The sequence below is a fragment of the Falco rusticolus genome, chromosome 4 (genome assembly GCF_015220075.1).
Source record: "Falco rusticolus isolate bFalRus1 chromosome 4, bFalRus1.pri, whole genome shotgun sequence".
In the NCBI taxonomy this organism is placed as follows: domain Eukaryota; kingdom Metazoa; phylum Chordata; class Aves; order Falconiformes; family Falconidae; genus Falco; species Falco rusticolus.
This window is the reverse complement of record NC_051190.1, coordinates 7,211,973-7,341,905: the sequence shown is the minus strand read 5'-3', so window position 1 is coordinate 7,341,905 and position 129,933 is coordinate 7,211,973. Positions and strand designations below refer to the sequence as shown.

The window sequence follows — 129,933 nt, the reverse complement described above, 5'->3', positions numbered from 1 at the left end:
GAGGCTGCCATTGCTCAGGGACTGGCTGGGCATTGGTCAGTTTGTGGTGAGCAATTGTTTTCTTTTTCATCACTTGTTTTTCTTGGGTTTCGTGGTGGTTTTTTTCTCTCTTGTTTTTGTCCTTTTTTTTTAATTATTAAACTATGTTTAGTTCAATCTCCAAGTTTCCACAGTTTTACCCTTCCGATTCTCTCCCCCATCCTACCTGGGAGTGAGCAAGTGGCTGTGTGGGGATTAGCTGCCTACTGGGGTTAAACCACCACAACAACAAAAATATCTCTGACTTGTATACCTGTCCCATGGGCCCGCCACAGACACCTTACAAGTCAGTAGCATATTCAAGTGCTCTCACTCCTCCCTTCACCCCAGACTCAGTTTGACATAGTAAGTTAAATCCTTTGTATAAACTGATGTTGTTTTGTTTGTCAAAATGGAGATTTTTTGGACTAGACAGGTTTTTAATCAGTACTATTTCCTGCAGTTGTACATGCTACCTTTTTTCCCCCAAGTGTAATAATACAAGTAAGATTGCCTTTTCAGCCTGGGAATAGGGATAAAAGCATCCTGTGAAGTCGTAATGGTCTCTGATCTCTTTTGGGCAGGTGAAATGATGGGATTTCAAAAGGCTGTCACATTAAAATGTTTATTGTAGGGATAGTAAACCTACAAGCAAGGCTGGTTGGTGTGGTTTGTTTCAGCAAAGGCTTATTCTTCTCTTATGCATCCAGTATTTTTATTTCTTCTGCAAGGATTGATAATTCAGTGAAATAAGGAGGAGAAGCATTTCAGAATTAAATACCTGCTGATGACATGATAAGGTGGGGGAAAATCCCCCTCCTGACTAGACCGAAGCTGGGAGTTCCTGTGTGGGTGGTATTCCATGAATTAGTACCTACTAAGGCAGCTGAGTACTGTTATCTGGGTGGCTTTTCTTCTTATCCCAGCTATTCCATAGCATTAGATATTGCTGGTTTTGAGACAGTCTTAAGAACTGTCTTGGAGAGAAGAAGCAATAAACAGAGGGAAGTGTAGAGCAGTTTTGATCTTGTATTGTTTCTGTCAATGGTCAAGGGAACTTTATAGTTGAAGAATTATTTGTTACAGTTTATATTAGTTGCTGTAGTTGTATAGTCAGTTAGAATTAGCTCCTTGAAAGAAACAATCCAAAGTGTTGAGAGGGAGGTGGCCAAGCAGCACAGCAGAAGGATGCCTGGTATCTAAGTGGAGATGTTCCAGACGTGAAAATAGCATGGAAGTGTGTGGTAACAGGGTATGAAACATCCAGAGCCAAGCCCACTCCTGTGAGTGGGAGGAAAGTCTGCATGACACCATAGCCTGTGTGCCACAGCAGAAAGCTGGAAGGATGAGCTGTAGCCTTCTTGGTGTCCAGTTCCTTCCTCTGCAAATGTTTTTATCTCCCAGTGTAAGCATTGGTGCATTCTGCCCATGGGGCTTGCTGTGCTATTTTGCAACAGCTCTTGTTGATTAACCTTTGAGGTGCGAGATGTGTTATTTCTCCTCATGCTCTAAAGATTATAGATAAAGTTAAAGGGTGGTGATATGTTATGAAAATGAGAAGTGTGTCAGTAATAGGGAAGAAGGGGCCTGTGCCGAAATATTAAAGGAGGAGATTAGCACATCATTATCTTCAAATCTGAATTTCAGAGCTGCAGACCAGAGAACTCTGTGACATGTTAAGGTTATTGGAGGCTTCCATTCCTTGTTTGCCTTTGTACTGAACTCTTAAAAAAGCTGGCAGGTGCTCTGTTTGCACTGTCTTACAAACTGCTGAAGTCATGCAAAGCTCTGGGCTCTACTTTCAAGGCTCTTGGGCCTCTCTGCCTGCCAAGCAGCACAGGCAGTATCAGGAGGAGTACATGTGAGGACCAGCCAGCACAGCTGGGATGGGAGGTTTCTTGGGGTACTGTGACCCTGCTGGAAGTCTTTTCTGCATGTAGTTTGTTTGACCTGGTGGTCTGCAGCTGCTTTGAACACCATTCCAGCTATGGAGATGTATGGGACTAGAGATATCAAAGGAGTGAGTTATCTCTGCCTTGGTGTGCTGAGCAAACCTAGTCTTGTCAGGTATTGGCTTGAGGTGGTGGTAATTGTTGGAAAATGTGTTGCTTTTGCATCTCCAGGAGATGCAGTAAAGAACGTGGAGTCGCTAATGTCTCTAATAATTTTCAGGAATCCCTCCACTTAATTGGGTGAGATGAACGTGCTTTCTCTTGGAAATGCACATTGTCCCCAGCCCTGGGCAAAGAAGAGAAAAGCTGATTCTAGGAAATGTCCTAGAAAGAGATGGAAGTGTGAATGTTGCATAACAAAAACAGTTGAAAGGGATCAGCTGAGAAATTAGGAGTGAAATGGCAACATTACAAACCTGAGGTTAAGTCATTCTCTTTATTTCCATGCCTGGTTTCTCATGTTGAATTGATTGGGAGGGCAAACCATGGGATAGGAGAGAGTAAATGATGGTTTAGCATTAGTGATTGATCATGTGATTGACCTGTGTGCTGTGGTTTTACATACAGCTGTGCTAATCTTATGAAGCTTTTATATACATTAAAAAATCTAGTCTCTTCAGACTTGCAAGTTGCAGCACTTTGCCCAAAAATTTCTGCAGACATCCCGTAAGCTCCTAGGGGAACTAGAGTGTAGTTGTAATGGTTTGATTTTTTTTTTTTAGTACTTCCAATCATGATCTTTAAAGGCCTCTGGTCTTGACAAGTCTCTGCTTCAAAGTTTAACTTGAAAAAACAATTCAGAATTCATGTTCTCAAAAAGTTGCATCTTGTTTCCAATGTGAAATTTGATAACGTGTTGATTAAAAAAGAAAAAAATCTAGTGTTAGGACAGAAGATCTCTCTTTACGACACCTCTCTCTTAGTACTGATAAGGGATGATAGATGACACAGGGAGAAAGTACTGTGGTGTGGTGATGGTTCTATGTGGAGAGGTAATTTGCGGTGAAGGGTAGCTGATTCTCTCCAGCTATCAGTAGCACCAACAAACTTTCAGATTAACTTAACTACACAAGGCTATTGCTGGGATGCTTGGCTGAACTGTTTCCCCAAAAGCCCTGTATTTCTGGTTTTTTGTATTTCTGTTGTTTGGCACTTTGGAGTCTGCAAATACAGCCTGGCTGGCATGGATTAATTTCAGTGTTTAACAAGTCAAAAGGTGGTTTTAACAAGTAGAGAGGTGGTTGGGTTGCCTTGCAACGTTTGCTGCTAGCCCATTCACTACTTAAACGTTAATTCTTCTGCCTCTGATAGAGTGTACTGAGCAATCTCTGGTCTGATCTGGGTGTGAGGTAAGGTGTTTTTTTTTTTTTTTTGCCAAGCTGCATTTTGTGAGGCAACAGTGTCTTGGAAGAAGCAGTTTTGGGGAGAGATGTCATGCTGGGCAACACAAGTTTACTAGGCCAGGCTCTAAGACAGGAAGCAGACATTCATTCTGTCCAACCTGTAGCAGGAATGAGATCCTGTGGTGGAGGGTGGGTACTTGGGAGGGCGGCAGCCACACCTTCAGCCACAAAACAGGACCCAACAATAATATACAAAGGTGTGCCAACCCTGGATCCTTGTGCTATCTAGTGCTGAAATCCAGAAGGGTCTTTAGGGCTTGCGTAGTGCCTGGCCTTGCACTTTGGCTGGAGGAGGGAGAGCGGAGGCTGGTGCTTGGCACACCAAAGAAGTGTGCTGCTCTTCTGTGGGTAAATGAAGGGGACAAGCTCTGGGTTCCCTTGTAAGCTTTTGGGACCACGGATTGCTCCGCGCTACTTGTGCTCTCTGTACTACTGCCTCAGAAAGGTGGTAACCTTTTCTGTGTTTGCTTCAGCTGGGTTCCTAAAACTGCACATCTCCTTCACAGCAAAAGCCCTATCAAGATTATTTACCATGAAGGACAATGAGATTTTGAGTGAGTAATTGAGATTTAAAGCACCAATTACAAGAACAAATAAACTGGAGCTGCTTCCTCAGCTTGTGTTTTAATTGGAAGAAGTGATTTCAGTACATCCTTCCCAAAGTCCCTTGCACTGTCTCTTGGGCTTGATAGCCAGTGACCTAATTTTCATGTACCGATCTTGCAGCATGTCCCTCACCCAGCTGCACTATGATGAGGGAGAACAGTGCATGTGTGTGGTGGTGATGATGCATATGCCTGGAGTTTGATTGCTCTGCTTTTTAAAGTTTCCTTGGGTAGAATTACTGTTTTATGTTTACTTGGCAGCTTTTCTCCCTGCTGTTTGTTCGGGTTTAATTCTATGGAGTCGTGTCTGTTCCCTGGTGTGCTGTCAGTTGTGCATGTTGCTGAATACAAAGCCTTTGGGGTGGTAGTGAGCACAAGTGACACCTTAATAATGGATCCTGGAGACACGGCTTTAGTACTAAGCTGCCCCCATCTCCCAACAATTGTCAGTTTAGGGCTTATTAGTCACACATCCCTTCTTTCAAAGAACTATTTTTAATGCTTCTTCTGTGTTCTGAGTCCTCATAAGCCCGGTTAGATTTTTCTGTCTTTGCTGATGGTGGCTGCTTTTTAATTGCTCAGGTAGCAGAAGTAGGGCTTGAAAACTCAATCAACATTATCTCAGCTGATCTCCCTGTCACAAGTGGATTTAAGCAGATCAAGATATTCATAGGGATCATGTGTGGATGCAAAACACAGCTAGCTGTAGAGACCAAGGCAGATCACATGCACCTGGACTGTTCTCCCAGGTGTCAGCCTTGCCCTCAGCCAATCTCTGCCACCCTGCTGCCAGCTGGGCTCTGTGCTGTCATGGTCAGGGGCCAGTCTTTCTGCTAAGTCAACAACCCGGCCCTGTAAGCACACAACCTCTCCTAACTTCATCTGCAGTGTCAAGCCCTTTTCTCCACTGTCCTTGATGCTGCTTTGCAGCACCTATGTCTCAGGGCAAGTTGGGGCAGTGCACGTGGAGAAGCTGGAATCTCTTAGCTTCTCCCACAGGAGTCAAGGGAAGAAGTGACTTGTGATAGCGCACCCCAGCATGGAGGGGTGTGGGGGAGAAGAGCAGGGCTGCAGGTGAAGCGTGGTGCAGGGAGCCAGGGCTCAGCTGTCCAGCAGGGTTTGGTACATCTCCTCTGCTGGAGCCTCATGTCTGCTGGCCCCTGAGCTGTTTTCGATCCCATCTCTCTCCTGTTTCATGGTTTTTTATGTCAGTGTGGTTTGGGCAGTGGGTAGTGAACAGGCTCCCGGCTGCCATTGCTTCCTCAGAGGAGATGGGGAGAGTCTGGCGTGTCTGCTGGCTAAAAGCTTGGCAGAGAGCAGGCTGGTCAAAGCAGGTGCTGCTGCCAAATGGGATATTGTCCCCAGATCTCTGGGGGCTGGCATTACTCCAGCCTGCTTCGGGCTTAATGAGCTACCTTATCTGTCATGTTCCCCATGGCAGATCGGGTCTCTTCAGGATTAATTAAGGATCATAACTGTGACCTAGTTACCAGACTTGCACTATTGTTAGTGGAGCTCTCTGAGCCACCAGGCTGTTTGAGAGAGCTTCTTACCCTTGTCTGCTCTGGTTACTCGCTCTATATAGCCTTCTGGGACTGACTGTGAGCCCCAGGCAGGATCACGTTACATTAATTTCTCTAACAGATTATTGCTTTACCCTTGGGTAGGTAGCTAGCTGCTTCCTGCTTGCAGTGCACCGTCGGTGTGGGGATTAGATACGCTGGCATACATCTTTTGCGGTGTTGTCTCCCATCTGGAGTGGAGGGGAGATGAAGATGAGAAGAGGTCAGCTGCAAGATTAGGGAGGATGGTGCTGGAAACAAAATCTTGAGACAGTCCAGTTCTGTGCTGCCGTGCCTTAAACCATACTGGTGCTGAAGGGCTATCCCTGGGTCTCTCTTCTCCTGGCTGCTCAAATCCTTCTCATTTCCAGTTTGTACTTCATTGTAGCGAGCCTTTAGGAATGCTCCCCATAAAGGAGCAGAAAAGACTAGAGCTTGAGAAATAAATTGAGTTCAAGCTCTTCTAACTCTGGTTCTTGCTTGCCAAATTTTCAGGTAGGGCAGTGTTCCAGCTGGAAACTACTCGGTCTCACATTCCTGTGGTCTGCAGACCTGCTACAACCAGGTCCTTCCTTTGGCTGGGCAGGGGCTGTACTACAGGGATCATGGTGGGGACTTGTCCCCTTCACATCTATCTGCTCTCTCCTTCCCTCCCTTTTCTGCTTGTTTGATGAGAGCTTGCCTTGCCTTGTGGATTGAATCTCATGCAGCCGGGCCCTTGCCTGGGCTCACAGCCTCGTGTTGAGGGCTGCACATGGCGTGTTTACTGTTCATGTGAGGAGGGTTTATGTCCCTAAAGCTCCCCTCAGTCCCCCATGGTCCTTAACTAGCCTGATATTCTGCTTAGGGTCTGATCATGTCCCCAGTGGGATCCCAGCAGCTCCCACTGATTTCAGGCAGGAAGAGCGTGAAGGAGGCTGTTGAGTGGGACCCCTGGGAAACAGCGCTTCACTTTGTCCTCAGAAGCACGCGCAGCGGGGGAACTGCTTGGCTTTTCTCCTCTGCCTCAGGAAACATCTCTTGAGTTCCAGTGACCTGCTTATTATGTAGGTCATCATCAGCTGGAAGGAAAAAACAATTTCAAAAGTAGGAGAAATCTAGCAGGGTTCCTCCGCTGAGCAGCTCTTTCTGGAAAAGCAGGGAAAGCTGCCCTGGGGGAGGTGGCAGGCAGCGTGGCCTGTTCCTCTTCCACTCACCCCGGGCAGAGCAGAGAGGGGAAGCTCTGCAGCTGAAAGGATGTGTGATACTCTGAAAGCAAGCAGATCCAGCGTGCCCTGTGATGGGGGAACAGTGCATTAAGGTGGACAATAGGAACTTGATTTGAGTGGTCAGGGGTTGTTTGCCCTCTAATGACTTTCTCAAGCTTGGTTTTAGTAATTAGGAGGTTGTTTCTGCTGGTCTTACCTTGGTTATGTGTCTGCACAGCAGAGACCTGTGCCATGTATGCTGGAGGAGCTCTCTCTGCTGGGAGACAAGGCTGTCCTGCCAGGGATAAAAAGGGGACACAGAACAAGCAAATGCCTCTGGGTGCCAAAAGTAAACTGAGACCTGAACCAAAACTCATCTCAGGGTTGTGCTGGTGGCATTACCCAGGGGCTGCTCCACTTTGCTCGTAGCAGAACTGACACCTTGTGATACCCTGAGAAAAGAGCCTTAGTGTAAATTTCTGACTGACCTAAGCAAGGGACAAATTTCCCTGTGAACAAGAGGTTTGGTGAAGTCCAGCTTCACTCATACTTGCTTCTGATGCAATAACACTTAATATCCCTCACTATCCTCACTTCTCCCAAACCCCCGAAATATCAACTGGGCTGGAGACACCTGCGCCTTGGCTGCTTCGCGCTTGGGGGAGTATGTTTGTGTGTTTGTTGGCCAGCAAGCAGGCAGGTAGAGAGCTGCAGCCTTTCCTTTGCGGGAGCACAAATGTGGCTCCCCTCTTTACGTGCTCACTGAAAGATTTCTCTTTCCCTTCAAAACATGCAGAAACACCGTGTTTTTGAGACAGCCAGGCTTGACAGGAGAAGCTGAAGTCACACACAGGCTTCACTAGTAATCAAGATGAAGCAACACAATCTTGTAATTGTTACCTTAGAAAATAAGATTTCAATATGCTGTGGTTTTGGCAATGAAAAGGTGTATGGGGAGGTGGGTTGTGCAGTTTTTTGGGTCTCCTCCCTGGGTCCTCATCACGCTATGTTGCTGCTCACTGTAGCAGGGCTGGCTGAGAAACCTCTTGCTGGGCACTTGTGCTGTCAGTGCATTCACCCCTGCTCAGGCTGAGTGTTTGAAGCCTCTCCAGTTGCAGGCAGCTCCTGGCACAGACTCTTGTGCTTGAAGGTGCAGCTGACCTTTTTGCAGAATACAAGTTCTTGCAGAGCTGCTTGCTTTGTTTCAGATGTGCTTGTCTCCTGCAGCCTTTGCTCTTCACTTTATACCAATATCTGCTGTGCTGTCTTAGATAAAGTACATCTGTCTGCGATGGGACTGTCTTCCCTCTTCAGCTTCTTGATGTTGGTGGTTTCTGGTTAATGTATGAAGATCTCTCTGCAGATCCCAGTTCTCTGGCTGTCTAACCCAAGGGTAGGCTGTGCTCCTTGTCTCATCACACCACAGTAGTCTAGAGAGAAGTCAATGTAGGAAGTATTACAGCAATGAAATTTTGAACAGAATGACATTTTTTCACCTACAGTAAAAAGACATCTCCCATGTTCTGTGCACCCACATGGAGCAGAGTATTAAGAAAGCAGGCAAGCAGGCATGTAATTTAGCTGGAGGCACTGCCATACGATCTGCCAGTGTGATGCAGACAGCTTGGAAGTCTTACTCAAGATGTAGGATTAGGTTCTAGCACAGGCTTTTCTGAGTTAGACAGGGGACGGGTGCCCTGAGGCTGACATTGTCACGTTGCCTTGGTGGGTCCTTGCACAATGAGGCCACTGTGTGCTGTAGACAGCAGTGTGCTGGAGCTGTCATGTACTTGTGGTGAGAACGTTGAGGATAGCCTGTTATCTTTGCTTGGAGGAAGGGTTTGATTAGAAACTGTCTCTTAGATGTGTGGTTATTGAATGAATTGCTCTTTCAGTATGTATGAGCCATCTCCATATACGTGCCAAGTGCATCTGTCCCAGGCACGCATGCAGCTGGTCTAAAGGAAAGCAGATGAGCTGTCCTCATCACAAGCTTTTCCTCACGCTTTTTCTCAATTGCTGCTTGCATGGAGCAATTCTCCAACAATATAAAACACAGCAGCAGGGGTGAGTCAAACAGATCTTGCCAGGGCTGTCCTATTTTTTCTTTTTTGTTGTATTATAAATTGAATCCACAGTGTCACAGGGCACAGTGCTGTTCCCAGCATGATTGGTGGCAACAAAAAAACCCAGGAATGGTATGTATTGTGTGGTAGCTGGGGAGAACTTCCTGTTCCAAACATCTCCGACCTGTCTGGGGCTTGTTGCCATGAAATTGTGGAACTTAAGTAAAGAATGATTGGGCTGTGAAAAAATCATTTTAGTCACTGATTAATTTTGTTTACTTATGTATGTCTCATTGTCTGCAGAAGTTGGTGCATCTAACTCAGGTTCTTAAATGGGAAGCAAGGTGACCTGGTGGTCTTTCCCAAGGGAGTAACAGGTGTTATGGTCCAGACATAAACCAGTCCTGAGGTACTGGAGGGCAGGTTGAGACCTGTGCAGGCAGGCTGAGGTTCTTGCACCTCTTTGGGAAGTGTCTGGTGTTGCTCTGGGTAAGAAATGAGGTTAGACAGCTCTTGGACTTGACTTCTTGAGATGGAGGTATTGGCAACACTCTGCCTAGCCTGGGGCTCTGCAGAGCTTCCTGTTGTAAGAGCACATCTCCCATTTGCTCAACTTTGCTTAGCTCGTCTCAAGATCTAGATATTGTTTAATACAGGTTTTCACCCAAACCACGGGACAACAGTTTAACGGTTATTGTAGCCTCAGATGTTGTCAAACTATTATGGGTAGTGGAAGAGCTGTTCTGCAATATGAGGGTCTTTAAAGTAAACACCAGCCTGGGTCTTGAATCATAATTAGGACTGCTAGCGAGTAGCTGTCCCACCAGTTACTTGTCCTGCAAGCTTCAATTGTCATATGAATAAAACAACTTTTATTTGAATTAATCTCAAAGCAGAGGGTGCTTGAAGGAGTAAAACACCTTGGCTGTTTGCGCTGCAGTGAGCTTGCTGCAACCTGGGGTTGCTCTTTCCTGCATGTCCCCCACCCTGCCAGTGCTCAGGTCCTGGCTTCCACCTCTGCGGTGGTGCAGTGGCCTCCCAGGGTGGGAATGAGAAGCACAGCTGGGCCCTGCCAGGCAAGATAGGAAGGATGTGGAGGTGACTGTGCACCTCTGGATGCATGTCACGGGAGATGAGGAGGTGGTGTGAGGTCACTGGAAGCTCAGACTGATGGTCTTAGCATGGCTCTGCTCTTCTTTCTGCAGCCTGCACGCAGATCCTAGCAGCTTCTGTCCCTGTCCCTTCACTGCCCCCTTGTTCATGTGGTATTTTCGGACACTGAAAGTGGGCAGGATACCCTTCCCACCATTCATCAAGAAGAATGAGATGGCTTAATCACAACCAAACAAAGCCTTAAGGATCACAGCCTCCAGTAAGCCACTGACATCTCTGGTTGCTTGGAGTGTGACCATGCAGGGAACTGGCTTTAGAGCTTGCTTGTGCTGGGTGAGATCCTCCTGGGGGGGGACAAGAAAATAGACCAGTGTCCCAGCATGAATCAGCCATCCATTTATGTACAGCTACTACTTCTCCAGTGGTACCAGGCAGTCCTGCAGGGTGATGGGCTGCAAGGATAAAGGGCTGACTCTCCTCTTGTGACAGGAGGGTTTATGCTAGGCAGTTGTGTCTGGCTACTGTTTGTGAGAGAAGAACAAGACTCCAGATTTGGACTGAAGAGCTTCCGTACTGTCTGGACATTCAGGGCTGAAGATCTGGGAGCTAGTTCATGACTGTTCAAGCTTTCTGGTTTGGAGGTTCAGGCTGTATTTCTAGGAATTGAGGAGACAAAGCTACAAACAACAATTTTCTGATTTGATGCCTTTTCAGATTTGGTATTGCAGTTCTCTTGCATTTTAAAGATTTTTTGCTAGGCTGTTATATGATGATTCATTCTTGGCTTCCTTTTTCATCTGTTTTAAGCTGAACTTCATGATGGCACGCAGTTGCGCTGCCTGCCTGCCAGCACCTTTGAAAGTGGTGGCCTTGCTTCCACTCAATGAAAAGCTCAAAGAAAAGTAAAAGCTTTTAAAGGTCCCTAAGGGATCTCTGAAATGACATAGCCAGTGGATAGAAACTTACAATACACTGACCAGGAAAGAGGCTGTAGCAGACTCGAACCATAGTAGCCATGAGGAAAAAAGCCCCCAAACATGCAGAAACTAATTATCCAAATACTGAATCCATGAGGGACCAGGTTTCCTTAGGTCTCCTGTTGATGGAGCTGCTTGCATGGCAGAGGAAATAAAGGTGCTCACAAATTAGGAACCAAGTGAGCGAGTGAAAAAAAGTTCTGGATTGCCTGCAACTATTCATCAGTAGTGTGAGGCAGACAAAGGTTGAACATTAATTCTATCCAGTATCGTCTGTAATTTTTTTCACTTGCTCAGTGCTAAATCAGTGTAGCTATCTGGAGGGTGGGATGGCACACACACCACTGCGGGGAAGAGCTGCTTTTGATGGAGGTGTGAGTGTCCACCTCTGGGGGATATCATGCCAGGCCAGGGCTGCTAATTGCCAGTTAGACTGAATGCTGCTGAGCTGCTGGAGTAAATCTATGCTCTTGTGGGACTCTGCCTCAGGCAAGGTGCTACTTGTGGCAAGCATGTGCAGGAGGATTTGGCCTCCCTCTGCATTGAAGGTTGCTTCCTCTCTGGAGTTACCCTGCTGGAGTCAGTCCCATTACAGATAATGGTATCTTTGGACAAATGAGAAGGTGCTGACTTAGCCTGTGTTAAACCCCTGCCCTGGGTTTCTCCAAGCCTATCAGTTATGAGTCACTGTGTTTTTTATTTACAAAATACACGCAAATGATATCAATATAGAGTAATGCTATTACAGATGCTGATGTTTGGACATCAAGCTGTGTTTGCAGAGATGAGACAGAGAAGTTGCACAATCTGTGTAAGTCGTCACACACTTGTAAGAAAACCAGTTGGATATCTCAGTTTGTCCACCAGACCTATTGCTTCAGCCCAATGACCTGACTCTATGGCTGCTTTTACTATGTAAGGGGTTTGATCTTCTTGCTGCAAAGGTGGTTTGCCGTGTGTGGGCTTTGTATCATCTGGCCATCTCCTCTGCTGCATAAAAACATTAGGTCAAATGATGTAAGAGCATCACATCTACATAGCTGTATTTCATTTGGGAAAGGGAGGGGTTGTATAAAAGATAGGTTTAACTTAAAACAATTTGGTAAGTTTACTAGTAGGGGCTTTTTAATACTAAAGCCTCCTCTCCATGGTCTAAGCCCAGAGTGAGTGCTAATGTCACCAGCAGAGCAGCAACCAAGGTTCAGCTCAGGGGCAGCAGTGCTGTACCACACCAAACAAGGACATTCACCTACGTAAAAGCATATGGTATGGTTGGCAGCAGGAACCTTTAGCTTATGTCATCTGGAGGTGAGATGAGGGTATGGTACATCTTTATAGCCGCAAGGAAATGTTTGTGTAAGTTTGCAAGAAACATGTATAAAGCAGTTACCATAAAATCATGCTTTTGCTATTTGGTTGAAGTTGTAAGAATAAGGCAGCCCACTCCAGAGGTGTGGCAGAAAGTCTGCTCTAGCATAGTCCTGAGCTAAGATAACAGACAACAGGTAGGTGTGAGTAGTTGGGCTAGCATGATAAAGTTGGGAGTCTTTGTTTATTATTTATGTAAATAAGATGTGATAGAAAATTCTCATTACTCTTCTTTGGGTCATTTTTATCCATGACACCAATGATTGCAACATCAGTGTGACTAATCCCATGCATGTGATTTATCTAAGATGTCTGTTTCATCTGAGTTTAGACTGTTTGTTTGCACAGTGTGTTGTAATACTTCACAAACAAGAAGCAGAGCAGCCCTGTGCGGAGGTGTCTGCCCTCTTTGGAGATGGTGGCCTGTCTTCTGCTCAGGCTCACAAAAGGCAGAAAAAAGAACTAAATGCATGAGACACTTTGAGAAACAAACCTGTAAAATCCCACACCACCAGGCGAGGAGGCTTTGTTTTGTGCAAAGAAATGGAGCCTTGAATACTTGAGTCTTGGCTGACTGTATGGGACAAGTTAGACCAAACATCCATCCAGCTAGCAGCAGACACTAAGGGAAGAAGCTGGTGTGCACTATGCTCCTGGCAATCCCCTAAGCCAGAGGATACAGCCCAGGACATAAAAGTGCTGGTGAACCCATTCTGCATTGATCTGTCTAACCTTTTTATGAACTTGCTTGGTTTAGGTCCAGAACTTGGCAACAATGTTAGACAGTTCTGTATCATTTGGAAATGAACTTCCTCCAAATAAATTAGTATTGTTTGCTCAATGTCAACTGCACTTTCCTGCCCTCTAAACTCTAGGATTGCATATCACACTGTCATAAAAGTTGCTGGTTTTTACAGCTCCAGTTTGAAAGGCATAAGATTTCATTTTGGCTAAGTATCCTGTAATGTCAACAGCTTACATTTCTGACATCTTTTGTCATGGCGTAAGTATTTATGGCAACTATGTTATGCTGGAGTGTTTTTTCCCTGAAGGTCAGGACAGCTGCAGATGAAATAGCCTATCCCTCTCTGTGCCAGTCCCTTACTGTATCTCTGTGATTTCTAATAAACGTTTGCTGATTAGAAAAGTTGCCTGTGGAGTAATCCGACAGAACTTAATGCTGCCGACCCTAATTGTTCAAGAAGTTGACTTAGCAAGCAGGATCCTTCCCCTCTGCCTTCTAGTTACGAGTCTTCGTGGTGCGCTTACATTTGCAATTAGGACCGTTCTGCATAACTAGGAAAACAAAACAGTGGATGCTCTTAGGATGAAATTCTCCTGCCCCCTGAAATAGGACACCGGATCTCTTCAGGTGAATTCAAGATACTGAAAGAAATGTAATAAAAATAAAAGGAATTGGAAACTACTGGCCTGGCATCTCAGCTGTAATTATAACAGTGTTCAGCCACTGCCTACACTTGGCAGAGGGTACTGTCTTCTGTTGAATGAAGCACCCAACTAGCACCCAGCTTGGCCATTCTCCAGTGCCTGGTTTAGTGTGGCACTTCTCTGGGCAGGCAGCACCTTTCTTCTGCTGGTTCTCCAGGGAAGTCCCTCACACAGGACAAGTTTCAGTGGATCACTTCCTCATTCTGCCTTTCTATTTCTACTTGCAAAGGTTGGAAGTTACCACAAGCTTGAAAATTGGGCAGTAGCTATGCAGCTCTTGAACTGGTATCTATGAATGCAGCTATGGTAGAGGCTGTGGAGCCTGCTCACATCAGCTGAGGGTCCGGTCCTTCTGTGCAGTGGTGCTTACTCAAGAAATCAAACAACCCCTGAGGAGCAGTTGAGTGTGATATTCCCCCTGTTCTCCTCCTGGCTGCTTGGAGCATCCCAAAGCCCAGTAGGTATTTTCCACTCGGCTGTGTTAGCAGGCTGTGTAGATAAATATGTACATGTTCAGCAGGCTGAGCAGGAGAATTTGTGCATGTCTCTCTCCAGGATGGTCTGGACTTTGTCATGTTCTGCCTCCCCTTCCCAGATGCTTCTTTTCTGTGCTTCAGGCTTCAGTACAGCAGGATATGGCGTCACTTTTGGTTTTGTCTTTGGAAGAGTAAACAAAACAGAAGGCCAAAAGCCAGCTGCCTAAAACACATTCCTCTGCTGTGACTAGCAGCATCTCTACTTCAGATACAGGCATCCACTGTTTGCATTGCTCATCCTCCTGGCAGGGGATAAGGGCTTTGTCTGCCTCGCTTGATTTGAGCCTAACCTTCCTCATCTTTCTAATTTTGAGATGCCTAATATGCTGTCCCTTACTCCCACCAGAACCGGGGTTCCAACTGCTTCCCACATCTCCAGGAGCTGATGAAAAATATCTCATACAATGGGTCAAGGTATAGTGATAGACAAGAATGCTCTTGGTCTTGATAGAACCTGGTGTATCTATCAGGTGTGTTGTGGACCTGGCATTGAGCTGAAAGGCAGAGGAATGTGTCTGCTCTCTAAGAGGGAGTAAATCTGAACAAGAAGTGCGGGATTGGGTGGGAAATAAATTCTTCTGAGAAGGCCTGAGGTGCTGCAGGGGAGAGTGGCGTCTCCTACACCTCAGGATGATTCAAAGCAGCACATCTCAGTCACTGCACTTATAGCACTTCTCTTTTTTTTGACTTGTCCATCTTCCTGTGACAACCAGCTTCTTTCTTCCCCTTTCTACTTTTGCAGGAGAAAACAGAATGAGTTGCTTCCAGAAGGTGAGATGGAAGAGATGGCTGTGATCTCTGGTCCTGGCTCTCCACCCAAAAGGGTTTACCCTGCTGCCAGCAACTGCACATTACTTGCTGTTCCTTTGCTTGTGTGAACACTTGGTGAGCTTCACTCTCGGAACAAGTTTAAATTGCTGAGGATTTCCAGGAGACAAAGTGAAAGCCAAAAGCGGAATATGGACACTTTTCAAGGGTCAGAACATGTTAGGAACTGGCTTGTTATTTGAATCTGTGTTTTGGGTGGAGGAGTCACATCCATTTGAAAGTTTAAAGCTAGATAGTGAAATGCCCTCTGCTTCTCCTGTTTCCCAGCACTTAATGCAATATTAAAGCTATATTACAGCATTTTGAAGGACTCACACTTAGATATAAACCGTTCCATAGAGGAAATATGTACAGTAATGTTCATGCTGCTCCCTTGTCCTGCTGCTGGTGAATCTCCCTCTGTTGACAAGCTCTTCATTCACCGGCATGATAGTGGCAAGCCTGCTTTTAGCACCATTTCCAAATTTAGCCAATGCTTCAAACAAATTGTCAGAGAACAGTAACCTGGGACTGCTAACAAGGTGAGCTCAGGGGTTGTTCTGGGCTTTGAGCTGTCTGCTGGGCCTCTGTCACCTTAGAAATAGTCTCCCCTGTTACAGAGCTCACAAAATGCTGCAGCCAACCTGCCTCACGCTGGGCTGCAAGAGAAGCAGGAGCTCAGATACCAGGTACCATAGATGGGTCCTTTACATTGATCCTGCTGGCATTAAGAGGGTTTATGCCACACAAAAGCTTGTGGCAATGCGTTTCAACAAGGGAAGCCTTTTCCCCTTGCTTGGCAGAAGTATTCATAGCCCCTCTGAATTTCCAGCTGCAGGACAGATCTCAGGGTATATGTGGAGTCCTTGTTCACAGGAGCGCGGCCTGGAGGAGATTTATCAGTATTGTGGTAGTGCCTGGAGCTTTGGGTCAGTGTAGCTTCAGTTGAACATGTAAAGCTGGCTCAGGAAAAACTGTTGCCAGCTCCTCAAAACCAGGGAGGGTACTTCAGGGTAAAGTTTCTTCATGTGCCCAATTCTGTTTCTTGGCAAAACCAGGAAAAGGCAAAATGTCTCCCACCCAGTTAAACTCCTCTAGGGTTAAAGAAGCCAAAGGATGAAGGGCACAGTGCAGCCAGTGCCGGGGAGGGAGCGCACTGAAAGGCAGGAGCACATAACAGCACCAAATCCCTGGAGCAGAAGAGTGCCTAGTGGCTGTAACAGAGGTTATGACAACCCACATGATATAGAGAGCTTGATTGTCATCATGTACTGGGCTGGGCTGTATTCTGGGCGCCTCTGAAAGTGGCCGCACAGCTCAGAGGGAAAGTGCTGATCTTTCACCAGCCGATTGTACTTCTCTTAGAGCAAAAATACTCCCAGTATCTGGGGAGACTAGACATTACAGTCTGCAGTCCTGCAGTGTTTAGAGATGGGAATATTTGGCTTGGATTTAGAAAGAGTGTGCAGCCAAAATCTGTAAGACGTTTCTGAAGCGAATCATAATAACTTCAGAAATGGGGCACTGGGGTGCCCAACGCTGCCACCGTCCCCCCTCCTCGCTGCAGACCCCCCTGGATGCAGCTGGACACAGCACGGTCCCCTCATTGCCCACAGCCCTTCAACAGCTTTGTTGCCTGCGGGGCCCTGCAGTCCCGCCAGCGGCGGCTCTGCCAGTGAAAAGCAGCAACAGAAGTTGCTCTTCAGCAACTGCTCCTCCGGCTGCTCCTTTCTGCCAGGCCACCGTTTTCAAACGTCACCGTGACGTCGCATTGTGATGTCACCACTATGCAGCACGGGCATCACAATGCCGTGCCGGCATATCTGCTGGGACCCACAGCCAGCCAGTGCCAGCTGGCCTTTGCTTGCTGACTGGCAGGACCAAGGCCTGGCTCTCCACGGTGGTGGCCACCGAGGCAAGCTTGGCACAAAAGCAATGGAGCGGGAGCTGTCTGCTCAAGTAACACCATCCCTGCCTGCTCCGGAGGAGCTGGGGCAGTGGGCAGACACGACTTGTGCTGGCCCTCCAGGACAGGGGGAAAGTGCCCCCCGGGACGCTGCCATGCAAGTGGTAGGGGAGGAGCGGCACGTCCAACCGGGGGGTGACGGACATGACACCAAACAAGTCCCTCCTGCTTCCAGCAAGAGCGTGGGCCAAGGCAGTGGGCTCCTGTCGCTCCGCTTTCCACAGAAGCTTTGGATGATAATGGAAAGCGACCAGTTTCGGTCCATTTGGTGGAGCAAGGGAGGAAAATACGTGGCCATCAACGAGAAGCTCTTCAAAGAGGAGGTGCTGGGCGGGGGAGGACCTCTGCAGGTTTACACCAGGCAGAGCATGAAGAGCTTCCTTCGCCAGATGAACTACCACGGATTCGTCAAAATGCAAGGGGATGGCGAAAGATCTGCCTCCCTGCCTGAGTTCCTGGCAGAAGAAGCAGCAGCTGCTGCTCACAGCAAGGTACAGCCATCGCTCCGCACATCCACTAACGCTCACAGGGGTCTTGGGGGAGGGACGGACCTTCGCGTCGCATAAGGCCTCGCAATAGAGGGGGCGGGGAGGGCAGCGAGCGGTCCGGTTTTAGTTTCCTCCTCGGGGCGTTTTCAGGAAGGTTTGAGTTAGTCTTTCTGGACTAGTAGAAACGTGGATAAAGTACAGTTTGGTTATACCTGCTTAGTTTGAAGCCGTCCCATGGAAAGACCGGCTCCGTGTAACCTCATTGCTCTGAATGTCTTTGCTACGTGTCTTGCTGCACCAAATCTGAAACCTTCCGGCCGAATGCCAAGAGGATACACTTAAGGACCCCAGTGTTACCTCCCTGCTCATGCCCACCCTGGAGTTGCTGAACAGTCATGGTATTTGGCTTTTGAAAGCACTTCTTATGCTTTTGAAAAGCCTACGCTGCTCTTGCTGCCAGGGGTGGCGGTGACTGAACAGAACGCTTCACGTAACCTTTCGGCCTCAGCTTGAGGTTTCAGCCGTCCCCGAGAGTCCCTTCCACTATCCATGTTTGTCTTGTGCAATTCAGAGTCTGGCTTCTCGTAGCTTGGGCTTTTCCAGGCTTGGGATGGCGGCAACTGACTCTTCTCCTTTGCTTCTTCTAGGTACTCTACTACTATAACCCCCTCTTTAACAGAGGGCATCCCCACCTGCTGGAAAAGTGCCGGAGGAGGGCTGGCCTCAAGCGGAAAGCCCTGGAGATGGATGAGGGGCAGCCCTGCAGAAGACCAGGTGGCCAGCCTGCAGGGGACATGCCAGCGTCCACCAAGCGATGGGCTGAAGCACCTCCCAGCCTCGGTGCCACCCGTCCATCTCCACCGGCAGCTGCTCCCGCACTTCCAGAGCCGGCGGGAGCAGCGGGCAGCAAGAACTTCAGCCCTGTGGCCCCCTCCTCCCCACCACCACTCTCAGCTCTGCCAGCGTCCCCAGCACCACTCTGCAGACAAAGCCCTCCAGTCCCCCACTGCCCCACCTGCACCTGCCACCTCAGGACTGCAGACGCCATCGGACCCCAGCGCGGCACAATCTAAAGAGACGGAAAGAGTCAGCAGCCCGTCATGAATGAGTGTCCGATGGTTGTTGCTAAGGAGTGCAGCTTAGAAGAGCTGATGAGAAACTGATTGAACAATAAAGCTTTTCCAGTTGTCCTGTCCTGTTTGCACAGTGGAAGCCCAGACCTGAGTTTTTATTTCACCTAAGCAGAAGCGAGCCCACAAGCCATTTAATCGTCTTCCATTAACAGTTAAGCTCTAGATTCTTAGCCTTACTGAGTAAAAAGATAGATGGTGTTTGCATGATGCATGCACTGAGGGTGTTCTTCCTAATGGCAACATCTGAGCGAAAGGGGGATGCCATCAAGAACTGTGGAGACTACATACTTGTTTAAAGTAAGAATATATTAAAAAGAAAAAGGTTTTGAATCAAACCACACTGAAATCAGAAGTTTGCACAACTCCTCACAAATCAAGAGCTCCCCAGCCAGAAGGTGCCTTCTTTCCCTGCACATGACCACTGGTGGTCTTGGTTTCACTGGACACTTGCACAGTGCAGGCTTGGAAGAGGGCATTAGGACATTTTTTTCCACTGAAAGGGTTGTCAGGCATTGGAAGAGGCTGCTCAGGGAAGTGGTTGAGTCACCATCCCTGGAGGGATTGAAAAGACCTGTAGCTGTGGCGGTTAGAGACACGAGTGTCCCTGAAGGGTGGGCTTGGCAGTGTTAGCTTAATGGTTGCCCTTGATCTTAAGGGCCTTTTCCAACCTAAATGATTCTATTCTTTCTAAGAAAAGGTTTTCTTCCTGTGGTTTTCTTCAGTATTTTAATACCACTTGAAAAAGCCGAGGATGGGATAAATGTCCCTCCTCCTCTTTGTCGGACACTTGCTCCGTGCTTTGGACTGCCTTCTCCTTTATCTAGTGGACGCCTCCTCCTCCATACTTGCAGCTGTTCTTTGTGTTTACACCACTGCGCAGATTAAACACCTTGCATCGTGTTTCCTTAACAGACACCACCGCAGTGAAATGACAACAAGCAGTATGAGGACGTTTCTGCACATGTCAGAGGTGGCCAGCTGAAAAAGTGCCTGAACAGAGCACTGGGGTGCCCAACGCCGCCGCCGTCCCCGCTCCTCGCTGCAGACCCCCCTGGATGCAGCTGGACACAGCACGGTCCCCTCATTGCCCACAGCCCTTCAACAGCTTTGTTGCCTGCGGGGCCCTGCAGTCCCGCCAGCGGCGGCTCTGCCAGTGAAAAGCAGCAACAGAAGTTGCTCTTCAGCAACTGCTCCTCCAGCTGCTCCTTTCTGCCAGGCCACCGTTTTCAAACGTCACCGTGACGTCGCATTGTGATGTCACCACTATGCAGCACGGGCATCACAATGCCGTGCCGGCATATCTGCTGGGACCCACAGCCAGCCAGTGCCAGCTGGCCTTTGCTTGCTGACTGGCAGGACCAAGGCCTGGCTCTCCACGGTGGTGGCCACCGAGGCAAGCTTGGCACAAAAGCAATGGAGCGGGAGCTGTCTGCTCAAGTAACACCATCCCTGCCTGCTCCGGAGGAGCTGGGGCAGTGGGCAGACACGACTTGTGCTGGCCCTCCAGGACAGGGGGAAAGTGCCCCCCGGGACGCTGCCATGCAAGTGGTAGGGGAGGAGCGGCACGTCCAACCGGGGGGTGACGGACATGACACCAAACAAGTCCCTCCTGCTTCCAGCAAGAGCGTGGGCCAAGGCAGTGGGCTCCTGTCGCTCCGCTTTCCACAGAAGCTTTGGATGATAGTGGAAAGCGACCAGTTTCGGTCCATTTGGTGGAGCAAGGGAGGAAAATACGTGGCCATCAACGAGAAGCTCTTCAAAGAGGAGGTGCTGGGCGGGGGAGGACCTCTGCAGGTTTACACCAGGCAGAGCATGAAGAGCTTCCTTCGCCAGATGAACTACCACGGATTCGTCAAAATGCAAGGGGATGGCGAAAGATCTGCCTCCCTGCCTGAGTTCCTGGCAGAAGAAGCAGCAGCTGCTGCTCACAGCAAGGTACAGCCATCGCTCCGCACATCCACTAACGCTCACAGGGGTCTTGGGGGAGGGACGGACCTTCGCGTCGCATAAGGCCTCGCAATAGAGGGGGCGGGGAGGGCAGCGAGCGGTCCGGTTTTAGTTTCCTCCTCGGGGCATTTTCAGGAAGGTTTGAGTTAGTCTTTCTGACTAGTAGAAACGTGGATAAAGTACAGTTTGGTTATACCTGCTTAGTTTGAAGCCGTCCCATGGAAAGACCGGCTCCGTGTAACCTCATTGCTCTGAATGTCTTTGCTACGTGTCTTGCTGCACCAAATCTGAAACCTTCCGGCCGAATGCCAAGAGGATACACTTAAGGACCCCAGTGTTACCTCCCTGCTCATGCCCACCCTGGAGTTGCTGAACAGTCATGGTATTTGGCTTTTGAAAGCACTTCTTATGCTTTTGAAAAGCCTACGCTGCTCTTGCTGCCAGGGGTGGCGGTGACTGAACAGAACGCTTCACGTAACCTTTCGGCCTCAGCTTGAGGTTTCAGCCGTCCCCGAGAGTCCCTTCCACTATCCATGTTTGTCTTGTGCAATTCAGAGTCTGGCTTCTCGTAGCTTGGGCTTTTCCAGGCTTGGGATGGCGGCAACTGACTCTTCTCCTTTGCTTCTTCTAGGTACTCTACTACTATAACCCCCTCTTTAACAGAGGGCATCCCCACCTGCTGGAAAAGTGCCGGAGGAGGGCTGGCCTCAAGCGGAAAGCCCTGGAGATGGATGAGGGGCAGCCCTGCAGAAGACCAGGTGGCCAGCCTGCAGGGGACATGCCAGCGTCCACCAAGCGATGGGCTGAAGCACCTCCCAGCCTCGGTGCCACCCGTCCATCTCCACCGGCAGCTGCTCCCGCACTTCCAGAGCCGGCGGGAGCAGCGGGCAGCAAGAACTTCAGCCCTGTGGCCCCCTCCTCCCCACCACCACTCTCAGCTCTGCCAGCGTCCCCAGCACCACTCTGCAGACAAAGCCCTCCAGTCCCCCACTGCCCCACCTGCACCTGCCACCTCAGGACTGCAGACGCCATCGGACCCCAGCGCGGCACAATCTAAAGAGACGGAAAGAGTCAGCAGCCCGTCATGAATGAGTGTCCGATGGTTGTTGCTAAGGAGTGCAGCTTAGAAGAGCTGATGAGAAACTGATTGAACAATAAAGCTTTTCCAGTTGTCCTGTCCTGTTTGCACAGTGGAAGCCCAGACCTGAGTTTTTATTTCACCTAAGCAGAAGCGAGCCCACAAGCCATTTAATCGTCTTCCATTAACAGTTAAGCTCTAGATTCTTAGCCTTACTGAGTAAAAAGATAGATGGTGTTTGCATGATGCATGCACTGAGGGTGTTCTTCCTAATGGCAACATCTGAGCGAAAGGGGGATGCCATCAAGAACTGTGGAGACTACATACTTGTTTAAAGTAAGAATATATTAAAAAGAAAAAGGTTTTGAATCAAACCACACTGAAATCAGAAGTTTGCACAACTCCTCACAAATCAAGAGCTCCCCAGCCAGAAGGTGCCTTCTTTCCCTGCACATGACCACTGGTGGTCTTGGTTTCACTGGACACTTGCACAGTGCAGGCTTGGAAGAGGGCATTAGGACATTTTTTTCCACTGAAAGGGTTGTCAGGCATTGGAAGAGGCTGCTCAGGGAAGTGGTTGAGTCACCATCCCTGGAGGGATTGAAAAGACCTGTAGCTGTGGCGGTTAGAGACACGAGTGTCCCTGAAGGGTGGGCTTGGCAGTGTTAGCTTAATGGTTGCCCTTGATCTTAAGGGCCTTTTCCAACCTAAATGATTCTATTCTTTCTAAGAAAAGGTTTTCTTCCTGTGGTTTTCTTCAGTATTTTAATACCACTTGAAAAAGCCGAGGATGGGATAAATGTCCCTCCTCCTCTTTGTCGGACACTTGCTCCGTGCTTTGGACTGCCTTCTCCTTTATCTAGTGGACGCCTCCTCCTCCATACTTGCAGCTGTTCTTTGTGTTTACACCACTGCGCAGATTAAACACCTTGCATCGTGTTTCCTTAACAGACACCACCGCAGTGAAATGACAACAAGCAGTATGAGGACGTTTCTGCACATGTCAGAGGTGGCCAGCTGAAAAAGTGCCTGAACAGAGCACTGGGGTGCCCAACGCCGCCGCCGTCCCCGCTCCTCGCTGCAGACCCCCCTGGATGCAGCTGGACACAGCACGGTCCCCTCATTGCCCACAGCCCTTCAACAGCTTTGTTGCCTGCGGGGCCCTGCAGTCCCGCCAGCGGCGGCTCTGCCAGTGAAAAGCAGCAACAGAAGTTGCTCTTCAGCAACTGCTCCTCCAGCTGCTCCTTTCTGCCAGGCCACCGTTTTCAAACGTCACCGTGACGTCGCATTGTGATGTCACCACTATGCAGCACGGGCATCACAATGCCGTGCCGGCATATCTGCTGGGACCCACAGCCAGCCAGTGCCAGCTGGCCTTTGCTTGCTGACTGGCAGGACCAAGGCCTGGCTCTCCACGGTGGTGGCCACCGAGGCAAGCTTGGCACAAAAGCAATGGAGCGGGAGCTGTCTGCTCAAGTAACACCATCCCTGCCTGCTCCGGAGGAGCTGGGGCAGTGGGCAGACACGACTTGTGCTGGCCCTCCAGGACAGGGGGAAAGTGCCCCCCGGGACGCTGCCATGCAAGTGGTAGGGGAGGAGCGGCACGTCCAACCGGGGGGTGACGGACATGACACCAAACAAGTCCCTCCTGCTTCCAGCAAGAGCGTGGGCCAAGGCAGTGGGCTCCTGTCGCTCCGCTTTCCACAGAAGCTTTGGATGATAATGGAAAGCGACCAGTTTCGGTCCATTTGGTGGAGCAAGGGAGGAAAATACGTGGCCATCAACGAGAAGCTCTTCAAAGAGGAGGTGCTGGGCGGGGGAGGACCTCTGCAGGTTTACACCAGGCAGAGCATGAAGAGCTTCCTTCGCCAGATGAACTACCACGGATTCGTCAAAATGCAAGGGGATGGCGAAAGATCTGCCTCCCTGCCTGAGTTCCTGGCAGAAGAAGCAGCAGCTGCTGCTCACAGCAAGGTACAGCCATCGCTCCGCACATCCACTAACGCTCACAGGGGTCTTGGGGGAGGGACGGACCTTCGCGTCGCATAAGGCCTCGCAATAGAGGGGGCGGGGAGGGCAGCGAGCGGTCCGGTTTTAGTTTCCTCCTCGGGGCGTTTTCAGGAAGGTTTGAGTTAGTCTTTCTGACTAGTAGAAACGTGGATAAAGTACAGTTTGGTTATACCTGCTTAGTTTGAAGCCGTCCCATGGAAAGACCGGCTCCGTGTAACCTCATTGCTCTGAATGTCTTTGCTACGTGTCTTGCTGCACCAAATCTGAAACCTTCCGGCCGAATGCCAAGAGGATACACTTAAGGACCCCAGTGTTACCTCCCTGCTCATGCCCACCCTGGAGTTGCTGAACAGTCATGGTATTTGGCTTTTGAAAGCACTTCTTATGCTTTTGAAAAGCCTACGCTGCTCTTGCTGCCAGGGGTGGCGGTGACTGAACAGAACGCTTCACGTAACCTTTCGGCCTCAGCTTGAGGTTTCAGCCGTCCCCGAGAGTCCCTTCCACTATCCATGTTTGTCTTGTGCAATTCAGAGTCTGGCTTCTCGTAGCTTGGGCTTTTCCAGGCTTGGGATGGCGGCAACTGACTCTTCTCCTTTGCTTCTTCTAGGTACTCTACTACTATAACCCCCTCTTTAACAGAGGGCATCCCCACCTGCTGGAAAAGTGCCGGAGGAGGGCTGGCCTCAAGCGGAAAGCCCTGGAGATGGATGAGGGGCAGCCCTGCAGAAGACCAGGTGGCCAGCCTGCAGGGGACATGCCAGCGTCCACCAAGCGATGGGCTGAAGCACCTCCCAGCCTCGGTGCCACCCGTCCATCTCCACCGGCAGCTGCTCCCGCACTTCCAGAGCCGGCGGGAGCAGCGGGCAGCAAGAACTTCAGCCCTGTGGCCCCCTCCTCCCCACCACCACTCTCAGCTCTGCCAGCGTCCCCAGCACCACTCTGCAGACAAAGCCCTCCAGTCCCCCACTGCCCCACCTGCACCTGCCACCTCAGGACTGCAGACGCCATCGGACCCCAGCGCGGCACAATCTAAAGAGACGGAAAGAGTCAGCAGCCCGTCATGAATGAGTGTCCGATGGTTGTTGCTAAGGAGTGCAGCTTAGAAGAGCTGATGAGAAACTGATTGAACAATAAAGCTTTTCCAGTTGTCCTGTCCTGTTTGCACAGTGGAAGCCCAGACCTGAGTTTTTATTTCACCTAAGCAGAAGCGAGCCCACAAGCCATTTAATCGTCTTCCATTAACAGTTAAGCTCTAGATTCTTAGCCTTACTGAGTAAAAAGATAGATGGTGTTTGCATGATGCATGCACTGAGGGTGTTCTTCCTAATGGCAACATCTGAGCGAAAGGGGGATGCCATCAAGAACTGTGGAGACTACATACTTGTTTAAAGTAAGAATATATTAAAAAGAAAAAGGTTTTGAATCAAACCACACTGAAATCAGAAGTTTGCACAACTCCTCACAAATCAAGAGCTCCCCAGCCAGAAGGTGCCTTCTTTCCCTGCACATGACCACTGGTGGTCTTGGTTTCACTGGACACTTGCACAGTGCAGGCTTGGAAGAGGGCATTAGGACATTTTTTTCCACTGAAAGGGTTGTCAGGCATTGGAAGAGGCTGCTCAGGGAAGTGGTTGAGTCACCATCCCTGGAGGGATTGAAAAGACCTGTAGCTGTGGCGGTTAGAGACACGAGTGTCCCTGAAGGGTGGGCTTGGCAGTGTTAGCTTAATGGTTGCCCTTGATCTTAAGGGCCTTTTCCAACCTAAATGATTCTATTCTTTCTAAGAAAAGGTTTTCTTCCTGTGGTTTTCTTCAGTATTTTAATACCACTTGAAAAAGCCGAGGATGGGATAAATGTCCCTCCTCCTCTTTGTCGGACACTTGCTCCGTGCTTTGGACTGCCTTTTCCTTTATCTAGTGGACGCCTCCTCCTCCATACTTGCAGCTGTTCTTTGTGTTTACACCACTGCGCAGATTAAACACCTTGCATCGTGTTTCCTTAACAGACACCACCGCAGTGAAATGACAACAAGCAGTATGAGGACGTTTCTGCACATGTCAGAGGTGGCCAGCTGAAAAAGTGCCTGAACAGAGCACTGGGGTGCCCAACGCCGCCGCCGTCCCCGCTCCTCGCTGCAGACCCCCCTGGATGCAGCTGGACACAGCACGGTCCCCTCATTGCCCACAGCCCTTCAACAGCTTTGTTGCCTGCGGGGCCCTGCAGTCCCGCCAGCGGCGGCTCTGCCAGTGAAAAGCAGCAACAGAAGTTGCTCTTCAGCAACTGCTCCTCCGGCTGCTCCTTTCTGCCAGGCCACCGTTTTCAAACGTCACCGTGACGTCGCATTGTGATGTCACCACTATGCAGCACGGGCATCACAATGCCGTGCCGGCATATCTGCTGGGACCCACAGCCAGCCAGTGCCAGCTGGCCTTTGCTTGCTGACTGGCAGGACCAAGGCCTGGCTCTCCACGGTGGTGGCCACCGAGGCAAGCTTGGCACAAAAGCAATGGAGCGGGAGCTGTCTGCTCAAGTAACACCATCCCTGCCTGCTCTGGAGGAGCTGGGGCAGTGGGCAGACACGACTTGTGCTGGCCCTCCAGGACAGGGGGAAAGTGCCCCCCGGGACGCTGCCATGCAAGTGGTAGGGGAGGAGCGGCACGTCCAACCGGGGGGTGACGGACATGACACCAAACAAGTCCCTCCTGCTTCCAGCAAGAGCGTGGGCCAAGGCAGTGGGCTCCTGTCGCTCCGCTTTCCACAGAAGCTTTGGATGATAATGGAAAGCGACCAGTTTCGGTCCATTTGGTGGAGCAAGGGAGGAAAATACGTGGCCATCAACGAGAAGCTCTTCAAAGAGGAGGTGCTGGGCGGGGGAGGACCTCTGCAGGTTTACACCAGGCAGAGCATGAAGAGCTTCCTTCGCCAGATGAACTACCACGGATTCGTCAAAATGCAAGGGGATGGCGAAAGATCTGCCTCCCTGCCTGAGTTCCTGGCAGAAGAAGCAGCAGCTGCTGCTCACAGCAAGGTACAGCCATCGCTCCGCACATCCACTAACGCTCACAGGGGTCTTGGGGGAGGGACGGACCTTCGCGTCGCATAAGGCCTCGCAATAGAGGGGGCGGGGAGGGCAGCGAGCGGTCCGGTTTTAGTTTCCTCCTCGGGGCGTTTTCAGGAAGGTTTGAGTTAGTCTTTCTGACTAGTAGAAACGTGGATAAAGTACAGTTTGGTTATACCTGCTTAGTTTGAAGCCGTCCCATGGAAAGACCGGCTCCGTGTAACCTCATTGCTCTGAATGTCTTTGCTACGTGTCTTGCTGCACCAAATCTGAAACCTTCCGGCCGAATGCCAAGAGGATACACTTAAGGACCCCAGTGTTACCTCCCTGCTCATGCCCACCCTGGAGTTGCTGAACAGTCATGGTATTTGGCTTTTGAAAGCACTTCTTATGCTTTTGAAAAGCCTACGCTGCTCTTGCTGCCAGGGGTGGCGGTGACTGAACAGAACGCTTCACGTAACCTTTCGGCCTCAGCTTGAGGTTTCAGCCGTCCCCGAGAGTCCCTTCCACTATCCATGTTTGTCTTGTGCAATTCAGAGTCTGGCTTCTCGTAGCTTGGGCTTTTCCAGGCTTGGGATGGCGGCAACTGACTCTTCTCCTTTGCTTCTTCTAGGTACTCTACTACTATAACCCCCTCTTTAACAGAGGGCATCCCCACCTGCTGGAAAAGTGCCGGAGGAGGGCTGGCCTCAAGCGGAAAGCCCTGGAGATGGATGAGGGGCAGCCCTGCAGAAGACCAGGTGGCCAGCCTGCAGGGGACATGCCAGCGTCCACCAAGCGATGGGCTGAAGCACCTCCCAGCCTCGGTGCCACCCGTCCATCTCCACCGGCAGCTGCTCCCGCACTTCCAGAGCCGGCGGGAGCAGCGGGCAGCAAGAACTTCAGCCCTGTGGCCCCCTCCTCCCCACCACCACTCTCAGCTCTGCCAGCGTCCCCAGCACCACTCTGCAGACAAAGCCCTCCAGTCCCCCACTGCCCCACCTGCACCTGCCACCTCAGGACTGCAGACGCCATCGGACCCCAGCGCGGCACAATCTAAAGAGACGGAAAGAGTCAGCAGCCCGTCATGAATGAGTGTCCGATGGTTGTTGCTAAGGAGTGCAGCTTAGAAGAGCTGATGAGAAACTGATTGAACAATAAAGCTTTTCCAGTTGTCCTGTCCTGTTTGCACAGTGGAAGCCCAGACCTGAGTTTTTATTTCACCTAAGCAGAAGCGAGCCCACAAGCCATTTAATCGTCTTCCATTAACAGTTAAGCTCTAGATTCTTAGCCTTACTGAGTAAAAAGATAGATGGTGTTTGCATGATGCATGCACTGAGGGTGTTCTTCCTAATGGCAACATCTGAGCGAAAGGGGGATGCCATCAAGAACTGTGGAGACTACATACTTGTTTAAAGTAAGAATATATTAAAAAGAAAAAGGTTTTGAATCAAACCACACTGAAATCAGAAGTTTGCACAACTCCTCACAAATCAAGAGCTCCCCAGCCAGAAGGTGCCTTCTTTCCCTGCACATGACCACTGGTGGTCTTGGTTTCACTGGACACTTGCACAGTGCAGGCTTGGAAGAGGGCATTAGGACATTTTTTTCCACTGAAAGGGTTGTCAGGCATTGGAAGAGGCTGCTCAGGGAAGTGGTTGAGTCACCATCCCTGGAGGGATTGAAAAGACCTGTAGCTGTGGCGGTTAGAGACACGAGTGTCCCTGAAGGGTGGGCTTGGCAGTGTTAGCTTAATGGTTGCCCTTGATCTTAAGGGCCTTTTCCAACCTAAATGATTCTATTCTTTCTAAGAAAAGGTTTTCTTCCTGTGGTTTTCTTCAGTATTTTAATACCACTTGAAAAAGCCGAGGATGGGATAAATGTCCCTCCTCCTCTTTGTCGGACACTTGCTCCGTGCTTTGGACTGCCTTCTCCTTTATCTAGTGGACGCCTCCTCCTCCATACTTGCAGCTGTTCTTTGTGTTTACACCACTGCGCAGATTAAACACCTTGCATCGTGTTTCCTTAACAGACACCACCGCAGTGAAATGACAACAAGCAGTATGAGGACGTTTCTGCACATGTCAGAGGTGGCCAGCTGAAAAAGTGCCTGAACAGAGCACTGGGGTGCCCAACGCCGCCGCCGTCCCCGCTCCTCGCTGCAGACCCCCCTGGATGCAGCTGGACACAGCACGGTCCCCTCATTGCCCACAGCCCTTCAACAGCTTTGTTGCCTGCGGGGCCCTGCAGTCCCGCCAGCGGCGGCTCTGCCAGTGAAAAGCAGCAACAGAAGTTGCTCTTCAGCAACTGCTCCTCCAGCTGCTCCTTTCTGCCAGGCCACCGTTTTCAAACGTCACCGTGACGTCGCATTGTGATGTCACCACTATGCAGCACGGGCATCACAATGCCGTGCCGGAATATCTGCTGGGACCCACAGCCAGCCAGTGCCAGCTGGCCTTTGCTTGCTGACTGGCAGGACCAAGGCCTGGCTCTCCACGGTGGTGGCCACCGAGGCAAGCTTGGCACAAAAGCAATGGAGCGGGAGCTGTCTGCTCAAGTAACACCATCCCTGCCTGCTCCGGAGGAGCTGGGGCAGTGGGCAGACACGACTTGTGCTGGCCCTCCAGGACAGGGGGAAAGTGCCCCCCGGGACGCTGCCATGCAAGTGGTAGGGGAGGAGCGGCACGTCCAACCGGGGGGTGACGGACATGACACCAAACAAGTCCCTCCTGCTTCCAGCAAGAGCGTGGGCCAAGGCAGTGGGCTCCTGTCGCTCCGCTTTCCACAGAAGCTTTGGATGATAATGGAAAGCGACCAGTTTCGGTCCATTTGGTGGAGCAAGGGAGGAAAATACGTGGCCATCAACGAGAAGCTCTTCAAAGAGGAGGTGCTGGGCGGGGGAGGACCTCTGCAGGTTTACACCAGGCAGAGCATGAAGAGCTTCCTTCGCCAGATGAACTACCACGGATTCGTCAAAATGCAAGGGGATGGCGAAAGATCTGCCTCCCTGCCTGAGTTCCTGGCAGAAGAAGCAGCAGCTGCTGCTCACAGCAAGGTACAGCCATCGCTCCGCACATCCACTAACGCTCACAGGGGTCTTGGGGGAGGGACGGACCTTCGCGTCGCATAAGGCCTCGCAATAGAGGGGGCGGGGAGGGCAGCGAGCGGTCCGGTTTTAGTTTCCTCCTCGGGGCGTTTTCAGGAAGGTTTGAGTTAGTCTTTCTGACTAGTAGAAACGTGGATAAAGTACAGTTTGGTTATACCTGCTTAGTTTGAAGCCGTCCCATGGAAAGACCGGCTCCGTGTAACCTCATTGCTCTGAATGTCTTTGCTACGTGTCTTGCTGCACCAAATCTGAAACCTTCCGGCCGAATGCCAAGAGGATACACTTAAGGACCCCAGTGTTACCTCCCTGCTCATGCCCACCCTGGAGTTGCTGAACAGTCATGGTATTTGGCTTTTGAAAGCACTTCTTATGCTTTTGAAAAGCCTACGCTGCTCTTGCTGCCAGGGGTGGCGGTGACTGAACAGAACGCTTCACGTAACCTTTCGGCCTCAGCTTGAGGTTTCAGCCGTCCCCGAGAGTCCCTTCCACTATCCATGTTTGTCTTGTGCAATTCAGAGTCTGGCTTCTCGTAGCTTGGGCTTTTCCAGGCTTGGGATGGCGGCAACTGACTCTTCTCCTTTGCTTCTTCTAGGTACTCTACTACTATAACCCCCTCTTTAACAGAGGGCATCCCCACCTGCTGGAAAAGTGCCGGAGGAGGGCTGGCCTCAAGCGGAAAGCCCTGGAGATGGATGAGGGGCAGCCCTGCAGAAGACCAGGTGGCCAGCCTGCAGGGGACATGCCAGCGTCCACCAAGCGATGGGCTGAAGCACCTCCCAGCCTCGGTGCCACCCGTCCATCTCCACCGGCAGCTGCTCCCGCACTTCCAGAGCCGGCGGGAGCAGCGGGCAGCAAGAACTTCAGCCCTGTGGCCCCCTCCTCCCCACCACCACTCTCAGCTCTGCCAGCGTCCCCAGCACCACTCTGCAGACAAAGCCCTCCAGTCCCCCACTGCCCCACCTGCACCTGCCACCTCAGGACTGCAGACGCCATCGGACCCCAGCGCGGCACAATCTAAAGAGACGGAAAGAGTCAGCAGCCCGTCATGAATGAGTGTCCGATGGTTGTTGCTAAGGAGTGCAGCTTAGAAGAGCTGATGAGAAACTGATTGAACAATAAAGCTTTTCCAGTTGTCCTGTCCTGTTTGCACAGTGGAAGCCCAGACCTGAGTTTTTATTTCACCTAAGCAGAAGCGAGCCCACAAGCCATTTAATCGTCTTCCATTAACAGTTAAGCTCTAGATTCTTAGCCTTACTGAGTAAAAAGATAGATGGTGTTTGCATGATGCATGCACTGAGGGTGTTCTTCCTAATGGCAACATCTGAGCGAAAGGGGGATGCCATCAAGAACTGTGGAGACTACATACTTGTTTAAAGTAAGAATATATTAAAAAGAAAAAGGTTTTGAATCAAACCACACTGAAATCAGAAGTTTGCACAACTCCTCACAAATCAAGAGCTCCCCAGCCAGAAGGTGCCTTCTTTCCCTGCACATGACCACTGGTGGTCTTGGTTTCACTGGACACTTGCACAGTGCAGGCTTGGAAGAGGGCATTAGGACATTTTTTTCCACTGAAAGGGTTGTCAGGCATTGGAAGAGGCTGCTCAGGGAAGTGGTTGAGTCACCATCCCTGGAGGGATTGAAAAGACCTGTAGCTGTGGCGGTTAGAGACACGAGTGTCCCTGAAGGGTGGGCTTGGCAGTGTTAGCTTAATGGTTGCCCTTGATCTTAAGGGCCTTTTCCAACCTAAATGATTCTATTCTTTCTAAGAAAAGGTTTTCTTCCTGTGGTTTTCTTCAGTATTTTAATACCACTTGAAAAAGCCGAGGATGGGATAAATGTCCCTCCTCCTCTTTGTCGGACACTTGCTCCGTGCTTTGGACTGCCTTCTCCTTTATCTAGTGGACGCCTCCTCCTCCATACTTGCAGCTGTTCTTTGTGTTTACACCACTGCGCAGATTAAACACCTTGCATCGTGTTTCCTTAACAGACACCACCGCAGTGAAATGACAACAAGCAGTATGAGGACGTTTCTGCACATGTCAGAGGTGGCCAGCTGAAAAAGTGCCTGAACAGAGCACTGGGGTGCCCAACGCCGCCGCCGTCCCCGCTCCTCGCTGCAGACCCCCCTGGATGCAGCTGGACACAGCACGGTCCCCTCATTGCCCACAGCCCTTCAACAGCTTCGTTGCCTGCGGGGCCCTGCAGTCCCGCCAGCGGCGGCTCTGCCAGTGAAAAGCAGCAACAGAAGTTGCTCTTCAGCAACTGCTCCTCCGGCTGCTCCTTTCTGCCAGGCCACCGTTTTCAAACGTCACCGTGACGTCGCATTGTGATGTCACCACTATGCAGCACGGGCATCACAATGCCGTGCCGGAATATCTGCTGGGACCCACAGCCAGCCAGTGCCAGTTGGCCTTTACTTGCTGACTGGCAGGACCAAGGCCTGGCTCTCCACGGTGGTGGCCACCGAGGCAAGCTTGGCACAAAAGCAATGGAGCGGGAGCTGTCTGCTCAAGTAACACCATCCCTGCCTGCTCCGGAGGAGCTGGGGCAGTGGGCAGACACGACTTGTGCTGGCCCTCCAGGACAGGGGGAAAGTGCCCCCCGGGACGCTGCCATGCAAGTGGTAGGGGAGGAGCGGCACGTCCAACCGGGGGGTGACGGACATGACACCAAACAAGTCCCTCCTGCTTCCAGCAAGAGCGTGGGCCAAGGCAGTGGGCTCCTGTTGCTCCGCTTTCCACAGAAGCTTTGGATGATAGTGGAAAGCGACCAGTTTCGGTCCATTTGGTGGAGCAAGGGAGGAAAATACGTGGCCATCAACGAGAAGCTCTTCAAAGAGGAGGTGCTGGGCGGGGGAGGACCTCTGCAGGTTTACACCAGGCAGAGCATGAAGAGCTTCCTTCGCCAGATGAACTACCACGGATTCGTCAAAATGCAAGGGGATGGCGAAAGATCTGCCTCCCTGCCTGAGTTCCTGGCAGAAGAAGCAGCAGCTGCTGCTCACAGCAAGGTACAGCCATCGCTCCGCACATCCACTAACGCTCACAGGGGTCTTGGGGGAGGGACGGACCTTCGCGTCGCATAAGGCCTCGCAATAGAGGGGGCGGGGAGGGCAGCGAGCGGTCCGGTTTTAGTTTCCTCCTCGGGGCGTTTTCAGGAAGGTTTGAGTTAGTCTTTCTGGCTAGTAGAAACGTGGATAAAGTACAGTTTGGTTATACCTGCTTAGTTTGAAGCCGTCCCATGGAAAGACCGGCTCCGTGTAACCTCATTGCTCTGAATGTCTTTGCTACGTGTCTTGCTGCACCAAATCTGAAACCTTCCTGCCGGATGCCAAGAGGATACACTTAAGGACCCCAGTGTTACCTCCCTGCTCATGCCCACCCTGGAGTTGCTGAACAGTCATGGTATTTGGCTTTTGAAAGCACTTCTTATGCTTTTGAAAAGCCTACGCTGCTCTTGCTGCCAGGGGTGGCGGTGACTGAACAGAACGCTTCACGTAACCTTTCGGCCTCAGCTTGAGGTTTCAGCCGTCCCCGAGAGTCCCTTCCACTATCCATGTTTGTCTTGTGCAATTCAGAGTCTGGCTTCTCGTAGCTTGGGCTTTTCCAGGCTTGGGATGGCGGCAACTGACTCTTCTCCTTTGCTTCTTCTAGGTACTCTACTACTATAACCCCCTCTTTAACAGAGGGCTTCCCCACCTGCTGGAAAAGTGCCGGAGGAGGGCTGGCCTCAAGCGGAAAGCCCTGGAGATGGATGAGGGGCAGCCCTGCAGAAGACCAGGTGGCCAGCCTGCAGGGGACATGCCAGCGTCCACCAAGCGATGGGCTGAAGCACCTCCCAGCCTCGGTGCCACCCGTCCATCTCCACCGGCAGCTGCTCCCGCACTTCCAGAGCCGGCGGGAGCAGCGGGCAGCAAGAACTTCAGGCCTGTGGCCCCCTCCTCCCCACCACCACTCTCAGCTCTGCCAGCGTCCCCAGCACCACTCTGCAGACAAAGCCCTCCAGTCCCCCACTGCCCCACCTGCACCTGCCACCTCAGGACTGCAGATGCAGGTCATGCCATCAGACTCTAGTATGGCATGTTCTGGATGGGCAGAGAGTCAGGAGCCAGTCGATGGTGTTGAATATCATTTTTAGTACACAGAAATTTTCAGAGCTGGCAATAAACCTTTGTAGCAATAACGCTTTTCCAGCTGTCCTGTCCTCTTTGCACAGCACAGTGTTGGGTGAGTTCCTGCTCCACCACCCAAACAGTTTTCAGAAGCAACTGATCCACCCCTAGCAGAACCAACCATTTCTCCCCGTAGACCAGCCTGGTTTCTCAGCGCTAGAAAGTAAAAGCCAGTATGAGGGTTGCATGGTGCATGCCCTGGTGTTGCGTCTTCCGCATGCCATCTGTGGCTGGGAGGTCCTGTCACTCCTCTGCAGAGGCATTCTCCCAAGGCCACGGCAGGCTACCAGGAGCTCACAAGTCCTGGGACTCCGCAGGGGGTACGGCTGAACCGTAGAGCTTTCCGCAGGAGGAGGCAACCCATTACCCAGTGACTGGAGGAAGAATTTCTGACAAGAGCATTTACCAAGGTCCAGTTTAGCAAAGAGGGTTTAACTGAAGCATCTAAACCAGAGGCTGCTTTGTGCTGCCCAAGCTTTCCGCTGAGCAGGGGGTTCGCTGCTTGGTGAGAGCTGGTCCGGCACACATGCCGCGAAGGACGGGCCATGCCTTGCGGTGGTTTGCATTCACCAGCATAAGAAATAAGGGTGTGAGTTGGTTATCTAATAGAGTTGGCAAGAGACAGAGTCTATGGAGTTAGTAATAAATGGAGCCAAATAAAGTTGATAATAAGATGAACAAGAAACTTTTTCTAGTTGCTTGTCTTGTTTGGACAGTGGAAAACACTGTTCTTAAATAGTTCTGTGGGTTTAATATTCCCACTTGTCCTTTAGTGGTCTTACCAAGACTGAGGTCCCGGCACAAGCATGCACCAGTGTCATGGTAGCACCAGGAGGTCCAACAAAGGCTGAGCTGTTGGTACTGCACGGAAGAGCAGCCAGGTGCCTCTTTTGCTCTCTGAGGATGAGATGTCGGAAGGGGAAATGATCTGTGCAAGGAAGCAACTGGCTTGGGTGGTTGGCAGTGGGCTACACCACCTCTCTGGTTCTGTCTGCCTCAAACTGGCTTGGAAATACAAAGGACCACTGTCCCCTCACACAGTTAAATTCACTGCAGAAGGGTTTGGCTTTAGTGACTCTACCAGCTGTTCAGAGAGAAGGAAGCTGCAGGGGAGATGGTTAGGCGGATGCCACAGACTTAAAGCTGGTTGGAACAAGGGCTGCTCTGATTTTTTGCAGACAGATGCAACCTTCTCTTCAGCATGTAAAAGCAGCAAATGCAACCAACACTTGGTTTTGTTCTGTCGTCTGTCCTGGTCCTGTGCCATTCCTCTCCTCAGCATGCAGGACTGGTGTGGAAAGGAGAGCAGGTGGCCACCCTGGTTCTTCGTAGGGAACTAAGACAGTGGGTTGTTTTGACATTGATATGTGCAACTGTGGCCTTGCTTTGACAATGTGCAGCTGTGATCCTGCAGCAAAGAGGTAAATAACTTTGAGGGAGTATGAGAAGAAAACCGGATGATCTCACCTCTAGAAGATAAGGAAACAGTGTGAACAGCAGAGAGTAGCCTATAGTGAACAGTGGCTGGGCGTATGGACGGTAGAGTGTGACCAATAGTAATGCTTTCAGCAGCACATGTACAGAGTATGCACTTATAAAAGCTGTAACTAACAATAAATATCTTCGCTTCGTAATCCTTTCAAAGTCCGTGCCTTGTATGCCACAGGTCTTCAGGAGGTGCAAGGCCACTGGGACCGTTAAGCTTTAGAAGGATTAGATGGTTGTGTGCTTGCCCTTGCTGACCAAACTCAGTGCCGTTGACTGGAGTTCGTCTAGAAAGGTCAACATCCTCCTGTCCACCCTGTTCTTGGCATGAATGAGTGTGGAACCTTTTGGCTCTTCCCCTGTAATACTTGGCGTGGAAACTCCATACCCTTTAACAGGGGCAGACTGATACCCCTCTCTGATCTGCAGAGGGAGGATCTGGATTTTGGATATTTTGGGACAAAGATTTTTGACAAGATTATAGGATTAAAAGTTACGGCCAAATGTGCTCCAGCTCAGTGATCAATGCTGATTGGAAAGCAGCCTAATGGAGAGAGATGAACTCAAAGCACGCTGCTCTAGCACTGTTCAGGCTGATAATACCTTTCTGGTTTATGAAGTGGGTGGTGCTGTACTGAGCAGCATTACCCGCTCTGACCAGGTCTGCCCCAGCGCCAGGGTCTGTGTGGCAATGCCCCTGCCGGCTGCAGATGCTGGGCACATGCCCCACAAGTGATGACCTCCACATCCAAAAGGCCTCAGCTTCACTCCAGTGAACACAGCTAGGAATTTCCTAGTACCAGTCTCTGTGCTTTTTGGGTTCTGGGTTGATGCAATTGTGAGTTCAGTGAAGTCTGAACTCTGCTCACCCCTGCACGCAACAGCAGGGAAAGTTCTGGAATTGAAAGCAGCTGCCTGCCCTCTGTCAGCAAGATCAACAGAGCTGGGGCCACCTGTACTGGGAGATATTTTAAAGGTAGGTTTGACCTACATTTGTGTAACAGATTCAAAGATCTTACAGTGGCTTAAGATGCCAGAACCAACATAAGTGGTCAGAGACAACTTCATAGATGACCAGGAAGCTGCTGATGGGATTCTGGTTGGATCCAGCTTGCCAGGATTTCTCACTCCTGACTCTTTCTCCTCCTTTAAGCCAGTTCTAGAAGCTGTAGGCACATATGAGCTCCCTTCCTTTCACCTCTCGTCGATGGCTGAAGAATTGTATAGTTTCACACAGGGAGTACCAGTATATGCCTCTGCCACTCCAGGGCATGTCCCTGTCCCCTTGTCACCCCTTCCCTCACCATTTCAGCTATAGGAATGAGCAGCGAAAGTAGTACAAATCACCTGCAAAGGCAAGGCAGCAAATAAAATAAGGTATTGCAATTAACGGGGCGCTTTCTGGCTCTCTGCGTAGACCATGCTTCAGATCTGAGACATGCAAATTTTCTCTTAGTGGCCCAAGCAGCATCAGAGCCCAGGCTCTGCCAGCTCTTTGCTTTACAACAGCAAAGAGCCCCTGTATGCTGAGTGCAGAGGAGGGTGACAGGCGCCCCCAGCCCTGTCAGCCTCTTCCCGCTGTTGCTATAATCAGCTCATGGCACCTTCCTCCCTCTTTTCAGGGCTCCGATAACAAGCACTTAGGACAGCCAGATGACCTTTGGCTGAGCTTTGTCTTTAAACTCCCGTGGCTTTTGCTTCATTGCCTAGTTGTTACGCAGCAGTAAAGATCCACTCTGATAGCAGCAGAGTCTGCTCCCCTCCCCTTTCCCCTCTCACTCACACAGGACCAAAGCTCTCTGAATTTGCTTGAACAAATTTGCATTTAGGTCAGTGAGAGATTTACTTGAGGAAAAGATTTTTTTTCTCCTTTTTCTTAACTCTGTAAGAAAGGGTAATAAGCACAAAGGCAGGTGGGTGAAAAAAATCGTGGGCTATAAATAAACAGGTTTGGCACACATGGGAGGACAAAGTCATTAGTAAGAGAGAAAATCACTGAGGTGGCAGCAAGCTACATCTTCAGCTGACGTAAAGCAGCACCTCCCCATGGAAGCAATGGGACTATGTCGCCGCCATCAGCTGAGCTCCTTGGTGGACCTGGTCCCCTCTGCAGTGCCTAAACTGTCTGCAGCTGCCTCCTTCCACCGCAGCAATGAGGGAAGTACGGACAGCAAATCTCTGGACTACATTGATCTTCACCTGCAATTTTTGGCTCCTTGTAGCTGTCTGCTTAGGCAGCCTAAATCCCTGCTGTGCTCTCCAGATGCAAAGGGGCAATAACAGGATGGCTGTCCCACCCCAGCTGGTAGGCTTGACATATGCCAAAGCACTGCAGGGTTGGTTGCTCAAGGCCACTGCCTCCATCTCTACACTGTATTGGGATGGGACACAAAACAGCTGTGGAAGGCCCATGCTGGGATCATGGTGGTCATGGAGACAGGATGACCTTGTTCTGAGAGTGCTGATAGCAACTGGGAGACCTGGGTGAGGCCACTGGTTCCATCTCAGCTTGTGCGCATTGCCTTAACCAACTCCACATCTCTTGGTGCTTCCTCTGTAGATGGCAAATACTTCTTCCCACCACTGGTCTCATTGAGAACCTCAGCTTTTCCAGGAAAACAGCCTCATCGTGGCTTTCTGAAGCTTAGCATGCTGTCCCTCAGTTGTCATATTCTTAAAACTGCAAAAGTATGTATAAAGAATGGTGTGCTCAGCAGTTTAAATATTAACAGGACACGTGAGAACTGCACTTTGCAATACAGAAGCAGTAAACATTCAGTTTAGTTGCTAAACTTAGACCCACTCACTCTAGCGAGAAGTTCAGGGCTTTCTGAATTGGGCTTGAAGTCAAAGGTTAGCTGTAATTTCATGCAAGAATGACCCACCTGAATTCTGGGTGGGTCTGATGCTGTGCCGTAGCTTTGCTGCCCAATGTGGCTGCGTGCTGTCTTGCAGCGTGCAGGGACCGCAGCCCTGGCAGGGCTGGCAACACAAGGCTCTGTTGTGAAGATGGAGGTGGCAGATCCTGGGGCTTCTGGGCCCTTCCAAATTCATGCTCATACAAATAACACCAGGGAAGGACTTGCTGAAAATTACTATAAAATATCTAGGTTGCAAGCTGGGATGTGGTATTTGAAAGAGGCTAGCTCAACACTTTTTTTTCTCCCAGAGTTATGGTAGTCTTAACAAAGCAGCTGGCTAGTTTGGCATGATTCATCTTTAATGAAATTATCCAATTTCCCTGCTGATTTCAGCATCTTTAGAAAACTGAAGGCTGGAGGAGGCCTCAGCCTGCCCTCGGGTGGTCATCTGAAGCAAAGCAGGAGCCACCCTGCTGGCCGTGCCTCTTCAGGCTGTGGTGACATCGGGGTGCTGCTGCTTGTGGCGGGGCGACAGCACATGGGCTGAGTCCTCCCTGGCTGGAGCACTGAGGGGGCTGGCTCCCAGCGCCACGGCTTCGGTGAAACGGGAAAATCCCACACAGCCCAAATCCAGGGCAGACAATACCACAAAGATATTGGGATGCTGGGACAGTCTGGCCAGTGCTGCCCTGGCTGAACTGGGCTATCTCGGGACCCTGTCCTCTTACCACAAGGCCTGATGTGTGCCTGTTGGTCCTGAGGGACCCTTTTTTTACAAAGACCTTGGCATGAATATTCTTTAATTCTTTTTCTTTTGACATTTGTTGTGGACTGCTGCAAGCGTGAATGTCTTGCTAACTGGCTGCTGTTTCCTCTGCTTGTTGGTATTATGCAGCATCCTAGGGCTGAGTACTTGGTAAGTGGTCATCCATGGCCACCATAGAAGCTGCTAGTGTATCGTTTAGAAAGTGGGCTGGAGTTTTTTTGGGCGGTGGAATCCTTCAATAAAAACAAATGTTCCAATTTCCTGCTTTTATAAGTGGGAGTGCAACCCCAACATGTTTCTGACTTCATATTTCTCTAAAATGGATCGTACAGGGCTTCTTTAGCATCTTGAGCATGTTTAGTGTCTTTTCTGTGTTCTGGTTTATTTCTGTGCAGAGAAAGAAAAGCTAATAGTCAAATGATAAAGAATTTAATGAGGAATAGATTAGGTGATGCTGGAAACTGCTTCAGATTTGTAGATCCAAGATCCATAGCTATGTGGGCAGAAAAGGCCATGTCTGAGGGAGGAATGTATCTCTTCCGACTCAGTAACTCAAAGGGCAGGGGGAAATGGAGAGTGTTTCTTTGAACGAGCAGACTGTCAACCATGGGATGGCAGTGCAGGAGGGAGAAGGATGGATGGTTTTCTTGAGAAGACCAATTCATGGGATTGTGTTCATGGCTCCATGGCAGCTTGGATCACACTAGTATAGGTTTGTGGTGGCCACGAGGGGTGTCCCCAGGCTCCAGAGGCAATGTGTGGGCATTGACTGTGGGCTGGCAGCAGTGTACAGAGCCTCCCACCGATGACAACCTCAGCAGGGATTTGCATCCTTCACTGGAATCTGGCATGGAGGTGCTGGGAGGCACAAGTGCTGTCCCCAGGGACCAGGCACAACTGCTATGGGTGCAGCCAGCACACGCTGAGACTGGCCTGATGCTTTTGGCTGATTTAGGTGAGAAAAAGCTGCAACTGGTGGTGGGAGAGGTATGTTCAGACCTTAAGCAGAGCAAAACATCCTGGTAGATAAGGAAAAGGTTTGAAATGTTCAGGCATTCCACCTGACTCTGCTTTTCCTTAAGAAAGCAAATGTTTTTTAACCCTTTCTAACTTTTCAGTTAGAGACATTAATCTAAAAAAAAAAGGGGGGGGGGAAGCTAGAAAAGGCACAAATATGCATTTAGACAAAATACATGACCGACTGCTTTCTGAGAATTGGAGAGCTTGATTGCTTGGGCTGATTCACATTAGGGAAAACTTCTTTTCCTTTTTTGCTGTTGATTAGGAGTGGGAGTAAAATAATTTCTGGTTCAACTTCAGCAGAGCTTAAAATATATCTTGTAAAGTTCCTTATTGCTTGGCTGCGCTCTGAGAAGTGTCATGTTAGAGGCCATCCACTGCCCTACACGGTGGCAGGCAGTTTTCAACAACAAAGACAGACTTGTGTAATTTGGCAGCCCTTTGTTAGTGCTGGAACAAAAGCTAGAGGATTCCCCATGTGTTGAATGAAGCTGTCAGTTCCTTAATAATTGGAAAATAATCAATTCAAAACCCACAGTAGAATGAAGTCTCTGCAAAAATCCTCAACTTTTAAGTCACAAGGCCTCCAAACAAGCAAGTGCTCTCCATTTATGAACAAAGTAGGAGTGATTCAGATACAGTGAACTGGAACATCTCCTGCCCAGAGGATGAAGAGGAAGGAACGCAACGTTTGATGGTCTGACAAGGAGCCTGTAAAATGCAGGCAGGAGGATTACATGCATTTCTGCTTTTCTTTGACTTCAGCACAGTTAGGAAGCACACCTCCTGCTGATGTGTTAACAGCTATGCTGGGAAGAGGCATAATGGGATGAAAAAAAGCTGTTTTGGCAGTGGTGTGGGCAATGTGCTACGTTATGAAAATTTGCAACTGACCTGCACTGACCAAGGAGAGAGGTCAGAGCACAAAGTCTAGAATTACAAGGCTAAACAGTTACTTGTGCACAAGGTGTCCCAGCCAGTGAGGCCCAAATGTGGTTTTACATTGGGACCTTACATCCTTCAAGCATTTAGGTACAATACTATTTGACCAGTCATAGGAAAATTTTGCAAAGCCACTATTTCTGCAGTATTCTTGCTGCTTGTCTATGGATCCAGACATCTCTGGAGTCATCGCTGATGCTGGAAGGGCTTCAGAGCTGTGTCAGAGAGGTTTGGATGCTGCTGTTCCCTCAGCTGCCCAGGGGTATCCCTCATCCCTCAGACAGCTCTCAGCTTCTGCACGGCACAGGCCTTACGCTGGGCCATCCTTTAGTTCATTTTACTGAAGTATGAGCAGTACCAGAGACTCCAGTAAAGCTTCACTACCTCCTTACACTGCAGCGTACCACGTGAGTTAACATATATCATAAAGCCAAAATGCTTCCACGCTCTTAAAGGCCGAGTAACGTAACAGCGAGGGAAGGGGGTTTTCCTAACGCCGGTGCGCATCCTCAGGCAGGGCCAGCGCGCTCAGAGGAGCTGGCTTTCACAGCGAGGCCTGTGCGGCGCCTTCCCAGCCAAGCCCGCCCGCCAGCCATGAGGCGACGGCCGCCGGGGGGTAATGGCGGCCCCTCAGCGCCCAGGCGCGACCCGCAACCGGAAGCGCCCCGCCCCTTCCGGCCCGGCGCCCGCTGCCGGGAGGAACCGTTGCTCCGGCGCCCGGGAGGCGCGGAAACTGAACTGCGGCGCGCGGGGGCGTCATGGCCGCCGGCTGCATGGTGAGGGGCCGCCGGGCCGGGGCCTGCTGCGGCTGCAGGGCTTAGCGGCAGCTGAGCTGGGACGGGGGAGGCCTGAGGCGGCCCGGGGGGTTAGTGCCGCTGAGGGGAAGGCTTGAGGGGGGAGGGCAGCCCCCGGGAGCCTGGGAGGGTGGTGGAGCGGGGGCCGTGGCCTCGGGGGGGTGTGCCTGGGGACCCTGGGCTCGGGGTTTGGTGTGGGGCGCGGTGCAGGGTTGGGGAGGGGGTGGGGGAGGCTGGTGCTTTAGGTGAGGGGGGAAGGGCGCGGGGGGGGAACGCCTGGTGTTGCTGGGGCCGGGCTGTGCAGGGGAAGGCTCTGGGGGGCAGTTCTGGGTTTGGGGGGGCGCTTCGTGCCGCTGAGGTTGGGCCGTGCAGCAGCGGCTCCCTGGGTGCGGGCTGTGCGGTGGCATCAAGCAGCTGGGGCTGGGAGGGGCTGGGGGCAGAGTTGGGCTGGAGGGAGCTTAATGCTGCTGGGGTTTGGGGGGCAGCCCTGGGGTTTGGGGTGCTCTTGTGGCTGGGATTGGCTTGGGGGGACTGGTCCAGGTTAGGGGAGCTCTGCATCTGGGGAGGGCTGGTGTGGGTGTTGCGGGGGGAGGTCAGCCGTTATTCTGGGGCTGGGCGCTTGTTTGAGCAGGCTGGGGCGGTGGGTGAGCCCGAAGGAGGGGCAGGCTGTGGTGGGGATTGCCAGGGAGGCAGACGCTGTGTGTAGGAGAGAAGCGATTGAAGGCTGATCAGCCTGTTCTGAAGTCTGGACAATTTTCAAGTGTTACAACCTCTTGTAATGGTTCTCTCAGTGGCTTTGTGGTTGTTTTTTCCCTTGACCTCAGGCTTTATTTGGCCTTTGCATCAAGGTGCTGTTTAGGGACATGCTGTGCTCCCCAGACGTGGGGAAAGGGTAGTGGGTTAGTCTGTGGTGCTGCAATTCTGATTCTACTTGCCTGTTTCAACAGGTGTGTTAAGTCTTGCAAATTTGTGCCTTATGTGCAAACAGTGGCCTCTTGGCTGCACCTCTGCTGAGATGAGCAGCTGTCAGAACGAAGTTGAGCTTGACTGCCTGCTCAGGTGGTCATTGACATGGCTGATATGTTCCAAAGTCAGCTTTGGGATCTCTGTACCAGCAGCATGTTGTAAAGATGCATGAATGATTCATACAAACCACCTGAGATCCAGGGGGGTTATCAACTTGGATAATTTGCCTCTTTTAAGGTTTGTCAATACACATGAAATTCACATTTTGCGATGTGCAGTGTTCTTATCTCTGCCTAGCTTTTGTGGGAGGAATATATGGCTTGGTTCACTTGTAGAAATAAAATGAGTTTATTGTGTGAAGGTGGTTCTTAATCTATAGTGTCTGAACCTTATTGTCTTCTAGGAAGATCCGTCCCTGGAGAGACACTTCAAAGGCCACAGAGATGCTGTCACTAGCGTGGACTTCAGTCTCAATAAGAAACAACTGGGTAAATTGTCTTTTTGTGCTTTGGTGGTCAGATGATAGAATTTTTCTGTTTTAGTTAAATGGAGGGAGCAGTGGAGGTACTGAACTCTACAACAGCAAAGAACTTGTTTTTGTGGTGAAGAGATTTTGGAGAATTTCAGGGTGGACATTTCTGTGTGCTTTGAAAAAAATGCTATTGTTGAACTGGAGGGGTGGCAGATTTTGTGCATCCTGCTAGAGTTTTAGGGACAGCTACCATTGCTTATCATTTCACATACTTGGCTTTACCATGCAGTCAGCTTAAGGTAAAACCTTACTTTTTCTTCTCTATCTTCCTGTCTCCTCTTTAGACAGCTGCCTGTGCTTATGTCAAGGCTTGTGTCCCAGTTGCTATTCAGTAACCCACTGTGTGCATTGCGTAGGAACTGGGGAGGGGTTTGGCTTTTTGTGAAGTCACTGTTCAGTCTGTGTGGCATGGTGGACATTGCTTTGGCTTGCAGAAATGATAATTTGAGGCAATACACCTGGTGGGCAGTGCGTGCAGTAGGCATGAGTAAATTGAAATGCAGCAGTCTAGCAGGTAGTAATCCTGTTTTGGATCTTGCAACCTACACAACGCTCTGGAAGCTGCAAGGAAATGTAGATGAATCAAATGCATCTTGGACCCCCTCTCTCCCTACTGCTGTTTTTATTTTTGTCTGCTATCTTTCCTGCCCACTTCCTGCATCCTTGCAGAGCTGGAGATTGCTCTGTGTCTGTGATTCTGTTTGTGTATCCCTAAAACTATACAGTCAGTGCGTCTCTCTGTTTAGTGAGGGTGCTCTGAATGTAATTCAGCATTGCTTTTGAATGGCCTTTCAGAAGTAGTATGGGGCCTTTGCTGCCTCCATCTACACCATGAGATAATTGCTCTTGATATTTTTAGTCAATGAGATCAGATAAGAAAGGGAACAAATTCTAAGACTTTTCTCTTTTTTAGTTACTGTTGGATGAGTTGTGTGTACTTGAGTCTTATGAGAGTTTCTAGTTCTTTTTCCCCATTGCCCCTTGTCCCCTGCAATAAAACAACCAAACCTAGAGGACGCAGTCTTTTTATTCAATTAGATTGCTTGCCCAATCCAGTGAGGATAATAGTCATTGCCAACAAGTCACATATAAGCAATATCATACTGAAGTGCTTTATTGAGATGTCAGAGCATTAATTCCCTTGAATTTTTTAACATCAGTCCTGGGGAAGCTGCGATATTGCAACTTAATATCCTTGCCAGACAATGACTTAGTGTAGTTATGACTAATGTACAAATCTCTTGACACTAGGCAGTGTGCTCAATCTACTTTTACACAGTTGTCTCCCCTTAAATTTTCATATCTCTAAGGACAGATATTGCCTGTATGAAATATAAAAACAACTGAACTGACAAATATGTAAGGGTTTTTGTTTCCCCTTAGAGGACATGCATAGTGAATGTTTATGTTTGAAGTGGGCATATATTAATCCTACATCAATAGCAGGAAGAGAGATGACTTATTTTCGTGTTGAAATGACTGTGAATTAGAAGGGCATTTCCAGCAAAATCTATTTGGTATTTTGCTGTAACATTAATGAACTGAAATCTTGGAATTATGATACTGCCATGTCAGAACCTGATGTGTGTGGTGGTTTTTTTGTTCTGTTTTGTTTTGTTCTTGGTTTTGTTTGTCTGTCTTTTTCTCATCTCCCTGGAGATATGGCCCGCTTGGGTAGAGAGATACAGGTGCAGCTTGGGTTTGTTGGCAGGCTAAGACGTGAATATTCTATATTTGCCTGTAGAAAATCTACAAATTTTTCTGTTATGTAGGCATTAAAATTGATTTGAAGGGGTATTTTTACTCTCACTGTTTGAGACTTTTAAGTTGCCATGGGCATATGTTTGCTCTTTAACAGATTGCTAGGGCCCCAGTGCTACAGACTTCACGCAGTACAGCGGGCCTTAGGGTAGGAGCAGCATTCAGTTTTCACTGTACTGAGTCAGCGATGGGACCTGGGCAGCCTGGGAGTTTTAGATTGAAGCAGAATTTACTTTTGCATTTGGGAAAATTGTTGCCTGGTGTTCTTGGCAGGGACTGGTATGGCTCCTGTCAGATAAGGGAGGGGGATGTAGTTTGTATGAAATTCAGTGTCATGGAGTTGTCAGTTGTGCTTTCCATGCATGTGGCATGTGCACCTGAATTCTGCCTTCTGCTTAAGTGACCCTTTGCCTTGGTTGCTGAGGGAGATACTGGAAAAGAAGCATGTGTCCTGGGGAACGGCCACGTTCCCCTAAGTAGAATCTTTGCCCTCTGGGGTCTCCCTCCAGCCCTTTCTCTTCCTTAGTCTTTGGAGCATGCGTTTGCCCTCTTCCACCGCTTTCTTAGAAGCCCAAGCGTAAGGGTAAGTTGTGGTGATTGTTGGTTGGTTGTTTCTTATTCCCACAGCTGAGTATAGAAGTAGGCATGAGTGGCAGAGTGGGTGTCAGTAGATGGAGCAAGCCCATCACCATCCATAGTTCCGTAAGGCCTCTCATGACTACCATCAAATCCTGCTAACTAGTAGCAAACTGCACACTGCTCTAATTGCATTGCAAGCTTGTATTTTTTATATATTGTTAAGAACTGCTCAGTTGACTTTGATCAATGTTTTGAAGCAAGGGATCGGTGATGGAGGGAGATGTAGCTGGTTTGCCTTTAAGTCACCAAGTCACAGGGCTTCTCTGCTTAATCTGTAGCATGTTACTTGATATTTAACCTGCTGCAGCTGGTAGCTACCCCTGCTTCCCAGTAAGAAAGTGCTGAAAATAACCTTCATTCACAGGCCTTCTATGTGTTTCCTTAGTGTGTATTTACTTCAAAGAAGTTTTGCAGCTTTTGTGGCTTTTGCCTCTGCAGCTGTTGCGTGACCTGACTCTTGGAAGTAAATTGTCAGTCCAAGCTAATGCAAGACTGATTTTTTTTTTAATTAGTAATGAAATAGTGTGCAATGCATTGGTGAAGCTTCAAGGACAATGTACATGAGATTGCTGGAAACCGTGATGGTGAACTGAGTGTGAAATGTACTTTCAGTGTAATTGGAGAAGAACTAATCCAAGTTTGGTTTTGTGTGGTTTTGTTTTTCCTTTTTATTTCAGCAAGTGGCTCGATGGATTCCTGCCTGATGATCTGGAGTATGAAACCTCAGATGAGAGCCTATCGCTTTGTGGGCCACAAAGATGCGGTGATGTGTGTTCAGTTTTCACCTTCTGGTCACCTGGTGGCTTCAGGCTCTAGAGACAAAACAGTCCGTTTATGGATTCCCAGTATGTAAGTATCTATTCCCTTCTGTGTCTCTTCCTGAACTCTGGTTTAGGATTTCTCCTTGCTTCTTGATAGCGGTTCTCCAGCTATGAGACTGGGATCTGTTTGAGGGAAAGAAGAACCATTTTATGTGACAGCTCTAGCAGCGGAGAGGTAATGTGATCTTGAAATTGCATTGGAAACAAAACTAAAACCCTTTGTAAAGTCAGTATTAACTTCTTATGCTAATGTAGTTAATCAGTGGTGAGCTGCTGGATTTTTCTTCTGCTTTCTCCCCCAGTCTTCTTTCCGCTTAGCAAATTGATCCTTTGCTTCTCTACCAGTGTTAAACAAGATGCTGAAACACAAGTGGAGGTTTAATGATGGAAAAACCTGTTCTGTGAGCAGTGTGGAGGTTGCTAGCTTGCATGCTTGCAGTCGTCTGCAAAATGATTAGGTGTCCTTAAACTTTGTTTCTTGGTCTAAAACTGGTAACTCTTTGTTCCACTGGTAGTAAATGATGGTATATTACTAAGGTAAAAGACTACTTTGGATTATGTATTGACTTTTTCATGAGCTTGCATGTCATTAACAAAAATTTGTTTTCAGTACCTCAGCCTAATTATGAAGTTTGCATTTCTGAGTAGTGTTTAATTGCTTTAATTTGTTAACATTTGTCAAGTCCTTGGCAGCCATTGGCTGAGAAATGTGAACTGCTATTGTTTTACTCTGCAGTGCATTGTTTTAAGTTGTATGTCTTCAGCAATGGAACACATTAGTTGAAATACAATGCAAACAGGAGACTGCTGAAGAACTTCTGCTTGAAGACTTAATCTTGCTGCAAGTAATGAGATTTTTTCAGCTAATATGCAGAAAAGCAACTGCTAGTGTTTCCTCTGGTCTCTTGGTTCCCACACTAAACAGTGGGATTATTTTTTCTGAAAGGACAGGCATATAAAAAGGTATTGGAGGTTCCTTTCCTTGTAAGCTTGTAAATTGCTGCTGTCAAAGACTAAAAGATTGTGTCCAGAAGCAGACCTGGCAAATAAAAGGGATTTTTAAAAACCAGAACCAACAAAGCCACACAAAAATCGTACCCCAACTTTAAAATGCACTTGTTGCTTCAGGAACCTGGGAAAGCATTACTAGTTGTGTATTTTTGATGAGTTCTTATGGTTATGATTACCCATTGGAAGCTTTATTTGATGATCTATTAAGCCATAGTAATCTCTGCTGTGGAACTGATAGGTTCTGAAAGCAACTTTTTAAAATCTGTGATAAAAGTGCTTTTAAATATCTTAATTTATAGTGAAATAGAACTAAAATTTGCAGATTCTAGTTTAAATTATAATTATTTCAGTTTTCAATTTAACTTTCTTGGAAGGAGTTACCACAATGACATGTTAGCATATGTATCATTAAAAGGCACAAGGAAGATTATGATTAAAATTTAACCGTGCTGCTTATTAACCTCCTATTAAGAAAGAGGCTGATGGTGTCATTTTGCTATCTTCAGGGCTGTGCTGCTAACACAATGCTGAAAATAAATTACTGTGCAAACTTGTTAGATTTCTTAAAAGCTAATGTACTCATTTTAAGAAGGGTCTGGTACGTGGTGAGAAAACTGAACTTGTGTTGGGTGATTCTGTCTTGGTTGCCTAGGCATGTGAGTTCTGTGGTCGAAATTGCACCTGTAGCTGTCATGTCAGAAAAGGGCCAGTGTGGAAAGGGTTATTGCTATGCTAGTTGTGGATACCTTGGTGCATGGCACCTTTAATCTGTGTTTATTTAGTTTTCTTTGTCAATTTACCTTCTCTAAATACAACAACGAAGATGTTAAATCAGGTTTGAGACCTTTGGCTTCACAGTTTTGCACTGTCATTAAGAGGGAAAGGAGAAGCTGCCCCGTAGTCTGTGGTCCAGGACTTTATTTCCAAAGAACCTGAAACTTGCAGACCATTTCAAGGGTGATAGGTTACTAAAGGAGCTAATACTACCCTGGTGTGTGGATTTCTGGCTTTGGGATTTGTTTTTTGTAAGCCATCCTGACAGCATTTTGTAATTTCATGTTTCTGCATGAGTTTTTATCAGACTTGGGTATGTTCTGTGGTTTTGGACAGAAAGAAAACTTTCCAGAGAAGTAACCTTTACTGTGCCTTGCCTTCTGGCAGGTAAAGGATTAAATAAAATTAGGCAGCTCTGACCTTTTCTGAGGAGGGAGGGAATATTGCTGGAAGATATGTACTATTTTTGAGTTTTTGGCCTTTACAGTTTTAGTAGTCCTCAGCCTCAGTATAAAGCCTGTTAGATTCTAATGGAGAAGGGAGGAAAGGATTTGCTCCCACCATGTTTTTCTGTTTTTCTCTTCTGTCTGTGAGTGTGGAGCTGCTGGTAGTCTAGTACGTACTGGAGATATGTGGGACTCTTGGTCCAAAATATACCTGTTGGATCTCTATAAATATGTTGCACGTTGGATCTCTAAATAAGCCTTGTGTTTATTTGCCAGGAGCATGCCTCTTGCATTTTGTCTGGAAGTGATGAGTAAAGAAGAATAACAATACCTTGTCTTTTGTCTTGTCTGGCTGGGTTAATGGTAGCTTGCTCAAAGTTGTACAACATCAGGCATGCTGAATTCACTTGTATTATTTCTTCTGTGATACTTCATCACAAGCACTCAGCTGGAGTGTGGGCCATTACAGGAACAGCTGTGAAGGCGGTTGCCTGCTTGGCTCTGTCTAGATCAGGGGTCCTCAAACTACGGCCCATGGGCCAGATACGGCCCCCCAGGATCCTCAATCCATCCCCCAGTATTTACAGAACCCCCCCACTGGAGGGTGGTGGTGGTGAAACCAAGCAGCCGCAGATGACTTCCTGCCACTTAATCCACGTGCCGACCCCCTGTTTAAAAAGTTTGAGGACCCCTGGTCTAGATGAACTGTGACCTCCCTCCTCACCTGCCTTGCAGCAAAAGACCTGGTAACAGTACAGAACCTCAGCACCTTCTTCTGCCCCTTTATAGGAAACATGGGTTGTTTCCTGTTGGATTGGACTTGAGTGTTGAACTGGACCAACTGGTTTTAGCTATGTAGTCTGTGTAGCTCATGAAGTGTAAGTTTGTTTGGGGTTGATCAGTGTTTTCTTCCTAATGTAAGCACATGCAGCACCCATAGAAGTGGTCATTAATAGCACTGCTCAGCATACAGAAGTTTTGTGTTTTCAGGTACATACTGTCCTTGCTGCCCTGTTGTACAGTTTTAAAGTGCTCTTTCCTTCTGTATAGCAAAGGAGAATCTACTGTGTTCAAGGCTCATACAGCAACTGTAAGAAGTGTTCATTTCTCCAGCGATGGCCAGTCGTTAGTTACAGCTTCTGATGACAAAACAGTCAAAGTGTGGACGGTTCACAGGCAGAAGTTTCTGTTCTCACTTAGTCAACACATAAACTGGGTTCGCTGTGCCAGGTAAGTACAGCTTTCTGACACACAGAGATGGGGCAGAGACTGAGTATCACGATCTTGGCTAACACATTTCTATTCAGGATAATTCAGGTGTGTGTAGTGACTGAAATATATTGCTAACCTGCAGGGGGATTCCTTTGGGTAATAGTTATGTACCCTCTTTGTGTTTCTTCAGTGATCTTTGTCAAGCAGAGACTTGCTTTGTGACTGTTCTCTGTTTCGGTTTTACTTGGTAGGAAGGCTTCTGCATCTTGGAGTTGCTAACAGAAGCAAAATGAGATTAATTGTTATTTCAGCTTAGTTCCTTTTAGATTTGTCGTTCCTCTTGTTAAAAATTATATACCTGTGCTCCTTCCAAAATGCTGAAAGTGTTGCCATAATAAAAACATTATTTCCAGGTAACTGTCTTGGGTTTGGTTTTCAGTTGTCCATCTCAGTTGTGCTGAGTTTTTAAGCATTATATGCATCTAGGATAAAGCCACAGTTTCTCTGTAGGTGAAAAGTTCGTTGTAGTTCTTGAATGCGGTGGTGGGCAGTAGTACTGTAGATGCCTACAGAGCAGAAAGAATGTTTTTGCAGTATGTATGATGATGATCTCTAGTTAGGGACTCAAGTCTTGATCCTGCAAAATGTATGTCTCTGAAGAGAGGGATTGATCTGTCTTGTATGTGAAATTTTGAGATAGAAGCTTAATATGTTCTTGTAAGGAGCTCAAATGATATTTGATCTTCTGCTGCAGCTGTTTACCTTGGGAGCAACTGTAGTGCCCTGAATGCTTGTTGCAAAGGTAGGATTTGTTTTGAATCAAGGTAGAGAAACAACTTGAGGTAAGCTTAAATTGAAGCAAGGAGGACAGGAAGTCTTAAGTTGGACTCAAGACTTTCCTGAGGGTTATTTTATGTACTTTTGGAATTAGGGATGGTTTGAGGTCTTAAAGCTGCTTTTTTTTTTTTTTTTTCTCTCTCTCTCAACTTACAGCAATTGAATTTTTAGTCTCACTGATGCCAGCGTGACTTCTTGAAGAGCAAAGTGTTTTTACCAACATACCTTGACAACTGGCCAAAACCAGTTGACCTTGTACACCTTTTGGGGGATTTTCTTAATTGCTGTAACTCTTATCTTAGATTCTCTCCTGATGGACGATTGATAGTTTCAGCCAGTGATGATAAAACTGTCAAACTGTGGGATAAAAACAGCAGAGAATGTATACACTCCTTCTGTGAGCATGGGGGGTAAGTACCTGGTGGTGCATGGGGACCAGCCTTCTTGAGATTTCTGAAACAGAGATGTCTGATGAATGTACACCTGGTTTTCTGACTATGGTCGAAAGTCCTTGTCCTGGCAATCATTTCTACCTCTTAAAAAGTCATTAGCATCTATTACAAAAGCAGCCAGCAGAGGATGAGATGCAAAAAGAGCTTCCAGTATTGCTTTGACCTTTTTATGACTTCCCCAGATTAGAACCTGAAGGGTTATATTTTGGTAACTGTCCAGCACGTCTAGCCTTAGTTTCTTTATGCTTGTTTGTTTTTGAAGATGCTTAAATTCTTTATTTCTTCTTCTAGCTATGTTAAGCTCTTTTATTTCGCTCTGAGTCAAAGTAAATTAAAAGAGCAAAAGTGTATTGGTAGATTGGTACTTGACTGCTTTGTTTCAACCTCAAATTTTTGCATAACAAGGTTATTCTAAAAAACACTGTGTAACAGAAAAACAGCTGTTGAATTGGGATTTTTTTTCATCAAGAATATTGAGCCACAGCAAAAATTAATTTGTTCAGAAACACAAAGCAAGTCCTTAGAGAACTGAGACTGAATTCTTCCTAATTTCTTGCTGCATTGAATTAAGTACAAAGTTGTGTTCTTTCCAAGTAATACACAAATGCAGACAGCATTATTTTTTTGAGTGCTCTTAAGAATATAGCTTGTCCAAACAACCTGTTGAAATATGTCAACTTCCTCAGCATTTGATACAGGAATACTTAAAGGATAATTAATTTTATCGAATTTCTGGCATAGGTTGTGTGAGGAGTTAAAAGGTGCTCTTCACTGAAGGTTCTGAAGGCTTTACTTTACTTCTGAGGTCAAAATAAAAATTGATTGCATACAGGTCCAGAAAGGAATTTGGTCTCGGTCTCACTACCTTCCAAGTGGCAACATACGATTTCAGACACAAATTGAGTAAGTTCCACCTTAAAGTTAGTTAAGCCTAACAGAAGAAAAATAACTGTTCAGTCTTGTACACGCTCTAGAAATCCTGTTTAGTAAAGATGTATATTATGCAAACATTAAATGAACACTTTAAAATGTTGTTGTGACAGTTGGATCCATCAGATTTTGGGAGGCTTGTACCTATAGCTCCTACACCTGAAATGCTAAACATTGAAGATAGTATGCTTAGATATACACCAAATAGACTGCAGGATTATAAGCAAGGCCTTAAGAGGAATTCAGCAATATACATTTTCAGGTTATCTCCTTTCCATAGCATTCAATGCACCATGATGTAGCTTCCCTTCTTGAAAAGATCTTTTTGATCTTTAGCAAGAGTTGAATGTAAACAATTGGATTTAACTGCAATTTACAGGTTTGTGAATCATGTGGATTTTCATCCCAGTGGTACATGCATTGCTGCGGCTGGTACAGATAACACAGTGAAGGTGTGGGACGTTAGGATGAATAGACTCCTTCAGCATTATCAAGGCAAGTTAAGATCTTAGAAAAGGTGGACCTTTCCATGTGTTGATATGAATTGCTCTGAAGTCCAAGGACTGTTTCTCCATCACCTGCTGCTTTTCCAGAAAGGCACTGGGTTAGGCCTGCCAGTGGAAGCCTTTTTTCACCAAGTGTCATGCTTCGTTTTGTGTTTGCTCCAAGACTGATTCTCACATGTTGGTGAGAACCAACTCTATTCTGATTTCTCCTCCACTATCCACCATAAAAAAGCAAAAAAGCCTCAGTGCTGCAACCATGTTGCAGGTGTGCGTGGGTGTTATTTGTGATGCCACTTGGTTCGTATTCACTGATTTTGAGATGATGTGTAGTGAAAAGGATGTGGTCTTTGCCTCTGTATAAGCCTGTGGGACAAGTCAGATGCATTCCGGCAAAGCAAAAGGTTAAGTTCTCTGTGAGAAAATTAGGAAAAGTTAACAAAAGAGGAAAACCAAAATCAATCAATTGCATTTCTATACCATGATCCTTGTTTATGGTTCCTCCTGCATTATCTGGTTTTCAGCTTCTAGAATTAGTTTTGACCTTGTTATGACTTGTCCAGATCGGCTTGTCCTTGGATTAGCTAGTTTTTATATTTAGGAGTCTGAATCTCCACGCCCACCCCTTTCCAAATGGCATCTTCTGCCATTACCTGTTCTTGTCAAACTGATTAGTGCTGCTGTTTGGTAGAACTGGGTACGAAAAATGTGCTTTCCTGGCCTTGCAAGTTCCTTGTGAGTTTGATTGTCCCGTTTTGTGAATATTAGTTTCCTGAGCCTAAATGAGGCTTTTCTTTCCTTTACTCTACCAATTCTTAAGGCTGCTGTAGTATTTTGTAAATCCATGCATTCTCAAGTACTGTTTCCACTATAGATAGCTTGTTAAACTTAATTTTGTTAACTTTTCACAAAGACTGCTTCTGGCATGCTAGTAAAGCAGATCAGAGGTACTGGGCTGGAGCTTGCTGTGTTCTTTCTGCCATCCGCATCAAATACTGTCGGTTCCTGCTGCCACAGCCTCACAACTGAATGCTGGGCAGAAAATACGTAGTAAAATAGCTTGTGGTTGATTCCTGCTAACTTTACAAGTTAGTTTTTGAGTTCTAAATTAAAGCTTCTGCTGGCTTTACGTAACAAGAATCACTTTTCAAGGTGCTTTTGACTGTGTATCCCTTTACTCACAGGGTGGCGAAAGAATTTACAGGCTCTCAGTAAAAGTTCTGTAGTTTCCCTTGATACAGAAAGGCAGAGAAACTGGAGTGATGTTTAAGGAGCAGAGTTCTTTGGTTTGTCTTCCTTCACAGCAACCTGTGAAAGACTAGACCACTTCTGGTAGATGAGAGCGATGGTGGTTACTCATCCCAAAGCAAATGCAGGTTGTCTGCAGAGAAACTATTATCATGGAAGTCATTTGGATTCCATAAAAAAGAAAATAAAAGCTCCTCAAAAAGAGGTTGCTGTGGAATAGAAACAGTCTGGCAATAACTTCAGAATGCTTTTGTAGTTCTGTATGTAGAGGGCTGTTCTTCTGCTGTTTGCATATAGATGGAAACACTATTATGATCATCTGATCTGACTATTAAGCACTGATGGTGACACCACTATCATTGGAACAGGGTTTTTTCTTGAGTAGGAAAAAAAATAAACTCTTACTCCTTACTTCTAGCATCAGTCTCCTGGACTTGCACTGTGCTTTTATTCTTGGCTTGTGGTGTGGTCCTCTCAAGTGTATTCTCCCTGCGTAGTCAAGCTGAGCAGTCTTTGAATTATTCTTCAGTTGGAATCCTGCCTGAGCTCCTTGAACTCTCATATAATGTGATTTATTTTTTTATTTCTTCAGTTATTCTTACGGACTCAGAATCACTCCCAGTTCTCTGATAGTTAACAAGATCCAATGGAAATCAAGCCTTCTAATGACTGTTCCAAGTCATCAGTATAGAGCTGGTACAATTACAACGATGAATACTGAAGTGTAATTCTTTGTGTAATAAGTATTGTTAACTTGTGACCCATATCAATAGTTGGAAATGCCCTCTTGAAGTCTTGTTGCTAAAATAGGTAGTGTGTTTAAATACTTGAACAGTGTCAGATTGTCCTTTAACCTACTTTATCAGCTTTTCAACAGTGGCAAGATCTGCAGTGTGTTTCCAGCCACAGTATAACTTGGCTCAAAAAATCGTCTCTTCCTGCTTTCCACTTACTGCTATTAAATTGTCTGAATCTAGTGTGGTTTAGGTTTGGCTGCCAGGTTTATTTTTTGTCTTGGAATTACACACTTCCCCTGTATCCCACCCTTACTGAATGGCATTTTAGTCTGACACACTTGCTATTGAAGAGATCTTTTTCCTGTTATGAGTGTTATTTTTAACAGCTACTATATAAATCCTAATTGTCTATTAAACTTTGAACTAGAAATAGTCATAAAGGCCAAAGAGACCTACAATTGCAGTGGTACCTGCATGCACTCATTGCATGCACCTGTGGCTGCAAACTGATGCGTTTTTAATGTGTTCTGGAGATGTGTTTGTTAAGTCCCAGTCTTCTAAGGGTTTATACCCGTGCCTTTTGGCTAAACCGGGTTTAGCTTTGTGGCTGTCCTATATGAAGCTGCTGTCTCAGTCCCACTAGATGGCATCTTTTCCTTTGGTTCCAGCTGCCTCATGTCAAGGGAATCCATTTTAAAGATTAAGTTGCATGGAGGAGTTAATAGATGAGTAGCCCTGCCAGTTGTTTTCCAAAACTGATTAGTCTTTTAGTAGTGTTGCTCTTGTCGCCAGGACAAGAAAGTTTCCAGGAAAGATGGAGGTAGAGAGCAAACTGCAAAACTTTTGTATTGTGTGTAGTGTGTAGTTTGGGGTTTTTTCTTTTTTTTTTTTTTTTTTCCTTTTTTTTTTTAGCGAAGTAAAGTATGCTCTGGTCACGCTTACTGTACAGAACAGACAGATGCTTTATTCAGTCTTCTACTTGGCACTAATATTTTCGTACAGCAGATCATCCCCCTACAAAAATGGCTGATGTTTATCACCTGACATTTTTGCCCTGTGCAAAGTTGTGTGTGGGGCACCTCTGTTGCAGATCTGAAAACAGCTCTTTTTTTTTTTTTTTTTTTTTTTTTAACAACTGTGTTTAAAAAGAACAGTTGGTACTCTTACACAGTTCAGATGGGGCTGGATAGCCGTTCTCCCTTTGCTAGGGACTGTGATTATTTCAAGTCCATCCTAATTTATCTTCTCACTGGTGTTTACTAAGGTGTTGCATTCACTGTTTACATACAATTAGTACTGTCAGACTTGGGACAGTTATGTTCAGTCACTCTGTAGGCTGGCATGACTCAGTTTTAGTTGTTAACCCCCCAGTCTAAGTCCCTTACCTGACTGTTATTTTTCTAGGGCTTGGCTAGTGGAAGGGTAGGCTTGTAGCAGCAAGTCACTGGGAGATGCCACCTCATGCTGCACCGGATTTGTTGTTTGCCAGATGAAATCAACTGAGGTTGCAGGACATGTAGGCAAGTTTTTGCAGAGGTGTTGTGAATGGTCGGGTGGGAGGTATGAGCTGGTTTGACAGAGGAGAGGTGAAGTTTTCTCTGAGCTTATGACAGCCAGGAACTCCTCAGATGCAGCAGCTGTGACTGCTTATACAGCCACAGTCTGTGTGATTTCTTTTGATTATGAAAAGGTTTTTTGGTGAAGCTGGAAATACTTTATTTGCTGTCTGGAACTTGGAGGATATATTAATTTGTGCAATTCTTTTCAGGACTTGCCTTAGTCAAGAAAATACGTTTGCCTTTATCTGAATATATAGACACTAATGGAGTGAGGAATATTACAAATCACTCAGAATAAAACTTTCGAAGGATAAATGTATTTGGCACTCTTTCAGGGGGAAAAACTCCACATAGAATTTTTATCCTTTAATACATAGTACAGTACAGGGCTGGGGGAGACACAGGAAGATCTAGCAGTGTGGTAGAAGCAGTGTTCACCAACAAGAGTAACTGTTCAGAAGTTACCTGTGGTAAGGTGTTTTTTTAGTCATACAGGTCAAGAACTTGTTCTCAGAACTTAAGCTGAGGTATCTCATGTTCCTGAGAGTTTCAAAAGTAGATGCATTCTGTTTTACAACTGAGTAAGATTATTTCAGATTTCTGCTTAAAATCAACATCTGGGGGAAAGAAAAAATTGGTTCTTTTGTCTTTCAGAATTTATTCTGAGGTTTTTTGATGTGCAGTTTGGATTTGAAATGCACAGTAGACTCTCAAGGGACTGTAAATTTAGTTGAGAAGGGGATGTATTACTAGTAGTAGATTCAAGATACCAGGGCATTTGGAGGACACAGAGTATAATTGAGAATAATTTGATAGTTAAAACCCTCTTCAGGCATAGTCTTAGTATTCTTTAATGTCAGACATGCTCAGCAAGCTATGCATGTGTAATGTACTGCTTTTTCTCATAAATAAATATGTTCAATAGCCTGTTTTGTAGAAGTTCAGGGAGGGGGGGAAAAGCCCTACATTAGTTAGATGTTTAATGTTACAGTGAACTTAAGTGTAGTTTGACTTTTTTGCTAGAGCGTTTTCTTTAGCTCTTTTCAAAATAACTCTTAATCTTCATACAGGAAGGATTAATTTATTGGAAATTCATACCCTTGATAGTTTGTCTGTTCATACTTGTTTTAAATTTTCGGTGAGTCAAACTGGATGTCTGAAGAAATACTGCTTATACTGGTCCATTTTCAAGTTGCTGATTCTTCTTTCCTAGTTCCTCTTAAACCCAATCCTGGTTAGAGTTGGGTAGGAAAACAGAAGAACCTGTGCAATGCCAAGCTTCAGTTTTTCTTTCATTGTAATTTCAGTCATCATCTTAATGCACCAGCATATAGATTTTATTCTAGAATGACTTGAGAGCGAGAAGAACAGATCCACAATAGTAAAATTTGTCAATGTCCAGCTCTTTCACAGAATCATATAGCTCACTTTGCATATATTTACATTTTGGGGCTATGCTGGAAGCTTTTGTAGCCTTAAATCTCCCAGAATAATTGGCAAAGCTTTTTTCTTTTCAATAAAGTAGTGCCTATTTTTACAAGAATTGAGTACTGCCCTTCTTCGCCAGTGCTTTGAAGAGATTTTGTGGAATGTTTCTCCCATGATAATTTTCCTGTTGAACTTTATAACAGAAAATTGGAATGTACTTGTACTTTATTTTATTCTTTTGCCTTGGGCTTATGTAAACTGGTCTCAGTGACTATTATATATGTTTTTTCCATCTGTAGTGCACAGTGCAGTGGTAAACAGTCTGTCTTTTCACCCCTCTGGAAACTATCTGGTTACTGCTTCCAATGATTCAACTCTTAAAATTCTGGACTTGCTGGAAGGAAGACTTCTGTATACTCTTCATGGTCACCAGGTGAGGCAAAGCCTTTTACACATTATGTGTAGCCCGTAACAAACTGGGCAGATCTGTGCTTGAGCCTTTAATTCTTCATGGCCAAAAATATTTTGAAAACTTTCTTGCATAAAATTACGATGATAGTACTACTAATAATCTTTGAGATCATCACTGTTTTGGAGGGGAGGCCCAGGGTGAAGGAAAGAGGTAAGGCAGGAATGGAAAGCATGAGAAAGCAAGACAAAAAGGGAGCTCCAGTACTGAGGATGCAAGTGTGAGACCTAAGGGGCACAGTCAGAGCTATGCCCTAGACTCTAATCCTGTGTCTGTCATGCATTCTTTGTGCAGCTCTGACTGTCTCCCCCTCTAGAGTGGTGCAAATAACACTTGGCCCCCTGGTGTAGGTGTTGTGAAGGTGAATGCTGTTCATCTGACAGGAGACTTAAGGACTTAATGGAGGAAATCCATTTTGGGGTGTGATTTTTGGAACATGTTTCCATTTTGTTAATGGACTGAATTAAATAATTGAAGGTGATAAATGCTTCTGGTTAGTTAAGTTTAACTGATTGGCCTATTAGCATTATGCTGCTGGATGTGTTGCTTGTAAGGTTAATTATATGAAACCTTGGGGCTCTCTTTTTAAATGTTAAATGAAAATAAATAGACCAATTTCATTGTTCATGCTGAGTCGGGCTCAAAGGCATAAAAAAGCAGACCTGCTTTAAAGGTTCCCTTCCCACAGGGACAGAGAACAGCAATTCTTAACCCACTTGTATCTCTGTTAAAATGGGGGCTGAGTCTTACAACATCAAAACTAGCCAGCAAAAATAACAGCCTGAAGCTGTTGCGGGTCATGGGCATGGTTCTGGGCAATAATAGTAGCTGTGTAAGCTGGAAAACTGATAATTCTGGCTTCTAGTAGCTTTTAGTGACTGCCTTGTCTGATGTCTGTAAAGATCAAGTTTGTTCTGTAACTTCTCTTTTGCTGTCTATTGATAAACTTTTCTCCTTTTTTGTAATAATAATGGAAAAACAGGACAGCCTCATACTTAAGACTCTACTTCATGGAAAGATGTGATTAAAACTGACCGAAGGGTTCAAATGTTGAAAAGAATGGGGGGGAGGATAACAAATCCTGGTTATCCTAACATGTAAACCCTAACTACGTAGAACATTCTTCCTTTGAAAACTAGACTAAGTGGATACTCTTATCAGATTGGGGCTGCAAAGCTTCGAACTGTTGTCTTAATTTTGTTTTCATATTTGTCTTTTGTGTTCTGGAAAAGGATAAGTGTGGGAAGACAGTGGATCTGTGCACCTTTCAACCTTCCCTCAGGAAGGGATGTGCCTGGTTGGTTATTGTTCAGCAGGAAGCTGAACCTGCTTTCCATTTTCCTCCCTTCTGAGCTGTAGGTTGCTTCTCACTGAGTGCAGCGGCACAAAACACCCCACAGAGTTTAGCTTTGAGTGAGAGTCCAAAACTGTCTATGGTGGTGGAGGTCTTCAGAATTAGATAATGGAAAGGCCATTAAGGCTGATGCTGTACTTAACTCAGGGCTTCTATGAAACAGTTGATTTGTGAGTCATCTGTTCAGAAGTAAACTTAAAGCTCCATATTTCCCCTCCCCCACTGTTTCAGATCAGTAGGACCTCTGCCACTCTTTCCTAGGCATCTAACTGGTATTGGAAATGCTTTGACAGTGGAACAGCTGAAGGGTAGTTGCCATTGTGGGATTTTGCCTCCTTCAATTTGGAAACAAGCAGAAGTATGAAAGTGGCTGGTTGTGCTTTTTGGTCATCTTTGAGGGTATTGCGCCAAGGTGGCAGTGGAACCAGTTCTAGCATAGCCCTGGCTGGCATTCCCTCTGTTGGCATGTCCTGTTTTGTTGTGGGTTAGTTCTTTTGATGCCTGATGTAACAGATACACTTTTAGTGGAAAAATAAGGTATGATAACCTGTGCTCCATTCACAGTAAGCAACTGGCAGTGACAACAAGCCCTGCTTTTACCAGAAGCTGCTGGGGTGGATTGCTGCACTGGCCGCAGCTTTTGACTGCTTTGCTCATAGATAAACCCAGGCTGCTTAGTGCTGAGGGCTTTATTTTCCCCTCCATTCTCACTGTGATTTCTGCCAGTATCTCAAAGTGGCTAAAAATGAAGTGGGTGTGGATTTTTTTTGGTCATTAAGTAGATTTGCCTTTTTAAGTGAGGGCTATAGGTTAGTCACCAAATGAACAGCCTGTTCTGAAGACATTCTTGAGTTGTGACTTCGTGTGGGTGAGTGAATATGCTGGTTGAGACTTTGTTCCTGCTCTGACAGCGGTCTGCCATTATGTTGTTCTGGGAAGGGTGCATGCGAGTGGACACTTGAAGGAAAAAAAACTTTAATGTCCTTAAGACATACTTTGACGCAACTGTTGGAGTGCCAGGAATTTGTTAGCAGCTGATTAGCTGTAGTTTACATAGGGAGGATTGCCAAGTTTACATTGCTGTCTTTAATTGTAATGTAGCTGGCCCCCTCGTAGCAGAAGGATTGTTAGAGACGGGAGTTTGCAGCTTGGAGCTGACATCTTGCAGCTGCAAAGTATCATTCTGTATTGTGCTGCATATTTTAGTTCTGGAGTGCTTCAGGCTGTGAAGTACTCTTGCCTAATTCCATACAGATGAGACACCGGGTTGGTATGTAGGTCCAACTCTGGTACTGAATCATCGTTGGGGAACAGAATGTTTTGGGGCTCATAAGTCACCTCCAGAGAGTTGCTAGAGGAGAGCAGGTATGTACACAGTGCTTGTCTGCCCTTTGGGGTGGTTTGGTTAAAGCATTTCCAGACTGACTTCCTTAGTGAAATGGAAGTTCTCAGTAAATATTTAGAAAACATCTGCATGGTTATGTTTATAAATAGGAAGACAGAAAATGCAAAATTACGATTCTCTAAGCAGGCTTGACTTGAACCCTGAAGTAGCTGCGTTCTACCTACCTGGGTGGCATACATGCTGTCTGCTTCTGAGCAGGTGCGCAGGAAACAAATGTGCTCCTTTACGGTCTGCTGCCAGCTCTACCTAGGTGGCGTTAAACTTCCACGCAGGCCTAGTCCTCTGTGAACGATGTGAGGACATCTCAGGGCTGCACAGAACTGGACCAACAAAGGGAGAGAAAGGTGTGTTGCAAATAGTAAGTAGTTGATTTGAGATCAGTGGTTTTGAGTATTAAAAGGAAATAAGAGTGCTCTAGTCTTCCCTGGTATTTTTTTAAACTGAAGCTTTCAGGACTTAAAAAGCTACCCAAGATTCATTATAGGGTGCCAGTATACATTTTTCCCTGTGTTAGCTGTAGCCCTTACTCCTTGATGAAGGAAGGTGCAGGCATGACAGTCTTGCACTGTGTAGTAATACAGGTATTTTTCAAAGTTCAGTGGACTGAGAATCCTTCTGACTTCTTGTCAGAGGTATTCTGTGTGAAAACATCTCTTGCTGCCATTGCCGTCTCTGTCCCCAGTGCTTTTCTCCTTGGTTCCCTTTTCCTCTCCCTTTCTCTCCTTTTGTGTTACCACTCTCATTCTGCAGTTCTTAGGAATCTGCTTTTTTAATCTAAGCATTTTTCTTCTCCTTACTGTTGGAGATGTGGATTCTTTCTGCAGTCCCTATAGCTTTGCACTCTGTCCCTGCTTGAGGACAATACTTGGTGCTGTCCTGCACTTCTTCGTTAGCAAATGTGCAATAACAGGACTGACACCTTTTCCCCTTCTCACATCTTTGGGATATCTGTGTTGTTAGTAAAAAATACAACAAATATCCATGCTTTTGTAGCTACTTTTTTTTCCTAGCTCTTATCTCTTTGTAAGATTGGGGTTTTTCTGTCTGATGCTTCTTCTGCAGGATACGTACCAAAGTGGGTGTAACTTTGTCACCAGTCTTGCCCTTTGTATTTCTTCCTGCCTCTGTCGTCTTCTCTGCATTATCTTTCTTTTCCTACTAAGTATTCTGCTATTGTCTTTCACCTATTCTGATGAGATTGAATAGATCTTCGTAGCTGTGGATTTCCTGGCTGCATGTTCATCATTGATGCTGGGATACAGGCTCAGTACTCCCACCGTACCAAGAGGGCTGTTAGTTTGTATCGGTCTTCACTGAACTCTTTTCACTGCTTTCTCTGCTGCTGGAACGAAGTGATAGGTGGAAGACACATGACATTCACCTTTTTGTTTCAGACTCTGTGCTCTTTGGCACTTGAATGCATTTATCGAGTTTCTTACCAGCCCTTGGTGTTTTCCTAATTGTCTTGATCACTTACTCTTTGCATCTTTTGCACCTCTACCTTCTGTCATTTCAGTGTCCATCTGTCCAAGTGTGACTTGCTGCCTTCTCCAATGCCATGAAGCAGTTGAGAGCATTGTGAACAGTGACAATGACTGCTCTGTTTATTATTGTTTCTTTTATACCTTGAATTGATGATCCCAGTGTGATGGTTGCTGCTGGATTTGCTTCTCAGACTTTGTCACCGCTTGTATCTCCTTTTTCTCTTTGCACTAGTTAATTTGTTCAGGGACAGTTTGACTGAATGTACTGGCTCCTATCTCCCCACTTTTACATCTCCTTGTGGGCAGTGGAAGAGGAAGCTCTCCTTTAATTTGACTCTCTGCATCCTCTAGATACGCCTTGTTCTTTTACCTGGCTCTTCTCTGGTATGCGTTAGTTTCTCTCAGGATTTAAAACATAAAACAAGAAAAAAATCTACTTGCATCCTTGGCCCCACTTGTCTCTCCAGCTACTTTCCCCTCTGCCTCTCCTTTCACTGTGCAGACTGTGCATCATTAAACTACTCTCCTCAGGTTTATTCCTGGACCCTCTCCAGCCTGGCTCTTGTTTCTTATGTTATGCTGAAGCCAAAATGTTAGCTCTGTTCCTAGCTGAAGATTGCAAGTCTGGCCTCTCTTGAATTGACTGTTGCTCTTGGCCCTGCTGTTCTTGAAATAGTGTGCCTTCTGTCCTCCAGCAGTTCTATGGGAGTGGAAATGGTGTTCAGGAGGGCTTTTGCTGTGATTGTCTGCTTATTATTTATAGATGGTACACATTCATCTGCTATCTGCATGCGGTTATGACTGTTTCCTCCAGGCATATTTCCGTTTCTACAAACTAAACTCTTGGCCTTTCTCTTAAGTATTTATTTCAGAGAAATCTATTTTTAACTCCACCTTTGAAAGCTTTGTGTTCAGGGATGCTGTTCCTGTTGTCTCTTGTCATCCCTGTGTCAATTGTTACTGATGCTCTTAGCATCCTGCCAGTCACTTGTTCAGTGTTGTAATTTGTGTCCTGGCTTGAGATCCCATCTCTCTAGGTGATGAATGCATTCAAGCCATTCAGCATAGTTCTGAACCTCACACTTAACGTTTTGTGTAAGCTGATCCACCTGTGAATTGCTAGGGCAATAAAGGCTTTGTGATCACTAGCTTCCTTCTGTAGGAAGTGGGGGAAAAAGAGGCGAAGGTATAATCTCTGTCTCTGGGTTGGGTGATGGTCTGCACATAAACTAGATTATGTAGCATGCTGTGCCCCACCCTTCTTAGCTAGGACTGGCGTGCCACCAGGTGTTTCAGCTACCATGGTGTGGCTGTCTGACCTTGCCTGTATCTTGTTCATTGAGAATGCTGCTGCGAAGGACTAGGTTTGATCCTGTTATCATTCTTTCTGTATGGCTTCCGTTTTCCTTCCAGTTTCTTTGCTGCATCCAGTGTGTGAGCCATTTGTCCTTTTCAAGGCTCCCTGGGGCTTATGCCCTCCCTGCCTGGTACCCCTCTTTAACTAGAGGGGATGAATGTTGATTAGTGGCAATGTTCTTCCCACTCAACACTTCCAGTGGATGACTTTTTGCTCTCTTCTGTATTTTCCTCAAACTTTCTGCAGCATTCTCCCTTACTATAGTAGTTTCAAACTCTATTTGACATGCACAAAAGCTCAGCAGTGTTCATGTTGGATTGCTGAGGACTAAATAGAAATGTTCCTTATTGCTAACGTGATGTATCTCATTGTCCATTCCTATCTCTCTGCAGCTTGCTGTTTAATCTACAGTAAGAAGCTGTAGGAATTTGGGGGCTGATGCTAGCACCTAGCACAATGAGGATGCAGAACTGGAGCACCCAGGGAATACTAATAGAAGGGCATTTGTATCCTGCTACAGGAAGAGGAGAATAAAGTGATCCTTTAGAAGGTTGCTGCATCTCACGTGTTCTAGTTGCATGGGAGACAAGCTTAAAATTCTCCCTACAACTTGTATAGAATATACAGCTGCACCTTTTTGACACTTTTGATGCAAACAGTAAGTTTACAGAGGGAAAAAAAAAAAATCTGAAGGAAGATTTTAATTCTTCAGTCTCAGGACACGTTGTCCAGGATTGCATCAGGCATCTGCTGGATCTCTGCCATGCTTACCTGGAACAAATGGCAGTTAGGCTGTGTCTAATCACTGGCAAGTGTAACTTTATTTTTGTTTTGTGTGTTTATATTAAATTGTGAGAGTATTTGGCAAACTATTATTTGTATGTTGCTATAGCAAACCTGTTATATCAGGGAAGAGTGCTGTAAGCATGTAGCAAAAATACTTTTCACTTAATTTATGTCAACAAATCTGTAGAGGATGTTGTGTCTATAGACTTGTTTATTCCCCCTTTAGTTTATAAAGGTACATTCAGTCTTTGGTATCACTTCTGATTTTGGGAGGAATATGTTTTGTTGAACTTTTTTTCACTTCAGAATGCCATGACTTTGGAGTCACTTCATTGCCTGTTTCGATGTGATTTGTATTGTGCTAAACTTTGTCTAAATACACTGAAATATTTAGTTGGAAAAAAATAATTTTGTGAAATATCACTCCTCTCCAGTATTCCTCACTTCTGCTTCTTCCTGAACTTTGTTTTAATGTCTTGAAAGCTTTTTTCCACCCTTCCCGACTCTGACTGGTTTATTATAGTCAGTGCAGCTTCTGTATACTCAGCTCTGTTATCTTTGAGCAGTATTCACCACTGTGGAGATTTCTGGCTATGTACTTGTTTCTGCCCTTTCTTATGGCTTATTTGTTTTTTGCTTTTGCATATTTTTAGTCTCCATTCCTGACAGCGTGGTCAGAGGGTTGAATTGCTGGGGAAGGTGGGTGGAAATAGAAGGCAGAAGCACGTTTTGTCTCAGCTGATTGATGGCGGTGACTTTGATTTGAAATATCTGCACTACATAACACTGTGTTAGTTGAACTAGCTTAGTCACACTGATGACTGTGCATGCATTCTGAAATTGCTGCTACTAGGTCATTTCTGGCAAGATCTCTTGAGTGAGATGTTGCTGTTGGAAGGCCTCAAACCCTTTTGAAATCATTGCAGGTGAAATGATAATATGGAAATACCTTAATATGTTTTAAGGAAGCTAAAACTTCACACTGGGAGTGACCACATTAGGACTGTACTTTTGCTGGCATAACCTTGCACCAGCACGTTTGAAAGCACATGGGGCTGCGGGACACGGGTTGCAGATAGAGTTGGGTACTTACCCAAGTGCAATCTTTGGGTATTTGTCTACCTTCAGGGTTCATAATAATGAGCTCACTTTTACAAAGGAGAGAAAGAAGGGAAGCCAGAAAGAATCAGGATTTCAGATTTCCATGCAATTTCCATTGGGAAGATGTGAACTCTTAATGCATAGTCTGTCCTTGGTACAAGGTGAGAAGCTTCTTCCCTTGCCTTCCGAGATAGGTGATCTTGAAAGAGGGTAACTCCTGTTAGGAGGTGTATGTTTGTGTGGTGGGGTTTGGTGGTGGTGGTTGTAGCTTTTCTGGCTGTGTTTTTAGTTTTGTTTTTTTATGGTTTGGGGGGAGGGGGTTGGTTGCTGTTTTGTTGTGGGTTTGGGTTTTTGTTGTTCTGTTGTTTTTTGTTTTTTCAGCCTGTCGCTAGTTCAGGTTGCTTTTCCCAGCAAACCTGGCCATAGGCAGCATCTGGAAATGCTCATTGCTGCCTTTGCCTATTTCAGCTTGGGCAAAAGCTCAGGCTTAGGACAGACTGCAAAGTAATGGGTTCAGTAGCTGACATGAAACTTCACTATCAGGGTTCTCAGCTGTTTATTCTAAGCAGAACAGTTTGTCTGTTGTGTCTGCACTTGAACACATCTAACGGTTTCTCAGCTGTTTAACTGCATCTTGGAGCGCCTGCCTCATCCTCCCCATGTGCGTTGTCCTCTGTGCTTTCTGAAAGGTTGAAAATGTATTAAAATAGACATGTGGTGTGAAATGCATGCTTTTACTCAAGCTGTACTTCAGCAGTCGGCGCCATTAGAGAGAAACCATAGCCTCTCAGAACTTGCTTGTTTTAAGAGCGAGGCTTCTTCAAAATGCAAGTGCCTGTGCTGTATGAAAATGATCCTGGATGTGTTAACTCTGGCATCTCTTCTGTAAAACTAAGAGAAAAGCAGTTTAAGCCATCCTCCTGTTCTTCAGTTAAAGTCCTGACAGCTAACATAAGCCTGCATACATCATTAGGCTGTAGCTTAAGGATGGCAGACGATGGTATTGTAAGGGGTGCCTGCTTGCTGCTTGTATTCTCCTGTGCTGCTGCAGGTGCCTGTTTGGTTTGAGGCCTCTGTCATTGCTTGGCTACATGCTTCACATGTAAGGGGGTTTGAAGCAGTGATTCTGATTTGTTTCTGATGCCTTTGGATGTCCCCCCCGTGTTGACTTTGTCCAGCTAATTGGTATCCAAAGAGAATAGCTGCCTCCTGCAAAACTCTAGATAATACTACAGAATACAGTATATAGAAGCTGATGTACAAGTACAGTCTACTCTGCTGATGCTGCTCTGTCAGCCATTGGGTGACCTGTTCCTTTAATCAGTGTTCCTCAGCCTTGGCTTTTTCTTTCTCCTGTACTGAAAACTTTGTGGGCTTCTTGACTGCCAAGTCTCGAATAAAACGAGTAATTGGATTCTGCTCTGAATACTGAATCTTATGCATTCAGTTATTCTGCTTGTGCAGTTTTTTTGACTTAAAATGCTTGTAACCCTGCCTAAATTAATTGATGCTAATTGATTGCTTTGGTTGATAGCTGGTCAGGCATGTTTTAAAGTTAGGTCACGGTGTAGTAAACAAGAGCTTTAAGCCTTGGGTCTTCTGCAATGAGCAGTTTGTATGGAATATATTGCCCTGGAAATATATTGCAGAGCATGTGAGAACTGTAAAAAACAAAACACACCCCTCCCTCCCAAACACACAAAACCAACCAACCAACTGCTCTCCCTGCCCCCTGCCTTTTCCTTAGTGATAAAACTGGTTCTTTGATTTCTTGCCTGTAGCCTTACCTGTTGGCTATTTTTATCATCAGTCATGTGTTTTATGCTGCCCCTTAGTGACAGTTACGTGGTTTCAAAGAAAGGCTGTTTGGAAAGCATGTGGAGACAAGATGCTGTTTTCCATGGTGAATCTGGTGCACACAGAGGTCCATAAAATTTGCTCTCTGGTGGTGTCAGTGTCTTGAAGATTCTGTGTAATGTTTGAAGTTCTGGTCCTTGGAGTTCCATGAATATGTGAAAATCTTGGCTTAGTGCATTTTCCTTTTGTGGTTCTAGTATTCATGGTGTGAGGAGGAGCTTGGAAACTGTGGATTCTGAGGGCTTGGCAATTGAAGCCTGAAAGGTGGATTCATCACTCCTCAAATTTGTTTTAAAAAACTTAAATTTTCATGGGACATGGTTTATGATTCATGAATGCTTAGAATGTCAGTAGTGGAGCGTTTTTACGTCTAACAGTATTTTTCAGTATTCCTTTTGGTGCTGCTCTGTGTGTATCTGTATGTTTAAACCTCCTTTTCAGCTTTAAACCTTTCCATCGGGTGGCTAACTGAAGGCTGAATTTAATAAAACTCAACTATTTCACCGCATTTAATAAACAGGAGTTTTGTAAATTTCTCGTACTAAAGGGAAGAGAGAATGAATGATTGAGAGGGAACAAGGAAAAGCCTGAAGCTGTAAAACTCTCTTTGTTCCTGTCTCTGTCTTAAGGCCATGGATATTGAAAAATGGGTGTCTTGAACTGGGGGCTAAAATGTGGGAAATGGTAAGTGCGTGCCACCAAGCTTAGCATGTTAATTGTGGCCCACTTACCAGACAGGTAAGAGCTTTTTAAATTTTGCCTTTAATTACTGTTGTCAAGTGAGAAATGCCTTGTAAAGCTGTAATGAATGGAGCTTTATAACACTTTGTTTTCTTTCACTTTTTTTAAACCTGTCTTTTCAATCTGTTTGCAGGGGCCAGCTACCTGTGTGACGTTTTCAAGAGCTGGAGACTTATTTGCCTCTGGAGGTTCTGATGAGCAGGTATCTTACTAGTTCAATTCATTAGTTTTGTGCCTTGTTGTTACTGTTTTCTTGGTATCTTGCTGCTTTGAAAGAGAAAACAAAAATAGTGAGAGATGTTAAACAGACTTTTCTTACTGAGGAAGTACTGCAGCTGCATTATCTGGGAACGGGTATGTACAGCAGAGGAAATATTGCCCTATACACGGCCCTCGTTATATGCCTTTCTGAGGCATCTGCTGCTGGGGAATAAGTTAGAGGGGTGTGCAAATGCCTGTGTTGAGATACCTGGAATATCACGGGCTGTGCTGTTGGATCATCTCTTGATCTGCCACTGGCTAGTTCTGAGACACAGGTGTAAGGGTAAGGCAGGCAAGCAGGGATGCTTCCCCTGAATATTCTTCCAGGTTCCAGTGGTCTACAGTGCTCTGTATTTCATGTTTCTTAATGCTCTCCTCCCTCCCACAGATCTGTCCTCAGTCTTACTTGAGATGCTGTGGGCTAAGCCATCTCCAGCGGCTGGGATCAGATGGTTTTGAGTCTGACTAAATGTGAATATAGGCTGTAGGCCTCTTTATTAATGGGAGCCTGGTGCAAAGCTGTACAAGTGCTGCAGTTGCACAGCTTTTTGGGTCAGAATTGGACTTTTCTCTGCTGACCTTGGTGTGTACACTAGAACTTAGAGCCTGGGTGTCTTGTACTGCTGATAAAGGTTTTTTGTTAATGAAGCAGTTGGGACAGGATGGGAGATCTCTTCCTTTTACTTCTGGTTCTGAGTTATAGTCCAGATACACATTTCTCTAAAAGCTGCTGGACTTTGTTTCCTGTTGTCAGTGGGGGAAAGTAAAATTGTACCCAGTATGTCTGGACCATGCTGAAGTGACTTGCTGGGTTCTCTACACAATGTATGTTTTCAGTTGTATACTATTGAGGAAGAAACCAGTCCTAGGGTTGTGGTTCCTGAGTTTCACGAGGTGCTGCATTTTAACTCCATTTTATAGATTTGTCGAGATAGGTGTCATAGCTTGTCATCCTGTTGCTTTAAGACTGCTTTTTATTTAAGGCTTTAAACACACTGTTTTGAAGAGATACATCTGGGTTTTTTGTCTTACAAAATTATATTGGGTCACTAGATTAAGGTTTGCTCTTGGAGTGCTCATCTAACACAAATATGCATTTTTGGTGTTTGTCTTCCTTAAAAGCCCTGATTTCACTGGAGGTTGCAGTTATAGTAATTCATTATTACTTATTTTTGATAGCAAACTTCAGAAATTTTGTCTTAAATTTCTAGACATAGCCAAGAAGCTGACTTTTTGTTTCATTTTTAGTTTAAGAGGATGTATTGCCCTATGTTTCTCTGTTGCGTAGATTCCTTCAAAAGGCTTTTTTTTTTAATCAGCTCCCTCTTTGTCTTTGCTGTGGTTGGGATTTCTTTGAATAAAGTAATGCTCGTTGCAGAGTATTGGCTGGTATTGTTAAACTGAAATGCTGAGTGGCAGTGCCTCCCCAGGAGGGTGTTTGTAAAGGTACGTTTGTGGCATGGGGTCATAACTGACTTCTTTGGCAGCGTTTCTACTGTAGCTCAGGGTTGTGTGTTTCTGAACATGTGTATTGGGAAGGGTGGCTGTTGGCTCTCCTGTTCTTAGCTGCTGTGAAGGAGCTGCCTCTCTCAGATTTGTTTCTGAAAATGCAGGCAGTGATTCCTTTCATGCATGGAGGAAAACATACAATATATGTATGTATTAAAACCAGTATTACTCTTAAATTGCCAATTGTATATTTACGAGAAGCTTTTCCAGTGGAGTGGACCTCTCTGAATCATAGAATGGTTTGGGTTGGAATGGATCTGGAGGATCATCTAGTTCCAACCCTCCTGCCATGGTCAGAAAGCTGAATACTGGTGTTCTGAATCCAAGAGAAATGTGAGAAATAATAATCAAGAAAATCACTACAGGTCAAAAAAAATTTTTTGTGTGGTGATTTAGACATGTAACCTATCTAAAACCACATAATTACTGAACTGCAATGAGCCTGCTGGCATTGGGAGGTGCCATTTGCACCCTGTGCTGCAAATATATGCTGGTTTTAACACAGTTAGTGTGAATTGCCCTGCTGAAGATGTGGACAAACTTCAACTCAAAGTAGTGGTCTGAGTAAGTATCTGCTTTTCTGTCAACTGAGCTGTGTTGCATTGCTAGTTACCCCCAGGTTAGACTAGGTGGCAGTGCCTATCTTTGTAGTAGCACCTTTGCTAGCTGTGAAGAGACAATCTATACAGTGAAAGAGCCTCAGTTTTTTCTGTTACACAATGGAATGCCCTTGTTGGTTAACTATGCAACTACAAAAGAAAAATGCTTTTATTTCATGTGAAGCAGGGATGAAAACTTGCAAGTGAAGAATAAACACTGATGTTTCTGATAACCAAGATGAGCTGGCTGGGTTTGTAGGTGTTTTTCAGGCTTCTGAAATAGTTGATTGATTGCTCTTAAACTTTTTTTAGACTTGTAGAGCCACTGCTATGGATTTTACTCCATAGATTTGCTCTTGATATGTTGAAGTGGTTTATGTGTTAGAGGCCTCTCTTCTCTTCTGAAATAAATACTGCATTATGGAGAGAAGATGCCTGTAAGTGGGATTTGAGTTTGGTATGCAGCTGACAAATTAGCTCAAGATCTCTAACGCTAGTCTCAAAGTGCTAACTCTCCTTTTCCTGTGAATGAATCTCATGATAAACCAGTGGCTAGTTGTTTGGGATGTGGCTGATAAGTGCTGTAATGCTAAGCATGGTATTTTAATATATTTTTGGTTTTAATGGTGTATTCTGCATGTTGCTTTGGAGTTCTCTAGGTAGGTCTAGTTTCACGATGTTCCTGACCCAAAGAATGTTGAAAGACGTCATTTATTGAGAACTTGGTTATGCTATGTCTGTGTTCAGTAATGTATTTACAAATACCATCCTTAATTTAATCAATGGCAAAGCTTACTTAGGTTAACTTTGTGTGCATCTGCTGACTTTTCGCTGATCTGTTGACAAAATTGACCTTTAAGCAAACGTAGATGGAAAATTTTAATAGAGAAGCTTTCTTCTGCAGGTGATGGTGTGGAAGACTAACTTTGATGCGGCAGATTATGGTGATGTACTGAAAACACAGAAGTCTGGCACTAGTGTGGATGGGACCCATCACGCTCTGGTAGGTCAGCACACAGAAATCGTGTAGAGTTCCTTTTCAGTACGCTTCAGCTTCAAAGAGTGTGACTCTTTCAGGCAGTTAACAATAGAACCATCTTTCCTTGATATTTATTTGAGCTGCAAGATGTCTGTTTTTAACCAATCTTGTATTGTTTGTTCTTGTTTAACTGTACTTGCTTTACAGGAAAATGACATTTAATGATTTTAAAAGGGAAATAATTTTCGTGCATGTGTACATGCATTTTTTTATTAACAGCCTGTGTGTATGAAGTTGTGGTAGGCTTGCATGATAGCCCACACAGAAAAAGCACAGATGTAACAGGTGAAGTCAGTTTTGCTAGCTGATATGATTCCTTTAGGTTGGCGTCAGTCCTGGAAGTGGATATTGTTCATGATACCTTTTCACTGACAGTCAACAAAGACAAATCTGTGCATAGACTTCCCCATAAGAAATAGGTGGTGTATTGTACTGGAGCTTCTTTCCTAAATACTTGGAGGCATTCGATCATTTCTGTTCCCTGAAGCATGTGTTAAGAGACATCTTATTTCTGACTGTATCAAATGGATAAATCCACTAACCAAGTAATTCAGTATGATGCACTGATCTGAGTGTAATGCTGATGTTGGATGTCATGGCTATTACAAGAGTAACCCTTTGAAGTTCCTGCCTGTGTGAGTTACAATTTTTGCGCATGGTGATGCTTCACTGAAATGTCCATATTGTGTCTTGTCAATCTTTGGATATTTTTGATACATTTGAGAATACCTACAGGATTCTGAAATATGTTATTACTGTGGCTGTTTTTTGATGCATCTTGTTCAATGTGAGCTGTAAGCTAAAAAGCAGTTTGTGAATCCGGGTGTTTACGCCTGTGTCATTGCCTCAGTTGGAAGATAAGCTTCTAGCCAGCATCTGTTGCTCTGTGGCAGTGCCTTTAATCTTATCAACTTAGATCTTCCAAGTTAGATCTCTTAGATCTTCTAAGACTTCTGGGCTACTAAACTTATGTTCTTTCTTAAACATAGTAGTGTTTTTATTTAATATGTATTCAGTCCTTTGCTGGAGGTGTTGTAATAGCCATAGTATTTTGTGATAAATGGGATCTGAGTCTGCAGCTCTAAATGATGCCTCACTATGTGGAGTGTTCTGTAAAGAAAGCAAACAAACCAGAGGATATTAGTGCTAGGTGGGTGGGAGAGGCTGGTAGGAAGCAATCACATAAGGAAGGAGGAGGTAAAAGTGTTTATTGATCCTCTGCTGGTTTTGGCTAAAACTGACACTTCTTCCTTTTCCTCGTCTCCTGTGTTCTAACTGTAAATTTATGTGGGCTATGAAACTAATAGTCCAGTGACTTCTTTGTTTATTAGCCTGTTGAACTGGACTAACTTTATCTGCTTTAATTTAAGATATTGTATAGTATAATTCTGGGCTGAGATACAGCACAAAGAAAGCTTTTATGGGAAGAAGTACTTTTTTTGGTTTGTAATGTTCCATGGAATGGCTTGAATAGTGTAGCCGAGGTGGCTGCTAATAGGAGATTATGGTAAGTTTGTCCCCAGCTGTACTGCTGTTATTACTAGAGCATATTATCCACCAGTAACTTAAGGAAAAGAAGGAAATCCTGAGCTCTTCTACAACTTAGTTCTTCATTATAAAACTTTTTAAGATGTGCATTGAAGGTAGCTGCTGAACAAAACCCTTGAACAGCAGCTAACCACCCTGAACGTCTGACCTTGCAACAAAACTATTCCCCTGTGGAAGAGGGTTTACCTGTCAAAACCTCTAATAGATGCAGCTGGGACCAACAGTTTGTGCTACTGACAGGCAAATCCGTGTCATGTGGTGCTGGTAGACAAGCAGTTGCTCTACTCACGCTCTGAGCCTATGGGAAACAGGGCACCACGTGTTCTTTGGGGTACAATATATTGGTTTGGACCAGGTGCTGTGTTTTTGCAGAGGGCAAAGTGAATATGTGCTGAGTCATGTGGAAGAGACATACTCTGGTTTGGGAACCTAAATTACTTCAAAGGAGCGAGTGTTTTGAACTGCTACCCAAATGCAACCTTTGGGCTTGGGCATGCGGCATGGGAGCTGCTGATCCCAGCAGTGCCACCTGAATACAAAAAGTGTTGGAAAGTTACTGAGTTATGTGCCACTTGCAGAAGATCAAACTGAATGATAGTCACTGGGACTCTTCCTGTTTACTCCTTGTGCAAATGTGATGTTACCTTTTGGTCTGAATAGCACAAATGATGCTTCCACTAGATCTGCCAAATTAGCTAGGAGCATGAATAGAGACTTGTAAATTCAGACTTTGTCTGCTTTCAACAGTAAAATTCTCCCTGGTTAAAAAGCAGGGGTGAAGCTGGTTGCAATGGAGAGCTTGGGTGCTAGCTGGCACAGCTGACACCAGCATCTTAGTTGACTAAGTCTGCTGATGCAGTGCAATGATGTGTTCTCTTTTATGCAGTGAAGAACTTTGTTTTGCCTTGTAAGTGTGATGCAGCTCTGACCCGCTATAAAGGAGCGGAGTTTCGATTTTTGTCTCAAGTCACATGGTCTGATTGGTGCTGTCAAAGCCAATATAGTCTAATTTTTTTTTAAGGGGATCAGCTGTATTGTGGCTGCCCTTTACAGGAATGATCATATACCATACTGGGGCTTGTACCTGGTCTCATCTAAAAGCTCCCTATGCTTCACGAGAATGGAAATGTAAAATGAATGGAAATGTAAAATGGAATGAGTACTCACTATCCTTGTATATTAGGTTATTAGGAGTGCGATGCTTTAATGCTAAGGCAGTTATAATTGCTAAAGTTAGAAGGGGAAGAATAAACAATGTAGTTTGAGAGCTTGTTTTGAATACCATATGTTAAGTTTAAACTTAGAATTGATATGACATGTTCTTTGCTGTTAAAAAGAAGCTGATATCTCTGAAAATGGCTTTGTTTGCAATTTTAAATATAACCTGAGCATAGAGACCTTGGCTCCATAATAACTTGTCTATTCATGACAGTCTACTTTTCAATTGAATTTCATTACTTACATCTTTTAGAATTGTATTATATTGGACTCTTAAAGAGTACTGTCACTGCTACAACTTACTGTAAGACTTAAATTTCCCTATAGATTCAGTTCCTCCTTGTTTTGAGCAAAACATTTGCTTTTTAATAACGAAGTACTTATTTTGGTGGATTTTGTGTAGTTGAAATTAGTTATTTTTCCCATCAAAATCAGGCTTGGAACTGCCACCTGTGGCTCTTGATTTCATGCCAAGGTTCCTTTTTCCTTCAATGAAAAGTGAAGCTGCTTCATCTATCTCTACTGCTGTGTTAGCTTGCTAGGATTCTTCTCTTGAGTAATACTGAGATTTTGCAGACATTTTGGGATGTAACTACATTTAAAACGGGTAGATAAGTTGTTATTTGGTTTTGGTACCCTTAAAACACATGAGCATGGTTCTTGACACATCTTTAATCTGTTTTCTCCCTTTACTTAAGTCAGAGTATTTTTCCAAGGAGAGCTTATGCACTCATGTGTAGTTGTATAATTTTTTTTCTTAAACATTGTGAAAACACAAATACTAATCAAAACAGTGGCTGTGTAAAAATTGTTTAGTATCTGGTTTCTCATGGGGAGAGTCAGACTAACATGCAAGTGTTAAAGAATAACTGAACACAGGCATCAAAACTAGTTTGTCATGAAGATGAATAGGAAGAAAAAAGAATTCTAAATGACTTGTGGGATGAAAGAGGCATGAAACATTGTCAAGGTTGGTGAGCTTGAAAACAAACTTGCTCTAAAACAATTTTCACTTCCATGGGCAGAGGGAGACTGGAGACTTTAGAAGATGCTGGTTTCTCAGGCAGTTGGTTAAAGTTCATTATGAATCAGGGTATTGGGCTTGTTTGCAACAATAGGCATGAACTTCAAAGTTGCTCTGCCCACCTGCTTGTGTTTTCTGTAAATATATGAGGCTTGGGAGATGCAGCTTGCTTTGAAAGTGAAATTGCTCCATTCAAGGGCTAATGCCAATGAAAGAGAAGCTCATGATGAGCAGGAATTGCAGTCGTGACTATGGTGTAAAAGCATAGACACAAAAGTCTGATAAAACACTAAAGCTGCCAGAAGTGAATTATAAATACCTGTTAGCATGGTTGTGAGACTTCAAATGTTAGACTAGAATTACAGTAGCTCTGGAATAAATGCTTACTCTTAAATTATAAGCTAGCATTTGTTGCTATTAAGTGTTGCAGAATTGTCTTGAAAACTGAAGGGCAAGCACTCGTACATACTGTATGAAGCTGATGGGAAGAAGTGAAGTCTTACAGTCCTGCATATTGATCATACAAGGATTTGTTCGCTTTGAACTAGAATCCAAGGGGTAAGAATAAATTCATGCTTTAAGCTGTGATATTGAGTGGTGAGGACCTAAGGGAAAGTCAGAATAGGAGGTATGGACTTTGCATGTGGCTCTTATGCTTGTTCTGGGGTCAGTCACTGTAAGCATGAGTTTCTGTCTATATGAAGAGTTGTGCAGGATCAGATCAAAGGACATGTTTTCACAACATATCAAATCTATGTAAGATTGATGATAAATCAGTGAGCATTTATCATAAAATTTGCTCTTTCCAGAGAGGGCAGGCAATGTGTTTTATTTTGGGGGTTTGTGGTGTTTGGTTGGGTTTTTTCCAGATACAAGCAAAGCTTCGTACATGCAGTTACAGCTGGTGTGAGTATACAAGAACACTCGTTTCATTATGAGACAGATTTGCTCCGATTGTTGACTAATTCCAAGAAAACTACGTATGGTCAAGTGTTATGAGCAGACGCTGAACAGTTGATGTCACATGGACAGTTAGAAAGTGCTTGGGTGCTCAGATAAACCTGGACACTGCAAAGTAGGAATAAAAACATGGTAGTATAAGCCAAGTTGGTAAACCGTTTTTCATGCAATAATTATGGAAAATAGGAAATATTAATTGATATAAAGATTCTTTACTGAGTGTAAACTTAAACTTTCTTTAGGTATGCTGTAACTGTGCAAAACACTACTTTGCAAAGAGGGAGGCTGTTAAGGAGACTTCAGTCTAAGCCTCAGCATATAGCTTTCTAAAGAAAAATACTTGAAAGCTTGTTTGTGTTGCAGTGGCAAAGCTGTCTTGAACAAGGGGAGTGGGAGCTTGAGATGTCCAAAAGAGTGAAATGCAGAGTCTGCAAGGGTTGTGTGTAGTCTGTTTGTCTCAAACTTAGGGGTTTTCTGGTGAGAGAGGTAATAGGTACAGCAGGACATAAGCTTACAGGTGATGGGAAGTGTTTCTCTTGCCACTTCAGTTGTGAATTCTGCAACCATGTAACTTAAATATATGCAGCTTAGTTTTCAGCTGCTGGTAGGACTCTGGGAGACCTGCTCACGTGAGTGCGTGTGCAGACAGAGTCAAAAGCAGGTAATCCCTCGGTAGGGCAATTTGGGAGACATGGGCAGAGGTGCAGAGTTGTCCTCTGTCACTCTCTTGCCAAGAAATCTTTCTGCTCTTTTAAAATTCAAGAGCACAGATGTTTTAAATATCTTTAGCTCCTCTGAAGTTAAATGGTACTTATCTGTGGAGCTAACAAATGTGAAAGCTAATGGCATAGCAGACTTCACAAAGTGAAGCTTGGGAGGAGCAGCACTTTAGCAGAAAAGACTTAAGAGGCCTGTGACTCTTCAAATGCATCTTTCAGTTGACAGGCACTTAGGCCTCTTTCTGCACTGCTGGGTTTAAAATTTTCTCCAGCCATTGGACTATGCTTGCTTCCTCAGTGGCAATTTTTCCAAAACAGTTCTGTTGAATAAGATTGGAGACTAATTCCAAAAAATGTGATCCGATCATAAAGTTGTCTGAGGCCAATAACTGAATGTCCCCAGCTGCCTCCACCCACCTCTCTCCTTTGCTGGTTCTGTGTTGTGTTTGGTGACCTTGGGTGCCTCCTGTGCTCAGCCCCTGGTCTCTGTGCTGACTGCAGCAGTTCATTCTGTCAGCCACTCATTCCTTGTGTAAATAAATTCCTCTGGAGTTACTCATAGGCCAGATGTGCCTTTTCTTTTTTTGACCTTTTAGCTTCCAAATTGGTAACTATCTCTAATTTTGGCAATTGCTAATACTTATGAATACTTCTATATGGGTGGTTTTTTCCTTTCTTTTTTTGTACTTGCTGTGAAATCCCCTCCTGGGAAGGAGTTTCATTGCACAGAGCTGCAACTTTTTGCAATTGGATGTGGATGTGTGTTGTCATTTGCACCTCCTCCACCCCCTTCTATTTATTTATTTTTAAGTGTTGTAAGGGAGGAGTCCTGTATTCAACAGCAGGGGATCCAGCCTTCAGGATAATTGTGGTCTGCAAAATGATTATTTTTTTCTGATCTGCTTGTCACCTTGTTTTTCAGAGGATGCGTTCCCACTCCAGGAAGCTAGCGTGGTACTTGATTGTCTTCCTCTTGGAATAAGTAGGTAGATTATTTACTTAAAAGAACAACAGTGTGATGAGTGCTCAGGATGTTTCCACTGCTCTCTACCCTGCTTGGCTGTCCAAGCAGAAGCTTTATAGGGATCGGTAGGAGACTTACTGTGACTGATCACAGGACGCTCAGGAGCTCTTCCCCCCATCCTTCACAAGCAGTGCAGCTGCAGATGGTTACCCATAGCTGCCTAACCGTCACTTTTTGTTCGTTGAAGGAAGCCTGCTCATGTAAGCCTGTTGCAACACGTGATCTTGTAATTGTGATTTGTAAGGAGACAGAGGTTCAACAGGAACAGAGGAAAAAGCTTCTACTTTCCTCTCCCTCCTGTGGGGTGTGGACAAAGCTGGGTCTCTGTTTTGGCCTGCAGCTGAAGAGGCTGTGCTTGTAAACCTGCGGAGAGCCAGAAGGATGTCATTTTCTTTGATCGCATACGTCCTCCTTTTAGCAAGAGCAGCTAGTAGTTCTTTCTGTGCAAGAAGCGTGCTCCTGTGGTGTCTTCCATTCATCTTTCTGGAAACCAGAGATTTAGAGTGGGATGAACTCTAACCCTCAACAGGTATCAGACACTTAATTGACTAAGGGAGCTGCCATGGTGAGCCAGCTTGGCTAGTGGAGAATGTTTGCTACATCTCTTTCTCCCTGGTTCAGCATCCTCAGACTTTGGGAAAATAGTAATTTTGCCCACTGTGGTAGTATGGTTAGTAGGAACTATGGCTAATGAGGGCCAGAAAGGGCATGCTGCCCATTCATTTATAAACACATGTTCTTGTTAGCAAAAGAGATAGAAACTTGGCCTTACGTTGTGTGTTTACAGGCCTATCTTAACTCCTTCACTCTGGTACAGATAACCTGGTTCCAGTCCAGAACATCGGGCAGGAAGGCATCAGGGTTGCATCATCTGTTTTGTGGGTAGCCCTCAGTGGGGCAACCCCTCGGTTTCATCATTTGAAAGGCTGATCCAACTGAGTTCTAGAGCCTGGCTTTAATTCACTGGAGAATACAGTGTAGTAACAGTACCAGGTTTCTTCATACAGGATGCCAGAGTTCATCTTAGTGGAATGGGATAGATGTATTGGTTAACTGGGCTCTTTGTGGAGCCTCACTGCTGGTCTCACTGATTTTTTTTGCATCTTTATTTGACTGGCAGAGGAAAAAAACATGGTTTTCTCTCACTCAACTGAATGAGTATCTACCTTGCAAGCAGCTAACAGCAGAGCTTCTTTCTGGAAGATACTCTGGGAAGCCTCTGTTAATGGCTAGCCCTCTAATACTCTATTTCAACTTTTTCTGGTTGTTGCTATGTGAAACTGAATTTTTCACAAGCTAATGGGTTTTGCCCATATGTTGTTGCTCTTTCCCCTGAAACTTTTGGGTTTGCTTTTCTCTTGATCTGGTTGATGTAAGGAGAAGGGTGTGCATGACAAACAAATGAAAGCTTATGCCTTCTGATTTTGTGCATTAACATTTTCCTACCGTTGTTGCAGACTGTTTATCAGAATTTTATGATTTTGATGAAGGACCTAAGAGAGAGGAAGAGGCAGGGTTATAGGCACCCTCAGCTTGGCTTTCCAAGAGACTAAAAATGACTGCAACAACCAACAGCCTTGTCTGTTAGTGGATGGGAGCAGCTGTGCTGCTACAACTGTTTTCCCTTATATTCTGGTTTGACAAGATTTTTTGCAGAAGTAAGAGGATCAGCTTTTAATTTCTGTCATCTTACAGCAAATGGATTTGTTCTTTAAGGCTCTGGAACAATAAGGCAAGTCCTGACAAGTCATTATTGGTCAGAATAAAAATTGCCTTTTAAGTTAAGCACTCAGACTAATTAATGTAAATTCACCCACTTAGGTTGCTGCTGTATGTGGCTTGTGTTAATGCTTGAGTCATAATTCAAAGAGGAGAGATGGAGGCAAGATTTATATTTTTTTCCAAGCTGGTATTCTGTGTCAGCTTTGAGATGGAAAAAGATAGCTCAAGCTTGAATAGTTTCTAAGATCTCAAATTTTTCTGCTGAAATTCAAACTTCAAGAGTAATAACAAATGAGCATGTTATAATGTTTGTCTGCATATCTTTACATATGTGTATGTATACATAGCATGCATTATTTATACGTAACATACACGGACAGGCAAATGATATGTATGTAACACAGCATATACATACCAATTTCATCAGAAAGAGGCAAATTATTCTGATGAAGAAAATGAGCTGGAAGCTGTTCACACTTCAGGAGATCACTGTCTGTTTTGCTTCTTGCCTTGGAGACTGTTGCATTTGGTGTAAAAACCTGTAGCTGGATAACCCAAGGCTGAGGATAAACACTTCTCTTGGTGTTTGGCTGCTCTTTCTTGGGAGCTTTTCCCAAGAGCGATCTTAAATGGGGCCAGGGAACAGTAGTTCAATTCTTGGTGAAATTTTTTACCAATGGTTCTCATGTTTTGTTTCCACACAAAACTGTTCCTTTGAGATTTTTGGTGGTCTCCAGGAGCCAGTGTTAGGATAGCCAGCTGAGCATCACCCGTACAACAATGCTTGTTTATTCCATACTAAATTCTGGAATACCTCATCATATCTCCTAACAAAACAGTAGGAATGATAGGAGGGGAGAATTTGGTTAAGAGAGGTAAAATGCTTAAGCAAAGTAGGAAAAAACAAATTAAGATGTTGAAGACTACCCTTAGCTTTTCCTTCTCAAGTAATACAGACCTGCTTTATGTTTTAAACTGCTGGTAGTCATTACGTTCTACTTGTCTGTGCGCTCTTTCACTGGGCTTTCAATGTCTGGCATTACTGTTTCTGATTTTCACTCATCACAGCAATGCTGTTTGTGCTTTTGGAAATGTAATACAAGCAAAACTTTCACGTTCTTCCTCAATGTTTGTAGAGGGCTTCCTAGGTATTTAAAATGTAACTTGAATTGGAAAGGAGGGGACTACTGAAGGTAGTTGTTCTGTCTTGTTCTATCATTTTCCCTTAGTAAGACTGTGAATTAATGTAGTATTGAATTAATTACTAATCATTTGGAAACCCTAGCTTTGTGTAGAGTTATATTCCTTACTTGTTTTGGGTTGTGGCAATCCCCTTTGCCAGAAGTTATCAGGAACTGTGACTTCTATTTCTTCCGGTGCCAGATATGCTCGTCCTTGGGAATCTGTGCAGGGGATCTACTTTCCTTCAATGTTTTGTATAACACAAAGATGACGTAGCACAAAAAACAGTGAGCCTGATCTCAGCTGGCACACAACCAATTGATGCCATGATGCTCAGCATAAACCAGCTGAAGAGCATAGACAGCATGTAGCATGGATGCTTTTAGCAGTCTGCATAGATACTTGTCACGTGAAGTTACCTTGAAAGCCATGATACTAATGTCTGTCCCAGTTTAGAAGTGACACAGAATGTAGAGGTAAGTGGACCAACAGACAGTGAACCAAAGAGCAAGGTCACTGAAACACAGGAGAGGAGAGGAACAGCTTTTCCTTGCTGGCAGGCAGGCAGGAGCAGGGTTAGGACCTGCTCTTGGCCAGATTGCCAAAGTGTCACTTGCGGTGGTAAGGTGTTACTATTTCTGTAAGCACATACAAATGTCAGTCCAAGTGCAGCCTTCTGTGTCTAGACAGGCTGGTTTCATGCATGTTTGAGTACTGTAGCTGGCCGTTAGCTGTTACCCCTGTTTCTTTGCTTCTTGGCAGTTTGGTCAGCAGAGCGGGATGGTATGATGCTGCTTCGCTTAAAATACACAAACCTTAGTCCATCCGCCCACCTCTGCCAGGTGTTCGCTTAGGCTTTGGCACAGGAGTGCCTGAGGATTTAGAGGGGTTTGAGATATACCTATTCACTCAATTTCTTCTTGGGGTTATCGCAGACTTAATATTTACTGGCTTATGGCAAAATACGGCTGTTATGGGTGCCAAGTTTTAATGTTTTAACTTGGTATTTGTAGTAGCACCAATAGGGAGAAGGGTCCTATCTAAGTAATTTCTGGCCTCTTGCGTATCTAACCCAACTTACCTTTCCGTGTGAAGCAAAGATAAAAGGGAAGTAACATTCTTTTCACCTCTCTTCTCCACACACACACACCTCCGCCCCCCAATACCTGTCCATTATTGCAACTTAAATCCTGAAATAAGAGGTGAGCAGGGATGAATGGTCCTATAAATTGTTTCACAAAGCTAATTTAACTTGTATCCTATTTCTAGTTGTTGCACTATGCTGGTTTGCACAGTAGATGTAGAGTAACGCAAGTCTTAAAAGAACATTGATTGCTCCAGTAGTGCTACCTGGAAGAGGGGATGCTTTTCCAGTCAGAGAAATGTGCTTGTCCTTGGAGAGCTGTGTTCAGTCAATGAAATTTTGTGTGTAGCAGGGAGAAATGAGGTTACCTCTCAGTTTTTAATGAGTCCTCCAGTCTAGCATGGTGTACTCCATCTGACCTTCTGTGGAGCTTACCTTGAAACTAATATGCTTCCACTGGATGTCACTGTTGCTCTCTGGGAACACATTTAAAATATCACTTTACCTGTGGTGAAAATGACTCCTTGAAATAGAAGACTTTTAATGATATTTCTCTCTCATTTGGATTAGTAGAATTGGGGTCCAGATAAACAGTGTATGCCACCTCTGGGAGATTTCTGCTCCTCTGTTGTTTCTAGGGGATTTTTTTTTCAGCTCAGGCAGTGAATTTAATTGCACTTTGTGAATTAGAAATTGGATGTCTGTATGGAATTGAAGACATTAGATGTGTGTGTTGCTTAAAGGGCATGCCGTCTTTCTAGATACTTGAAAATTAATTCTTGATAATATCATATTCTTTCTAAAAAAAACCCAAAACCAAACAAACCCTAAAGAGTAGATATACTGTGGAAATTGGTTTAAAGGGACTTAACAGTAGACCTGAACCTGCCCCCCTCTCACTGCTCAGTTCTTCTCTTCCAGTGGAGAGAGGTGAAGAGAAGGGAAAATAAATATTTCCTCTGCATTGAATTATAAGAATCCTACTTTTTATTAGTAGGTGTGAAATTCGGGTAGGTGGTTATCCTGTCAATATATCTTCTAAGTATCACCATTTAGAAAGCAAAATGGCTTTTTTTTTTTTTTATCCCTTGCAGTTTTACTACAGGTGTGCATGTGTTGTGTAGTTAATATTTGCCCCCCTCACCCCCGATTAGCACTATTAGCTGGCAAGTATGCTGCTTAGCCAGAACAATTTTTGTATGAGGCTCTGTAAGAGACCTCTGGAATGAAGGCTGTTTAATTTTCCCCTTCCCCCAAGTAGTTGCACTGTGCTGTCTTTAAGTGGTTGCTATAAATAAATCACTTCTGTTTTCCCTTTGTCACTGAGAGCTGTATTGTATTCTGAAACTGCTCATCTATTCTTCCTTTAATGTTCAGCTGCTTCTTGCTATAGCACGAAGTGCTTAATACGCAGATGTTGTAATAAGATATTTAATGGCAAATACATTTATTCGGTTTTGCCAAATAAATTGTGCACTTGAACTTTGACTAAAATAAATAATACCTCTGCAATACTGTCATTGTTTCTGATGCCTGTCCCCAGGATTCAGCTAGCATTTTACCTTGCAGGTGAGTCAGACAGGAGTACAGGTGTCTCTCTGTAATCATGATGCTCATCAGTGCTGAGACTGACAAAAAGCCAGTGTGTATTTCAGGACTCTATATTTTTGCAGTGTTTTTTTTAAATCTGTTAGAATTTAAATCACTAGTGGCTGGCTCACCACATGATACAGGTTGCTGTTAGGAGAAGGGTGGCTGTAGTTTGGTCTTTGAAGGTTCTCTTGTTCATTCTTATGGACAGTAGCAGTGGCTGACTTTAATCCTCTTTTACAAAATTTGAAAAGGTTTCAGTCTAGGGACAGTTCAGTTCTTCCTCACTTAGGTGCACGCTTCCTTTCAAATGTACTGGCCATTAAGGTAGCGGTAAGTACAAATTGTAGTGTGGCTGTTAAGGGAAAGTTTCCAAGCATTTCCCTCTTTTTAAAATGTAAAGGGCAAATCTTCCCCTGAAGGACCCCACAGTGATGCTTACCACTGTCAAATCTGGCAATTGCACGAATGATGCGGTAGATGCAGCCTGGTTGCTTCTGTAACACAGCTTCAGTGTGTCCCTGCTGGGTTTGAGCTGTGGCAGAAGCCCAGGTGTGTGCTTTGGCAGACGACCTGTCCCTCTGAGCAGTCTCTTTCCAGTTTTTTTTTAATGAAGATGGGTATGTTTGAGCTCATCAGGATGTTTGGCAGCTTTCTAAAAATGAATGTCAAACAATTCTGGGTGTCCATTTGGATTTAGGATACTTATAAACTACCTCAGTATCTGCCCTGTGAAATCCTGGCTGTGTTTTCTTAGCAATCAACGCGTTCCTTGACTGTAGAAATTGGAGACTCTGGCATGAAAAACCTGAAAGTGTTAAAAACAAACAAACAACAACAACAACAAACCCCAACCCCTGCCTTTCTCCTTGACGCCGTGGTGGGAAGGCCATGGTATTACCGTGTTCAGAAGGCTTCTGTTAGCTAGTAGCAGCGGGATATGCTTTGGGTAGTGCCAATACAAGTTACCTACTTGGACTCCTCAGCCTCTTCAGAAAAAGTGAGCTGAAGTTAGGCTAGTGAATCTGATCCAGGTGAATGCAAATGCTCTGTTTAAACCTGTGAAAAGTGCTGTGCCTTTGAGATGCGCTAGTGTGGTGTTTGCTTTGGCTGAGCCTTTGCTGTTGTCCTTCTGCTGTTCCGTCCATGATGGGCCGTGCTTACGGCCTGCAGCGTTGCCCTGTGTGTCCAGCTGAGAGCGTGCAGCATTTCAGTGAGCTCCCCCTTGCCCTGGACATGCCTGTGTGGGACAAATCCAGGCTTAAGCCTTGTTGAATGCTGTATGTAGGGCTCCTTTTTGAGAAGCCTGCTTGGACAGGTCCCGGACTTCAGACTGCACCTTGATGCTGTCAGAGTGGGTGGGATGAGTAGGAAGCCAGAGCAAACTGACTTCAGTTTTTGTGCCTGGTTGTGGGCAGCAGTTCAGTGCTGTCTGTAGATGTGCGTGTTGGGTACTTGGTTTTTGCACCTGCTCTGACAGGGTAGGTTAGGTAGGATGTGCTTGTTCCTAGAACTGAATATTCAAAGACCTTGGTCAGTTTGAAAGCCTCCCTTTTGGAAGTCATACTCCGTGACACATTGACATAGGTTTTTTTATTTGCTGGCTGGATGTGCCCCTCATTAGGTAGATCAACTAACCCAGAACTTCATTGCTGAAGGCTGTAGCTACAGGTTGTCTTCTTGTTGATGACGGGCTGTAATGAACCTTTCAGGCAGCTGTGGTGTTTGAAATGGGGCAGTATGCCATATTGTCATGCTTCTGTTTTTATAAGTAGATATACTTCTGTTCTTGGGGGTGTCGCCACCATTCAGAGTACCTTCAGGAACCCACATGGGCTTTGTGGAGGTGGCTTGCTTGACTGCTTGTGGAGGTGGTACATAGCCTGTGAGCTGATCAGCAGAATGTAGCATCTGTGACAAACAGCTGCTGCTGCCCCAGGCTTCAACTTGACATGATGAGGAATCACCTGACCCCTAAAGCATCGGGTGTGGGAACATCTCTGCAGTATTACCCTTGCGAATATGCCAGACTCTTAAACTTTGTGGACTGGAGCAAAGATAATATCAACTGAGTTCAACCCAGCAGCTTTTTATGAAAAGCTGTCTGACATATGCTATAAAGATAGAGGGAGAAAATATGTTGGTACAGTCATTTTTCTGCTTCTGTGAGTCAGCTTGTTCTAATGGGTTTTGAAGTAGATAGCTCATCATCATTTGGGGTTTTTAAGTGCAGGTTGTATGCAGTGTTAGCTCACTCAAATTTCTGCTGTGCCATGATTGACTGGCCTAAAGTTACATCATCAAAATAGAATAGTCAGCCTTAAAATAACGAGAAAACATGCTTTTTAATGCTAACTATCCATTGAAAAGCAGTGTTTGGGGGTTATTGTTTTTACTTTTAAATTTAAACAGCAAATAGAAGCTTTGTAAGGCTGGCTTTATCTCATCTCTGCAAGAACATATTTTAGTTAATTAAATCAATGTATCAGTGAACAACATGTGGCTTTCAGGCTGCACAGGAGTAGTTTTGAGTGTGGCTCCCATGCCGTGGCTGTGCAATGTGACCTGGACTGTGGGCTGTGTTGGCCTAGGGCCTGCAGATAATCCAAATTATCCAAGTAAGTGGGAGGAAGCAAATTAGCAGAGGCTGGTGTGGCTGCTACCCCCTGATAGCCAGCTCCATCCCAAGCCTGTGGCATAGCACAGCGATCCCTGTGGAGCAGTTAAGTGTATCCTTTCCTGCTCCTTGTGTGAAACTGGTCTTGTGATGCGTAGCTGTGTGAGGGTGGTTTGGTTGGCAGGATCTAGGAGGTGTGGTTGGCCCATACTAGGAGTCGGTGGACAGCAGCAAGCCATTTGCCTGTCAGAGCCTACTACTGCTGTGGCCTTTTTTTGTTTTTCTCTTCCTTGCTCCACCTCCAGCTTCCCTGTGCAGTCACATTTCTGTTCCTCGCGCTGTTTAGTGCTTATTTTGTGTAACTGGTGAGCTGGACCTCAGCCTTGGGAGCCTTTCTGTGGCCTGAATCAGTGACTCCCACCAGCACAAGGTTTTTTATATGTATTTATTTTTTAAATACATATCTTTGTTGTGTGTGTATGCACATACATGTGTGTGTATGTATCTTCATAACCCACTAAACAGTTTTGCGTTTAAAATTTTGAGCTGGTCAAAGGTCTTGTTGCAGCTTAGTTGCAGATCTGCATACAGCTGGCATCAAATGTAGAGGTGAGCAGGTAAAGCGGTACAGTGCTGATGAGAAATGCATTTGTAGTAGTGCATATGAGAGAGGAGATGGAAGCAACTCTTCATTTCTTGCATAGAAAAAGCACATGTGGGAGAACTTCTAGAGACCATTTTTCAGTCTGTCAGAATTCCTTGCTGCTTTGTTGACTTCCAAACTTCAGTCATATATGTGAGTAGTAAGTGCATGGGATGGAGCTGCACCAGGCCGTGGAGAACCATGTTTTGAGGGCTGTGATCTTGGCTTTAGATTCAAATCTTGTCTGTTAGCATAAGTTGAGAAATTTAAATCTGCAATTGCTCAATCTGTTGGCTACCTTGTTTAGTTACATAAACTTCTCTGAACTACCTCTGGTGGTAATGCAAGTAAATAATGCAAATAGTGTTTGTTCTAGAAGAAAGATAAAGATAACAGTTTGAAAGAAAAGGAAAGAAAAATAAGTTCTCTAGTAGAGATCTATTTGTGCTTTTAACACTTAATTTATTCAGAATGAAATACTTGAGCTTGCATATCTAAAACAGTTGAAATTGAAACTTCAAAGTAAACTTGTTCTTAACCTCATTGAGGAGGGAAAACCAGTTCAAGATACAAACAAAATTAAAATTACTAAATCAAAGCTGCCTGTTTTAATGCATCTTGGAACATCTTGCTTCTGCTGAATTTAACTGCGGTACAGCATCCTTCTTACAACTACCAAACACGGAGAGAGGCTTTTACTTTACTGTTGAAGTAATTGGACTCCTCTGTGAAGCTTACTTAATTCTTATAATTTGGATGTAGTGATTCTATGTGGCTCCAGTAAGTCTTCGTTTACCTGTACAGTCTATGCCTGTGTACCACATGAACATGCCAGAGCTCTTTGCACATATGAGACTTTAACCTTGCAGGATTGCTTCAAGATTGTTATCTAAGGTTTGCCTTTCCTGATGGAGATTTAAAAACAAACAAAAACACACACAAAGAACCCAGGAAAAAACCCTCCACCTGGGGAAGGCAGAGAAGTTCTGTAGCAACTTTTCCTTTTCCAGCTGTGGCAAGACCAATTCCTTTTCTCCTTTGCCTGCTTTTAATAGCATGTCCCAACATAAACTGTTCTTCACTGTTTACCCTCCGTGAAACAGAAATCCTTCTCCAGTTGTTTGCATCTCAATAACAGATTATGTCTGATTATTTTTCTAGCAATCAGAAATGGATTGTGGTATTCATCTTAAGAAAACAAAAATGCAGGATTCTGGTAGGAACCACGAGCAGCAAGAGGAGGAGAGCAGTCTTGCAACTACCTTGGAGCATATTATGGGACAGTTGGATGTTCTGACTCAGGTATGGTTTGCCGTTTAATTTTGTAATAAAAGGGGAACCTCTGACTGGGAGAACTGGGAATGTTTTGCAGTAGTTTCATGGAATGAGTGTGACTAGTTCAAAACCTCTGCCTTTTAGTTTTTTTAATGAATCTGTCTTCATCCTTGTCAGCTTCTGTCAGTTCCCTCACATTGACTTCCAGGTTGCGTCTTGCTCTTCCCCGAATTCCTTTATGCTGCAGTGTAGCAGAGTGCTACTTGAGCTAGCTCTGGTACCCTGTCCTATTAGCCAAGAGTTATCTAAAGTGATGCCTAAAGGAGTGGTTGGCAGTAGGACTCTCTTTTGGTGAATAATCTCTGTCTCCTCTCTCCCAGGTAAATTCTGTTCAGATCCCGCTCCTCTCCCCCACCCAGCGTTCACCTACACAGTCCAATTTCTGCAGTGTTCTCCTCCCATCAACAAGTCTGGGCCCTTCTGTGCCTCATCTCTGAAACATGCTTTTCACCCACAGCTAGCAGACAGCTAATCCCTTGCTGAAGTGTTAACATGCAGTTCTTCCTCAGAGTCACTAAGCAATGCTTGAACAGTACCAGCCATTAATGGTGATCATCACAGTATGTGTTTACTTATTAAGAATGTGGGGATAGAGCTGTTTTTTGTTTAAATAACTTCTCATTCTTCCTGTGAAGAAATACCATCTGATTATTGTCTAGGGCTGAATTTCATTGTGTATTTTTGAGGTATGTGAGAAGCAGGGAGAAAGCATGGGATAGTAAACATTGGTAATCTCCTGTAGCTGAGACTGTGGTCGTAGGATGGAAAAATCTGTGTGGGAGTGTTTTTCTGTGAGTTTGAGTGTTGTTTCTGAGGCAGAACAAGCAGGTCTTGAACACTCGATATTGAACGTACTAATAACTAGTCTGAGTTAGCTCTCTGCTCTTGAGAAGAAGTACTTGTCAAAAAGTGTGAGATGATGGGTTGGAGGGCCCATTGGGGGATTGAAGTAGGGCTGACTGAAGGATTAAAAAACATTCCAGGACTACAGACAGTCTGAAATAGTGTAGGGTGAAAACCAAAAGGTATTTAAGTTAATTTGGCAGAAATGCAAAAAAGCACTTTTCCTGTGATCTCTAAAAAGCTGAATGCTGGAGGGGGGAGGAAAAAATCTTGTATGACATTGGGCCCTCATGCTTGTGAGTAAAATGCAACCCAGTGTATACACAAAATACTTTCTTACCCTTTTTACCTCTCCCTAGTAAGTTTGGAATGTGATCGTTATCTTTCATTACATAAATCAGATCCCCGCTTCTGATGATGAATGTGTAATGTCTCTTTTTCAACCTCATAGGTGTTTAGAGAAGGCAAATATTGCAGTAAACAGTATGTGTGGGATTTAAACTAGATATAAGCAATGCAAACATCTCTTGAAGATGTAACTGTAGAAAATTCCAAATGTTATTTTAAACCTAGCAGAAAGAGAAATTGAGATCAGTGGGGGAGGAATAAATTAGTAGGTTATAGGATAAAATTGGAAATAGGCCTGAAATAGTAAAAAACGAAAAATCTGCCTTGAGTAACTCTGCATTCAGCAGCCTCTTACCTTTTTTGTAGCTTTTTTTGCCATCCTTGAAGTACTTAATTTCCCATTGGTTCTAATCTTTGTATGTTGTATTTTGTATTAACACCATCTTAATGCATTTGTACAAGTAGATGTTCCTGACGCACCGTTGAAATGGTTTCATAATTCTTCATTTTCATGCCAAGGTTTTTATATTTAACAGCGAAACAAACCAACACCAAACAAACTTAAGCAAATGAGCCCGGAAGAAGCCCTTATTCCTAGAGTAAGGGAGGAGGTTCCTCAAAGAGGAGGGATGCTGGCAGGTAGCGAGACAGAGCTGTGGAAGGTAACTCTGGAGGGCATCTGCTTGCATAGCTAAACTTTGTTTTTTCCAATGCTGATGGTGTGTAACAGAGAGGGGAATGCAGCTCTGGCTGCCCATGGCATAAGCAGGGCCATATGGGTTAAAGGAAGAGGACAGGGTGCCTGTGATATTTCCAGAAACCCTCTGTTTGATAGAGAGATTTGTAGGGTTTTCAGGAATTTATAGTTCGTTAGCTCCATGGGAGCTTGGTTATATTTCTGATGTGGTACCTTGAAAGCCCCTGTTATCCCTCTTTTGTGCAGTTGGTGACTGGGAAGAGCCATAGCGTGCAGATGGCTAGCAGAGATCCAAATGAAATTGAAACAGCAGCAGGTGGTGGTGCGTTGGTTGTCTTTCCTAGCCATTTCTGCCAAGGTACAACTGGGTGCTGCTCCCTAGCAGCAGGTTCAAACCAACATTGTGTGGTTTATATGGCAGATTTGGGCCTGCTGACTTCTTTTTGTCGAAGGGGGACACCACTGCTGCTTTGAAAATGGAACAAAAAGCTTTCATAAATAATAGATGTCACCTAATAGACACCTAATAGATGTCAGTATTTTTCCTTTCTTGGAGGAGGGCTGAGGATGCTGCTGGTACGCTGTTATAAATCATTAGTTCGTAATTCCTGAGTGCTGTTTGTTTAAAAGAGAACTCCCATGGCATAAGCAGGGCCATATGGGTTAAAGGAAGAGGACAGAGTGCCTGCGATATTTCCAGAAACCCTCTATTTGATAGAGACATTCGTAGGTTTTTCAGGAATTTAAAGTTTGTATGGGAGCTTGGTTATATTTCTGATGTGGTACCTTGAGTTCCTGTGCTCTTTTTGTCATAGTTTCCAGCACTGTTAACATGATGTAATGTACCAGTAAGGGAAACTTAAAGTTATGATAAACTACTTCAGGAAATCATGCAAATAACAAACCTGATTTATTTTCCTAGTATTTTTTGCATAGCTATCCTTTCAAGGTTTATCATGCTAAATGTAGTATGATGTGAAAGTGGAAAGGAGAGAAAATGCATTAAATTTCTGCTGGAAGATTTAATGGGAAGACATCAGCTGAAGTCTGTCATCTCTTGCCAGTGCACAGCTTTGTTCGGAGCCGCACACTTGAAGATGCATTTTCTGCCGCTCACCAATTATCAGTACCTTCCCTCTGTTGACAATAGATTTCCAGATGAAGTGGGGTGTCATGTACTTAGAGACAGCAGGATTGTGTTTATTCCATTAAGGGGTCTCTTCCTGCCAGGCACCAACCACAAGTAGAGGCGCTGAGGCGTTGTGCCCTGCGCAGCAGGATGCACCTGAGCAGACTTGCTCCTTCAGTTCGGCACTTCAGCGCTTACTAGAGAAGGATGGGTCGGAGGAAACCCATGGCTGCTGGGTACCACATCTAGCATTAACCGCTCTAGCAAATAGATATGGCCCTCTCAGATTTATAAAGCTTCATTTTTATGTTGTTGACTTTGTGCTGTTATTTCATTCTTTAAAGTGTTGGCAACTTTCTTTAAACTGGTCTTTGAATAAAACCTTCCTCTTTTCTTCTTCACCAGAACTCTGTCAGGACGTTTTTGTTTTACTTCTAAGAAAGTGGTCTAATGTGACCTGACAAGGGTCTTCAGATAATTTTTCTAAATGTGGTTTGTGTTTGGCCATACTTCACGTGCAAATAAAGAAGTTAATGTTTGACTGCCTTTTTCAGAAGAGCAGCACATGCTTAATGCTGCTGCCTTGAAGGACGGAGTGAAGTTGGGATCCAGACATAAGCCAGTCATTTCCAGTAGTTTTGGATTACTTAGATGCCCTTGTGCCCCTTTGTAGGAAAGCAGGCAGTTCAAATCTGGCAAAGGAATCAGGAAGGTGAGAGTAATAAATAATACAGATGCTTTGCTCCTACCTTTCCTGCAGCAGAGTATCTTGTCAGTGTCTCCATGTTGAAGAATCCTGTTCTTTACTGGCATTTTAGAGATGTGAAAAGGAAGAAAATGTAAATTGTTTGTCAATTTATATTTTTTTTATCAAAGGCTGGATCTCAGTATCTCAGTGCCTATATAAAGAGGTGGGCTGAATATTAAAGTTTTCCCTTAAACAAGGTGATTTTATCTCTTGGATAACTTCCTGGAACAGAAAGGCGTGTTTTGGCTGAAACAAAAATGGAGCACATAGTAAGAGTTTACTTGGGTCAAGTGCATTTTTGCCCTAGCAGCTGAATTTCTGCATTTCTGAAAGAAGACCGATCATCTGTGAGTGACCATCTTGGCTGCAGTGGAAAACCTGCATTTGCAATGACATCTTCAAAAATTTGTGTACTCTCGTGCTCGCTCCAAACACCTGCAGCTGCCATGTTCACTCTGGTAATCTGTAGCACTGGTGGGCAGTGGGCACTGAGGCAAAAGCTGCTGGTTTTATATGGGAAGGAAGATGTCTGCTCCAAACAAAGAGTTCAGAATCAGGTTAGCATAAAAATTCATAAATAGCTGCGATAATCCACCCACAGGAAACAGCTTTATATACTTCCCCAAACTAATCTTGCATTAAGCTGGGAGAAAACACAACAGTGAAACAGAGAAGGCTTGATGAATATGTAAAATAATCCAAGCCTGAACTGAAGCTCATGTAAGATTAAAGGATTATTTCACTCCAGAAAAGATTGCAGAGGGAGGGAGGAGAAGAATTTTTTAAATAAAGTTCTTTAGCATAAAAAAAGATTTGGATACAAGTGAGTTGCTGCTTAATTAAAACTGAAGATGTTTGTGTGTGCAATGCTTATAAAGAAAACAAGTAAAAGCAGATTTTTTTAGTCTTTTTTTTGTTTTGTTTTGTTTTGAGATGTGGTCTCCAAAGCCTATGTTGGTGAGGAATTAATGTGGCCCCTCTCTTCTGTGAGGTACTGAATGTAAGTTAAGCAACTGGTTTAGCAGAATAAATGCTTTTATGACTTCAAGTAGTTACAAGTCAAGAAGAACTTCTTTTCTCATTTGGGTCATAAGCACTGCTACCTCTGCCTTACACAAATGACTTGGTTTCTGTGTTGCTCTCAAGCCCTGAACACCCACTGGCTACAGGTGGACCCAACACACGGGGGAAAAAGTGCAAGCCGTTCTTACTTCAAAATAAATGGCCTCAAAACCAAAACACTAATAGAAACATGTTCCCATCTGAAAAATCTGTGAAATGCCAGATAAGCTTGCCTTTTAAATCTTAATTTAAAGGACATAAAGGCTATTTCTCATGAATCAAAGCCATCTCTTGGAGATACAGTAGCTTTGATCTCTCACTCAAAACCAAATGAAGTACCATGGTTGTTGCCAGTCCTCTGTTTAATATTAGAGCTACTTTTTTTCTAAAATTCACTTCAAAAATATGCTTGTTACAAAATCTCTTAAGTCTCGATGCAAATACGTATTTTTTCTTTCTAAGACTGTTTAAATTAAATTAACTTCTAGGGATACTGCTGTATTAGCAGGACACTGTCTAAAGGCTGGATTCTCAGCTGATCATCTTTCTAGAGGTCCACAGGACCTTCACCTTCTATTATCCTTCAATGGGGAGGATTGTTTTCTTAAGTAGACCTTAAAGACAAATATAAATTGTTACTCAGTCACTGGGTACCAGCAGCTGGGTGAATTCAGCAGAGTGATTTGCATCCTTTCAGAGGTAGGTCAGGGGAAGGATATGGAAGGTCTTTGAAGTCTTTGTGGTTGGGGGAGACCTCTAGTCATTTGGGGTTCTAACCTCTATACTGTGCAGTTGCTGTCATGGTATGTGCTTGGATATTTTGTTGTAGTTCATCATAACTTTCATACTGTGTGATGAAACTTGAAGTCTCCTGCCTCCTTTTGCTGTGCTGGTCTAGCCCCAGAGGTCTAGGAGCTCTGCACCAAGCAAGCTGCCCCTACCTGTGCAGAAGCCTGCATCTATTCCTTCCAGAAACTTCAGGATCTGATGCAAGTGCTATCAGTTTAGCTTTGGTGGATAACTGTCAAGACAGAAGCAGCAGAGATGAGTGATGAACCATTTTTAGTAAGAGGGCTGTAAATGGAAAGGCTCAGTTACAGATGGTTTGTGTGCCTTGTCCCCGCACTGTGTGGAAGAAACTGGCAGAGCCTGTGGCTCATCTTTGTGGCCGGGATTGATTTAATACAAAGGACATCCTTTTCTGTCCTCCAGGGTCCCTTTGATCACTGTGATACTGGTATTGACCATGCTGCTTGGTCTGGCAAAATAGAAAATTCTAGAATTTTTAGCTACTCTTGTATGGTTTTCCTACTGTAAAAAGCACAAGGAGCACTGCAAGTGATCGCTCGTTGCTGTACTGAGTCTGCTGCATGAATAGACTCATGCAGTAGACCAAAGTTGCTCCTATAATTTAGTTAAAGATTGGTTAACTGTGATTCAAGCATCTACAGAAAGTGGAGCGTACTGGAGAGATGGCAGCTGATAATCACAGAATGGTTTGGGTTAGAAGGGACCTAAAGATCATCTAGTTCCAACCCCTGCCACGGGCAGGGACACCTCCCCCCAGCCCAGGCTGCTCCCAGCCCCGTCCAGCCTGGCCTTGGGTGCTGCCAGGGATGGGGCACCCACAGCTGCCCTGGGCACCCTGGGCCAGCGCCTCGCCGCCCTCCCAATAATAGTAAGGTGGGGTTAGCTGGGAAATGCTGGTTTCAGATTTTTAAAACTACTTCCTTCTTGTAGTGCTTTGGGTTGCTAAATGTAAAAAAAAAAACCCTTTACTTTTCAAGTGTTGTGAGTAGCACCTGTCTGTTGGCTGAAGAGAGCTGGTAGCACTGTGAGCTCTTATGCTGTGCACTGGAGAACAAGACATGGAGGCTGTTTAGGATCTGGAGCTCTGCATAGGGATCCTGATGAGGCCGGGTTAGTGCTAGCATTTGGATTTCTGCAAGCATTGTCATGTATTCCTAATCCCTATGACCTAACAGTGACATTGGATGAATGTGCAAAAACTGAGGGGGTGTGCAGGAATTCCTGACCAGCAGCTGGGCAGCAGCACTGACCGATACCTTCCTGCCTAGCCATGCTGAGGTCAAGTATTTTCTAGTACAAATGCAAGAGTTTGTGTAATTGGAAGTGTGTTACAAAGTAAACCCAGAAAAATTCATGATGCTGTGTTAAAGAAAGATTGAGGGGAAGACTGAAACACTAGATGAGCTGTCATCTTCATTCTGAAATAATCAATATGCTATCCGTAAACCAGCCTGGTGTGAAATATTCTATGCAAATAGGTTTTGTGAGAATTCACCTTTGAGTTTGCATTCAAAGCAGTTGAGATGGTGAGGAGCTACAGAACTTACTTTAAATGTCTCTGGGGTAGCAGATCTTGTTTTAGTCTAAGCAGTTGAAGAGCTATCATTTCTCTTAGAAATCATTTCATGTTAAAAAAAACAAACCAATAAACACCACAAACCACCTAATTATGTATTTGATCTCTGAGATTAAGGCTTTGACCACTACAGTAGGGCTAGTCCTGACACACAGAGAGCCGTGCATGCATAGTGTTAATAACTGCGAAGGCTTCGTACCTGGTTATACTGTGAGATGGGAGGTTTACGTCCTTGGCGAGCCTGAACTGCCAGCTTTAGCTGAACGTGCTTCAGAGCATACTGAACATCGGTAGCTGTGTCAGGTCCCGTCTCAAAACTGTGTTAAGGTACGATTTGCCCAGGAGGAGGGCAGCCTAGCTTGCTTTAAGCGTGCTTAGTAATAGCAGGGGTCTGCTTTGAGTTTCACTAGGTGTAGTTGCTCAGACTGAAGGGAGGCTGACAGCAAGTCAGGGCAAAACTTAGTATGATAGGAGCAAAGGCTGCTTCTTACCAGACAGGTTCATGCTTGAATCTCGGTGGCTTTTGCTGCATGAATTCTCCCATGAGCCTTCTAATCTTGCAGCTGGCGTTTGGTATTTTGAACTGCTGGTGGTGGAAGGAGTTAACCTTTTTCCTGTGAAAGGTAGGTAGAGCTACCTCAGTGCAGACTGTTCCTGTGGTAGTTTATTTCATATGTTGCATTAGAGAAAGGGCTCCCAAGTTTAATTTACCTGGCTATTTGTTTATTCCTCTTCCTGCATAGGACTGCTTTTATGCTCAGGACTGTATTTGGTGGGTGTTGGAGGTACCATGTTAGTGATCTGCATACAGTAACTAGGACCTTTTCTTGTCCGTATTACTGGCTTTAACTGGTGCATCTGAAGGTTGGCAGCTGTACTTCTTTCTTGCAAGGCTGTTTTTGCTTTCCCATATAGCGCCACCAGGTCTCCTCAATGCTGTGCAGCCATCTGTGGTCCAGGTGTCATAATTTGTGCCCTAGAGGTACACAGGTACCTCTGAACCCGCTCATTAGCACTTGCTGAGAGACCCTTGGATGCTAAGGCAGCATATTTGTGATGCAGTTTACTTGCTGTACTTCTTGGCCATGTTTGGGACTGACATGGGTTCTGAAATTACTATTTTGGGGGAAAATCATAAGAAGTTATAGCAGGGCATTTAGCTCTTTGAAAACAAACCAGTGTTGGCGTTGTTTGTTACAGAGGGCAGAGCTCTTAAGTGTGCAGCTTGAGGTCAAACTTGACAAGTCTTATTCTGCAAATCCATGGGCCATCTGTAGTCTTCACTGTAGCTCTTGAAAGGCATCCTAAGTCTCTCTTTGTACTAACACAGTGGACTAGGAAAGCTGAGTGCACAGAAACTTCTAAACTTCTGCATTTCTTGCGTATACTTTTTCAGGTGCGTTTTTTGTTAAATTGAAAAGAAAATGCTGTCTTCATAAATTAACATGTCAGATTGGAAAGAGAAATCCAAAGAGGTAGAAGTAAAGTTTTTTCTTGGGCTACTTGGTATGTTAGTGCTCTGCAAAATCTTTTTTAACATATGCTTAGTAAAAATGGGGGAGCAAACCTTTAAGAATCTTCTTTACTTAAGTAAAGCTAGGAAGCTACTTCTGCCTCCTTCAAGATAATGGAAAAGAGGGATTATATGTTATGAAATGATGATGGGAATAGGAGTGCAGGTGTAATACTTCGCCTGCACATGGCTAAAAGCTCATCTTCTTTGCAGTTGGTGTGCAGGCTTGTCCATTGTAGGCTCAGCCCAGTTGTTGTTACCTGATGTGAGTAACTGTTGTATCAATACATCTTTTTTCGGGCATCCCACAGGTACTGCGGATCAACCGGAGCAGTGTTACACCCCCCATGGTGGTGTGTGTGCTACCTCAGTCAAAGCCAGTGTGAGTGGCACACTGAAAACCCACATGCTGGCAGGGCAGGAGCTGCAGCTTTTTGTTTGCAGAGCTCTCCCTTAGCAGGGTGAGCCTAACGTTGTTCCCGTGCTCTTGCCTGCCTTGCCCCCGCTCCAGGTTAAGTACTGCTTTAGGTACTGAGGAGCTTTTTGTCTAGGTGGGTGTCTCGGCCGGGGCTTCCACCACCACTCCAGAGGGTTGCTGATGGCCTCCTGCTTGCTCGCTCTGGCCTGGGCTTTTCAGGTTTCCTTTGGCAGTTGTAGAACTGGTTTCTGTTGGCATTCAGTTAGCACCTGGTTCCCTTATCTAGTCCTCAGAAGAGGCAGGACAGATTGCCCCCCCAGGGCCACTGCAAAAGCCTCGACCTTGCGGCTAGAGGTTCTTAAATTGTCTCAGCTACTTAACCAGACAGGGAAATGTATAACAGGGACTAAGGGAAATATATTGATGAAGGCATCTTGGAACAGCGTCACAAATTGCTATTATTTGGGTTGAGGGAGTGAAAATAACGTGGAGGAATAGCATAGGGGGCTTGTCATCAAGACTATTGGGTGCTTCAGTTCAGGTGTCCTGGGGGAGGATGGAGCTGAATATTCCCTAGAACTTAAAAAGTAAATAGGAGGCAACTTACTTTCTTCTACATAGTTTCTTTTTCATGTTTCCAAAGAGAAGAGCAGTTTTTTTCTAGGCTAAGTCTGCGAAGATGAATGAAGACAAATGTTGCAGGAAGCGTTGGTAGGAGTGATTTAAGTAAGTTTTTTTTTGTGTGAAAAATTCCATATTCTGTTCTGGTGTCCATAGTGATGCTCAGGATATTACTGTAATGTCAGAAATACTCCTTTTAAAAAAAAAAAAAAAAAAGAAAAAGATTTTTCTTCTCATTTAAGCCTAAGCTGTTACCCTTCTGCTGATCTGAGCCAGGACTTTAATAAATTATCCAGCATTTACTCCCCGGTGCGTAATGGAGACATGTGCTGTGCTTCTGACACAACAGGAAGCCCAGATCCTGCCACAGAGAAACAGCTCCAGTGCAAGCCTGGCTCCAGTGAATCCTCGCTGAATCAAGCTTAATTTTTGGTTCGTTATCTTCTGAAAAGCAATAGCAAAAACATACAGGAGTTGAATGGACGCAATTTAATTTGCCTACCGACAAGGACTTGCTTTATAAATAGTAACATGGAAATATTGTAAAACTGTCAGCTGCTAATAAAAGGAGCTTTTCTTTTGTGTCTAAGTTACAATATAGCACTAAGAGCAGCTGGGCAGTATTTGTGCTTTCCCTTACCTTCCTAGGATGTCAGATGCCCTGTGTATTTTGGGCATCATACACTCAAGTCTAAATGGACTGTAGTCATCAGTTCCTACTTTGGACTTCCTGGATTTCGCTTCTGACTGCTACTTTTCCACTTTTAGTTTCCAAAAAATACTCACTATGAGTTTTCTGCTTATACTTACAAGCAATTTCCATTCCAATAAACATTTTCCTTACAGCTTTTTCACAAATCCAGCGCTTTCTGAAATCTGCTTTACTTGCGCTTAGTCTTACAGTGCTGTGTGTAATGGCAGGATTGTGGTGGCAGTAAATCTTGGGATATAGGAACCACAAGTAATCTGGGGCTTTGCTTCTAACAGGGCAGTGTGACCAGGACATTAGTTCAGTTGATTATCTTTCTAAAGGAAATTTGATGCAATGTTTCACACACACAGAGAGACCCTTTTTCGAACAGTCTTGAGTTACTAGTTCTTTTTCAAATGGAAAAGCCAGGATCCCTACTGCTTTTCATTCTCTGTCTGGCTGTTTGCAGGATAGGATCTTTGCTGTAACCCCCTGGTAGACATTCAGCCTGCTGTGTTCTGCCCTGAGTAGCTTTACTCCTGACTTCTGTAGGACAGCCACTAGGCAATAGCATGGCTGGATAAGAAAAAGATGAAATCCTCCCCCTCTCCTCTCTCCTTTGAATAGACGGGAGGGCTCCTGCTGGCTCCAGGACATGTGGGACATCACCTGCCAGCTCCACAACTTTTCTTCTGCTTCTCTGTGTACTGCAGTTTTTGTGCCTCAGAGGGGTGGCAATAGAGGAGGAAAAAACTTAAATGAAGCTAATGCTGTAGCCCACAGGAATATTTAAGCAGTGCAGGGTTTTTTCTTTCAGGTGAAGCTTTCTACAGTTGCAGCAATGCTGCATTAGGCAGCAGGAGTTAGCACTTCTGCCTTGTCACAGGTCAGTGGTACATGTGAAGCAGAAATAAGCTTTGAACAGAAGGAAAACTAGGGTGCATTATATTCTGACGTTGTGGATGCACAGTCTTGCAAGATGGCTTTGCCATGGTGCTTGGTGTTGTTTTTACTATTTCTTGCTTTCTCCCCCTGCCACCCATTCGTCTCATTCCCTGAATCATTTTATGGGAGACTTTTCCTAGTCTCAAGTGGCCTTAGCCAAGCTATTTCCTCTCTTTGTGCTTTCGTTTCCCCAGCTGTAAAATGGGGATAATGAGACCTGCTTTCTTTTGTCAGGCACTTAGAGATGTGCTTACGAAATGTGCTATTAAAAGGCTTTCTATGTATAACTTCTATACAAACAGCAGTTGTCCGAGTTTATTTGAATTACTTTATTAAAGTCCAAGGATCCGAGCATCCTTTGTTTTTAACACAGGAAGTTATTTATGCAGTAAAAATGCTCAAAATGTGAAGCTATTGATTGTTGCTGATAAGTTTATGGATATTAAAGCATTAAATCATCACCGCCTATTATCAGCTGTTCTGGTGTCTTTGGAAGCTGAAAGCAGTTGTGCATAGCCAGGTCCCTTGATTACCTTGGAGTGATCAATAAAAGGTTTTCAGCAGAAGCTTTTATTGCCACGTGGTTAAAATGTTCTTCCTGTGCATCCTGTACATGATGACTTCAGCTTGAGGAGAGAGATGTAACACTCCTTTGTGGGGTAACTGGATTACACAAAAATATTCAGGCGTTATGGTGAGGGTAGATGCTGCCACTTTGGGTTTCAGTTCCACTCCATCACCTCTTGCACTGTCTTGTGCTGGGAGGGTTTTCTTGCTTGTCATCATGCTTGTCCAGCAAGTTTTGTGTGTTTTAATTGCATCAAACCAATGGCACTCAGGGAAAGGAGGAAAGAATCAGAAACAGCGAGGCAATATCAAAGCTAAAACTGGGCAAAACTGTTCCAGACTTCTGTCTCTCGTTAGCAGAACAGTGTCTGGTGGCTCATGAACATGGAAGGACGGAACCTGTCCGTGAAAGGAAACGCAGAGCCTGGTTTGAAAGCACTGAGTGCTGGAACAGGTGATCAGTGTTGTCTGCAGGAAAGCTTCATGCCTGGCAGCTTCTGCTCCTCTCTGAAGTTGTGTGGGGCTCTGCCCTGTTGAAATGCTGATAAGTGGAGTTACAGCCCTGAAATACCTCAAAATACTCCTGTGAATTAGCATTTTATTACACCATTGAGACTACAGTACGTAGCTTGTCTTGGTGAGCAGCTCAACAGCAGCTTTCGTTTTATTTTGCAGACTGTTGCTATCCTGGAACAGAGGCTGACGCTCACTGAAGACAAGCTGAAGGAATGTCTTGAGAATCAGCAGAAAATCATTCAGAACAAAAAGAGCTGATTTCCTGGGAGAGGATGGGAGCCGAAGGCGCTGGGAGGTTTGAGGTTGTTTGTGTTCCTGACAGACTGTGTGTGACTTGCTTTAACCATTTTGAGCACAAGCTGTTTTTCAATTGCAATGTACAGTTATTTTATGTGTAAATAAGCCTTGTTGATTTACTAAAATAAAAGGAATATTTTATTCATAAGTGTGGATAATGATTGTGATCTCCTGTGTTTTCCAGAGATATAGCAGCAAGCGTGTCATCTGACTGCTAACTGGGAAGGTTGGATCTCTACTGCCTTTGGTGCTGCTGAGTTAGTTGTAAAATATTTAAGCATCTTGGAGTTGCCAAACGTCTGGCACAAGCTGTGTTAGGCTTGTTGCTGAGGTATGTGCTGGCCGTAGGTGACAAGCAAAGAACTCCCATGATATTTTGGGCAGTGGGAGTTCACCTCTGTTCTCAGACCACAGCGAGCAGGTGAGGTCCCAGCACAGCCAGCACCTGGAGAAGGGTCTGCCTCACCCGAGTCCCAGCTGGTGCCTGGCAGATCTGACAAAGCAGTTCAGACCCTGCGTGGTGTTTGTGCAGAGGTGATTGAATACGATGGTGGGATTTATCCTGCTCCCTTGTGCAATGTGTGAAAAACAATTGCTTAGGTTGCTTGAGGCTGGGAGAGAGGCCCTGGTGGGTCAGCTGCAGGGTGGATTCCAAGCGGATTTTACTTTGTCTTTGTCTGCTTCTTAAATAAAAGGCAGGGTAGAGGGAGAGGAAAGGCAACCAAGCAGCAGAGCATTTGCTCCATCGTGGAAATTCCCTCTTCTCGCACCAGACTGCCTTTAATTTTTGGTCATTTTGCAGATGTTTTCACAGTTGAATAGCTCATCACTCACACCTACGCTTTCACCCTGCTCCCCTCATTGCTCCTCCTGACTTTTGCAGTACTTTAGCAGGTGTTCAGTATGTAGCTGCACAAGAATTTGGACTTCTGGGAGATCCTGTTCTCCAGCACCTCTTCTGCTTACACGTACGGAAGGTCTCCTTTCTTGCAATAAACTTATTACCCACATTCCTGGAGAAATGAGCTGTGGGAACTTGAGCACCTCAGGGTTAATGAAACCCTCCTCAACACTGTCTGTCTGACCTCTGCAAGCAGGGAGGCTGGTTCAGTCCCTACTCTTGGTGGTCCCTCCTGCCGCCGCCACCGCTTGCCAGCCTCTCACAGCTTCCAGGGCCCCCTTCTCCAGACGTGCTGTGGGCATTTCAGGTGCTTGCCTGAGTACTGCCTGCAGCCCTTATTTCACATGGGCCTTAGCAGATCTTAAGGCCAGCCCATGTGGGTTTTTTTTCTGGGGTTTTTTGGGTTTTTTTCCACCTGTTTCTATTGCAGCCTGTGGCTGCTGGTACAGTGTCTTGGTGGTGTTAATATTACTCCTCATCCCATCTGGGTGAAGCTGTTTGCATTCCTCTGCCATCACCAGGAAGCTTCTTGTCTCCTTCCCTCCTAGTACTTTTTGCATCTCTAAGAACCCCTTGTTGGCATTATCACAATATTTCGCTCTTTCATTTGCAGGAGGTTGAGAGCTTTCTCATTTCCATGCTTATTCGGTTGATTATAAATCTGAGTTTCTCTGCTTTGCCAAAGACTGTTTGTTTTCTGTTTCCAAGTTCTAAGTCTGATAAATCATTATTTTCTCTTGGATTACACTAATGGAATCAGTTCAGTGATATTCTTCCATGCTCTTGCTATAAGCTTTCAGTGGCTTTTTGCTGAGAGGCTGACGTAATTTTCATTGAAATGAGCTTATGTAGTGATGCGGATGGGTGGGGAGAAGGGGACTCGCAAGTACATGCAGCCAGTTTGCTGGTAGGAGAAGACTGTTCCTGCCCTGATCTGCTGGCACTGAAGTGATGACAAAAATGAGTGGCAAGAGCCTAATTTGTCAACTTGATTTTCAATGTTGTGGACTGGCCTTTGGGGTAGGAGTTGTAAAGGGGAGAAGAAAATTTAAGAGCTGTTCCAACATTCTTCAGTTTTTAAAGCTTTGCTTTAAAAATAACCTTTGCTTCCTTTTAATGTGTAGTTCCTAATGTCCTAGAGACCACAGAAGCCATTTATATATTTTAGGGAGAATGGCAACACAAGTGACTTGGGCACATTCAATATAGATGCTTTTTCTTTTCCAATGTTCTGAGTGAATCCATTTGAAAGATTTAATTGTGCTTCTAAAACAGATGAGATGCTCAGGTGCTGAAGGGCAAGCCATTGAGATGTAGGGTGTTGTAGTTTAACCCCAGCTAGCAGCTAATCCCCACATAGCCACTTGCTCACTCCCTCCTGGCGGGGTGGGGGAGAGAATTGGAAGGGTAATAGTGAGAAAGCTCATGGGTAGAGATAAAGACAGTTTAATAGGTAAAGAAAAAGCTGTGTGTGCGAGCAAAGCCAAACAAGGAATTCATTCCCCACTTCCCATCGCAGGCAGGTGCTCAGCCATCCCCAGGGAAGCAGGGCTCTATCGTGCGTAACAGTGACTTGGGAAGGCAAGTGCCATCACTCCAAATGTCCCCCCTTCCTTCTTCCCTCAGCTTTATATGCTGAGCATGACATCATGTGGTGTGGCATATCCCTTTGGCCAGCTGGGCTCAGCTGTCCCAGCTGTGTCCCCTCCCAGCTCCTTGTGCCCCCCCGCCTCCCCCCTCAGCCTGCTTGCTGCTGGGGTAGGGGTGAGGGGCAGAAAAGGCCTTGACTCTATGTAAGCACTGCTCAGCAACAACTAAATCATCCCTGTGTTATCAATGCTGTTTTCGGCACAAATACCAGCTACTATGAAGAAAATTAACTCTTACCCCACCCAAAAGCAGCACATAGGGAGTTTTCTGGACTCAACTTCTTAAAAGCACTCATTTGATCAATACAGCGTATTGTAGAGGTAACTGAGAGCGGGTGGGTGAGGAGGGTCAGGAGGAAAGGGAATCTAACAGCCTCTGTATGATTTAGGTAGTAAGAAAGGTAATCTGAAGGGAGTTTCTTCTGACAGTACTCCCCATCTCAATCATTTCCTTATCACAAATCTCAGCAACTTGCTCTCTCTTCACTTCTCCTTGCAACCTCTTATCTGGAGTAGAATATCAGAACTTAATGTGTACCAGCACTTGTAAAGGGTGGCTATTGCTTGAGACACAGGTAAGGTGTGGAAAATACGAGATTTAAATCATAATCCTTGTGCTTAAACACTGAGCGATAACCTCAAAAATAAAAAAAATATCTGAGGAGCCCAAATCCTATTGCCTGTCCTGTCCCTAGGCTCCGTGCTTAACTCTCCATGGAGTACCACAGCTGAAAACCAGCGCTGAGGAGAGAGTAGCCGAGTAGCCTCCAGAGTGAGTTAAATCCACTTTTACGCTCATTATTTTTCCGGTTTTTTTACTTGGGAACATCTGCAGCAACTGATTTGTGAACCTGTTAACTCAGAGAGCAGTGGAACAGCCAAGTGAGGAGGAGGATGATGTTTGTACTTCAGCTGACATCGCTTTTGCACTGCGTGATGTATGCCCAACCTTGAAAACCTTGGCGGTTAACTGTGCACGGGGAGGCTACAAAGAGTTAAGGATTTTGTTTTGGATCTCTGAGGCATGCTTTAAGCCAAGTTCTTAAAAAAGTAGTTTAATTTGTTGCCATTACACTTGCCAGACGTATGACCTCACTAAACTTTTAGCAACAGTTCTTTGTGCTGAGATTGGCCCCTGGGGACCCCAGCACTGCTGCAAATGGCTTTTTGGCTGCTATGAGTATGGAGCATGTTAAACATAACTGTGATCTGTGAAAAAGTAAGAATCTTCAAGCCCTACCCCCTTTCCTTCCTGTCTGGGAGCTGGAATTGAACAGATACCACGGCAGAGCTCATAACTGAATAGGCAAAAGCACCAGCACGCTGTGGTATTGACTCTTTTGGCCAGAAAGTGAGATGGCCAGGAGCATCCTCTGCCTACAGGGCCATTACTGGACATGAGCCTGCCAGCTAACTAGAAAATAAAATCCAACTATGATCTAAGTAGCTGGGCTAAAACTAGCCAGCCTCGTGGTACAGATCACTTATTATATAACCTCTTTAAAGAGCTGCTTTTGAACGAAATGTTTTTTTGAAACATGAGTGAGTAGGAGGGGAGGGAAGCGAATCATTTTGCAAAGGTTTGTCACTTGTGACGTGAGAGCAAGGCTGTATTTCTTCTCTTGCTTTTAGAAATGGTTTGTCTCCAAGTGCTTCGCAAATGACATGACCTGATCGGCTGTAGTTTTGGGAATGAAATGCAATGGGAAAGAAGATTCTCTTATTGACGCTCATCTGCATATTTCACCTGGATTTAGTGAGCTCTGGGAAGTTTTACGTGTGTCTCTGGGGAAGCTGGGATCTATTTCTAGCTCTGCAACAGAAGTGCCATCACAGGCAAACATCACTCTTCAATCCCCTGTTCCTTGTCAGGGGAGATGCATATAAATGACTTCCTCTATCGAAGTGCAGGTTCTGTGGGCTCATTAGAGATTTGAATGCAGTGTGGCAGGGAAGAGAGAGGTGGGCTCACTTCCAGAGCACAGGTCTCCAGCATCCTTTACTTTCTTCCCATCTCCTTGTAGCACAGCAGCCAGTGCTGCTGGGGGTGTGCTGAGCACCTTTCTGCTATCAGCAGGAGTGATGGGTGTCGCCTAGGGCTTCAGGTGGAGCTTGAAGTTAACTGGTGTCACTGTGTCACTTCTGAGCAAAGACTGAGGGTATGTGCTGACATCTGTGTTGGGAGAGTGTGCTGTGGGGTGGTTTCTGGCAGGGGATGAGTATCGTGAAAACCTGGGGATGTTCTGGCAGAGGGTAACTCATTGTGGGCTTAGCTGCAGCTCAGACAGGCCAGGTGACCGCTGCCTGAGGCCATGAGTTTGCCATCTGCAAGGAAGTCTTTCCCCAGTGGCTACTCTTAGATTTCTTTATATTCCTTCCAACTCTTCCTCCCTGATAACATAATATAGCTGGAAATGCACCATTTTGTTGTCACAAAACAGTTAGGCTGAATCAGTGCCATGACCCAGTGCCAAAACGCTGTCACCTCTGTTCTCCTTCGCTGTTTCTGCTCCCTGCAGGCATCTTCCATGCAGCTAATAAGTCACTGCCGCCTTCCGGACACCGGTCAAGCTGAGGATACAGTGGTGCTCTGTGTGGCACAAGGATTTTTCTGCAAATGTCTGGTGAGGAGTGCTACAAAGCCTGGCCCTGCTTACTCCAGGAGCTTGCGGCTGCGTGGAGCATGTGCCGTCAGTGGTAGCTGTTCTTTCAGCTGCTGATTGAAAGGGTTAAGCTAAGTAGCTGCCTAGACTGGAGCCTCCTGCATGGCCTCACTTCCCCCTGGGGCAGCTGCGCTTGGCAATGTTTCCATCCCTGTGTTTGCACAGCCCTGCCGAAGGCCAGAGCCAACCTTTGGTGAGCAGATCTCCCAACTGGAGATCTGATCGCTGCTCAGCTGAAACGGGCAGATCTTACGGGCCCTCCCAGCTTGGGAGCGTGTGCCCTGGTGTGGGCATGATGCCATGAGATCCTCCCAGGAGGAGAACCTCCTCGCAGCATGATATGGGCTGGGAAGGATCATTGCTTTTCCCCTTCTGTGAATCTGCTCTGCCATGTGTAGATGCCGTAACAGCAAGAAAGGTTCTGCTGGTCCGTATGGTGCAGCAGGTGCCTTGTGCTACCCAGAGTTACCCAAGATGGTTTTTATCCTATGAAAGTCTAGGTTTATCTTTTTCTTTTTTTTTTCTTTTTTGCTTCCCGCATTCCTTCCAGTTACTCAGTTTCTCCAAAAGGCTGTGGTTGCATCAAAGGACGTTGTTCCTTTTGTCCTGGGGGCAGGAGATGTTGCATTCTACATCAGTGTCTTCTCATGCTTCTTGCTGCCTGTTGGGCTTGCTAGGTAAGAGCTTTCCCGGGAGTTAGGGGTGAAGACTTTTGCTTTTGGCGCTTGTTCCTTGTGAGCATCAGTCAGTACAACCAAGGCAGAGGTACTTGTGCTTTTGCAGAAGCTCCTGACTGCTCAGTTTTCCTGTGCGAAACATTGGAGCAGAAGCACATGACGTCGCTACTGACAACTGGTGGCCCACAAACCAGTATAGTTGAAAATTTCATCTGGCTTAATTGCAGATCCTTGGAGAGACTCTGGGAGTGGGAGGGCAAGCTTTGGTTTTGCAGCTTTCCTTCTGCAGCATGTCATCCTATTTTGTGTCTATCTATGGTGGTGGTAGAGTTTAAGAAATCCTTCCCCAAAGCAGCATCAAACTGGGTCAGTGCAGTGAGGTCAAGATGGTGTTTGGATTCTACTTTTGAGGTCATATGGAAAGATGGCACTCGGAGAAGCTTTGCAAAGCAAGGCTGTAACAAGCTGCTCCTCCACTTGCTCTTTCTTCGTTTCTGTCACTGTCCGTGTTGGGCTGCAGGCGAAGTCCCTGTTAACAGGATGGTGCTTTCTTATGTGGAGGTGGAGCAAGGCAAAGGGCCGCAGTGGAAATGACGGTGTTCAGTGGGAAGTGACTTAGCCCAGGCTTCAGGTCCAAGAGCGCGGGTGGGAAACAGCGTGGCCTGGCTCTTTTCTTGCTGCTGATGCTGCCCAGGGAAGGTGCTCTCAAATCCCCCTGCTCATTGGGTGCCTCCCCTGTCATGCTCTGCAGCAGCAGTGGCACAGCTGGAAAGCAGCTGGCTAAAACAAAATTGTAGGATGCAGGGGATGTACTGAGCAAAAGCTCTCGGGATGATGCTCCAGCAGCGGAGACTAAAATCCTGCACATGTGATGGAGTGATTTGGGAGAGGTACAGCTGCCTTGCCATGGAGCTGTTCTCTTCTTTAAGGACTTGGTCTTCAGTATGCTGATATGACAAGGCAAGCTTCAAGCCTGGAGGTTTGTGGAGCAAAACCCCTCAAGGTGACCCATTTGAATATGGCCGTACCCATGTGTTGTTAAGTTGATTAACAAATAACTTTAATGACACTTGATCTTTTGCGTAAAGATCAATGCGTGCCTGCTGGGTTGTTTTTTTTTGTAGCTCCTGTTTGTTTCCTAAGGGACAGATTATTTGACCTGTGTATTTGCATGATGTATTTCTTTCCTTTGCTCTATTATTTATGAAATCAATAGATCTCAAAAAGGAACATTTGCCGCAAAGTGTCTGGAGCAAGGTGTGCTGGAGGAGAATGCAAAAACGTGCCTGCTAGCATGGCCTTTCCCATCAGCCGAGTGTCTTTACCAGAGAGGGGGAGAGGAGCTCACCTGAGCACAAAGGGGTGGTTTGTCCATGAAAACACCTTGACAGCAGCCCAGGTGATGGGGGGCAAAAGCAGAAATTCTTGCCTGAGTACCTGCAGATCACGCAGTGAAGCAGGGGCGGGAATAAGGGTGGGCCATGGGATCAGTCTTCTAAATTTGGCAGCCCAGGTGGGAAAGGGGAGGTACGATCCAGGCTGTGTGCTGTGGAGGCGGCTGAAATTTTTTAGATACCTTTAACCAGGGCTGTGTTTGGCGTTGAGCAGGCTCAGTTGGCTCTGGAGACTTTGCAGCAGTCCATGGGGCTGCTTCATCTCAATTTTAGAGGGCAGATCTGTTGCTCCTGTGCATCACCCTGCACCAGGTGGTACGAAGCTATCCTTTGTCCATGCCAAGACAGTCCAGACTGTTGTTTACTAATGCACCTGCAACAGCCCAGGTTTTTGCCTGCCAAGGTGCCACGTGTTCCTTTGCTTCTAGGGTCCCACACTCCAACTGGTCTGCTGCTTTCTGAGCTGTGGCCTTGCCAGCCTTCCCGTGCAGACAGGAAAAGTCAAATTCTGTGTGTAAGGAGGCAGCAGCAAGCAGTCTCAGCTGACCCAGCCAGCAGGGATATACCTTGTAGCCATGTTTTGCAAGAAATGCCAGAAATGTCTGAGGTGTGCCCAGGAGCATCCCGAGTTTGCCTTCTCTATCTGCATCCATGCAAGCTGGAGAAGGGACCTCAGCCTTCAGCCTGGCTCAGGTACAGTCACGAGCTGGTGTGCACCAAGAGCCGCCTATTACCCATGCTCTGCTGGCTCCAGGCATTAGTACACCAGCACTGACATCGCTTTTTCAGAGGAACCAAAGCCACCAGAAGAACCAGCTTCTGAGCCAGCTGATGTAGTGCCTGCCTTTGATATCAGCTGGGGATGTGGGCAGAGGCATCTCCTGCAAGCAGTGGAGCTGGGTAAAGAGAAAGAGCTTATTCCCCGCTTGCTGCTCCTTTGTTTTTCCTCTTGCAAGTGAGTGTCTGCTCCCTTCAAGTCAAAGGGCAGCTGCTAGTCTGGCTCCCACAGGTTGGAGCCCAGATGCCTGCAGAGTAAGTCCCCAGAGCTCGAGTGGGGACTGGGGGCTGCAGGGGTGGCCTTGGAAGGGGAGAAGACTTGTGGAAAAAACAAGGAGGAGGACCAAGGGGAGATTGGGGATAAACTGCCTTTTGCTGCCACCAGGCAATAAATTAGGTAACATGAGTACCAGGCAGTAAACCAGTCTGTTCATGCATGGGGAGGGAAGGGGGGTGGTATGGGGAGCACAGCCCTGCGGGGCAGGGGGCAGGGGCTGCTCTGCACACATGGGTCCCGCTCCCGGAGGACAGAGAGCCGTCCTGTGCTGCTGTACTTGCTTGTGGAGTCGGGTGCCAGCAGCTGGGTGAAGCCCTGGCTCCCTGCTGCTCCCCGCTGTGGGATTTCTCTGTGACAGCATCTCAGGATGGAGGCAGGATCTGTGCCGACAGCCCCTCTGGCACCTGCCCTCTCCAGCCCGAATCCTGCTTGGAGTTACCTCCATCACCCCCCGGTGCTGCGAGAGGCAGCAGCTGGCAGGGAAGCTCCGTGCTGCCTAACTCAGCGATGGGTTCGCTGTTCCCAGGCGGTGGGTGAGGGCATGGCCACAGCACCCAGCCCTGCTGTGGCCCCCTTGCAGCACGCCTGGGGCGATTGTGCCGCCCCGTCAATTTGCTGCCTCGAGCAACTGCCTGCTTTGTGCCAAGGGCCACCCTTGCCGCCCACTTCAAGTGACATTTTAACATGGTGGTACTTGGCTTGAGCGAGATTTAGAGCTTGGGATTGGTGCCAAGTCCTTCCCTGCACCAGGAATCGGCTTCTTTGCTACAAAAAACAGCCGAACGAGTCCCTGTCTCTGCTCCCTCTCCCGTTCCCACCCCTCCGACAGCGACGGGCCCGTCGTTCCCCTGCGGCCGGCGGGTTTCCCTGCGCTCCCTGCCCTGCAGCTCGACGGTGCATCTCGGAGGCTACATTCTTTGCTGCAATTCCCCTGCTCTCCTGCCTCTCCTTACTGTGTGCTGCCTTTGTTTGCCAGCTCTTAGAGGAGAAGCAAAGATGAAAGAGAGCAGAGCTGGTTATATTTAATAGCAATGAAAACTGGCGTGGTGATTGGGGGCCATTTTCCTTCCCTCTCCCACCTATTGAGTTGGGAGGCAGCTTTGAAACCGCACGCGGTCGTCTCGCCAGGACTGCGCCGGGCTCCACCACGGCAGCGGAGGGGAAGGGAAAGCCAGTGGTGTACTTCGTGTCCATCCGTGTTATCTGTGGTTTCCAGCCTGTCCCTGGTAGGAAAGTAGCTTTTTTCCCCCATCTTTTAAATGAAAAGCCCCTTTGCCCCCTTCATCTAGTGCATGCTGCCCTGGCCGAAAGTGGCCAAGTGCCTTTTAGATGCAAATATATGTTAATTTACAGTGATGGGAAAGGAGCAGCAGGAAGCTGAATGAAGGTCAGCTAAAGCCATCTTTCTTTAACCCACCCCAGCATTTCACAGGCTTGCTCGGAGAGCTGTGGGGCCAGCGGTCCCTCATCCTGCAACGAGCTACTCTGGCTGCCTTCTTGGGGTGCCAGGCTTTGAAAGAGGCATCGCACCCCAACGTTGCTGCTGCTGCTCAGGTGATGCTGGAGAAGGTTGCTGGAGGTGGAGATGTGCCAAAATGCCAGTTGGTAGGTACCTGGCAGATCCCACAAAAACTACTCCCCATCTCGAAGATTGCCATGAAATGGACCCCGTGGCACATAAGGTGTTCGGAGAGCTCAGCGGCTGAGCAAGTGACAAAGGGACTGTGACTGTGGTCCCACCAGCAGAGCCAGCGTGTCTGTCTGTCTCTTTTCAGCGGAGTGAGTGGCAAGGCAGTGTGACCACAGAGCCCAGGGGTAAGAGCATGCTGTGGCCTTGGCAGGAACCTCTTTAAAAGCATGAGTGTGATTCTTAGCTCAGTATTTATTTAACGTCCCCTCCTCAAGCTAAGCCATGATTTACGCATGGGGACAACTGCTACACTCAGTCCCCTTCTTTTCCTTTGTCCAAAGACATGCTGGCCTCCCTTGCCTCTCGCCACGCCAGCGCCTCTGCCAGCAAGGAGGGGACAGAGCTCAGGCGGGAGCTGAGAGCCCCGTCACTGCTGAAAGATCCCTAACAGGCCAGAAGGAGTGAGACAGCTCTCGGCAAGGCACTTGTTGGCCAGTAGACTTCCATCCTCTAGGTTTCCTAGGTGGCTGCTAACACAAAGCTTCAGGCCAGAGCGGTGGGAGGCTTTCCCTTCCCTAGGGGATTCATGTGCTGGGCAGCGCAGGAGTGTGTCCTGTTCCCTGGTGGTCTGTTGTGGGGCGGAAGGAGGCGATAAAGCAGGGCATGGGTGAGAGCCTGCTTGTCCCTGCTGCGATCCGGCTGTGGTAGCGGGTTATGCTTGCTTTGAAGCTCATCCTCGTCTTCGTGCTAGGGGCTGTGCTAGTCTGGAATGGAAGTTGACGGGTCCCCCAGAGAGGTCACCATCTGCCTTGAGACAGGAGACTGATAGATTTGCACAGCAAGGTGGGGACGATGGCGGTGGGTGACCCTGTCACAAGGGCTGACCCTTGGGAAGCAGCAGGTTCATTGTCCCCAAGATGAAGCGGTGGCTCGGTTACAGTGTGCTGGAGGCGATGTCAAACTTCCCACCCCCCTGCACCAAATGCTGCTCAGTGCAAGTGGCTTCCCCCAGCCCCTGCAGCCGGAGCGCAGGATTTGGCAGTGAACCCGCTTTATTCCTGGCACGTGGCGTATTTACCTCTCCGCTGTGGCAGCCTGCAACCTGCCTCCATCCTGAAACCCTCCTGCCTGCACAGGCCGGCACGAGACTTTACTGCTGGATGGGGGATGCTGGATCCAGGTCCACCTCCTCCCCACGTATCTCTGCTTTCCCCGAGGCACAGGTCACCCCAGGGCTTTTGGCAAACTGGGATGGTAGAGAGCTGTAGCCTGTATCGGCCGCTCCTTTTCTTAGTATTCCTTTGTCTTTTTCCTTTTGTCACTAAACCATCCTTGTTTTCATCCAGTGAGAAATTTTATGTGATTTAACTACTCAGTGAAAAATTTTTCCCTTCCTCTTGCTCACTTGCAGGCTGCATGGAAATTGTTCTTAAAACTTTTTACATCAATTCATCTGAAGTCGATTCCTTGGCAATGTAAGCAAGACTGCTGTAGTCCATCCACATCTATCTTGACCATTTTACCTAATAACTCTTGAAATCTCCGATGTTATTTAAAACTAGCCTCTGCACCTAAATTAAAGGGGTTTTGCAAGGGATTTAACCCTTTGCCTTCCCTTCCCGGTCTCACAGAGTGATTAGTGAATTCCCAGCTGGCTGCCCAGGAGCTTTCCCTCAGCGGAGGGTGGATCGGGTACCTCTGTGGAGATTGTGTGAGGTGGGGCTGGGGCCAGATGCTTGGGAGGCCCCTTCCGAGGTTATCAGCTTTGGTGAGGAGTCCAAATGCAAAACACATGTGCACAGAAAAACAGCATTGAAATCGCTTTTGACTTAAACACAGCATCTTTGCAACCATTTATAGGACTGTTGTGCTGGAGAGACTTTAATGCCTCCTTTCCTCTGAGCCACGACACTTCCCTTTTTCCTGAGCTTTTTCTTTCCTTGGGTTTGCATCCTGGCTGGACATAAAGCTGCTCTGTGGCCTTGCAGGTTAAGTTGCATGTTGTCCCTGCAGCTGGTCATGTTCGAATGTGTCCCATCACATCTAAGCAACAGATGGGTTGGTGGTGGACCTGTGCAAAGTGTGGGAGATGGTGTTTCAAGGAAGCTTTGTGTGGGGTTGCGTTCAATTATGTGGGTTTTGTTCTCATGCTGTGCAGGGATGAAGTCCATCCAGCTGGTATAGCTCGTCGATGGGCAACTGTGTCTCAGAATGATGACATGGGCTTGGAAACCTCTCGTCACCCTTTAGTGTGACAGCCAGGTAATGCCAGGGAAATGATGTCAGGAATGCTAAGGAAAGCAAGAGATGTGAAAACTTGAGCAGCATGGTCACAGCCCGCCAAGCAGTTGGCAGCTCAGCAGGGTCTGATGGGCCAACTGATTTTTCTTTGCTCCTGCGTACCTGTGGCCTCCTAAGAAGCCTGGCCTGGCTGAACTGTGTTACCAGAACTGTGGGCTGTGTTTCTCATCACACCCTGGCAGCCATGGGCTTCTGCTGGCCCCACAGCTGAGGTCCTGCCTGGAGGCTGAAGCCTGGTTGATGGGTTCAGGGCAGTCAGTGTGTAGAGGAAGGGACCTGTTGCAAAAACGAGTGGGAGCCCTGTCTTTCCAGATCCTCTCACTAGCATCAGGGCCATCCTTGTCTCATCTGCAGTCATGAAGGGTAATTATCTCTTCCTTTGCTTTCCTGTGCTAATAGATCAGGGCTTCTTATCCTTTCCAGGTGGGCTTTGTCTGCTAGAGCTCCCCCACAGAGGAAGGAGCTGTTTATGGGCTGGGAATGGAGAGACTTTTGCAGAGCCCCTTTGCAAAAGGCTTTCAGGGCCGATCCTGGACTTGACAAAACAGGGCTGGAGGAACAAAACATGCACCACTTTTGTGTGCTGGTATGTGGGTCTTGCCAATGAGTCAGTCTACCCCCAAAAGTCTCACGTGGTACTGGAAACAGGCCTTTTCTCCAGTGGGGAATCCTTCACAGAGTCCCACCGCATCCCTGCTGGTAGGTCTCTCAGCCTCCTGTCTGACGAAAGCCATCACACAGGTGACACGTCCCCTAATCGCAGCGCTGTGCCAGCATCCCTGAGGTCTTTGCCGGAGCCTTGTGAGACACAAGAGGTCGTACTCAAACCACCTCTCGTAGACAAGGGTCCTGACTTACTGGAAGGTGGAGTGACTTGCTTAGGACTGTGTAACTTGTCCACCAACTTGTCCACGCGATCGCACTGTGATCTTCAGCTTGGACACGGAGACGCACGTTTGGTTTCAGTTGGCTGGCAGTGGAGGTACAGCGTGGCTGGACTGTCCGGGTATTTTGCCACTTTCTCAGCTGACTTTTGCAGCCTGTGTGGAGCCCAGCTTCTGCAGCTACGGCATCTGAGCCAGCGAGAGCTGAGCCAAGATCAGCACCTGTGTGCTTGTTTCTTTTGGCCGGGCCAGCCTGTAGGAGGCTTGTGGCTTTGCCTACTGAAAGGCACCCCAGCATCTGGGCATCGGATGGAGACGCCGTGCTGCAGGGAGGGTTTGGTTTGGCTCTGGGCTCCCTGTCCTGAACCAGAGCTGGCAACCTGAGTCCTGAAGATCTAGCCCTTTTCCTTCTGTAGATAGGGATAATATTTCTATTAATGGGGTGGGGTGAAAGTCAAAGCCAAGCAAGCAGACATACTGCTGAAAGACCTGCAGGTCTTGGAAAGAAGTCCATGCTGTGGTGATGTTCTCCTCTCCGCTAATATAGTCCAGGAGGGTGAAATGTTGGTCAAAATGGGGGTTGCCGAGGGTGAGCCTGTGTCTTTGGAGGCTGCAGAACAGCATCCTAAGGACAGGTCCTCACAGTTGCCTGCATCCCTTACCAGTGTCCGTGCTTGGCTGAGGAAACAGCTCGTGGCTGTGTTGAAATGCGCCTGGTTGGGTCACAGCCCAGGTGTGGAGCCGCAGGTGCTGGTTGGTTTCCTGTGCACCTTACGGCTCATCTCTCAAGTGCTTTCTCAAGAGGCCTTTTGTCTCCCACACCAAACCTCTCCTCCCTTGCTAACTCTCCACCAGCTGGTTTCTACACTTGGATTTTGTGACTTCCTTCCTCTTTGTCTTCTAAGGGTTTGGTGCTGCCTGGTGGGTTTGCTGGAGACCTCTGAGGAGGGAGGGATCCGTCCCTCCTTTTCCTTCCCTGCAGACCGCTTCCCCTGATACAAGGCCTCTCTCCCCATTGTGTTGTGCTGAGTGACCAGGTGTGTGTCCCTACTTGAAGTCCGTTTTCTTGGTTCACCCTGAAGGTTCTCCGAATTTGCTAATAGGGGATTTGCTAATAGGGTTTGTAGTCCCTGGCAACCACCCCTTTCAAGCATCAAGTGTGGAACAAGCTGCTGCTACCACTTTGAGACCTGTTTCCTTGGTGGCAGGCTTCAGGCACAAATCCCAAACTGAAATTTCCCTTCGCAGCCTCTTACCGCTCTCCCATCGCGATGTTTGGCCAAGGTTGGTGGGACTCTGCCATCCCGAGCAGGAGGCTGGAAGAGGGGCAGGTAGCATGGTCATTTGCGGTCAGTGCCACACGGCTCGGTGACCTGGCTTGTCCGCTGGAAGAGAAACAGCATCTCCCATTGCCCAACAGGAGCCGCTGTGTGGTATGTTCTTGATAACGTGTGGTGGGACTTCACCTCTCAAACCTGCCCCGTGGAGCCTGTGCTGATGAGATGAGCACGTGATGGATGGGATCTGCCCTGGTCAGTCGCGTTACACCACGTTGCACACAGTGGATTGCTCGGGCAGTGTTACTTCCTTCTCTAATTCATTTTGGGTGACACCAGCACTTTCACCATTTCTCAGGGTGGCTCAGGGCGTGAGGAAGGACCAGTGCTACGGCAGGTGCAGGAGCCAGGAGATGAGGCTCCTGCTCCTTAGGCTGGCTGCTGTGGAGCAGAAAGATTTCAGAGGTGCTTTAAATAGGGAGTCCGCAAAAACTGGACATGCTCAATGCTCCTGTGTTCCCCCCGAACCCCATCGGTGTGGGGCTGTGCAGCTGGAGGGAAGCAGGGAGGCTGGCGTGCCAGCTGCCCAGCCAGGGGGAAGAATTAGTTTGCTAAACCATCCCCAAGAAAATAAGCTGCAAATCAAAGGCAGGTGACACTGGTCAAGCTGCGTGCACGTGTATCTGCCCTCTGCGTGCAGCACTCCCGTGGCTCCTGCCTCCAGCACAGTGCATGGGGGTCCCTGGGGCATCCAGCTGGGAATGGGAACAGCCTGGTGCTGGTGCCCGTGGTCAGGCCAGTGTGTGGATTGTGGGGGCAGATTAGGCTGCATGGGCAGCATAATCGGGAGATGATTGTCCCTGTTCTTATCTTAAATGCCATGGCTTATCGAAATGCCCTCAGTTGTGTCTTCTGCAACAAAAGCTTCCAGGTTTGAGCAGAAGTGACTTCACCAGGTGGCTGCTGTGGTGTGGCTGGGTAAGCAGCAGATGCCTGGCTGTCAAGAGAAGCTTGCAGCGACTTGTCTTTGGTGCATGATGCTTGCAGAGCACCTCTCGACCCTGCGCTTCAGGTCTCTGTACTGCCCTGCAGCGTGCGGTTTCATGCTGGGAAGCAGAAATTGGTGGTGAGAATAGAGTGAATGAAGGGAAAGGAGTGTGGCTTTCCAACTTCACCCTGGTTTTCTGGAACAGATCCTCTGCAGCGTTAGGAAACACTTACTCAACTGGTCCAAGCTGTTGGTGAAGGGGCCCGGTTTCACTGCAGCAAGCACGTCCTCACCAACTGCCTTGGTCCGGGGCAGATGTCTGCCCTGCTCAAAGCCCATCCAATGTTTCTATATAAACTCATTTGGGGTGGGATGTTCCAGAGCTCTAACAGTTTCTGTTACTGAGTATTATGACCCAGATCAATAAAACGGTGTCTCGGCTCCCAGGCTGAGGGAGGGGGATGTCACTGGCAGCAGTGTGGAGTGTGCCGTGGTCACATACGCTCCAGCAGGAACCGAGGTGGGTTGTAAAGAAACGCTGACTGATGGGTGCTTGAGAAACGGAGCTGGCAGCTCTTGGAAGTGTGTCATACCCATTGCAGGTGTTATGGAAGTGTTCAAAGTTCAGGTGACACGCAAAACTTTCCCTCTGCTCTGGGCCGGGGCGGGTTGTGAGCAGTGCTGGGGCACACAGCCCGCTGGACAAGGAAGAGCAAGCACCTTGGTGTAAATAGTTACGCTGTTGGATCCCCCGGTTAGTTGTCTTCCCCAATTTTCCCCCAATTTTGACATGTGTGGACAGAAGAGCACTGCCAATCTTTTGCCATAAAAAGTGCCTTCATTTTCCAGCTGACTCTAGATCTGACTGAAATGTTTTGGGACGGGGGGTAATCAGTCATCCTTAGCGCAAACTAATTTTGAAATGCAAGTTTAAAGTGTAACATGCACAATTGGCTGTCAGAAACTTTGAGCATTACTGCTCTTTTAGAGGTAATGCTGGTCTCCCTTCTTTATGTTACATAGATGTTACATATGTTTTCATATACTCAGAGAGTCATGTTGTGGAGGATGCACCGAGCAGCAATTTTCGGTTTTTCATTTGCTGTTTAGAGACCTCTGGGGGTCTTCGGGAGAAAAAAAAAGATGAATTTTTTTTTTATGATAGAGAGAAAATTAATTGTCTTTTTTAAAATTGCTTGCTTTCTTACCGGTGAGTTGGTTTTAGCCCCCCAAAAGGCCATTGTTTTTTTCTGTTGTTGTTGAAATCTAATAGAAGGCTTCCCATTGGATAGCATCGGGGAAAATTTTCTTTTCCAAAAGTGGAAATTCTGGGAGTCTGTTAAGTGCTTCAGTGGGAGTTGTTCTGCAGCATCATCGAGGTGGCGTCTGCTGCCAGCCAGCATCTATACTGGCTTGCTCTAAGTAGAGTGAAGTTAGGTGAAAGGCTTTGGTGAACAGCGAATTTGCAGGAAAATGTCACGTGCTTTACCCTGAAACCATCGCAGACCCAGGCAGGCTTTGGTCAGGGCAGTGCTGGGGCCATCGCTGCTCCCTCTGTGTTCAGAGCACTCCCCTGGGGTTGCATCCAGGTGCAACCTCCTCTTGCTTCTAGCAAGGTCTGAACACATTTTGCCCAGTTCCTAAATCCTACTCATCTTTTGGTTGGTTGGTTGTTTTTGGTTTTTTTCCCCAGCATTTTTTCAGTCAAGCGGGAAGCTGCTCAGTTTGTGGTGTGTTGAAGCTCATGGAAATGGGAGAAGATAAACTCTTGAATAATCAAGATGTTGGACATTAGAGCTAATTTCTAAAATGTCAGGAAGGAAAAGGATCTCTGAACCACGTACCCTGGCTTGGCAAAGTGGTTGCTGTGACGTTACCTGTTTGGGTAACAACATCTACGCGCTTCCCCTCGGGGCTTGGATGATGAAATGACTGGTTGATGTTAATGGTGCCCTCTTGCAAATGGTGCAGCCCTTCACCATGAGTGTTGGAAGGCTGCAGTGACCCTCGGGTTGGTGAGGAAATCAAAGGGGATTTGGGCAGGGGCTTTCCTGTCCCTGGGAAATTCTTGCAAATTCTTGCCCTGGGCTGAACAGCAGGGGAAAAGTGACCAGATACATTAGAGACCTCCACAGCAGAGATGTCTCGGGTGCAGCAGCTGTTCAGAGCACCAGACCACTTGAACTAGACTCCCCACACACACAGACCTTCTGCTGAGACCCTGCAGAGAATAGACCTGGACTCTAATTCCAGACTTCTGGGCTGGAGGACCTGGCACAGGGGACAAGTGCAGTGAGGATGTTGTCTCATCTTTGGGGTGTTGAGATGTGACGATGTGCCCTTGTGTAGGTGTGAGGTGTTAGCAGTGGACGTTTGCCAACAGTGCCTGATGTGACGTGCAGGGACCTGCCTGTCATTTTGGACCATCTGTTTCTTGCTGTAGAAGTGTCTCTTGCCTTTTCCTGGTGTCTTCCTCAGCCTGGTTCTTCTCTTTCCACTCGTAGTCCCTGCTGCAGGTGCTGCTCTCTCCCTCTTCTCCGTTTTCCATCCTGAGCCTGCTGCGCAGGCCTCTTCCTACCAACATACTGGTATCTTGGGTTTGGGTTTGGTTTTTTTTGTGGTGGATTTGATCCCTGGAGCAATACCCCTCTTGTGAACTTATTTTTCCTTGTTCAAGTGGTTCTTGCTGTGTCTCCCTCCCTTTGCATGGAAAAGACACACTCAGGCTGCGCAGCTCTCACTTCCACTTGCTCGAGCCCTGGGGACTGGAGAGCTTGTCCTGATGTGATCCCATAACACGTGGCGCATACCCCTAACGCAGGGGTGGAAGCACTTGTTGCCACAGTGCCCAGGCAAATGGACAGTGCCTGCCTGACTGTATTTGGGCCGTTATGGTGGCTCTCCCAAAGGACTCTGCTCAGAGAAGAAACTCCCCTGGTCTTTTTTCCCTCCTGTCCTGGTTTCTGCTGGGACAGAGTTAATTTTCTTCTTAGCAGCTGGTGCAGTGCTGCGTTTTGGCTCTGATGTGGGACCAGTGCTGACAGCACACTGATGGGTTTGGTTGTTGCTGGTTAACGTTTGTACTAGGTCAAGGACTTTTTGTTTTCTTGGGCCCTGCCAGCGAGATGGCTGGAGGGGCATGGGAAATTGGGAGGAGGACACAGCCAGGAGAGGTAACCCAAGCCAGCCAAAGGGATATTCCATACCATGGGACGTCACGCTGAGTGTATAAACTGGGGGAAGAGGAAGGAAGGGGGGACATTTGGCATTATGGCGTTTGTCTTCCCAAGTCACTGTTACGCATGATGGAGCCCTGCTGTCCTGGGGATGGGCGAACACCTGCCTGCCGAGGGGAAGTGGTGGATGAATTCCTTGCTTGCGTGTGCGGCTTTTGCTTTACCTATTAAATTGTTCTTATCTCAACCCCTGAGTTTTACATTCCTTTCCGATCCTCCTCCCCATCCCTCTGGGCGGAGGGGAGTGAGCCAGCGGCTGCGTGGGGCTGGGTTGCCGGCCGGGGTTAAACTGCGACAGCTCCCTGTTCGAGGCTGTAGGAGTGTGCCCTTGTGCATCCGTGGGTAATTCTTACCCTGGCCTCGGTGCGTCGGGTCCCTGGTGCCGGGAGAAGGGACCGTGTGTCCACCATGGCCTCATGCAGGTGGGAAAGGCAGCCCAGCATGTGGCACGGGGAGATGTCAAGCGGGAAGTAATTGTAGTCAGGTTTTGGTACTGGAGTGAGGATCGTCTGTGGCTCTCCCACCTCTGAGGCAGATGTTGCATTCTGCTTTGGGGCCATCTTTGAGGGAAGGATTGAAGGCCCAGGAGGAGCAATCCCAGCAAGAGCTGATCCTGTCATTCTGCTCCCAGCTGCCTGCCTCCGCAGGGATAGCTCCAGCCTCCGGCATGGGCTTTGGGTGGGCACAGGGTGTCCCATGCCTCGGCATCCCTCCTCTGGCCAGGACTGGTTCTTGTTTTGTGCTTTCTTCTCCCTGTGCAGATGATAAACAAAGGAGAGCCTTTCCCAGGAAATCTCTTCTGGGTAAGCCTCTACGGTGTGGTATTTATTTTGCAGGATTGACACGTTGTGCACCTTTCTGCCTGGCTAATTCAAGCAAACACACAAATAACACTGCTTTTATCTGCCCAGGTCCAGAGGCTCAGAGCCTCCTCTTGACATGACTCACTCCTGGGCAAGCCCTGGAGAAAACAGATGTGGTAATTCGGTTGCAGATCCTGTCCTTTTCTCACGGCCCTGTGGTCAACTGGCTTTGTCAGACATGCTCTGGGTAGCTGATGGAGGAGCGAGGTCCTCCAAGCAGGAGCCTTACATCAGCCAAGCACCCGCTCCTGCGCCGCCTGCCCCGCTGCAGCCCTCCCAGAGGGGAGGCTCCTTCCTGCAGCCGTTTTGGGACACTGGTTTCTGACAGCCATACTGGTTTGGTTCTGGTAGAGGTGTTGGTCTAAACTGGGTTCTTGATCTGTTGAGTAGTTTGTAAGAAGTAGTTCATAAAAAATGCGCATTGTGCCTTTTGTTGATGTCCTCTCCTCTGCAGGTTTCTGTCAGGGTAAACCTTGTTAGCTGAAAACTTTGGTTTAGAAATGACCCTTTTTTGTTACCCTTCTTTCCCTTCTCCTGTTTTCCCTTTCTATGTCCTCCTTTTTAATCCTTAAGTAAAACCTCAACATAAAGAAAAATCCATATTTTAGGGAAAAAAAACCACATAAAACTGAAGGGGGAATCCAATCTGACGAATAATAAATAATCTCAGGCTCAGGAAAGCCTCAGCTATTTTTCTCAAAGCAGACGGTGCACTACTAGCTTGATTTGCTGCTATAAATATTGGCCAGATTCTTTCAACTCTTCTGAAGGTAAATGAGAAGCAGTTGCCAGCTTTGCTTGGTGTTGCATGTCTGGGATGATGAAAGGGCCAAAGCAACGTGAAGATCTGTAATTGCGAGTGGGGTGCTCAGCCACGCGGTCTGGGAGCCCAAGCGCCGCGGTGCAGCAGAGAGGCATGCGCTTGATGTGGGATCTCCCTTCGCCACAGTTTCTACCTGCCAAACACCAGCCTGGAAGATAACTCGCGCTGGCTCCAGGATGGGAGGGTGCTAAAAGCGTTCCTGCCCAGACGAAGAGACGAACCTCGATGATGTGGCGCCAGGTGCAGCTCGGAGCATTTGCATCCCTGCTCAGGGGTGAGGGGTTTGGAGCACTGACACTCCCGCACACCCTGCGGTGACAGAAGGGTTGGACACCAGTGGGCAGGCTAGTGCTGTGATGCCTTTCCTTCCTTCCTCGTGCCTTGGAGGAGCATTTTTACTTCCTCAAGTCCCACACAAAGCTGAAGCTTTGTCCTCTCTCTGTTTTCATTGAATCAATTTTTTATTCTGCTTTCCTTCACACTCTGCTTCAGATGCAATAGAGCCCCTTCTGCCTAACGCCCTGGTAACTCAAGCTGGCAGGGCTTGTCTGTCTCTGCATCCCTCTGTGCTCACAAAGCCCTTGCTGCTGTTCAGCTCCAGAGCGGACATCCTCCATCCTGCTGCCTGAGGCAGGTTGGTGTGGGATTGCACGTGGTCCCTTTCGGCGTGTCCTGAGCCTTGGATCTGGCTTTTTCCAGGGCTGGAGCACAGGCCTAAAGGAGGAGCCAAGTGCAGCCTTGGTGGGTCCGACTGGAAGCATCTCCTGTTTCCAACAGCAACCATGAAGGGATGCCACGGGGTTAAAATAAGAATTAGGGACATGTGTAGACCCATCCTCCCCTGGCAGGCAGCCCTCTGCAGGCTGCGGTTTAAGCTCTGCTTCCCCAGCATAGATGGTTTCCAATCCATCATGCTTAAGAGAGGATGAGTTCTCTGAGAATTTATAGCCTCCTTTTTCATCACAATTTAAGCTTGTCCTCCAGGCTCTGTGGAAATGTCCCCATCACCGAGGCTGCTGTTAATTTCCTGAGGGGTTGATCTACACCCTGTGGATCGGGATCCAGGCAGCGCCCATGCCACCGGGATGTGAAGGGCAATGAGACCTTTCCATTTCTTCCAGCTCTTGCACCTTGCAGATTCAAGACTGAGAAGGAGGAGGTGTCGGGCTGGGAGATGCCCTGCTCTTCACTGGCAAGGACTTTTCCCTGTTTCCTTGTGGTGGCTGATATCACACCCTCACAGGGTTGACTTGACGGGCCAAACTGCTGAAGAGACCAAGTCCTTGAGAATAGTTATCTGAAGAACAGGAAACATGTGGGGATGTTTGTCCCTTAGCTTACTTAAGAGTTATTAATGACTTTTCAGTGGAGCTAATTAAGCAGGTGCATTGATAATGACATCGCAAGAGCTACATCGCCACCAATACAAACATCAGGTGGTCTCCAATGGTCTGCTGGTGTATGCGCCCCTGGTGCTACCCTCGAGGGCTTGACCAGCTGTGAAACTCTCTCGTCCCCGGTCTGCGAGGGTTTTACTGTGGCTGCTTGGTGGTTATTTTTTATTTTCAGCAACTTGGCCAAGGAGGGGGTTCTCCAGCAGCACTACCCTGGGGAGCCTGGCTGCTGTCCCTGCCTGTGCCCAGCCGTGCCACAGTCGGCCCTGGTAGCATCACGGCCATTTCCATGGCAACGGCACGTGCATGGCTGCAATAAAGTCAGATTACAGCTGCTTCCCTGTGTGTGCAGGCAGGAGCGGAGTTTTCTGAGGTAACAGCTCAAATGACTTGCTGAGGAGCGTTTTGGCTGGGGTAAGGCAGACTTCCCAGCAGCTAGGGAGGCTGTTTGTACAGTGCTAGAAATGCTAACGAAGATTGAGTGAGTTTTCTGGGATGTCTTTTTGCCCTGCCAAGTGGATTTCATGCACACTTGTAGTAGGAGCTAAATTTAAAGGGTGATTGTCCAGAAAGGGCTATGGAGCAGGTCTCTGAAATCTCTACCACGGGGCAATAGCGTGGGGTGTGTGTTTTCTTAGACGTGGCTTTAAAGGCTGCTGTGGGATCCAGTCTTCGCTTGGAGTCTGCTGCTGGGATGGCTGTTTGGCTTGGGCCAAATGCCAGCAGCCAGGCTGCAGGAAGAGCTCGCACACAGCCCTTGAATTTGGTCTCCTGGGAGCAAGAGCTGGGCAGGGCTGTGTTTTGGCTTGGTCATTGATGAAGAGGAGACCATGCCTGCTCTCTTGCCATGGGCAGCCTGAAGGACAGAGCTGCTCTGTTAGCTCTCAGCAGGGTTACCAGCATCCTTCGAGCTGACCTGGGAGGAAAATGGAGAGGTTCCTTTGTTCTGGAGACAGTGGTCCATCCTGCTCTCCTTCCATCATCCTTCTATTGCCTCTCTGCTGAGGTCATCAGGGTGCCACACTCTCTCACCGTAGGTGACCCAAGGATCCTTTGGCCAAAGGACTTGCATGGTCCCTGTTCCCTCTGCAGCACACCTGCTAGGCGTGAGCGGCAAAGCTGGTGGCACATGGTGTGTTGGTAGGGCAGGGGCTGCTGCCCATGCTGGGAGCTACATGACTTGGCAGATGATGACTTTGCACATCCTGACACTGCCGCCTCCTCTGGAGCAGGTGTTGTAGTCCAAGGGTGTCTGGTATCTCTGGAAGCCTCTCCCAAATGAGGCCATGGTGGGACTGTTGGTGGTTGTTGTTGACAGGACTGTTGGTTGGTTGCTCTCCAGTGCTGTCAGCACAGCAGCTGCGTTTGCAGGCATCCAACACGATGAGTCTTTTGACCCCAGCACGGCAGTTCCAGCACTTTGGCTAAAAGCAGGAACCCTTTTAATGTGGTCAGGTCAGGCTTTCCCTGTCCGGTTCAATTGCAACCAGTAATGTGAGATTCCTGGAGGGCTTTAGGGGCACAATCCCTACCTAAATATCTAAACCGTACACAAGACCAATGGGATTTAGGCACTACATGGATTTTGGAGGACCAGGCACCTCAGCTGCGCTCAGTGGGAGTGAGGATGCTGTGGTGGGGAGGACACGGAGGGAGAGAATACAAGATGCATCTCGGTGAGGTTTCTTTGGTCTCTTCCCCGCTCAGTCTCATGGGGTAACATCAAAGGAGACTGCCAGTGGAAACAAATAGAGACCAAGGTAACACCTTGTCATGGGAAAGCCTCGGGAGCCCCAGCCGAGGGAAACCCGCCTGCCTGGCTCCGATGGGGCTGGCAGAGTTGGCTCTGCCCAGCGTGCGCAGCTGTGCTAACCCTTCCCTGGGCTGTGTAACCGCTGTGTATGGACGGGGCCGCTGGCAGGAATCGGGGCGAGCACCAGTGGGGTACTGCAGCCCAAGGAAGCTCACAGAAGGCTTTAGGGAAGGATTTGGGTGTGGGTTAAAAAAGGTCGGGCCCCAGGTACTGTCAAATGTCACAGAGGTTCAGGACCACAAACACCCTCTGCTTTACTGCATTTCCCCCCGCCCCGTCCCTGCCACCCCCCCTCCTCTGTCCCCCGTGTGCGGCTCTGAGCTGCGTGTGTTTTGGAGGTCACCTGGGTAGCACCCACTGATTCCCCCAGCGGGTGTGAAAACCAGGGGCTGGCTTTAGCACCAGCCCTGCCAGAGGGCTATAAGCCGTTTCAAAGCATCCTCCCTGCTCAACAGAGCTTGGCTTGCTTTCAGCAGTCTTTCACTCAAGCACCGAAATCCTCCTCGGGAAGTGTAATATTCATGAAGGAGACACGTTAATTAGCAAGCTGTCTGCTCCCTGCTTTGGCATGTGAGTAGGTGGTGTTACCTCTGGAATTAGGTTGAAATCCACTTGGTATTTAGGTGCATCTGATTTGCAAGAGCTTGGAGGGCCCTTAAAGAGCACCTCTAAAGCACACTGAGCTACACGCAACCATCATGTTACGTGTTTTCTTTCTGTAGGTCTGGGGCACGCAAGGAGACCTCATTCCCAAGCTAGCACCCCCCGGCCATCTGAATAAACTGCAGGCAGCTGACCGCTGGCAGTGGGAACAGATCCCGTTGTTCATGAGCGCATCCTCCCTTGCTGGCAGAGCATCTGCAAACAGATCCACAATTATCTGGGACTTGGCCACTGAAGTTGCTCAGGGGAAGCTAACTCTCAAATTGCGCTTTATCTTTGGTTGAAAGTCAAACGAGCAAATCCCAGTCATGCAGCTTTGCTGTGGCCGATCCCGTGGCTTTGCTGCTGTCCCCAGCCTGGAGGAACATTATTGCCTCCATTAGAGAGTTAGAAGCCCCAGGGTTGTGTTTCAGCCTGTTATTGAACCCTAACAGTGTGACAATGAACACAAAAAAGTACATATACCATCAAACTCACTTCATTTCAAATCAATTCTTGGCTATTTCCACCACCAACATGGTTTCGATGGTAGTATACAGTCTTCAAGTATCAGTAAGTTTTGGCAACTTCTTTTGAGCACAAGGACCAAGGATCTCTGGAATTCAGCTTTTTTTTCCCCCCAATCTTTTCAAGTCTTCCCCTTCTGCTGAATTCTAGGAATAAGAAGGTAGAGTGTGAAGATGCTAAAAAAGCCTACAAATCTTGCTTGTGCTGTAGTTGAGAAATGAACGTTTCTTCGCCTTTGTAAATGCTTTCCAATGGTTCCAACATTTTTTTTCTTTTCATTTTGTCATAGAAAAGAAATGAAAAGAGGAAAAGGGGAGAAGTAATGAAAAGGCCAAATGTTTCAGGTTTTGGTTAATCTCTTAAGAACTTTAAAGAGTAAAGTGGCTCATGCTAATTTCTGGAAAAAGGAAGAGAAATTCCAGTTTCTGCATGTGATCCCCCCCTCCCAATTCATCCTGCCTTAAATTAAAATATTTGATTTGGAAACTGGGGCAGAAGGTGAGTGTTTGTGGGTGTGTTGGCAGGGGCATCCTGAGAGGATCAAAGCTTTTGGAAGGGCAGCATGCAGCCCCAGCACCGCAGGATGAGCTATACTGGGACTCTCTTTGGGTAAAACCATGGCGGGTGCTGCTGGGGTGGACAAGGAGGTGAAGACGCCAGCCCAGAAAATCTTTAAATACTTCCAACACAGGAGCTCAGCCCCCACTCTTGTTAATTTGGGAGCTACTCCCAGCTGCTCTCTCTGGGTCTGGGGGATGCCTCGCTCCCAGGGTCAGCAGCCTGGGTGGCCAGCATCCCCCAGGACAGCTCCTTGCCCTCTCTGCCTGGGTATTTTGCTGGGCACCAAAGGGACTGGAGAAAAAAACCCATCCGCAACAGGGTGTGTGTGCCCTCCTTTCCCATTGGAGCCCCTCTGAAAGATGTTCATTCCTAATGCCACGTTTCTTTCATTTAAAGGAGGGTTTCTGCATCCACATGCATCCCAACCACATGGGTCATCACTGCAGGACCTTGACCTCAGGGTAGACAGAGGCTTTGCTAGGCCTGTGAACTCCTGGCTATTCGCACCATGAGGGTGCTCCCAGGCCACCAAGAGGGACCGAGCTGGGTGAGCTGTTTCCTTCTTGCCTTTTCTGAGCCATTTCCCACCAGCATCACCCAGCTCGCCAAACAGCAGCCCTCTGAGGCTGCTTCTCCATGGCAGTTTGCTCAGAGCAAAGATGTGGGGTGCACCCAGCTGCGCTCCTCAGGGTGCCACCAGCTCTCTGCGAGCAGCGAGGCAGCGTCTCCCTGCACCTTCAGAAGTAAATCCTGCAGCAGGGGACCGCTGTTGTGCCTACTTGTCCCAGCTGATGATGTCGGGGAGGAGAAGGCACATCGGGAAAGAATGACTTCATGGAGCTGATCCAGGAATTGGTCACCCCTCCTCACAGTGAGGGCTGCTGGAAGGGAGCCCAGGCGGAGCACTGCCAATGATGTCTTCATCCTTGCAGCCCGTTACAGGCAGTGTTTGCAAACGCTGAGGCGATGCTGTTCAGTGATGAGCCAGCCAGGTCAGCTGATAACATAGCTTTTGGTGGCTCTGCTCAAAGCCCCGAGACCCTCAGGGTGTGTTTTCCCTTGTGGGTCATAGCAGTGCGTTTGGATGGCTCCATGGAAGAGGTGAAAGGAGAGCGTTGGCTGTTTGGCTGCTTTTCTCAAGGTAAGTGAACTCTGTCTGAACGAAGAACCTGATATGGCTCTTTCTGGACCCCACAGCCCTGCGAGATGAGGATTTCTGCATTTATTGATGTAGTGATGTTCTCCGGCCGCACCTGAAGCACAAAGCAGGGATCTCCTAATGCAGCTCAGCTCCCTCGCACCGAATTGATCACTGGTAAAATGAACCCAGGCCTCAGCATGCTGTGAGATATCCCTGCAAGCCACAGTCACAGCAGAGGAGTGTCACAGAAACATTCCAGTCCTGGTGCAAGGGCTGTACATGGTCAAAGCCCATCTGCTGTGCATTGCCCAGGGAGGAACCCCGGCCCCTCTCCCATGCAGAGCTGTTTTTGCTAGAGCAAGAAGCAGGTTCATCAAAGGCATCTCCACTGGAGTGCCAAAAATGCTTTTAAAATACCTGTTTTGCATTGGGAAGGGGAGAAATGCAGAACAAATTATTCTTGTAAGATGTCTTACATGAAATACAAAAAGATGGAGGTAATTCATTAATTAACTTCACTAGCCCTATTGGAAAGGTTCTGGCCACAGCCCTGGAAAGCTGTTGATTGGGCTGTGGAAGGTGGCCACCCCCCTTGCTTTTATCCAAACCAGCACGAGCACCCATGCTGGCTGTCCAGAAACCTGAGGTCGTGCTGGCATCCTGCAGTGCCAAGGCCTCAGATAAGAGACGGCTTCTCTTTGAAGTCAGGGTCAATAATATGTGAAAATAATTAAAAAAAAAAAAAAGTGCCTTTGAAGAAAAAGAGAAAAAGCAAAAAAAGCAGGACTTCCTCTACTCTGTTCCTGGAAGATGTGGCAAAGCCTTTCCTGTGTTTAGGTTAGTGCTCAAAGAAGAACAAGGAAGATTTCTAGCAGCCCATCTTCTAGGTAACAAACCTATTTCAATCCTGCGGTTAATTATATTAAATAATTATGGGATTTAGCTCATTTACCCTGGGTAATTTTTTTTTCATGCCCTGGGTGACCACCTGATGTCAAGTACAAGGCGAAGCAATTAGGAGAGGTGGACTCCATGCCCAGCTCCACCAGTGCAGTGGGACGTGGCCGTGCCTTGGACCTCTGCCAGCTCCTCTGCCTGATGACATCGAGCTCGGAGGTATCAAGGCTGGTATCAAGGCTGATGTCAGCGGTGCGCTGAGCATCTCAAGCAGGAGATAACACGGTGGTAGTGTCCGGAGAGCTCTGGGAGCCCTGGGAAGCTCTGGTGCGTGGCCAGGAGCTGTTGCATCTTGCTGTGTAATGAAAGACTGCCACACCTGTGCAAACTTCCCTGTAGCCTGGGGCTTGGGTGGAAATGTGTTGGATCATTAAATCAAGCTATTTAAGAGGTGCTTGAAGATGGAAGATGTGAAATCAGGCATATGAAATGGCGATCATGTCTAGACGATCCCCTGAGCATCTGCCTGCCTCGAGCAGAGCTGCTGTTTGCAGCGACTCCGGTTCTTGGCTTGTGCCCCCGGAGGGCCAGGCAGAGCTTGCTTGTGCAGAAAGCCCAGCTCAGCTGCTGCTCTGTCTCTGCAGAGCGGTTGGGGCTTGCCCGGAGAGGCCAGGAGGTCACGGAGGTCACCTCGCATGGAGGAGCTAGCCAGCGAGCTCAGGTTGGTGGCGCCTGTTGGGACAGGACCTAAGGGGGCACTAGGAAGAGGTGTGTGGGTCTGGGACACAGACCCCAGGTGCTGGTCTTGAGGCAGAGCTGGTCCTGCTTTGTGGAAGCCATCACACCGCTTTCAGAAAGGCTTTGCTTAACTCCTCAGCGTCTGGGCTTTCTCCTGGCCTTCTCCTTCCCCTGTCCTGGGATTCCAAGGAATTGGGAAGGAAGCTGGGTGGGAGAAAAAGCCTTTTCGTTTGAAAGGAGCCACAGGGTGATGGACACATGCCCCGGCCTCGTGCATTTGGGAGCTTCCTTAGCGCATTGCAGCCCCGAGCAGCTCACTGCCTGTGTGTGTCCCAGGGGCTTCTGTGTTGCTCCCTCACCTTCCCTTCCCAGGACGTGAGGCGATTGCTGGGAGCCAGGACCGTGCACTGGGGTCTGATAATGCAACATCTTTCCCTTTAGTAGTCAAGCCTCCAGGGGAGGTCTCATGCCGCATGTTTATCCTGCAGCTCCTCAGTGGAGAATGACATATCTTGCCTCGGCACAAGGGGGTGGTTCAGATCATGGGAGCCACAGTTTTCCCTTGGAGATCTGCGCAGGGCTGGAGCAGCTCCGAGCACAGCTCCCAGGGTTGGTGACTGCTCCATGCCGGGCTGCACTGGTACAGGGGCTGATGGAGCATTCCTGTTTTGGCTGGCAGAAGAAGCCAGCCAGGCCACCAGTGCTGTGAAAGCTGCAGGATCCTGCTGCAAGACCAGCTCAGCTGCTTCTTTTGGAGAAGCCAC

At 46.6% G+C, this 129,933-nt stretch overlaps 6 protein-coding genes and 1 long non-coding RNA gene across 9 annotated transcripts; all 7 read left to right on the top strand.

The window, feature by feature from the left end:
* The first annotated feature begins 16,871 nt into the window (after positions 1-16,871).
* Positions 16,872-19,791, top strand: LOC119147859 (heat shock transcription factor, X-linked-like). The gene is made up of 2 exons (XM_037387316.1): positions 16,872-17,500; positions 18,145-19,791. Exons 1-2 carry the CDS (start codon positions 16,979-16,981, stop codon positions 18,568-18,570), a joined length of 948 nt encoding a protein of 315 aa, XP_037243213.1. The 5' UTR covers positions 16,872-16,978; the 3' UTR covers positions 18,571-19,791.
* Positions 19,792-19,936: 145 nt separating this feature from the next.
* LOC119145811 (heat shock transcription factor, X-linked-like) lies at positions 19,937-22,854 on the top strand. Its single transcript, XM_037382500.1, has 2 exons — positions 19,937-20,565; positions 21,209-22,854. The coding sequence occupies exons 1-2, from the start codon at positions 20,044-20,046 to the stop codon at positions 21,632-21,634; spliced, it is 948 nt and encodes a 315-aa protein (XP_037238397.1). The 5' UTR covers positions 19,937-20,043; the 3' UTR covers positions 21,635-22,854.
* A 146-nt stretch (positions 22,855-23,000) lies between these two features.
* Positions 23,001-25,548, top strand: LOC119147008 (heat shock transcription factor, X-linked-like). The gene is made up of 2 exons (XM_037385444.1): positions 23,001-23,629; positions 24,273-25,548. Exons 1-2 carry the CDS (start codon positions 23,108-23,110, stop codon positions 24,696-24,698), a joined length of 948 nt encoding a protein of 315 aa, XP_037241341.1. The 5' UTR covers positions 23,001-23,107; the 3' UTR covers positions 24,699-25,548.
* A 677-nt stretch (positions 25,549-26,225) lies between these two features.
* On the top strand, positions 26,226-28,983 carry LOC119147723 (heat shock transcription factor, X-linked-like). The gene is made up of 2 exons (XM_037387083.1): positions 26,226-26,693; positions 27,337-28,983. Exons 1-2 carry the CDS (start codon positions 26,298-26,300, stop codon positions 27,760-27,762), a joined length of 822 nt encoding a protein of 273 aa, XP_037242980.1. The 5' UTR covers positions 26,226-26,297; the 3' UTR covers positions 27,763-28,983.
* A 20-nt stretch (positions 28,984-29,003) lies between these two features.
* Positions 29,004-34,356, top strand: LOC119147789 (heat shock transcription factor, X-linked-like). The gene is made up of 4 exons (XM_037387196.1): positions 29,004-29,757; positions 30,401-32,821; positions 33,465-33,591; positions 34,220-34,356. The coding sequence occupies exons 2-4, from the start codon at positions 32,141-32,143 to the stop codon at positions 34,354-34,356; spliced, it is 945 nt and encodes a 314-aa protein (XP_037243093.1). The 5' UTR covers positions 29,004-29,757; positions 30,401-32,140.
* Positions 34,357-41,719: 7,363 nt separating this feature from the next.
* POC1A (POC1 centriolar protein A) lies at positions 41,720-101,268 on the top strand. Of its 3 annotated transcripts, none has more exons than XM_037384908.1 (11): positions 41,720-41,832; positions 43,220-43,304; positions 46,426-46,597; positions 49,851-50,030; positions 51,152-51,259; positions 52,611-52,726; positions 58,006-58,139; positions 68,394-68,462; positions 71,534-71,632; positions 88,161-88,301; positions 100,978-101,268. In XM_037384908.1, the coding sequence occupies exons 1-11, from the start codon at positions 41,815-41,817 to the stop codon at positions 101,074-101,076; spliced, it is 1,221 nt and encodes a 406-aa protein (XP_037240805.1). In that variant the 5' UTR covers positions 41,720-41,814; the 3' UTR covers positions 101,077-101,268. The 3 variants fall into 3 exon arrangements, with proteins under 3 accessions (XP_037240805.1, XP_037240806.1, XP_037240807.1); XM_037384910.1 differs by lacking the exon at positions 41,720-41,832 and adding an exon at positions 41,902-41,921; XM_037384909.1 differs by lacking the exon at positions 68,394-68,462.
* A 2,762-nt stretch (positions 101,269-104,030) lies between these two features.
* LOC119146748 lies at positions 104,031-108,098 on the top strand. The gene is made up of 2 exons (XR_005103819.1): positions 104,031-104,603; positions 105,298-108,098. It is a non-coding gene; the product is annotated as an uncharacterized LOC119146748 (long non-coding RNA).
* Positions 108,099-129,933: the final 21,835 nt, after the last annotated feature.

Coding starts and splice junctions, on each gene's coding strand:
- LOC119147723 (XM_037387083.1), top strand. CDS start 26,298: ATGCAAGTGGTAGGGGAGGAGCGGCACGTCCAACCGGGGGGTGACGGA. Junction 26,694..27,336: donor CAGCTGCTGCTCACAGCAAG/GTACAGCCATCG, acceptor TGCTTCTTCTAG/GTACTCTACTACTATAACCC.
- LOC119147859 (XM_037387316.1), top strand. CDS start 16,979: ATGGAGCGGGAGCTGTCTGCTCAAGTAACACCATCCCTGCCTGCTCCG. Junction 17,501..18,144: donor CAGCTGCTGCTCACAGCAAG/GTACAGCCATCG, acceptor TGCTTCTTCTAG/GTACTCTACTACTATAACCC.
- LOC119147008 (XM_037385444.1), top strand. CDS start 23,108: ATGGAGCGGGAGCTGTCTGCTCAAGTAACACCATCCCTGCCTGCTCCG. Junction 23,630..24,272: donor CAGCTGCTGCTCACAGCAAG/GTACAGCCATCG, acceptor TGCTTCTTCTAG/GTACTCTACTACTATAACCC.
- LOC119145811 (XM_037382500.1), top strand. CDS start 20,044: ATGGAGCGGGAGCTGTCTGCTCAAGTAACACCATCCCTGCCTGCTCCG. Junction 20,566..21,208: donor CAGCTGCTGCTCACAGCAAG/GTACAGCCATCG, acceptor TGCTTCTTCTAG/GTACTCTACTACTATAACCC.
- POC1A (XM_037384908.1), top strand. Junction 68,463..71,533: donor CTGGAGGTTCTGATGAGCAG/GTATCTTACTAG, acceptor TTTCTTCTGCAG/GTGATGGTGTGGAAGACTAA. Junction 88,302..100,977: donor AGTTGGATGTTCTGACTCAG/GTATGGTTTGCC, acceptor TTTATTTTGCAG/ACTGTTGCTATCCTGGAACA.
- LOC119147789 (XM_037387196.1), top strand. CDS start 32,141: ATGTCACCACTATGCAGCACGGGCATCACAATGCCGTGCCGGAATATC. Junction 32,822..33,464: donor CAGCTGCTGCTCACAGCAAG/GTACAGCCATCG, acceptor TGCTTCTTCTAG/GTACTCTACTACTATAACCC. Junction 33,592..34,219: donor GCAGCCCTGCAGAAGACCAG/GTGGCCAGCCTG, acceptor TGTGGCTGGGAG/GTCCTGTCACTCCTCTGCAG.